We start from the raw sequence: 144,179 nt of genomic DNA, 5'->3' as shown, positions 1-144,179 counted from the left end.
CGGGACGTGATCTATTGCCATAAAATGAAAACTGTGACCTAAGTTGTTACTAATATGCCTTGCCACGGCATTTTCATTTTTGTTCTTCCTAATGGCATAAATGTGTTGATAAACTCTTTCCTTGAATTTGCGATCTGTTTTACCGACATAAAAGGCTGGACAACAGTCGCAAAATGCCAAATAAACAATGGATTTAGTTTCACAGTTAATTCTATGGTTTATATAGTATTTTCTACCTCTAATAGTAAAGGTGTTACCTGTAGGAAGCTACTGTTTCACAATAGCGAAAACGCTTGCTGTTATTGAAAATAAACTTGCGTTAAAGCAGACTTTCTGAGTATTGGACTTCTGTCTGCTAGGATTACCTGTTAGCCTACTTTTCCATTTTAAGTTTACTTTTTGTGTTTTATTAGTGAGGCGTGGATCTTAATAGATGAAAAGAAAAGTCCTTTGTGCAACATCTCAGTTAAATATTGTAGAATCTAAGGAATGTTCGGCTCCAGGGGATTTAGGCCTTTAGCCTGGTTCCAGGCTCAACATCTTTTCCATTTGTCTGAGTAGGTTTTCCTGGTGCTGGGCCTCCTGGCCTCCAGAATGACATCCATAACAGCTTTGGATAAAGGTGCTGGCTGGTTGTTTTGGTAATTCACCATGCAGCCAGGTTTAAAGTCTTGAGCTGGCTGTGTAGAATCAGATTGTCTCGCTGGGTGAGCAGGTGAAGAATTTGTGGTAAAATCCATGGTGGGCCCTGGGCCATGTTCCTTAAAATTGGATACCAGTGTTGGCGTGGCCATTCCGGTGCAAAGAGAATTATTTGTGGCCTCTCTAATCTGACTTTCAGCAGTACCTTTGCTAGAAGAGGCAGTGGAGGGAAGGCATACACTGTTAATGTTTTCCAACTGAATGAGAGGGCATCCACTTTCCAAGCTAGTGGATGGAAGGTCCTTGTGCAAAAGTTTTGCAGTTGGTGGTTGTGGGGGCTTGCAAACAGATCTATGTCTGGGCGTCCCCATTTTTGAGCTATCATTGCAAATACTTGTGGATTTAGTTTCCATTCGTGTAGATCCATGATGTTTCTGCTTAGGTCGTCTGCCAATGTGTTTTTCTTTCCTGGCAGGAATTGTGCTTGTAATTGAACCTGGTAAGACAGTGCAGTGTTCCACAAGGTCATTGCTTGCCTGCATAGAGGGTAGGAATGTGTGCCCCCTTGCTTGTTTATGTACCACATAACTGTGGTGTTGTCTGTCCTTATTAGTAGTTATCCTGGGTGTAGAAGGTCCTTGAAAGCTGTTAGGGCATTCTGCACTGCTAGCATTTCTTTTTGATTGATATGCAGGTGTCTCTGATCTATAGTCCATTTGCCCTGAATGCACTGTCCTGCCATGTGTGCTCCCCAGGTGTAGTCCAATGCATCTGTTGTCATAGTTTGCCTGGCTGTGGGTAAGGTGAAAGACTGACCCTTGTTGAGGTGACATGCCTGTGCCCACCATAGAAACTCCTGTTGAAGGCAGGGAATGAGTGGAATCATTGTTTCCAAGCTGTGGCTGTGCCGAGTCCATACACTTTTCAGGTACCATTGTAATTTCCTCATATGCAGTTTTGCAAATGGTATTAGTAGTTTGCAAGATGCCATGAATCCCAAGGCCTGCATAATTTTTCTTGCAGGGAGTTGGGTCTTTGTTGCCATTATTTTGAAATATTGAAACAGCTGTCGTTGTTTGTCTGGCATGAGATAAGCCATCTGGGCCATTGTATTCAAGCTGGCACCCAGGAATATTATGTTTTGTGAGGGCACTAGTTTTGATTTCTTTTCATTTACTGTGTACCCTAGGCAACTTAGAAGGAGTTTGACAAATGCCAGATACTGTAAAATAATGTCCTTGCTTTCTGCTTGAATAAGACAGTCGTCCAGGTATGGGTATATTTGAATTCCTCTTTGTCTGCAGTATGCAATTACTGGTGCCAGGCATTTTGTGAAGACCCTGGGTGCAGTAGATAAGCCAAAGGGCAGTGCAGAGAATTGATAATGCGTTGAACCTGCAATGAAGCGGAGGTATCTTCTGCAATTTTGTCTGATAGGGACATGCAGGCATGCCTCCTTGAGGTCCAAAGTGACTAGCCAAGCATTCTTGCCCAGCATGGGAAGAAGCTGCTGTAGTGTTAGCATCTTGAATTTTGGCACTTGCAGATAGGTGTTCAGAATTGAAAGATCCAGAGTGGGTCTCCATGCTTTGTCCTTTCTTGGAACTAGGAAGAGTCTTGAGTAAAATCCTTGTCCTTGCTCCTGTGTAGGTACCTGTTGAATGGCTCTCATGTTCATGAGAGCTGTAATTTGTTTTTGTGCCTCTGCCCATTGATTTGGTGGCAGGTTAGGCATCCCTCTGATCCTTGGTAAGGTATGAAAATGGAATCTGTATCCTTGAGAGACAATGTTTAGAACCCAGTTGTTTTTTGTGTTGATGTGCCAGTTGTCTGCAAAAATGCTAGTTTTCCTCCCAAGGGTGTTGCCAGGAGAGATTTGCTTGGTAGTTTGAGGATAGAGTCATTGCGTCTGCCTTCTGCTAGCTTGGGGCCTGTCTTCCCCTCCTTTCTGGGTAGCAGAACCCCATTGGTGAGGTTTGTAAGGGCCCTGTGACTGACCTCTGCCCCTTGGGCATCTGTATTTGCCCCTCTGTGATCTGTCTGAAGCTGGAAAGGACCAGTTTTTTGTTGGTCAATTTCTGCTGAAGCGAGGGGGTTGTACCTGCAAGAAATCCTTGACCGTTTGCATAGATTTAGCCTTATCCTCCATTTTCTTTAAAACCTCTTCTGCTTTGACACCAAATAATACATCTTGTTGTAAAGGTGCATCTAATAATTTTGCTTTAACATGGTCAGGGAGGGTTTGCTCTTTTAACCAAGCATGTCTACGAATGACTGAGCCAGTAACAGTTGCTCTACAGGAAGCTTCCAATGAATCAAATCCACATTGTAAAGTATGCTTGCCCACCTATTCAGCTGCATGCAACAGATCCTGCATTTCCTTGAATTCAGGCTGTTATGAATGTGTGCTCATTTTTTGTTTTAACTGAGACATCAGGAATTGTTGATATTTCAACATGTGAAACTGGCAATTCAATGCTCTCATAGCCAGAGTTGCAGAGGTGTATATTTTCTTTCCCCATCTATCTAGGGCTCTGGAATCTCTTTCAGAGGGCACAGGATTTTTAGCCATAGAAGCTTTTGCTCCCTTAGGACCCTGGGATATGGTTTCTGGGTCAGCTATAGGGCTTTTATAAAGGAATTTGTGTGAGTCAGGTACTCTGTAGTATCTGTCTGGTTTGGCTGTAGCAGGAGGTAGAGAGTCTAGATTTAAACTAGACTCCAAGTAAACATCATCCACAATATCTAAAACAGGAGGGATAGCAAGAGGTCTGTGCTGGGGTAATAAAAGGAACTCTCGGAGCCGATTCTTAGAATCTGAGTAATTCTGGCCTTCCCAGTGGAAATGTTCCCTCATGGTGTGTAATGTTTCCCCAAAGGAGTAGTCTGCAGGGGGAGATGCTGAGGGATTAGAGTCTTCAGCATCAGAATCCTCATAAGGTGGAAAAGTGTAATCCTGTTCCTCAGAATAATTTGAGGAGAAAGAAACCTGATCAGAGGATGCATAATCCTCCTCTTGTCTTGGTCTTTTATCAGGAGGGGGATGGGAACCCCTGATAAGGGTAATTAAATCTTCAGCCATCTTAAGCATCTGTTTCTTAGGCATGGGTCCTTGACCTGTAGACTGATGAACATTTTTCTTAGGTTTTAAAGGAGTTTTAAGCTTAGCATAAGATTTAATGGTGAGTGTAGTTGGTCTGAAGACACCTTCTGCAACTGAAGGTGTTTCCTCTGCACCGGTGTCTAATTCTGCTCCGGTGTCGGTAGATGGCTGTGTCGGCCTAGAAGACTCCGCTTGGGAGTCAGCAGCTGTCTGGGGTTCCAGGTCTGCAGTCGTCAGGGGCTGCGTAGGCGCCTCACTGAAAACCGGAGAACCGGCGACAGGCCCAGCGGAGGCCTCGAGGTCTGGCTTATTCCTAGGCTGCCTGTCCTTATCCTTGCATTTTTTATGAATTGCGGTTGTCGGCTGCTCCGACGGCATGATATAATTAAATTTCCTACCAAAGTAATGCCGTGCAAAGTCAAAAACGGTGTTTGATAGTGCGTTTATTAAACCTAGCACAAAACCGACAACCTGTGACATCGTGGTCTGGGCCTAGGCAAGGAATACAATAGGAATTGAAGTCCTTATGAGGTATTTGCTTCCCACAAGAAATGCAATTGTTAACTTTTTCTGACATCGGACTGAGGCAAGAAAATGTTCCCCAACGGGGTACTTAGCTTTATTGAAGACTTCGGACTGAAATTAAAATCGAAAATCTCAGGTGTCGGCCGACCGGCACTTGCAAACTGCTTCTGCTTCGGGCACTGCGCGGCAAGAAAGACTGAAGAAAATGGCGTTGGATGCCTCTTATATACCCCTGCCGCACTGACGTCAGGGAAGAAGTGACAGCAATCGATGCCGGACCAAGACTTTGGAATTTGGGCCGACTGCGGGACCGCCTGACAACAGAATAACCCAAGTGTGATGACTGCAGCAGGGTAACACGATGAACATCTGATAGTGCATGTAGCCTGCTTTGAAGCATAGGTATCTTATGCAAGATTCCCTGATTGGGATGTGCAGGTAGGCTTCCTTTAAATCCAGTGTTGCAAAACCAGGCATCTTTGCCTAGCATAGGAAGCAACTGGTAAAGAGTTAGCATCTTGAATTTTGGAATCCCCAAAAAAGTGTTTAAGATAGAGAGGTCCAGGATAGGATGCCATAAGTTGTCTTTTCTGGGTACCAGGAAAAGTCTTGAGTAGAAACCTTGTCCCTTTTCCTCTTTTGGTACAGTCTGAATAGCCTTTATGCTTAAGAGAGAGAGTACTTGCTTTTGAGCCACTGCCCACTGATTTGGGGGTAGATCTGGCCAACCGTTTGGGGTTGGTAATGTGTGGAAGTGAAATCTGTATCCTTGGGAAACTATATTTAAAACCCATTTGTCCTGGGTAATGAGTTCCCAGTTTTTTGCCTGGAGAGCAATCTTTCCCCCTAAAGGAGCAGTCAGATGAGAAGAGCTTGGAAGTTTTAAAGTTAAGTCATTGAGACAGCTTACCATGGGGGGAGTCTTACTACTCCATGATTTGGAAGCGGAAGCCCCCCACTGCTTAGTCCTGTGCATACCCTGGGACTGAAACCTGGGGGTTCTGCTGGTTCTGGGTTTGGACTGAGAAGGCCTGGAAGAGGCAGGAAAGGACCAATTCTTAGAGGGCCAATCTTGGAGGCTGTACTTGTAGGAAATCCTTAACAGTCTGCATAGATTTAGCTTTTTCCTCCATTTTTTTAAGAACTTCTTCTGCTTTGTTGCCAAACAGGCAGTCCTGATTTAAGGGAGCATTCAACAATTTAGCTTTAACATGATCTGGCAAAGATTGCTCCTTAAGCCAAGCATGCCTTCTAAGTACAGACCCAGTGACAGCAACCCTGCAAGATGCCTCTAATGAATCAAAACCACATTGCAAAGTATGTTTTCCAACCTGTTCAGCAGAATGCATTAAATCCTGTAAATCTTTATTTTCAGCACAGTCAGGAATCAATATCATTTTCTGTTTAAGCAATCCAATAATATGTTGCTGACACTTTAACATGTGAAACTGAAAGTTTAAGGCTCTTATGGCCAAGGCTGCAGAAGTGTATACCTTCTTATTCCATCTATCCAGCGCCCTGGAATCTCTATCAGAAGGGGTAGGATTTTTGGCAGTAGAACCTTAATGCCCTTGGGTCCCTGTGAAATGGTCTCAGGATCCGCAGTAGGATTTTTAAAAAGGAACTTGTGAGAGTCAGGAATCCTGTAATATCTATCAGGTTTTCTGGGAGCAGGAGGTAAAGAATCAGGACCCAAACTAGATTCCGAAAAGGCATCATCAACAATGTCTAGTACAGGAGGGATAGCTAAAGGCCTGTGTTGAGGTAGGAGTAAGAAATCCCTATGCTTCTTTTTAGAATCGGAGTAATCCTGGTTTTCCTAGCGGAAATGCTCCCAAAGAATATGCAAGGTTTCATCAAAAGAGAACTCCTGGTCATCAGAAAGAACAGAAATTTCAGAATCCTGGTCAGAAGAATCATAAGCATAATCATAATCATAATCATAATACCTGCGATATTGCCCTTGGTTTGCATTACATCTTGGTGTTGGTATGGACTAGTTTATTACAATTCGCTTACTTTGCCTAGTCGCATACTTGGGCCTATGCAGCAATAAGTTGTTGGTCGAAATGGATTTTATTGGGGCTCACAGGATTTGTTACCAGGTATGGTTATCTACTAATTTGTCTGTCTTCAAAGAGATTATATTTATTGTTTTTATACGCATCGGACTATTGTCTGGTTTTATGCTCCGTATCTGTGGAGCTCTTTACATATATCTTCATTAAGGATATTCTTGCTTCGCTGTTTTATGTTTTATATTTGACTACCAAAAGGTTGTTATGTAGTTTCATGGCAGTGGAGTTTGTTATGAGCACACTAAGGTGTGTTTGGTGCACCTTGGCCTTTAAACCTGAATGCTTTTTTGGCTATTTCTGACTAATAGTCTGCCGATTATCGATGCATGTATACTGAAAATCTTGGTAATGACAGTTTGGCTCCACTCGCCTTGGGTCAGAGTTTTGAACTGCATTTAAATTGTTCCAACAGGGGATTGTTTGGAAAGTGACCGATATAGGTATGATCAGCTATACTTCTGGATGTGTCAGTTTTGATACTCGTGAGATGTATCTACGCAATATACCCCTGCTGGTTCATTTGTTCAAGCTGCAGTCTTGATTGCACCGTTATTATTATTGATACGGAAATGGTGCTTTTAGTTTGCAGTTTCCTGTGAATGAGACATGAAACTATACTGTATACATTGAATTTTTGCACTGTCGCTTTATCTATATAGATTCTAACCTATTTTGTTTTTTAAGCCGTAAGGCTGAAAACTCTAGCAGTAATTGTATAATTGGTAGATAGGTTGACTAAGTTATATTTTATTAATTCAATTATTAATTTATTGGTTAACGATCCCGCCAAAATGGATTGTATATAAGTTTGCATTATTTTTTTGTAAATTTATCTGATGAAGCGTAGCTTTGCACTACGCAAAAGCACTTATCTATTCTCTATTAAAGTGTCTTTTGGATTTTCATGGTGTCTCGTGTTTGGATTTGACAGAAGTGAAGAACTAATATCGTGTTGGTGTCTCCTACTACTGTTTTTAGTATTACCTCTCCTTTTTTTGGTGAGAGGCACCTTCAGCTGAGGGTTGTGGTCCTGGTTTGTGTTTTATTTTCTTCTGCTTTTTGTCTACAACTCTATGCACACGATGGACATAAACGTTCCTGCTGCTGCTTCCATTCCAGAGTCGAGGGATACCTCCCGTCTTTGGACAGGGCTGTTTGCACCGGAGCCCAACCCTTTATTTTCTTTGGATCTAAAGGAAGCATTGGGCCTTGCCCAAACTCCAGAAACTGGCGAGGATCTTAATGAATTTCATGAGCAATTGAAGCTTTTGGAAGATAACTTATACCAAATACACAGGTATCTATGGCAGAGATTACATTTGGAAGCCTGCTTGTTTCATAAGGTGGTCCCCAGAGGCATGCGGGTTTTCTGCATGCCTACCTATGGGGACTCACATCCTTCGTTACTTAAACAATGGCAGGATCTCAATATAAACTTAGGTTTTGACTATGTAAAATTGCTATTAAGATACTTTACACCGTTGGAGACGGATCTTCGTAGCAGAACTGATTTATTGTATCAGAAAATAACTGAACGTTTTAATTCCGTTTATTGTCAAGAGAAATTGTGCTCTGTTTTTTCACAAGTAAAATCATTTAGCGATAGACTAGGAAGAACTAAGCAACGTAAATTGAGAAGGGACTTTCAAGATTTTCAAAATGGTCATGTGTTTGTATGGCCGAGATCCCAGGCTGGTCGACAGACAGACCAGGCATCATCCCATAACCAACCAGCTAATGTCGATACCAGTGAGGTGAGGAATGTTATTTCCAGTTCTACATTGTCATCTATTAATATTCATTCATCTAACCAAGCTGATGTATCATCGACTAGAATCAACAGCCTTGATCTGATTGAATTGCCCCTTACTGGTACACCTCCTCCGAACCAGGAAGCGTTGTTTGGGTATCGTAATCCAGGAGCCATACCCAAGAGTAATGCTGCATCAGTGACTGCTGCCCCCCTTTTTTTACCTTTCCAAAAGAAATATACGCAACAACAAAGGGGGCGTTCCAACAGCAGAGGGCCAAGAAAGCGCAAATTCTCAGAAGAAAAGAATGCACCGAACAGGAAGACGAGGTATTGACTTCCTTGGTATTTAATCACTCTAGTGTTTGCTTGGGTGTTCATACGCTCAGTCTCCTTGATAGAGGGCTGAATTTTATCCCAGCGGACATCATCCTTGGTAGAGTCTCTTATTGATTTAAGACTTTTTTGCCGACGTATATGCTTGAAACTATACTTTTGTGACAATGGTGAGTCTACTACAGTGACAGAATTGCCTATACCATTCAGGAACAAGAGCACCTTTGTTCCACCGATGCCCCCTATGGTGGAATGCTTCCAGGGCTTATGTGAGAAGGATCTTTATGAACTTTTCTCAGGAGCCCACCATAAGAAAGGGAGATTTTACAACCTTACTAGTCATGAAAACCAAGCACTTGCTGACTTAAAGACAAATAATGTGCTGGTAGTGAAACCTGCTGACAAAGGGGGGGGAGTTGTTGTTTTAGACACTGTAGAGTATGTGAAATGTATGACCAATATGTTATCTGATGAATTGACCTATAAGAGTATTTCTACTAGTGATGTGTCTAATATTATACTAATAGTGAAGGACACCCTTTATGACCTCTTACTTTGTAGACAGATCAGTGTTGAATTACATGAATATTTCTCCAGAACTCATCCAGTTATACCGGTTTTGAAAGGGTTACCCAAAATCCATAAAAAAGCCTGGCCTATACCAATGAGACCGATAGTGTCAGGTGAAGGTTGGATAACCTCCCATGTTTCAGCTTTTTTGGAGAGTATTCTATGACCTGTCGTTGACAGCTGTTCCACTATTCTGAAAGATACATACCAACTGTTAGACAGCTTAAAGAGTCTACATCTAGATGTGGTCAATAAACAATACCTTCTCATAACTATGGATGTGGAGAAATTGTTTACTTCGATCCCCAATGATGTTGGGATACAATACGTTAGGGAACTATTACATAAAGTAACAACTTTCTCTAATGACAGGGTTATACTTGTCTGTCAACTACTAGATATTATTTTGAACAACAATGTCTTTATGTTTGGTGATAGGTATTTTTTACAAACATGGGGGGTGGCCATGGGCACCCCCTGTGCTAATACCTACGCCAATTTGGTGGTCTTCTGGTGGGAACAATTATTTTTGTTCCAACATGAGTCATCTAAATCCATAAAGTTTTATAAACGGTTTGTGGATGACATACTTATTGTATGGGAAGGTACCATAGAAGACTATGATAGGTTTCTGGGATACTTGGAATCAACAACGGAGTTCCTTAGGTTTACTAAAGAATATTCCCCTGAACAGGTTGATTTTTTAGATGTTACATTAAGGTTGACTAATGAAGGGAGCATCCTACCAACTTTATATAGGAAATCGGTATGGAAGAACGCAATTCTAGCTTTTGACAGCATGCACCCTAGATATACGTTCCAAGGCATTGTTAGAAGTCAGTTCATCAGAATATCTAGACTTTGTCATGATGAACAAGACCTACTGAGAGAGGCTAGTACAATGGAGCTCCTATTTAGGGACAGGGGTTATGATCCAGCTATGGTTAGGAAGATAAGATATGAGGTGTTGGGGGACGTAGAACCTTTAAGTACACATGGCCCCGTTGTCCCCAATGGGTATGAATACAAGAAATCTTATGAATCCAGAATTAACGGGTCCATGGTCAATTATGTTGTCAAATACACGAGTGATATTGAAAGTATAAGAAAAATAATAAGGAAGAATTGGAATATTTTAATTGCACATAAACAGGTTAGAGACATTATAGGTGTTAGGCCAAGGTTTTGTTATAAAAACAGTGATAACCTAAAATTTTTACTGTGCAATGATCAACATGTGACTAATGTCAAGGGCCATAACAAACTGGTCCTAGGGGAAGTTGTAACTAAAGGCACCTATCCATGCTATTCTTGTAACAGGTGCAATAATATCACTAAGATACAAAGTTTTCAACACCCTACTATGGACATCACCTTTCAACCTAATGTATATGCTAGTTGCAATACCAGAAATGTGGTGTATTTGGCCACTTGCTCTATATGCACAGCTTTCTACGTAGGGCTGACGAAGAGGAGACTGAGAGATCGTATTTATGACCATCTCTACAGTATCCGTAGGCAAGATGATACTAATGCCCTGGCCAGGCATGTTAAAGAATATGACACACTTTTTTACGTTTAGGGTGCTGCAAGTGTTGGCAATGAGCATGAGAGGGGGAGACAATGAGAATGCTTTGGCTAAAGCTGAGCTTCATTGGATTTTGAGGCTGGCAGCTCATCTACCCCCTGGATTGAATAGTTTTATTTCTATCAAGCCAATACTGTTAGATAGAAAGTGACACCAAGTTTATGGTGATACAGGTATTATTATCTACCTCCTTAGTTTTTGACGATTTTGCCCTATTCAGATGGCTTAATATACATTCAGTTTTTATTTGTTTTTACAGTCCTTCCTTAAGCTTTGTAAATGAATATAGTTATTTATGAATACAATATTGTAAATATAGGTTATATTAATGTATATTAATAGTTGATGTATGTGTCACTGTACACTTTTTGGTCTACATATATGAAGATATATGTCCTATATATGAATTCACTGTTTATGCATATTTCCTCCTGCATTTAGTGTTAAACGAATTCTTTTAATGTATATTCAGTAGGTTTCCACACACGCACCTTTTCCGTGGAAGCGTTTGATAGTTTTAGTCTGTTTTAACCCATATGATGTTACATGGGGATCGATGTGGTCTACAGTGCTATTTTTTAGTGATAAAGGAGCGCTTTTGTAGTTTGTTACTTAGTTTTACTTCACTTTTTTGTCATTTATATAGTCACCACGTGATCTACAGGCAACAACAGGTCTGCCTAACGATGTATTTACCTGCGATATTGCCCTTGGTTTGCATTACATCTTGGTGTTGGTATGGACTAGTTTATTACAATTCGCTTACTTTGCCTAGTCGCATACTTGGGCCTATGCAGCAATAAGTTGTTGGTCGAAATGGATTTTATTGGGGCTCACAGGATTTGTTACCAGGTATGGTTATCTACTAATTTGTCTATCTTCAAAGAGATTATATTTATTGTTTTTATACGCATCGGAGTATTGTCTGGTTTTATGCTCCATATCTGTGGAACTCTTTACATATATCTTCATTAAGGATATTCTTGCTTCGCTGTTTTATGTTTTATATTTGACTACCAAAAGGTTGTTATGTAGTTTCATGGCAGTGGAGTTTGTTATGAGCACACTAAGGTGTGTTTGGTGCACCTTGGCCTTTAAACCTGAATGCTTTTTTGGCTATTTCTGACTAATAGTCTGCCGATTATCGATGCATGTATACTGAAAATCTTGGTAATGACAGTTTGGCTCCACTCGCCTTGGGTCAGAGTTTTGAACTGCATTTAAATTGTTCCAACAGGGGATTGTTTGGGAAGTGACCGATATAGGTATGATCGGATATACTTCTGGATGTGTCAGTTTTGATACTCGTGAGATGTTATCTACGCAATATACCCCTGCTGGTTCATTTGTTCAAGCTGCAGTCTTGATTGCACCGTTATTATTATTGATATGGAAATGGTGCTTTTTGTTTGCAGTTTCCTGTGAATGAGACATGAAACTATACTGTATACATTGAAGTTTTGCACTGTCGTTTTATCTATATAGATTCTAACCTATTTTGTTTTTTAAGCCGTAAGGCTGAAAACTCTAGCAGTAATTGTATAATTGGTAGATAGGTTGACTAAGTTATATTTTATTAATTCAATTATTAATTTATTGGTTAACGATCCCGCCAAAATGGATTGTATATAAGTTTGCATTATTTTTTTGTAAATTTATCTGATGAAGCGTAGCTTTGCACTACGCGAAAGCGCTTATCTATTCTCTATTAAAGTGTCTTTTGGATTTTCATGGTGTCTCGTGTTTGGATTTGACAGAAGTGAAGAACTAATATCGTGTTGGTGTCTCCTACTACTGTTTTTAGCCCTGGAATCTCTATCAGAAGGGGTAGGATTTTTGGCAGTAGAACCTTAATGCCCTTGGGTCCCTGTGAAATGGTCTCAGGATCCGCAGTAGGATTTTTAAAAAGGAACTTGTGAGAGTCAGGAATCCTGTAATATCTATCAGGTTTTCTGGGAGCAGGAGGTAAAGAATCAGGACCCAAACTAGATTCCGAAAAGGCATCATCAACAATGTCTAGTACAGGAGGGATAGCTAAAGGCCTGTGTTGAGGCAGGAGTAAGAAATCCCTATGCTTCTTTTTAGAATCAGAGTAATCCTGGTTTTCCTAGCGGAAATGCTCCCAAAGAATATGCAAGGTTTCACCAAAAGAGAACTCCTGGTCATCAGAAAGAACAGAAATTTCAGAATCCTGGTCAGAAGAATCATAAGCAAATTCAGTCCTGGGTCTCTTAGAAGGGGAAGGTTGGCTTCCCCTGATTAAAGTAATAAGGTCTTCAGCCATTCTTATCATTTGATTTTTAGGCATAGAGGCCTGAGCATGCGGTCTGGGAGTCAGTTTTCTAGGCATGGTTTGAGTTTTAGGCCTTAAAGAAGAAGGTGGCATTGGTTTAATATGCAAGTCAGTAGGCCTGAATACACCCTCAGAAGCCGGTGCCTGCACAGCGGCTCTGGACCCATCCAAGGTAGAGACATCCGCAGTTGAAGCATCTCATGGCATACCAGACTCCGAATGGGTCTCAGTAGAGGTCTGCGAATCTGAAGTAGCGGGTATCAGGGGCTGCGAAAGTGCCTCACTGAGTACTGATGAACTGACGACTGGCTTAGGAGAAGCATCATCGGCAGCTTTGGACCTAGGCAGCCTGTCTCTGTCTTTATCTTTGCGTTTTTTCGGAATGTCAGTAGTTGGATGGCTTACTGTAGACATATCTGGATAATTGAACCAAGAACCAAAATATTTAGAAGCGTAAATATACCGACGATGGATGGTTCGTTGGTTAAATAAGGCACAAAACCAACAGCGAGGTATGTCGTGGTCAGGGCCTAGGCAAGGAATGCAGTACGAATGAAAATCTTTATGAGGTATTTGCTTTCCACAAGAAATTCAGTTATTAACTTTTACTGACATTGGAATAGAGCAAGAAAAAGTTTCCCCAATGGGGTACTTAGCTTTAGTTGAAGACTTTGGTTCTGAAACTCAAAAATGAAAATTTCAGGAGTCGGCCAACCGGCACTTGTGAACTGCTTCTGCTTTGGGCACTACACGCAATAAAGACTTGATGTAATGGTGTCAGCTGCATGCTTTATAGCCCTGACTACCTGACGTCATGGAAGACGAGACAGCAACCGATGCAGGACCCAAGACTTTGATGATCAGGCCGACTGAGGGCTACTGCAAACAGATAACCATAATGTGATGACTGCAACAGTGAAACATGAAGAACATCTTAACAGCCTCAGGGAAATCAGATAACACAAATAGCTGTGCCTCACACCTTGGAAGGCTGGCTTCAAAAGAAGGCAGACAACCCCCGCTATGAAACCAGCTGAACAGGATCTAGACAGTGGCCAGAAACATCAAGCAAATAATAACAGCACTGCAGTTTTGTTAACTATTACTAAAACAGAAAACAAAATATAGACACAAAAAAAGCAATCACACAAATTAATAAATGCAGCAGTTTTGTTAACTAAAACAAAATGCAGACACCAAGACAAGCAATCTCAAGCAAATTAATAAATGTAGCAGTTTAGTTGACTATCACTGATAACAGATTAAGGGCCAAAAAATATACTTGTAGGTTTTTGTATCCACATGTCTGTTGAATCAGTCACAGCCAGGCCACAAAGAGCAACTAGATACTGATACTGTCTCACAGAATTGTAACTCTTTATACAGTAATATAAAGGAAAATGTAAGAATATTTTATAAAATTCAGAGGTAAATCCATCAGGTCCTGGAGACTTACCTGGCTTGAGATTTTTTATTGCTTATTTTATCTCTGTTAGGTGTAGTGCTGCCCCTACAAGTTTTTGTTGTTCTTGTGTAACTTGTGGAAATTTTAAATTTTGAATGAACTCATTAAATTTGTCATTTGAGGGTGGTAATTGCATGTTGTACAGTCTTTTATATATGTTCTCAAATACATTTAATGTCTTGGTTTTCCTGAAATGTATGTCCTTCATAATGTAATTCTTTAATTTTTGGTGGGACACTCTTAATATTTATTAGCCTGGCTAGAAATCTTGAGGGTGTTTGAGCCCATTCTGAGTATTGATATAAAGACTTGCTTTCTAAAAAAGTTACATTTTCTAAGTAATGCTTATGTGGTTGTTTTTGCCATTCCATACAATTTTCCTCTAATTCTTTTGAATATTTTTGTTGTAATTGTAGTTCTGCTGACGCAATTTGCGATTCTAATGTGGTTTCGGTATTATTATATTTTTTCTTAAACCAGGCAGATTTTTGAATTATGACACCTCTAATAACTGCTTTTGCAGCTTCCCATTGCTTATCATAAGGTATTGGAGTAATTATGATTTCTTCATCTAATTGAGTGAGTATACTGTTTATCTCTTTAGCTACTTCTTGTTTCTGAATACTTTTTTGGGTTTAAAGTCCACTTATTAAAATAAGATGTGTTTTGGCTGAAACTTAGCAGGTTTATGAATATATTAATTTTAGAATGATCCGAGACAGATCTAGGTGAAATGCTGTATTTTAGCTTATACGACCAAAAGAACTGAGAGATTAGGAAGGTGTCTATTCTAGACCAAAATTTATGACACGTAGAAAAGAAGGTATATCTGGATATTGTTTTGTCATGTTGAAAATTCTCATATGGATCAAATAGCTCAAAAGCATTTTGTAATTCACTAAGATCTATATTTATGATATGCGGTTGCTTGGTTTCTTTATTGGATCTATCTTTGTCAGGTTCCATTACTGCATTCCAATCTCCCCCGATTACATATAAATGATTAGGAAATTCAATAAGTAAGTTAAAGATTTCATAAATAAACGTTTGTTGGTTAGAGCAGGGACTACATATATTTAGGAAAAAAAGGTTTATTTATGCTATGGAAATTTGAGGTAAACATAGCCCATCTACCATTCAAGTCAGTCTTCATGGAAACAATTTCCCCCTGATAGGCTTGGTTTATAATGATAGCAACCCCTCTGGAAGTAGAATTGTGTACAGCAGCTATTATATGCTTGACCCATTTACTTTTTCTCTCCCTGTCCCAGAGTTGTGAGATCAGGTGAGTTTCTTGAAGAAAGGTTATCATTGTTTTACTTTGATATATAATATGCATGACTAGATTCCATTTACTTTTGTCTGAAATTCCATTAACGTTCCATGAATCTAAAGATATCATTTCTGAAAGTGTAAAAATATTTCTTGATTAGTGTTAATAAAGCACAATAAGCAATGTGATAATATAAATATATACTGTTGTGTATTAGTGTTAGTATTTTCCACATAGTGACTTCTATTCTCCTACCCCCCCCCCTTGTGTGCCTAACCACCCATCCCTCTGTAATGTTAGATAAACAAAACTTCTAAAATCAAAGGATTTTTGTGACTGAGTCTGGGTGCAAGTCTTATAGAGCAGAGGGATGTCAAAATTACCTACTATTTTCCAGACGTACACAACCATATGCATCAGCTCTGCATAGCAGCCTCCCTGCACTCATATTCAGAATCAATTTTAAATATCTTACCATTTTAAACCTATGTATTATATTAGTAAATGTAATCAAAATATTTTGGATAGCCTTATAACCAAACCAAAGGAATATACTAAAACTCTAAATAAAGTCCTTAATTCTTCTATACAAGCCCTGAAAGCCCCCCTCAAAAAATAATATATATATATATATATATATATATATATATATAATAATAAAACATCCCTATGTCATTTTGTTTTTAAGCTATACCAAGTTATAAGGTGCATTTATAATTACATGCAAATGCCTGACTAATACAAACTAAAGAAAAGAGAAAAAATACAATGCAGTATATTTGTATGAGCTAGATCTATGAACACCAAAAGAGAAGAGAAAAAAAATACTACATTGGCATTATTAAACAGTACTGCTGCCACTCTAACAACAATATAATACTGCATCTATCTTTCACCTTCAATACATGTGAATTACAAATATCTAACTTTTAGTTTTATTTTCCTCTCTCTCTCTCTCTCTATATATATATATATATATATATATATATATATACACACATGCACTTTGCTTAGTTAATAAAGATAAAAATAATAAAAAAATAAATAAAAATGCCTCAACTGTATATATAAATTCTACAATATCTTGTAACTTTGTTCACTTTTCCTAGAGAAAAAAAATAAAACAAGTACACATTCCTATTGCATATTTTACCTTAAGGCGTTCATCAAATAAATCATATTTGTTTTTGGTACAAGACCAACATCATATCATAAATGTAATTTTGACACAGCATATATGAGTATGCAGCTGCTACCTAATATAATTTTCAGTCTTTTCTTTATGTATATCTCACAGCTTTGTATAAACATGAGTATAGGAAGGGTTCACCTAATAATTAAGAGAAAAAACATGCTATATTCCACCTAATCAGTTTAAAAAGTTCAAGCACATTATTTGAAATAATATTCTGCATTGCCCCTTTAAAATAACTGCATTAACTTCAACATTCTCTAGCATAGAAAGTAACTAAACATCAGTCTATCTGCTTACATTCTGCTGCACAGATTCTGTCAGTATGCTTGGCAAAAAGTCTAATGTCTTTTTCAGTGTTGTAATGTCTTGTTTACATTAGATCCATTCCCAGTAATGCACTGGGGCTCCTAGGTCATTTAGATGATGAAAACGCTTAAAAATCACTTCAAACATGAACAAACTAATAAAGAACTTCAGAAAAGTCGCACATAGAAACAAACCGCTTTAATAACTTTAAATGCACTTTTTTTACATACGTTTTTCATCTTACTCTATAGTAAAACTTCTTCAGAAAAAAACAGTTCATTGCAAGTAGCCCTTATATAAATTTAATTGGAATTTTGGTGCCAAGCTACGCACCAAATCATGATGAAATTTAAAGCTATATTCGCCTACATTACATTTCTATAAATACATTAATAAGATACATTAATAAAATACATCATAAAAACTGGAATAACTCTAATAATAAATACCATCATTAAACACTGTTGACCATGAATACATTTTTACCATATTGCACCATTAAAAAACTTTAAAAATCTCATGATAAAAAACAACGATGGGGTGACAACCTTATTTATACTTAAATACTACATGTTCAATATTCAAACCAACATATATATGAAAAAATATATATATGTTTTGTCAAAACCTGAACACCGATGCTTTTATATCAGTGTACCAGTATTCCGAACTGTTAATGTATTCTGTGTAAAATGACAGATGTCCGGAATGCTAGTCAAGTATCATGACAGATGAGATATATAAATAACCATGCCAGTGGAAATAATGAATGTGTTACTATTTGATGAATTAATTAATTTCAGAACTAAAAGTAAATTATTTACATCAATCACTGTTTATGAATATATAATAAGCCTCTGATTTAACTAACTTACAAATTATGTATAATGACAGGAGTCCAGAATTTTTCCACATATTTTAAGAAGCGCTAAATATACAAAAGTCTACAACATTAAAAATAATACTGATACATTAGTACCCTCCTGAAAGGATTTATATTTACATTTAAATTGTATTTGTTATCTGTATTTAAAAATTCATTTCCCATATAAAAGAAAAACATTTCTTATATAAAAAATCCAATAGTATACAGAATAATATACAATATAAATAATATACAAATATGCAATTATTTATTGATGCATATAGTATATTACTTATAAGCTAAATATCTAAAATTATTAATTAATACTAACCATATGTAAATCCTTAAGTTATTTGAGTACTTCTATATATAATATTATAAGCTATTTATTATGCAATATTTATATATGGTAGTATACATGAACTATACTTTACTTTTCCAAACTTTTCAACTTTAATAGACACATGATGGAACATTTTTCATTAAGGCCTGGATATAAACATGCATTAAGCCTTATTTGCCACAAAAGTTCTAACTTTTCCAAAAATAGACCAGTAGGTCCCCCTCTTGTGTCCGAATGCACTTGTTGTATTACTTTAAACTTAAATTTATGTTCAGGATTCATTTTGATATGCCTAGCTAATGCATTCGCCTCTTTTGCTTGGTTGATTCTTCTCAGATGTTCTGATATTCGATCTCTGATCCTATGGTCCGTTTTGCCCACATAAAATGATGGGCAACCTTGGCATTTTGCTATGTACACTACTCCTTGTAGCGATGCGAATATCTAGGTATAACCCTACTGTGACAGGGTATGAACAAGAACTTCGTGACCTAGGAGATAGACTTTTATCCAGGGGCTACTCTGTCAATGAAATTTCCGAAGGATTTTCAGATATGACTATACTCAGAGAGGATAGAGCTGCACCCTATTTCAGTGATATATATGTATGTGATGAGAGAATGGCCCAGGAGACTTTGAAAGGAAGTATTGGAAGGATGATTGATAGAGGGATGGCATGCTCTATATTTTATACTAGTGATGTAGGGAACATAAAAGATATTATCAGAGAATACTGGGATGTTTAACTGTAGATCACACACTCAAAGGTATTGTTGGTAAAGCACCTAAGTTCATCTATAAAAACAAGAAGAACGTAAAAAGATTATTATGTTATCCCACAGAACAAATGAGTGGTGATAATATAGAAGTATATGGAACAATGAAGTGCAATAAATGTAATTTTTGTAATTTTATTGCTACAGACAATATATTTATACATCCAATAACTCTAAGAGAACATGAATTTAAAGTAAGAGGGACTTGCTTAACATCCAATGTTGTCTATTTAGCCTCCTGTATGGAATGCGAAACATTCTATATTGGTAAAACAAATAGGATGTTGAGGGATAGAATACGTGAACATGTTTATAACATCAGGATTGGTTTGAAAACGAATGCTTTGGCGAGACATGTTATGGATAGAGGGGACAAACATGTTTTTAAGTTTTTAATAGTTGAGCAAATTATACCAGGACCAAGAGGGGGGGGGGACATCAGGACCTATACTGAAACAAGGGAAGCAAATTGGATCATCAGATTGAGGTCTGATGCCCCACCTGGTCTGAATAATATGGTTCCAGTAAAACCATTTCTGAGGACAAGAAAATTACATAGATGAATTGGAACTGATTATTTTAAGTATAGTATTTATAATAGGTGCAGTATTTATATCAGTTATAGCATAATGGCTATACAGATTTTTAAATAAATTTAGTAATATAATAATTAAGTTTTTACTGTTTTTGTTTGTAATATATCTTTAAGAATGAATGGTTCTCCCGCCTAAATGGTGTATATAAACTGTTTGTAAATTAATTAAATGAGAAGGTCTGAAGAAGCCATATCGGTGAAAGCGCTAACCTGTTTTAAATTTGTCTTGAATAAACATTTTACTTGCTGGATTATTGGAGACTGTGCCTGGTGAATACGCATAGACTGTTTATATGCTGGATTTATTGCTATATTCATCATCGGTGCTTGGTTTGCTATCTCTGATTTTATTTATTTTATTGACTGATTGGGTTTCCTGCAGAGAAGCATTTGCCCCGTTGAGGCACTTATTGGACTATCTTTACATTGGTTATTGCAAACACATTGTAGCTGCATGGAATTGTGGGTAATGGGACATCACCATCCTAATAGACCTCTCGGCCTACTCAGCAAAGTGGAAAAATAAACATATTTAAGTATTTACCTCAAGAAAAAGTCAAACTATGCAGGATTCAGCCTGAAACAGAAAATTATATCATTCAAATGCTTCAGCAAAGGTGGATTGTCTTTTTTCATGCTGGATTCACATTGTAGAGACAGAGAAATGTGGCTTTTGCTTCTTCTGGTGTATCTATTGATATTTTTTCATTTTTATGGTGAAATACTAGTATAGCAGGATATTTCATCTGAAAGCGGATGTTTTTTTCAATAAGGTAAGCACAGTATTTATTAAGTTTCTGACGATTTTGCTTGATTTCAAGAGGAAGATCTTGGCTTATTGTGATTTTGTGTCCTCTCCAGGTGATTGCTTTCTTGGTTTTATATGCAGATAATATTGATTGTACATGAGCTGAATTAAGGATCCTGACATATATTTGTCTTGGGAAGTCCATGTGTTTTGAGCGTCTTATGGATCTGTGAGCTCTTTCAATTATGTCCTCCAAAAGCTCTTTATCCTGCAATAATGTGCTTAGTATTTCTTTTGCAACTGTGTTTATTTGAGTGGTTTCAACTGATTCTGGTATTCCCCTGATAATGATATGATTTTGTCTGTTTCTTGCTTCTATGTCCAAAACTTTTTGTTGCAATTCTATAATACTTTTTGCACTAGCCTGTATTGATTTCTGCATCTCTTGTATTTTTAGTTCGTTGTCCATGATTTTTGCTTCATTTTGTTCTAATCTGAGCATAATTTGATCCATGCTTGGGCTGAAAGTACTTAGTTTGGGTGCAAATCCTTGGATTTCTTGTTGCAGTGGTTGTAATGCCATTTTTAAGGTCTTCCAATGTTAATGCTTGTTCTTGCTTCAATCTAAGGGCAGGTTTAGTCATTTCTGGCTGAGTTTTATTTGTTTTTAGACTTTTTGATGCAGTATCTTTTTCTGGTGTAACTATATTTGATAGTTTAGATTTGGTAGTTACTGCATCCATGAGCTCTGGTAAATTTTCCATTTCCAACGATGATTTAACTGTTTTTCAGATAAAATATGTTCGGTTAGATAAAGTTGTAGAAGGTTGATTTTATTCCAGCAATTTTATATTAAAACAAGCCATCTTTTTCTTCTCTTTTTCACTCAGGCCTGCTTACCTTGAAGTGTCCCCACCATGCGGTTCAGGAATCTGTTTGCAGTGAGTAATATTTTTCTTGCAAAAAAGGTCATCCAACATAAAATACAGCTGAAATATTTTAGTAGCTTGCTTGCTGTCTTTTTTTTCTGTTGAAAATTTTCTATTTTTCCTCAGGATGTGCAGACAAAAGGTTAGACATTGTTGAAAGTTAAGGGAGCTGCACAGCTAGACTGCTCACTGGCCGTCCACCATTTTAGAATCGTCCCTGGATTTTATAAAATATTCTCAGAACCGGTCTCTAAAATCCTACTTAAAGTACATAACTATATAATACAACATGAGATAACAGACTTTCCCTCTATTATATCGCATAATCAGTTAGGTTTTATGGTACACACGTAAACAAGTGATAACACTGTTACTAGACACAGCTATCAGATTACTAAAAACAGATAAACATCCCAAATACATTATTGCCGCAGATGCTAGTAAAGCTTTCGACAGAGTAAATTTAAACTTTTTATTTAATGTTATGCCTTTATTTGGTTTTCCTAAAGAATTTATTAATAAAGTTAAGGTTTTATATCAGATGGCCTCAACTTCCATTCAGATTAACAATAATAAAACAAAACCTATCCCCATTTCAAATGGTACGAGACAAGGGCGTCCACTTTCTCCTTACCTCTTTAATTTATACCTAGAACCCCTACTTCTTTATATATCACAGAAATCTTTTCTACACATTTCAAAAGTATTAAATACTAACATTATATATTCGGCACTTGCTGATGACTTAAATATATACTTACAACTCCCCACTACAGATCTTCCTAAAATACTGACAGCCATTGAAAAATTCTCAGAGATTTCAAATTACAAACTAAATCCAAACAAATCCCAACTTTTCCCACTAAATCCCATAGGACATATGCACTTTTATTTCCCAGAGAGCAAAATAAAGACAACTTATCAACTAAAATACTTGGGGGTAATATATACTCCCAATTTTAATGAAATTATTAAAAATAACTTAACCCATACCTGGAATACTATTGAAAATGATATGAACAGATGGAAAAATATCAATATGTCTTTGTTATCAAAAAGTAGTATCGTTAAGATGAACATGCTACCAATAATTCTTTTCCAAATGAATGCTACCTTCACAAATATACCTCAAAACAATTTTTATAGACATGGAAAGAAGTATATCCAGATTTATTTGGTATCCTAAATCTACTAGAATCAAATATGAAAAGCTTATACTTCCTAAATTTAAAGGTGGGTTAGGGTTACCTGATTTTAAATTATACCACAGTATTATCCAGGCATATAGACTATGTCAAATCTTAAATTATGAATCAAAAACAAATGTATGGTCCCCCTTATGGTCTAGAATTTGTTATGAACAAATTAAGACACTTGGGTGCAATTCTAGGGCTCTCCTAGTCTTAAACTTAAACCAAAACTCTGTTTATGTTAAGAATTTACATCCACTTATTAAACAAATGGTTTTAACTACTCAAACCCTCTTTTCATCTGTACAATTATTAAATGCCCTCCTTCTACTGCAACCTATACACCTTAATCCTAATTTGCTACTAAATAATACATTGATAAACTTGCAATAGTATCCCTTAATAAGAGATATTACAGTATGGGAAATTTATAAATGGAAGGACTGTGATATTACACAACTACGAGAGCAATTAAATCTCCCAAAGAAATACGTAATTATTATGAACTCACTCAAACACCTTGTAAACACTAAATTTCATGCTGAAAATTTTGATAAACAAGATACTAGTTTGTCCCAGTTAATTCTAAAAAATCTAACTACCAAGGGGAAAACAATCTCTAGAGTCTATAAACTTATAAATGATATAAAACATTAGAATTGTACTTTATTCTCCTCATACTGGCAGAAGAAAAACCCACAAATTAATTAACAAAATAAAAAAGATGCCATCGAAAACATGCTCAAATTCAGCCCGTTCAAAAAGTTATTCTACACCCAACTTATGATTAACAATAATGCATACTTTACCCCTCAAAAAATTTGTAAAGTTAATAACAAATACTCAGCTGAATGTCCTCACTGCAAGAAACAACCAGCAGACATTCTACATGTTATGTGGGAATGTAATACAGTTCATAACTTATGGTGTTCACTAAGGGCAAGACTAGAGAAAATGGGCTACCAAAAAAGTACTTTATCCTGGGAAACAGTTACACTGCACATAAATATGAATAATCTTCCCAGAGTCTTACAGCATGTCCTCACCACCATATGTTTTCTAGTCAAATTCTATATTACAAAGAATTGGACTATTGCAACCCCACTCACATGGGAAGGTTTTAGAAATCTGAAATGAACAGCAACCTTGAGTCCCGGTCTTTGTATAATAACTTTAATTTGAAAAAACGAAGTATGAAACCAACAAGAAATATAAAATCCACAACCTGCAAACCAACGATACTAAGCGCTTTCACCCATAAGTTAGGGCATCATCAGAGTACAAATTAGAAGTTGCTAGTCATCCCTTAAATATTGTTACAATAGCTTCAATCAAGTAATTATTCAATTAGAAAAAAACAGAACGTGTGTGTCTTAAAGGTACAAAAAAACACTTGTGAATTTCTTACAGCTTAAATATTTGTATATTAGATATATGTATTTGTAAATATTAGATTTTTATATATTATAAATAATCAATGAAATCTTAAAATATAACAAAATGTAATGTTGATCAAAAACTGATAATATTAATAGTACTATAAATGGTTTGTAGCAATCTACTTAATAATAAATATAAGAATCAATATTTAAAAACAAGTAATTCTAGTGTTATATAAATAATTAAATATATTAATTGTATTAAAAAAGTGTTGTATATCATAAATATAATATTTTATATTTTCTCAAATAAAAATAATAAATAATGTAAATGTCTTTTAATATAAAAATATATATATACAAAAATATATATAAAAAGTGAATGTGTGTGTGTTCATAAATTTTAAAATTTGAAAATTAAATACACGATCAATCAATAACTTAATTCATATAAAATGTGATCGAAGTTTGAGTATGCTAGAAATGGAAATTTGTTCATTAAGACCAGGCCATTTACTGGCATTCAACCTAAGCTGCCATAAACACTCTTTGGCTTCAAGTAAATTTTTTACATCTCCACCTGTGTGTACATTAACAAATACTTTGTCAATAACAAAAAATAAAAAACGTTTAAAATTGGTACAGTTTATACTATGATTGAATAACATGTTGGTAGTCTTGTGTCTTTTTATATCACTAAGATGTTCAATAACACGTGTTTTTAGTCTTCTAATCATTTTTCCTATATAAAATGCATGACATACTGAACATGTTGCTAAATAAACAACCATGGTGGAATTGCAGTTACAATGGCCTGGACATTTAATAGTTTTTCCATAATTATAAATTGTTACGTATGGACCATCATTAATAAATCTACAGACTTGACATGATCCACACTTACTCATTTTAGAATGTCTCAACTGGTCAGTGTTAGAATTGTTTTCAAATAATTTCTTTAAGTTTTTCCCTTTGCTAAATACTATGTTGGGTGTTGTTCCCAAAATAGTTGAAACCTCACTATCTGTTTCTATAACACTAGTCCATACTTCTTGAATACAAGTCACAATCTCATTAGTTTTGTTGTTGTATGGAGTAATTAGTGCATCATTCCTATTGATAGTAACCTTTGGAAAATTCTCCTCTATTGTGTCACAAGTGATAATAGGTTTGTATGTCGTCAGCCTCTTTGTTTTCACCTCTTGACTAATGGTGGATAGTAACTCATGGGGATACCCTCTTTCATGGAACATACTCATTAGTTTATCTAGTTCCTGTTCAAACATTCGATTATCACTTATTATTCTAGACAGTCTAACCATTTGGCCTTTAACCAAGTTCCTCTTTTGAAAAAAAGGGTGACAACTGTCAAAGTGTAGGAATGAATTTGAGTGTGTTTTTTCCTAAATAGGGTAGATGCAATACTGTTGTTGACAACAGAAAGCTTAATATCCAAAAATTCCACATTGTTGTCATAAATGTGACTAGTAAACTTTAAAAAATCAGTAGTTTGTTCTAAGTATTTTAAAAAATCATTAAACTCTTCCTTTGATCCTCCCCAAAAAATTAAAATATCGTCCAGGTAACGTAGGTAAAGTAAAGCCTTCTTCCAAAAAGCACTAGTAAATACAAATTTGAACTCCCATTGTGCTAGAACTAGATTTGCATAAATGGGGGCACATCTGGCCCCCATAGCTACACCTTTTTTCTGTATGTAATAATTGTTATTAAAGTAAACAAAATTATTTTCTAAAACTAGTTCTAGCATTGAGGTAAGTAGCCGATTTTCAGAGTAGTTCGAGCTATTGTGTCTATTTAGACAGATTTCAAACATTTCTGTTCCCTTTTCATGGGGGATAACAGAAAATAAATTAACTACATCGATGGTGGCCATCAGAAAATTGGTTTGAAAATCAAAGTTTTTTGAAAATTCTCTGACAAGTTCTAGACAGTGCCACGAGTCTCTAAGAATGTGAGGTAGACTGTTCATAACTCCTTTGCATTTTAAATCAACAAAAGCTGCTAAGGCTTCTGTTTTAGAACCCTTGGCTGAGACGATTGGTCTAAATGGAGGGTTTTGTGTATCCTTGTGAATTTTTGGGATACCAGAAATTGAAGGTGTGATAGGAAATTCAACAGATATGTATTTATAGGTGTTTTGATCAATACTTGCATCCATCAAATAATCATAAAAGTTATCCAATCAATTTTTGTGTATGCTTTATTTACGTCATACCTAGTCACTTTTTCATATGTATCATCATTTAGTAAGTCTGTCATTTTTGTATAGTAATCAGTGCTCAACATTATGACTACCCCCCCCCCCACCTTTATCTGGCTTCATAATCCTGTATTTATCAGAACTAGTTATTTCTTTTAAACAAAACTGTTCAGCTGTAGTTAAGTTAAATCTAGTCACAGCTTTCTTATTTAAAACTCGTCTGATTTGGTTTTCACAAAGCTTCTCAAAGATTTGAATTAAAAAATGTTGGGGGGGAATAAAAGTGCTAGAACGCTTAGGAGTGATAAAATGTGAATCTAATGTGAGATGATTATAATGAAAAAATATTTTTAAATTTAAAAGTCTTGTGTACAATTTCAAATTAATCAACACACTACCAATAGCCAAATGAAACGAAGGTACAAATTTAAAACCTTTACAAAACAGTCGTAAATAATTGTTGTCAAAATTATGTTTAGTGTAGTTAAATAGACTAAAACCTGCCAGTGTGGATATAGAGCAGTCACCCAATTCTTGGTGAATAATCAAATCAGTGTTGGGCCTATAGTTATAAACTGTAGTGTCTATCTGTGCCAGGGATTCATTCTTTGTTCCCCCTTGTTGTAATGATTGTACGGTGGATATTTGTTGCTGCCCTGTCTGTCCCTTATTCTCTCTGACCTCCTTAACACCGGCTGGTCTAAAAAAAACTGTTGGTAATTCTTCATTGTTGTTCATGTTTTGTCTGTTTGTATTTTCAAAACCTTGATTAAAATTTTGCATGTCATGATTAAAATTTCCAAAATTATGATTATAATGTTGCATATTTTTGTATTCCTTAAAATGTGTGTACACTCTATTGTACTTGTAGTCCTTAGTGTCTCTTTCTATTTTGTGGTTTTTAATTTCAAGACCTTTATTAATGTACCTGTCCATATCTTTGTATATGTTATCAAGTCTAAATTTATTATGCTCAAACAGAAGATCTGCTTTGATGTTTCTATCTAATTGACATAACTTCTCATTCAACATGTTTAATTTTTCAATGTTGTTACGAATAATAAGTTTAAGTAAATCAAGGCCAGCTTTATCAAATAAGGATAAAAGCTCTGAAAATAAAGCAGTGCCTTCCTCAAAGTCGTGGGGCAATTTAAAAATCCGAAGCCCCTTAGGTACTTGCTTTAGTTCTAATGAGCGTTCTAAGAACGCGTTGTCCATTTGAATGGATTTGAAAGTCTTTAGTGTCTTTTCAAATTCAGCTAACTGCAAGTTGAGAGTCCCCATATCTCTAGACGTTACAGTGTTGTTAGTAAGAGAAGGTGGCAACAAAAACTGCTTTAAATCCATACTGTAGGACTTAACGTGTCCAAATTGTGCTCCTCCGGTCCGATCATCTCTGCTATTAGTTAAATAGTTCAAAGGGGGTGGTACGGCACCACTGTTCCCTGACGTAGTGACGTTCATGCTAGGAGTTGTAGATCGTTGCCTAGCAACGGGCCTCTGCCCGTGCATACTCGTGTTAGGCGTAGAGTGTAAAGTCAGTAATTGTTCTTGCGTGTCGGTAATAATAATTTCTTCTTCTGTTCCTGCATTACACTGCTCATGAAGCGCTTGTATCAATTTATTAGTTATCTCTAAATGTTCTTGTAGTAGGCGCTGCATAATAAAACCCAAAAGTAGCGTGAAGAAATACAAAAAACGGGAACAAAAATAGTCTACAGTAAGCCAACCACTAGTAAAAACTTCCTTGTAAAGTACTGCCAATAAATAGTTACTGTTCTCTCTCCAAAAGGAGAGTATAATATCTTCCAACAGAACACAAATAAATAGAGTAGAAATAGATATTAAAGTCACGGGATGCTGCAATTGGTGTAATATAACTTACAATCTGTAGCTTACACCAAAAAGTCACCTTACGAGGATAATGCTGTTGTGGCAGAAGAAAAAACGCAATGTTCTTGTTGGTGTGCAGACCAACGCAATTCCCCAGGACTCGATCAGGCCACTGCAAATGGGAACCGATGACATGTTATGGATAGAGGGGACAAACATGTTTTTAAGTTTTTAATAGTTGAGCAAATTATACCAGGACCGAGAGGGGGGGACATCAGGACCTATACTGAAACAAGGGAAGCAAATTGGATCATCAGATTGAGGTCTGATGCCCCACCTGGTCTGAATAATATGGTTCCAGTAAAACCATTTCTGAGGACAAGAAAATTACATAGATGAATTGGAACTGATTATTTTAAGTATAGTATTTATAATAGGTGCAGTATTTATATCAGTTATAGCATAATGACTATATAGATTTTTAAATAAATTTAGTAATATAATAATTAAGTTTTTACTGTTTTTGTTTGTAATATATCTTTAAGAATGAATGGTTCTCCCGCCTAAATGGTGTATATAAACTGTTTGTAAATTAATTAAATGAGAAGGTCTGAAGAAGCCATATCGGTGAAAGCGCTAACCTGTTTTAAATTTGTCTTGAATAAACATTTTACTTGCTGGATTATTGGAGACTGTGCCTGGTGAATACGCATAGACTGTTTATATGCTGGATTTATTGCTATATTCATCGTCGGTGCTTGGTTTGCTATCTCTGATTTTATTTATTTTATTGACTGATTGGGTTTCCTGCAGAGAAGCATTTGCCCCGCTGAGGCACTTATTGGACTATCTTTACATTGGTTATTGCAAACACATTGTAGCTGCATGGAATTGTGGGTAATGGGACATCACCATCCTAATAGACCTCTTGGCCTACTCAGCAAAGTGGAAAAATAAACATATTTAAGTATTTACCTCAAGAAAAAGTCAAACTATGCAGGATTCAGCCTGAAACAGAAAATTATATCATTCAAATGCTTCAGCAAAGATGGATTGTCTTTTTTCATGCTGGATTCACATTGTAGAGACAGAGAAATGTGGCTTTTGCTTCTTCTGGTGTATCTATTGATATTTTTTCATTTTTATGGTGAAATACTAGTATAGCAGGATATTTCATCTGAAAGCGGATGTTTTTTTCAATAAGGTAAGCACAGTATTTATTAAGTTTCTGACGATTTTGCTTGATTTCAAGAGGAAGATCTTGGCTTATTGTGATTTTGTGTCCTCTCCAGATGATTGCTTTCTTGGTTTTATATGCAGATAATATTGATTGTACATGAGCTGAATTAAGGATCCTGACATATATTTGTCTTGGGAAGTCCATGTGTTTTGAGCGTCTTATGGATCTGTGAGCTCTTTCAATTATGTCCTCCAAAAGCTCTTTATCCTGCAATAATGTGCTTAGTATTTCTTTTGCAACTGTGTTTATTTGAGTGGTTTCAACTGATTCTGGTATTCCCCTGATAATGATATGATTTTGTCTGTTTCTTGCTTCTATTTCCAGAACTTTTTGTTGCAATTCTATAATACTTTTTGCACTAGCCTGTATTGATTTCTGCATCTCTTGTATTTTTAGTTCGTTGTCCATGATTTTTGCTTCATTTTGTTCTAATCTGAGCATAATTTGATCCATGCTTGGGCTGAAAGTACTTAGTTTGGGTGCAAATCCTTGGATTTCTTGTTGCAGTGGTTGTAATGCCATTTTTAAGGTCTTCCAATGTTAATGCTTGTTCTTGCTTCAATCTAAGGGCAGGTTTAGTCATTTCTGGCTGAGTTTTATTTGTTTTTAGACTTTTTGATGCAGTATCTTTTTCTGGTGTAACTATATTTGATAGTTTAGATTTGGTAGTTACTGCATCCATGAGCTCTGGTAAATTTTCCATTTCCAACGATGATTTAACTGTTTTTCAGATAAAATATGTTCGGTTAGATAAAGTTGTAGAAGGTTGATTTTATTCCAGTAATTTTATATTAAAACAAGCCATCTTTTTCTTCTCTTTTTCACTCAGGCCTGCTTACCTTGAAGTGTCCCCACCATGCGGTTCAGGAATCTGTTTGCAGTGAGTAATATTTTTCTTGCAAAAAAGGTCATCCAACATAAAATACAGCTGAAATATTTTAGTAGCTTGCTTGCTGTCTTTTTTTTCTGTTGAAAATTTTCTATTTTTCCTCAGGATGTGCAGGCAAAAGGTTAGACATTGTTGAAAGTTAAGGGAGCTGCACAGCTAGACTGCTCACTGGCCGTCCACCATTTTAGAATCGTCCCTAGATTTTATAAAATATTCTCAGAACCGGTCTCTAAAATCCTACTTAAAGTACATAACTATATAATACAACATGAGATAACAGACTTTCCCTCTATTACATCGCATAATCAGTTAGGTTTTATGGTACACACGCAAACAAGTGATAACACTCTGTTACTAGACACAGCTATCAGATTACTAAAAACAGATAAACATCCCAAATACGTTATTGCCACAGATGCTAGTAAAGCTTTCGACAGAGTAAATTTAAACTTTTTATTTAATGTTATGCCTTTATTTGGTTTTCCTAAAGAATTTATTAATAAAGTTAAGGTTTTATATCAGATAGCCTCAACTTCCATTCAGATTAACAATAATAAAACAAAACCTATCCCCATTTCAAATGGTACGAGACAAGGGCGTCCACTTTCTCCTTACCTCTTTAATTTATACCTAGAACCCCTACTTCTTTATATATCACAGAAATCTTTTCTACACATTTCAAAAGTATTAAATACTAACATTATATATTCGGCACTTGCTGATGACTTAAATATATACTTACAACTCCCCACTACAGATCTTCCTAAAATACTGACAGCCATTGAAAAATTCTCAGAGATTTCAAATTACAAACTAAATCCAAACAAATCCCAACTTTTCCCACTAAATCCCATAGGACATATGCACTTTTATTTCCCAGAGAGCAAAATAAAGACAACTTATCAACTAAAATACTTGGGGGTAATATATACTCCCAATTTTAATGAAATTATTAAAAATAACTTAACCCATACCTGGAATACTATTGAAAATGATATGAACAGATGGAAAAATATCAATATGTCTTTGTTATCAAAAAGCAGTATCGTTAAGATGAACATGCTACCAATAATTCTTTTCCAAATGAATGCTACCTTCACAAATATTCCTCAAAACAATTTTTATAGACATGGAAAGACGTATATCAAGATTTATTTGGTATCCTAAATCTACTAGAATCAAATATGAAAAGCTTATACTTCCTAAATTTAAAGGTGGGTTAGGGTTACCTGATTTTAAATTATACCACAGTATTATCCAGGCATATAGACTATGTCAAATCTTAAATTATGAATCAAAAACAAATGTATGGTCCCCCTTATGGTCTAGAATTTGTTATGAACAAATTAAGACACTTGGGTGCAATTCTAGGGCTCTCCTAGTCTTAAACTTAAACCAAAACTCTGTTTATGTTAAGAATTTACATCCACTTATTAAACAAATGGTTTTAACTACTCAAACCCTCTTTTCATCTGTACAATTATTAAATGCCCTCCTTCTACTGCAACCTATACACCTTAATCCTAATTTGCTACTAAATAATACATTGATAAACTTGCAATAGTATCCCTTAATAAGGGATATTACAGTATGGGAAATTTATAAATGGAAGGACTGTGATATTACACAACTACGAGAGCAATTAAATCTCCCAAAGAAATACGTAATTATTATGAACTCACTCAAACACCTTGTAAACACTAAATTTCATGCTGAAAATTTTGATAAACAAGATACTAGTTTGTCCCAGTTAATTCTAAAAAATCTAACTACCAAGGGGAAAACAATCTCTAGAGTCTATAAACTTATAAATGATATAAAACATTAGAATTGTACTTTATTCTCCTCATACTGGCAGAAGAAAAACCCACAAATTAATTAACAAAATAAAAAAGATGCCATCGAAAACATGCTCAAATTCAGCCCGTTCAAAAAGTTATTCTACACCCAAATATGATTAACAATAATGCATACTTTACCCCTCAAAAAATTTGTAAAGTTAATAACAAATACTCAGCTGAATGTCCTCACTGCAAGAAACAACCAGCAGACATTCTACATGTTATGTGGGAATGTAATACAGTTCATAACTTATGGTGTTCACTAAGGGCAAGACTAGAGAAAATGGGCTACCAAAAAAGTACTTTATCCTGGGAAACAGTTACACTGCACATAAATATGAATAATCTTCCCAGAGTCTTACAGCATGTCCTCACCACCATATGTTTTCTAGTCAAATTCTATATTACAAAGAATTGGACTATTGCAACCCCACTCACATGGGAAGGTTTTAGAAATGTAGCAATCAAATACACTGCCTCCCACAAGCTACTATATGTTACTAAGAAACATAAATATTACCAAGAGTATTGGGAATACTTATTAGATTTCTTTCTCAAGAGGTAAAACTATTAAATCTAAAAGTGAAATATGCAATATATGTAAGACAATCAATAAGGATATACTTAGAACCTTTTTAACATTGTCATTTTATAAATGTTTGCATGGATAAATTGATTAAAAAACCACATACCCTATATAAAGAGGTTTTAATTTTACTTTCCCTAGTATATGTAATAAACAACTAATGGTACTGTTTTATTTTTCTTATCACTGCAGAATATGTGGCTAGCTGAAAAACTGGATTTTTGAAGTGACTTCTTTATATATATTGTATACAGAATGTTATGTTTTGTTATATGTTGTGTGTGTAATCTTATTGTATAACGTCTTATATGTTGTAACCTAAAAAACTGCAATAAAGAAATTTTTGAAAGAAAAAAAAAAGGAAAATGTAAGAGCCTCAGGGAATCAGGTAACACAAAAAGCTGTGCCTAACACCTTGGAAGGCTGGCTTCAAAAGAAGGTAGACAACCCCCCGCTATGAAACCAGCTGAACAGGATCTAGACAGTGACCAGAAATATCAAGCAAATAATAACAGCACTACAGTTTTATTAACTATCAGTAAAACAAATAAAGTCAGTAAAACAGAAAAAAAAAAAAAAATGGTAGACACAAAATAATTTTGAAGATTCGGATGAACTAGTCTGTCCTAATGGGCCAAAAGGTCTGGATCTGGGTCCAGTGTCCAACGTTTCAGAATTAGATGAGGCCATAAAAAGGGAAACCACACCTGATGAGCCCACAATGGGGCAATGTGAATTATTCTGTTCTTCGACCTGTTGGCTTTCTTCAGAGACTGGGATATGAGAGAAATTGGGAGAAAGGCATACAATAGACCAGGGGGCCAATCGTGAAGGAGGGTGTCTCTCGGAGATGCCCCCGGAGGGGGAATTAGGGCAAAGTACCTGCTGCACTTGTTGTTCAGGTTGGTTGCAAAGAGATCGCAGCAGGGCTGGCCCAAGTGGCAGAATATCTCTTCCACCACCAACAGACTGAGACACCACTTATGAGGCATTAAAATGGTCCTGTTCAGTTTATCTGCAATCACGTTGGAGCTCCCTGGAATGCGTTGCAGTTAGAAAGCGGTTGGATGATATTGCCCATTGCCATACTCCGAGTGCTTCTTGAAAGGGTAAGATTTGGTTCCCCCTTGCCTGCTGATGTACCAAACTACTGACATGTTGTCTGTCTGAATCACAATTTTTCCCAAGGGGGAAGGTTTCTTGGAATGTCTGCAATGTTAAGAGCACTGCCTTTATCTTTAGAACACTGATGTGCAAAATTGGCCTCTAACTGGTACCAAGTGCCTTGGACTGTCATTCCCAGATAATGCCCTCCCTACACTATCTGGGACATTTCCATGGTCACTATGGCTTGGGGTTAAAGAGGGACAAAGGGTCTGCCTGACAAAATTTCATTGGAGTGAAACCACCAACTTAGATCTCTCTTGCATAAGTTGATGATTAATACCCAATGGGACATCAGCTGATTCAGTAATGACCATTGAGACCCCAGGAGCACTGAAGAATACACATGTGATATCTTGCAAGGGGAACTAAAGTGATGGAAGCTGACACTGATCCTAGAGTTTGTAGCAAACAGCCTTGCATTTACCTTTTTACTGTGAATAATCTGACTTGTGATCTTATTCTTTGAAGTCTTTCTGGGGGAAGAGATGTGATGCCAGCGTTTGTGTTAAGCATCGCTCGTATGAATTCCAATTGCTGTGTTGGCGCTAGATGGGATTTTTCGTAGTTTATCGTGATTCCCAACGACAAACAAGTTTGAAGAACGTAGTCACTTGCCTGTAAGTGTAGATGCCTGATGACAGCATTGAGAAGCCAGTCATCTAGGTATGGAAACGCACAGAATCCTTGCAGTCTGATGTGGGCTGCTACCGCTGCCAAGCATTTGTTGAACACTCTTGAGGCTGTGGTGAGACCAAAGGGCAGGTAATGACTGGCTCCCAGCTGGAAGTGCAGGAATCTTCTGGATTGTTTGTCCATTTTTATGAAGATCTAGTGAGCACATCCAATCGTCTTTTTCTAAGAATGGAAGTACACACTGAACTGTGACCATCTGGAATTTGGTTTGTTGAACTGATTTGTTCAACTGACTGAGATCCAAACTTGGTCTCCAGTCCCCTGTTTTCTTTGGCACTAAAAAGAATCCTGTGTAAACTCTTTACCCTATCTAGTCTGGTGAGAGTGCTTCGATAACACTTTTGTTGAATAGTTTTTAAATATCTAAGACTGCTGTATCTCTGTGACTGGATGGAACATTTGGGAGTCCCTTCAATTCTGAGTTTTTTTCTAAGAAAGGGATATTGTAACCTCTGCTTATGAGCCTCTGCACCCAATTGTTTGTTGTTATCTTGAGCCAGGCAGGGATATTCGTCCCCTGACTCCTCCAGAGGATGGCAATTGGGCCTCTTTTCAGGAGTGCTGATAAGAGTCACCGGGGAAAGAATCCCTAGAACCCTGATTTTGAGGGCCACTTCTGCCTTGCGCATGGCATCTTCCATTGTTACTCAACCCTCTGCCCCAGGTGAAGTAGTTGCCATGTTAATCATGGAAAATTCCTTGGGACGTCTTCAGTCATAACTTCTCATTTTTCTGGTTCATGGAATAAGACCATTGAGGAGTGGAAAAGCGTACACCTATGGCAGAAAGGGTTTTTCTATCTTTCTCACATCTGGCAAGGGTGTCTTTAATTTTGGGGCCAAAAAGGGATGTTCTGTCAAATGGAATGTTGATGAAAGAACACTTAAATGGCTCTGTGAATTCACATAAGTGCATCCAGGCATGTCTCCTGATGGCTACATCAGAACCTGCTCCCTCTTCATCCCTTCAGCTGCATGCGCAATAAGCCTCATGGATGAGATGCAAACAATCTAGGGTTGCCAGCTGAGAAGTTACCCTTTCTTTAACCCTTGCAGTTACTGATCCTGTCAGAGTATCTAATAGCTCCTTTATCAGATCTCGGTGAATATAATTCAAAGTCCTTAGTGCGAAGGTCGATGAAGCATATATGAGCTTCCTGAATCTATCCATCATCCTACACTCATTATTAGGAGGATGGATAGTGGGACTTTCACCAGCAAGTTCCTTTTTGATGGCTGCCGTTAACACCATGACATCTACTGATATTCCTTTCACCTAGATCCTGAGGAGCTGAAAAAGTACAGTCTGGTCTCTTTGGGATTGGCTAGATAGATTCAGGTTATCTTCCACTCCTGCTGTGGAATCAATTTAATCAGATCATCAGCAGGCGGAGAGATCCAGGAGGTAGAGGGTTGGGCATGGAAAGTCTTTAGGTATACCAATTCTTCTGAGGAAGGCTGAAGGGAAGTCCAGCCACCCCTCTGTTTCAGGATCTCTAGAATGTCTTTGAAGGAACATCTTACTGGGATGACTCTGGGGAACTTTCCCCTTCAATGAAATCAGTATCTTCAGTGAAAATCTCTTCAGGGGTGTCTAAGTGCTTCTTGCACTTCCTCTTCAGGTGGATAGGCCAAAGAGGTATCTGACAAGGACATGACCATTATGGTTGGATCCTGATGCTTCAGTGCCCACTGTCCGAGGGTAGAGGTTGGAGAAAGCTGTGGGTGAGGGGAAGGATAGGGCTGCTGGTCTGATGACAAGTGGTTTGACTGTATGTCCAAAGTGGATAAGGCCCTCTCCATGGCCTAGAAGGGAGGCCCCCCCTCCCATCAAGGAATGGGAGCCTGGAATCAAAATAGACTCCTTCAGAACCGTTGTCCCATGCTGCACCAAGGAGCCTCTGAAGCCAAAGCTGGTGTTGAGCTAATGTGTGCTGAAACTCCGAGGGGCATGAACGGCTCTAACAAAACTAGAGTGGAATCATGCCCCCCCCCTCCAGAACTGGCAATGAAGCTGTGACCCCAGGAGGTCTCCAGTTACAACAGAACTGAAGAGCTCAGGGCTGTTTTTAGCACCAGAGAGGTAGCTCTGACCGACACTGAGACAGTCGAAACTGGGACTGCCAGCACCGGAAACTCTGAAGGCTCAGTTGGAGTCAGAGGAGGAACAATCACTGGAGCCGAGAGAGGTAAGTTTCAAGGGGGAGGCAGGCTAGGAACTGTAGAAGTGGACAATCCCATCGCTACCAAGAGCTGGTCCACAAGCCTCAAAATATCAGATTTCGTGAGGCTCTTGGTGGAATGGACCAAAGAGACCGATGGGAATCTGTGCTTCTCCAAGAAGGGGCTTGGAGGTCAGTCTACGAAAAGGTCTATTGAGGGAGAATACCTTGTATGAGGTGTACCTTTAAAGAGGAATTCCTTTGATTTTGAAAAAGTCTGCTCTGAAATAGTAGTAATAGTTGTAGTAGGTGCAGATGTGAGCACAGGTGGCAGCGAAGGTGAAGTCTCTTCACCAGTCAGTTCCGATGAAACTGTACAAGCCTGGGAAGTCTTAGGCAATTTTAATAGTGAGCCAAAGATACTGTCAGCACTGAGCTGCTACCCTTCTTAGAATGTCCATGTTTAGATGATGAAGGAGAGCTAACATCCATTTCAGATTTTGGAGAACCACATATGGCCTCATTGAAAGCAGTTTTAATAAGGCCTTTTAGTATGAGCTTGTTGTTTTCTCTCAATGTAGGCCAAGTGACTGAAGCCATGACAGGTGGTACAGTCTTTCTGAAGGTGTACCAGGCCCAAACAATATACACATAAGGAGTCTGTCCAAACTGGGTAGTGTATATTGGCAGTTATGACATCTCTTGAAACCAGAAGATGTTCATCGTGTTTCACTGTTGCAGTCATGACTGTAGGGTACTCCCCTGCCTGCAGGCAGTCCTCGGTTGGCCAGAATCCCAAAGTCCGGGTCCGGCATCGGCTGTTCAACCATGCTCCCTGACGTCAGAGCGCCAGGAGTACAAAGCCGACAGCCGACGCCATCTTCTCCAGTCTTTCTTGCCGTGCAGTGATAGCAGTTCGCAAGTGCCGGTCGGCTGACTCCTGATGATTTTTTTCTGATAAACTTCAGTCCGAAGATTTTCTTCTCCACTCAAAGCTAAGTACCCCATTGGGGAAACTTTTTTCTTGCTCTACTCCGATGTCAGAAAAAGTTAATAATTGCATTTCATGTGGGAAGCAAATACCTCATAAGGATTTTCATTCTTACTGTATTCCTTGCTTAGGCCCTGACCACGATGTAGCTAGTTGTCGGTTTTGTGCTAGACTCAATCAACGTACAATTAAGCGAAGGTACGATTTTGCTTTTCATTACTTCAGTAGGCGCTTTAACTACAAAATGTCATCGGATACAGTTCCGGCTACCGGAGTTCACAAAGGTCGCAAGGATAAAGACAGGCCTCCGAGGTACAAATCTGATGATAGTGCACAAGCGGAGCCAGCTTCAGGTTCGGCCGTCGTCAGTGAGGTGCTTTTGCAGCCCCTGTCATCGGCCATTTCAGAACCAACGGCCGAAACGGACTCTCATGAGGAGCCAACCAGGCCTTTAAATATTTCTATTGCAGGACCTTCGGACAATGCTCCTTTGGATGGGTCCAGAGCCGCTGTGCAGGTACCGGCTTCCAAAGGGGTTTTCAGGCCTACTCAGCTTCTAATAAAGGCAAAGCCAAAGACAAAGGCAAAGACTCCTTCTAAATCAAAGACTGCAACAAAGGCTTCTTCTGAACCGGCTCCCAAGTCACAGAAACAGTTACTCAAGATGGCGGAGGATTTACTTACTATGATTAGGGGTTCAGATTCCCCTCCAGATAAAAGGCCAAGGCAGGATGTTTATTATGATTCCTCTGATCAGGCTTATGTTTCTTCAGTTTCTTCTTCTGACCAGGAATATTCTTTCCCTCCTTATGAGGATTCTGATGCTGAGGAATCCATTCCTTCACCTTCACCCCCTGAGGATTTCTCTTTTGGGGAAACTTTGCATGAAATGAGGGAACATTTCCACTGGGAAGGACAGGAGTATTCGGAATCTAAGAAAAGACTGAGGGATTTTCTTCTTCTTCCCCAACATAGACCTCTAGCTATTCCTCCTGTTTTGGATATTGTGGATGATGCCTTTTCGGAGGCTAACTTATCCCCGGACTCTTTTCCTCCTGCTCCTGTTAAACCTGATAGATATTACAGGGTTCCTGATTCCCACAAGTTTTTATACAAGAACCCTTCTGCTGACCCTGAAACCATTTCTCAGGGTCCTAAGGGAGTTAAGGCCGCTTCTGCCAAAAATCCCATTCCCGCTGAAAAGGATTCTAGATCCTTAGAAAGATGGGGCAAAAAAGTGTACACTTCTGCTACTTTGTCCATTAGGGCTTTAAACTGTCAGTTTCATATGCTGAAATACCAGCAATTTCTCTTGTCTGTTTTAAAACAAAAGCTTACTTCCATTTCTGCCTGTGCAGATGATAAGGAATTACATGACTTATTGCATGCCACTGAACAAGTTGGGAAGCATGGTTTACACTGTGGATTTGATGCCTTGGAGGCTTCCTGTAGGGCTGCTGCCTCCGGCACAGTCATTAGAAGGCATGCATGGCTAAAGGAACAAAATTTGCCTGAACAAGTAAAGGCTAAATTATTGGATGCTCCTGTTCAGCATAATGTTTTGTTTGGATCAAAAGCTGAAGAGGTGATTAAAAAGATTGAGGATAAGGCGAAATCCATGCAAACAGTTAAAGATTTCTTACAAGTACATCCACCTACATTTAGCAGGAATTGGCCTTCAAAAAATTGGTCCTTTCCCACTTCAGACAGGCCTCAGAGGGGTAGATATAGACGCTCCAGAGGAAGGCCTCAAACACAAGCTTCTTATCGACCAAGATAGTGGACTGCTTCCACCCCCCCTAGGGGAGGAGAGGACAGGTCACAACCTCATAGGAAACAAACTCAATGACTCCCTCTGTTGGGCTACAGGAATTTCTTGCCTGGAAGCCCCTCTCGGAAGAAAACTCTCTCTTTTTTATCAAAATTGGACTCGTATAACCCAAGACAAGTGGGTTTTGGATGTGGTTTTAAGAGGTTACAAGTTCCATTTTCATACCCTGCCAAGGCCAAGCAGATGGCCAGACCATCCAAAACATCAATGGACGGAGGCCTTAAACCAGGTGGAAGCTCTTTTGGCTATGAAAGCCATAGAATTGGTTCCACTTTCACAGATGGGACAAGGTTTTTACTCAAGGCTATTTCTAGTCCCCAGGAAGCAAAACTCATGGAGACCCATTCTGGATCTGTCGGTCTTGAACACCTTTCTAGAGATTCCAAAATTCAAGATGCTTACTCTACAGCAGCTACTTCCAATGCTGTCCAAAGATGCATGGATGGTAACTTTGGATTTAAAGGAGGCATATTTACACATTCCCATCGGGCAGGAACGCAGAAAATACCTCAGGTTCAAGGCCGGATCGAGGCACTTTCAATTCTCTGCGCTGCCCTTTGGATTGTCTACTGCACCCAGGGTCTTCACCAAATGCCTGACTCCAGTAGTAGCTTACTGCAGACTCAAGGGAATTCAAATTCACCCTTATCTGGACGATTGTCTAATTCAGGCAGACAGCAAGGATGTCTTACTCCAGCATCTAGAATTTGTACAGAACCTCCTCAAGTTCCTGGGATTCTCTGTAAACATAAAAAAGTCAAATTTGACACCATCACAACAGATAACTTTTCTGGGTGCTCTTCTAAACACCACAACCCAGATGGCATTTCTGACATCCGAAAAACAATTACAGCTGGCTTCAACTTTCAAAACCTTGGCAACTTTAACTCAACTATCTGCAAGGAGATTCCTGCAGGCTTTGGGTTACATGGCCTCCTGCATCCTTTTTGTACCATATGCAAGACTACGCATGAGGAAAATACAGTGGTACTTAAAGTGTATGGTCTCAGCATTGCCACAGTTTAGACATACTCATCTCCGTCCTTCCTTGCCTTCAAAAGGAATTTCTTTGGTGGTCCGGGGCATGTGCTCTAAACAAAGGGAAACCCTTCTGTCTGCCTCCTGCCACTCAGATTCTGACCACGGACGCCTCGGATTATGCTTGGGGAGCCCATTTTCAGGGCAACTGTCTGCAGGGCCTTTGGACAAAGGATCAGAAGCACCTGAATATCAATTTAAAGGAAATGTTAGCCGTTCAGAAAGCTCTAATGGCCTTCAGGAATCTTCTACGACCAGGACAACTACTAATACGGACAGACAACACCACAGTTATGTGGTACATAAACAAGCAAGGGGGATCTCATTCCTACCCCCTTTGCAGACTAGCCATGGATCTATGGAACACAGCTCTAGCTTGCAATCTGGATCTTCAAGCTCAGTTTTTACCAGGGAATCAGAACTTCCTGGCAGACAGTCTGAGCAGAAACCTTTCAGATCCACATGAGTGGAGGCTGGACACCAAAATATTCAGGATAACAGCAGTTTGAGGATGTCCTCACATAGACCTCTTTGCATCCCATCTCAATCATCAACTACAGAAATTTTGCACCAGGACTTTCCACAAAGAAGCTTGGAAAGTGGATGCCCTGTCATTCAGTTGGAGAAACCTCTCGGGATATGCCTTTCCGCCTCTTCCTCTTCTTCCACGGGTATTATTAAAGATAAAACAGGACAAGCCCAAGATGATAATCTTGCTAGCCCCAAATTGGCCTCGACAGTTTTGGTATCCAACTCTAAAAAAACCTATGTCTGGAGCTCCCTTGGGTTTTACCTCAGTCTCCGAACCTTCTGTCCTAACATCAGGGTCAGGTTCTACACTCTCATGTCAGAACTCTCAGCCTGGTGGCCTGGTTAATCCAGGGCCTTTGATTTCTTCTCTCCTACCCAAGCAGGTTATGGATGTCATTTTAGAAGCCAGACGTCCTAGCACTAGAAAATCTTATGCAGGAAAATGGAAAAGATTTTGTTCCTGGATGCAGGCTCAGGATTCTGATCCTCTTCTTCCTAACATTCCTTTAATTTTACTTTACTTAACAGATCTCTTACATAAGGGTCTCTCTTTCTCTTCCATTAAGATACATGCTTATGCTATCTCTGCTCATTATAATACAGACCCTCCCATCTTTTCCCACCAGCTCATGAGACAGTTTCTCAGAGGAGCTAAGAACTTAAGACCTCCTAGATCTCCTCCCATTCCTGCTTGGGATCTCAACTATGTTTTGGAAAAACTAACCTTGCCTCCTTTTGAGCCTGCTGCCTCTTCTGACATCATATTTTTATCTTGGAAGACTGCTATCCTGTTAGCCCTAACCTCTGCCAGGAGAGTTTCAGAGTTACAAGCTCTTATGGCTGTGGAACCTTATATTATTTTTCATCAAGACAGGGTATCTTTGAGGACTAATCCTACCTTCATGCCTAAGGTGGTTTCCAAAGTGGCTTTAAATCAGACTATCCACTTGCCAACCTTTTTCCCCACTCCTCAAAATAAAGGGGAAAGGATCTTACATTCCTTGGATGTACACAGACAACTACGTTTTTACCTGGACAGAACCAAGGAAATCAGAAAATCAGAACAATTGTTTGTTTCTTATGCTTCAAGTTCCCAAGGTAAAGCCATTTCAAAACAGACCATTTCTAAATGGATTTCTCATGGAATCAGATTTTGTTATTCACACCATGGAAAGCAAATCCCAGGGAGTATACGGACTCATTCCACCAGAGCTGCTGCCACTTCTGCGGCCTTCCTCAGGGGAGTTCCTACCAAAGACATTTTGGAAGCTGCAACTTGGAGTTCAGTGCATACTTTTTCTAAGCACTACAATCTACCTCTCTACTCTAAGTCTAGGGCAGGCTTTGCCTCTGCAGTCTTGCAGGGCCTTTTAGCCCCCCCCCTTCTTCTTTATGACCACTTCCCTTTCTTTCAGCTTTGGGATTCTACCCTACAGTCATGACTGCAACAGTGAAACACGATGAACATAGTACAGTTGTGTACACCTACCATAAATGTAGATGTTCGAGTGTCTTCACTGTTGCAGTCTGGCTCTCCCTCCTGTCCCTCTTATTTTTACTTTTGTGTAGTTCCTTTTTTCACCATTCTTCTGAGGTGTATTTGCAAAGGATATGGGACCTTTTTTATTTTGGGACTCCTGACATCTGGGGCAAGAAAAACTGGAGAAGATGGCGTCGGCTGTCGGCTTTGTACTCCTGGCGCTCTGATGTCAGGGAGCATATCTGAACAGCTGATGCCGGACCCAGACTTTGGGATTCTGGCCAACAGAGGACTGCCTGCCGGCAGGAGAGAACCCTACAGTCATGACTGCAACAGTGAAGACACTCGAACATCTACATTTATGGTAGGTGTACACAAAGTACAGTTTTGTACCTACCATAAATGTAGATGTCCCATAGATATGCAACTGCAGTCATAACATATGGGTTGTCCTGCCTCAGGCAGCCCTCGGTCGGCCGGATTCCAAAGTCTGGGTCCGACGTCGGCTGATGTCGCATTTCTCTCCGACGTCAGTACGGCTGGAGTACATAAGCATCAGCCGACGCCATTTTCTTCAGTGTTTCTTGCCCCAGATGCCAGGTGCCCTCCAAGGAAGGCTGTAATCAAATTGGAAGGAAAAAACAGGATTCCAAACAAATAAATAAGCAATAAACAGATACACCATAACAGATATCCCCAGCTAAGAGGAACAGGGATAGGAGTGGACCCAAGGCATAGAGGGGAATGGAGGGAGGGAAAATCCGACTGCAGTTGCATATCTATCGGACATCTACATTTATGGTAGGTACAAAACTGTACTATGTCCTTCAAGAATGCAACTGCAGTCATAACATATGGGTAGAATACCATAGTTTAGCTGGGGGAGGAGGAATGCTCTAGGAAAGAGATGGTGTGGCAATCAAACCCTGCAGGACTGCCGAAGCAAAGCCTGCTCTGGATCTGGAGTATAGAGGGAGATTGTAGTGTTTGGAGAATGTATGCATGGAGCTCCATGTAGCAGCTTCTAGAATGTCCTTTGTAGGCACCCCTCATAAGAATGCTGTAGAGGTGGCTGTAGCTCTGGTGGAGTGTGGTCTGACATTGACTGGAACAGTCTTCCCATGGAAGGAATAACAAAATCTGATGCAATGTCCAATCCATTTTGAAATAGTCTGTTTTGAAATTGCTTTCCCTTGTACTCCAGGGGCGTAAGCTACAAAAAGTTGATCAGACTTCCTACTGGTCTTGGTTTTATCCAGGTAGTAGCGAAGTTGTCTATGAATGTCCAAGGTATGTAACAGTCTTTCCCCTTTGTTTTCAGGATTGGGGAAGAAAGCAGGCAGATGAATAGCTTGATTTAAAGAAACCCTAGATACCACCTTTGGCATAAAAGTAGGGTTGGTTCTTAAGGAAACTCTGTCTCGGTGAAAGATTATGAATGGTGGTATTGCCATTAGGGCCTGTAGTTCCGAAACCCTTCTTGCTGAGGTAATTGCCAACAGGAAAGCTGTCTTCCATGAGAGGAATTGTAAGTCCACTGAAGCTGCTGGTTCAAAAGGAGGTAGAGTTAGTTTTTCTAGAACAAAGTTGAGGTCCCAAGCTGGCACTGGAGCCTTTCTTGGTGGCTTAATGTTCTTGATTCCCCTAAGGAATTGCCTTAGCAAAGGATGTGAAAACACAGGTGGATCAGTGTTATATCTAGCTGAAATAGCTGAAGCATGTATCTTTATGGAAGAATATGAGAGTCCATTCTGAAGCATATCTGCCAAATATTCCAGGATGAGTGGGATGTTCAATAGTGATGCATCATGACCCTTGCTGGTGTTCCAAATGCTGAATCTCTTCCATTTTGCCAAGTAAACCTTTCTGGTGGATGGTCTTCGAGCTTCTGTTAGTATCCGCTGGACTTCCTTGGAGAGAGAAAGATTGAGGTTATTCATGGAATCTCCCAGGCTGTTAGCTGCAGTGTCTGAAGGTTTGGATGCACTGTTTTGAAGTTGTGCTGAGTCAAAAGTAGGGGCCATTGGGGAAGGGCCCACTTCTTATTATGACATATGCTCCGTAGTAGCGGGTACCAGTGTTGTCTTGGCCAGTCTGGAGCTATTAGGATCCCTTTGGGTCTCTCTGCTTTGATCTTCAGTAGTACTGAAGTCATCAGTGGCAGAGGTGGGAATGCATATATTTTTAGGGAGTTCCAGTTGAATGAAAGAGCATCTATTTTCCAAGCTTGTGGATGGTATGTCCTTGAACAGAATTTTTGCAGATGATGGTTGAGGTGAGAGGCAAATAGGTCTACTTCTGGCCTGCCCCATGTCGAGGTGAGTTGTGTGAAGATCCTTGGGTGTCACCTCCACTCGTGAGGATCTATGAAATTCCTGCTTAGGCTGTCTGCCAGCACATTGTCTTTGCCTGGAACAAACTGGGATTGTAAGCGTATGTTCAGGCTCAGTGATTTTTCCCAAAGATTCATTGTCAGTCTGCAAAGGGGGAAGGAATGGGTGCCCCCTTGCTTGTTTATGTACCACATCACAGTGGTGTTGTCTGTCTGTATCAGTAAATGGCCTTGTTGAAGTTGTTGTCGAAAGGCCTCGATGACATGCATTACTGCCAGCATTTCTTTTTGGTTTATATGCAGATGTGTTTTCTTTGGAGACCATTGTCCTTGCATGCATCTGCCTTCCATATGCGCCCCCCATCCAATGTCTGAGGCGTCTGTGGTCATGGTCTGTGTTATCTGAGGTTTTTTGAATGACATACCTGTGTTTGCCTGGCTTACCAAGGCCCACCATAGGAATTCCTTTTGTAGGCATGGAATGAGCGGTATGGTTGCCTCTAAGTTGTTGTTGTGCTGAGACCATAGACTTTTTAAGTACCATTGAAGTTTTCTCATGTGTAGTCTTGCTAATGGAACCAGGAGAATGCAGGATGCCATGTAACCCAGGGCCTGTAGGAATCTCCTTGCAGTCATCTGGGTGAGTTTTGCCAAACCCTTGAAATAATGAGTTAACTTCTCTTGCTTGTCTTCTGTCAGGTAAGCCATTTGAGAGGCTGTGTCCAGATTGGCTCCTAGGAAGGTTATTTGCTGGGATGGTTGAAGTCTTGACTTTTGAAAGTTGACTGTGTATCCCAGAGCCTGAAGTAATTGTATGACATAGTTTAAGTTTTTTGTCAACATCAGTTTGTCGTCCGCTTGTATAAGGCAGTCATCCAGGTACGGGTAAATTTGGATCCCCTGGAGCCTGCAATGAGCAATTACTGAAGCCAGGCATTTTGTGAATACTCTGGGCGCAGTAGATGAGCCAAATGACAATGCTGAGAATTGATAATGCTCTGGCCCTGCAAGAAATCTGAGGTATCTTCTGCAGCTGTGTCTGATAGGGTGTGCAGGCATGCCTCCTTGAGGTCCAGAGTAATCAGCCAAGACCCCTTGCCCAGCATGGGAAGGAGTTGCTGTAGAGTCAGCATTTTGAACTCTGGTACTATGAGAAAAGTGTTTAATGCGGACAAGTCCACTATTGGTCTCCATTGAGTTTCTTTTCTTGGCACAAGGAACAGTCTTGAGTAGAACCCCTGGCCTTGTTCTTGTTGTGGTACTCTTTCTATTGCTTTTATCTGAGCCAGCAGAGAAATTTGCTTGATAGCCTCTGCCCTCTGGTTTTGTGGTAAGTTTGGCATGCCCTGTTTTCTGGGTAAGGTGTGAAAATGGAACCTGTAACCTTGGTCTATAATGTCCAAAATCCATTTGTCTTTTGTCAATCTGTGCCAATTGTCTGAAAACAGAGATAATTTTCCGCCCAAGGGTGCTTCTGTTTGCTCCTTGGTTGGCAGTTGTAGAGGAAAGTCATTGAGATTGTGTCTGAGGGGTGGGGGAGACCCGTGTCACTTCTTTGGTTTGCTGGCTGCCATTGTCGTCCCCTGTAAGAACCTCTGTATTGTCCTCTTCCTCGGCCATGCCTGTTTTTACCCCTTTGAAATTTTTCAGGGTTAGGAAAGGACCAGTTCTTTGAAGGCCAATTCCTGCTGAATCTGGGGGGCTGAACCTGGAGGAAATCTTTGACCGTCTGAACTGATTTTGCTTTTTCCTCGATGGACTTTAACACATCTTTAGCATTAGCACCAAAAAGCTTGTTCTTTTCCAAGGGTGCATCCAGAAGTTTTGCCTTAACCTGATCTGGTAGAGGTTGTTCTTTTAACCATGCATGTCTGCGAATGACTGCCCCTGTCATAGCTGCCCTACATGAAGCTTCCAATGCATCCTATCCACACTGCCGAAAGTGATTGCTGACTTGCTGTGAGTTATGTACAGCTTCCTGCAAAGACTTCCTGTCTAAAGGGTCAGGAGAGGCCAAAGTTTTCTGTAAATCATCTAACAGGTAATCCTGATATTGTAACATATGAAAAAGGCAATTCAAAGCTCTCATAGATAAAGTGGTGGAGGTGTACACCTTTTTCCCCCATCTCTCTAATGACCTAGCTTCCCTGTTGGAAGGCAAGGGATTTTTAGAGGTGGAAGCTGAAACACCTTTAGGTCCCTGAGAAATAGTTTCTAAATCCACAGTATGGGCCCTGAACAAATGGGAATGTGTGTCTGGGACCCTGTAATATCTGTCTGGCTTGGCTGGTGCAGGAGGAAGGGAATCAGGGGTAACACTGGAGTCAGAATATAGATCATCCAAAACATCAAGCACAGGAGGAATAGCTAGGGGCCTGTGCTGGGGCTTTTTAAGGAAGGTTCGAAGGCGCTTTCTGGAATCAGAATATTCCTGGCCTTGCCACTTGAAATGTTCCCTCATGGTATGCAGAACTTCCCCAAAAGAAATATCCTCAGGAGGGGAGGCCGAAGGGATGGAATCCTCTGCATCCGAGTCCTCATAGGTCTGAAAGAGGTCTTCCTGGCCCTCGGAGTGGATAGAGTCCTCAGAGTCTTCATCTGTAGGGATAGGTTCAGAGGGATCAACCCGGGGCCTCTTATCTGGAAGAGGCTGGTATGCTCTCTCAGGATGGGCCTGTGAACCTCTAATCATGGAAATTAAGTCTGCGGCCATAGACATGATTTGTGTCTCAGGAGTAGTTTGAGGCAAGGTTTTTGCTGTAAGGTGCTTAGTCTTGCTGGCTGCCTTAGCCCGAGTGTAGGCCTTAATAGACATGGCCATAGGAGGCCTGGCAGCTCCACGTGCAGGAGTGACTTTATCTGCAGCAATGGTCTCTGGCATTTCCTCGGTTTCAGTATCCGGAGGAAAATCTATAACTGGCGTCGGAGTGGTACCTGGTATCGGAGTCATCGGTATTGCGGTGTCTTTGGTTCGGAGCAGTGGAATAACCGTCTCAGAGGGAACCGGAGCACTCGCGGTAGGTTTTGGCGTGGAGTCGGTGGTAGACGCGGGCTGAGGATGTCGGTCCCGGTCTTTTCGTTTCTTGGGCATTTGCGATGTCGGAAGCTCCGACAGCATTGTATACGCAAATTTTTCGCCGAAAAAATCTTCAGCGAACTCCGCCCGTCGCCTGAGAGTGCGCTTGTTGAAGCGAGCACAGGTGACACAGGCCGAGACGTCGTGGTCTGGGCCAAGGCAAGGAAGACAGTAAGCGTGGAAATCCTTATGAGGTATTTGTTTACCACAAGACAGACAATTATTAACTTTTTTCAGTAATTTCTGACATCGGCTGAGGCAAGAAAAGGTCCCCAATGGGGTACTTAGCTTTTTTGATGACTTCGGATTCGAAGAGTATAGGAGCTGACCGACCGGCACTTGTGAACTGCTTCTGCTTCGGGCACCACGCGGCAAGAAAGACTGAAGAAAATGGCGTCGGCTGATGCTTATGTACTCCAGCCGCACTGACGTCGGAGAGGAATGTGACATCAGCTGACGTCGGACCCAGACTTTGGAATCTGGCTGACTGAGGGCTGCCTGAGGCAGGACAACCCATATGTTATGACTGCAGTTGCATTCTTGAAGGACATCTGTACTTTCCCTTGTTTTTGTCAGCCATTAGAAAAAATAAACAGTCAGAAAAGATGGCAGAAAAGAAATTAAGATATTACAGTGTGAAATTTCATTTTTTTTTTTTAAAGAAAACTCTTAAGACCAAAGGTATGAAAAAATTATCAAATGGTAAAGCAAGTAAAGGTAAGGAAGTAAAGGTACCAACAATGGTACAAAGAATTAACTTAACAGTAAAGGAGAAAAAAATACCAAAGACAGTATGTACAAGAAAAACACTATTCGTGTTAGGAAAGAAAGCAGTAATAGAGACGCTATGTATAAGAAAAAAGGGAAAGTAGTCATGAAAAGGAGAAAAGGAGATTCATAGAGAAATTTTACTTAAAGAAAGAAGAATTAGCTTGTTCTAGAGCTATTTGATAGAAGCATCTGGCAATGAAAGTGGCAAACGAGATATGAGGTAATCCTGCAAGGAGCATTATGGGTAAAGCTAGAGTTTTGTAGGGTGCAAGCTGGAATAATGGCAGAGTTGGTTCCAATATACGGAACCTAACCCACAGTCAAGGATTAAGTGAAGACTGACAACATCAGATCATACATTTTGGAATTTGGAGAACCAGATATGGCCTCATCAAAAGCAGTTTTAATAAGGCCTTTTTCCTCTCAATAAGGGCCCGGTGACTGAACCCATGACAGATGACACAGTCTTCCTGGGAGCGCATCGGGTCCGAACAATATACACATAAGGAGTGTCTGACCGAATTGGGTAGTTTACACTCATACTTCTGGCATCTCTTGAAACCAGACGTTCCCTTGTTTTTGTCAGCCATTAGAAAAAATACACTGGCAGAAAAGATGGTGAAAAAGAAATTAAGACATTTTAGTGTAAAGTTCCAGTTTTGTTTTTTTTTTGAGAAAACTTGCACCAACAATGGTATGAAAGATTTCCCAAATGATAAAGAAAGGAAAGGGAATGGAGAACAGAAAATATGCCATTGGGATTCTGCCTGTGTCCCTGTTAGGGATTCACTTCAGAAGCTCGAAATACTGAAATCTGGAATTTCAGTATCTCGAGCCCAAGAAGTCGAATCCACAAAACAACGAAAACTAAAAACCGCAAAATTCAAAACCTCGAATACCGGAAGTTTTGAATTTCGTGGTTTTACTACACACACACACACACACACACACACCATCCACCACACAAACACACACAATCACTCTACTACATGTAAGCATGCCTGCACCCCTCACCACCCTAGTTAAATATTCTCACTCCGAGGTCACACTACATACAAACACACACAAAACACCACCACACAAGCTACTTTCTCTTCACACACACACACATCACAGCAACAAAACACACTGACACACACTGCAGCCCCTACCCAAACCCCTTAACACACACAAACACTTACCTGAATACATGACCATAGCGGAACTTTAGAAGCATGAAATTCAAAACCTCCAGTATTTGAGGTTTTGAATTTCACGCTTCTAAACTTTCGCTATTATGTGGATTCGGCTTCTTGGACTTGAAATACTGAAATTCGAGATTTCAGTATTTTGAGCTTCTGAACGGAACCCCCCCCCTGTTAGACAGGGGCATCGGGTGCTGACTTGTTGGAACATGGGGTAAATTCTTGGCTAGACTCGTAAGGGCCTCAGGGCCAATAGCCTAGTAACTTCCTATGATCCTATGAAAGGAAGTAAAGGTACCAATGATGGTACAAAGAATTACCTTAACAGTAAGGGAGAAAAAATATTAACGTTGGTATGAACAAAATAAACACTACTCATGTCAGGAAACAAAGCAGTAATAGAGGAATTGGGTATAAGAAAAAAGGGAAAGAAGTCACAAAGTGCACTAGACCAACTCGTCTCATCCCCCATAAGGGGAGATAACATATTGGACTTGGTTCTCACCAACATCGGCGTTCGCTGCACCACTGCCATAGAATGCTCTACCCTGGTAAGATCAGATCATCAGTCTGTCTCATTCGAAGTTTCTATCCCACCCATCCCCCCCAGTCGTAATCAGGCTAAAAACTTCTCAAAAGCTGACTACAACCTCCTAAGGGAGGATAGCAATAGCTTCACACCACCACCCCCTCAAAGGATGCAGACAACTATGCTGGACAGTATGCCAATGGAGTATACAAGCATCTGTACAACTGCATGGACTCAGCCATACCCAACAGAGTTAAAACCCACTCCTCAAGGAAACACAAACCTCTCTGGTGGACAGCCTCTATCAACAGGCTTTATAACAAAAGGAAGAAACTGTTGTCTAGGGGTAAAAAGGAACAAATTCCAAATGAGAAAACCTCCCTCATTAGCCTCAACAAGCAAATTAGATCACTAGTGAAAACCTCCAAAGCCAATTATGTACTGAAACTAGCCTCTGAAACAAAGGGAAACAACAAAGCCTTCTTCAGTTACGTCAGGAACCTCCATGGCAAAGCCCAGGTTTGTTCTGAATTAGTACTTAACAGCATCACTTACACTGATCCTGTTGATTTAGCCAACCTGCTAGCAGACAGGTTCAGCACAAACTTCATCCCCCATCCCCCACCAAGACAATTTCAACATCCCCGATACTGGTCCCAAATCTCACATCTCCATAGATCAAGTATTAAAGACCCTATCCAAGGATAAGAACACAGCTTCCATGGGACTTGACTGTATCCCAGACTGTATTCTGCACCATCTCCAGCATGAACTAGCTTTGCCACTAAGCACCATATTCAAGCACAGCCTAAGTAAAGGCTTTATTCCAGCAAAGTGGAGAACTGCCATTGTCATCCCATTGCACAAAGGTAGTGTCACTACTGACCATGGAAACTATTGCCCCATTAGCTTGACAACTCTGATCTGTAAATCCATGGACTGTATTATTATGGTTTCAGAAACAAGGACATAGGCAATCTCCAAACACTTGACCCCACCCAGTTTGGATTTGTCAAGGGCAGATCTTGCCTGTTGAATCTGGTTGACTTCTTTGAGATGGTCACCAAGGCCCTGGATGAGGGGAAAGTCAGTACATACAGCTTACTTTGGCCAAGGCCTTTGACACAATCCCCCACTCGGGCATCATCGAAAAGCTAACACAACTTGGTGTAAATCCCTGTCTCATTAGGTGGGTGGCCAACTGGCTCACTGACAGCACCCACAATGTCAAAATAGGCACCTCCAACTCCAATAGCAGACCTGTCACTAGTGGAGTTCCCAGGGATCTGTCCTGGGACCCCTACTGTTTGGCATGTACTTCTCAGAGGTCCAGGCAAAGACAAAAGGCCTGTGACTGACCAAGATGACTGTAAGTTGGGTGTTGTCAATGACTCCCCAAATTATGTTAACATACGGCAAGAGGGTCTCACAGCAGCTAATGACTGGTGCCAAAGTCATGCCCTCAAGTTAAGTACAAAAGAAATGTATCATCATACCATTTGGCAAAAAACAGCCCCTACTGATTGCCACATCAATGGCAACCCCCTAAGTACACAACCTGTGGTGAAACCTGCGTACACAGGTTGACAACAATCTCACATTTAACCATCATGTAGTGGCAGTGGTCAGAAAAGCCTTTTACTTGGTTCATCTCATAAGTAAAGAGATTGCATCCAGAAAAAGGAGGTTATTACCTCTCTGTATTCCTCCCTCATTAGACCAATAATTCAGTATAACATCCCATTTGGTATGAACCTCTCCAAACATCTGGAACAACTGGAAAGGCCACAGAAATACATCATAAAGAGAATCCATGGCCTCCAACACCTGCCCTATGCAGACAGGCTCAAATCACCATCACTCTACTTGTTATGGTACAGATTGGTCAGGGGTGATATGTGTCTTGCCTACAAGACAACCTCAGACCCTACCCTACTAGAGATGTTCCATATCCACAAGACTAACTCCTTGTGCACTAACAGCTCAGAAGGCCTGCATCTTATATGCAACATCAACAAAACCTGCTGGAGAGACAGGCTTGTCTCCCAGAGGCTGCCCTGTCTCTGGAACAGACTTCCCATACACATCAGAGTACCTCGCTGACCCTCTTCAAGCGCAACCTTGATGAGTGGATGGGAAACCACAAATTTGTCCCAGGGGTTCCATCTGTGTCCCTCATTGACAGGGGTGGCAGGTGCTGACTGAGGTTTCTTTTTTGGGGATAATCTCTTGGCTAGGCTTGTAAGGGCCCCAGGGCCATTAGCCTCGTAACCGCCTATGATCCTATGAAAAAGAGATTTACAGGGAAATTTTACTTACAACAAAGAAAAATGAGCTTGCTTGAGAACTGTTTGATAGACGCATCTGGCACTGAAAGCCGCAAACAAGATCTGAGGTAATCCTGCGAGGAGCATTATGTGTAAAGCTTAGCTCGAGAGTTTTGGAGGAAGCAAGCTGGAATAACGGCCGAGTCGGTTCCGATATATGGAACCGAACCCAAAGTCAAGGATTAAGTGAAAACTGACATCAGATCTTAAGTTTTATCTAAATATCTAAGCTATGTATGCACATCCAGGATGTGAAGAACCTTCTCACTGGCAGACTATGGAGGAAAAAAAAAAAGAAGGAAGATGAATAGATTGATTAAGGGGCATAAGAAAGGGATTAGGACAAAGAGACACCCTCTATGGAAAACTGAAAAGGAGGAAAAGCCATGAGGGCCTTGAAGTTCAGGCACCCTCTTGGCTGAAGTGAGAGTCAAAAGAACTCAAAAGAACAGTCTTCCAAGTACAATATAAGGGAGTTGAAGAAGTAGGCTCACAAAGAAGGATAGATAATAAACCCCTTTTCTTTTGTGAGGAGATACACCCAGTGAGGTAACGTGTGATGACTGCCCCTGGCCAAGTGGGAAAGAATGGGGAATCAATGTTATTTGGGCCAAAAGGGAGCCAAAAAGATTTTACTACTGCCATACACTTGGTGAACACTCTGGAGGCTGTAGTGAGGCCAAAGGGCAGAGCTTGGAACTGGTAGTGATTGGCTCCCAGTCGAAAGCGCAAATGGCTCCTGGATTGCCTGTCCATTTTTATGTGGTAGCACGCATCCTGGAGGTCTATAGAGCACATCCAATTGTCTTGTCCCAGAAAAGGGAATACTGACTGCAATGTTACCATCTGGAACTTTGACTTTCTTACTGATTTGTTTAATTTGCTGAGATCCAGGATGGGTCTCCAGTCCCCTGTTTTATTTGGAACTAAAAAGAACCTTGATAAGTTCTGGATCATATTTGGTCTGTGGGGACTGTTTGGATGACTATTTTGTATCAAAAATTTAGTATTTCTAGAGCTGCCTGTTCCCTTTGACTAAGTGGAATGTCCGGGATGTTTTTTAAGTTTGGGACAGGGAAGGAAAAGGGTATGGAGTAACCTTTGGATACGATGCTTTGTACCCATTTGTCTTTTGTTTTTATTAGCCAGGCTTCTGGGTACAAAGATAAGTGGCCCCCAACTGCCTCCAGAGATGGACAAGCAAGCCTCCTTTCAGGAGCGCTGAAAGGGCTTACCAAGGAATGATTCCCTGTTGCCCTGGTTTTGCAGACCCTCTCTGCCACATGGTTGGTGTCTTCCATTAGCACTTCCCCCTCTGCTCCTGGGGGAAGAATCACCATGCATGTCCTGGAAAGCTCTCTGGGACTTTTAAAACCACATTTTTCCTCCTTTTGATAAGGTCTGGTAGGTAGGGAAAAACAGACTCCTAGAGCAGAGTCAGTCTTTCCTTCTTGTTTACACCTGGTTAGTGTGTCTTTGACTTTTGGCCCAAAGATGAGCCATCGAAAGGGGTGTTCATAAAAGCAGATTTAAAGGGCTCCACACCACAAAGTCACACAAGTGCATCCAGGATTGTCTCCTTAGGGAAATTCCTGAACCTGCTGCCCTGCTCTCTCCATCTGCTGTATATGAAATGAGCCTCATGGAGGAGTTGACCACTGAGTTTATGGTGGAGAGCTGAGAGGAAACCTTCTCTGATACTCCTTCAGCTACTGAACCTTGGAGGTATCTCCTAGTTCTTTCAGGAGATCTCTCTGAAGTCTAGTAAAGTGAGTCAGATAATTCAGCGATCTAAGCACAAAAGTCACTGAAGAAAAGATGCACTTTCCATATCTGTCTATCATATGAGACTCTTTCTTCAGTGAATGGACAGAAGTGGACGGTCCTAAGAGTTCCTTTTTGGTGGCTGCAGCCACCACCATAGCACCTACTGGAACTCCTTTTGTTACAATATTTTTGTCTGTTGGTGATGTGATGAATTTGTTTGGCCTCGGAGGAACCGGTTCCACTCAATCTGGAGATCCTCATGCCTTTCGACAAACTAAGTCTATCAATTCGTTGAAAGGTGAAGACACTCAAGTGGTGGAAGGGTGAGACACAAAGGCCTTCAGGTATGCACACTCCTCCTCAGAAGGGTTGATGGACTTCCAGCTGCCTCTCTGTTTTAGTATTTCAAGGATGTCTGAGAAGGAGAAATCCTCACAGGGCGACCGTGGGGACCCTTCTGAATCATCAAGGTCTGTATCTGATGTGATGGACTCCTCTGGGGAGTCTAAATGCTTCCTCTTACATAGCCTCTTCCGAGGGACCTCCTCAGAAGGGTATTCTGGAGAGGTTTTGGAGGAGAGGGGGTCACCCAATGGGGCATCCTGAGGCATAGGGTCTCCGCATCTCTGTGGATGCAGTGGTACTAAGACAGACACCAGTGCCTTTGGGGGAAGAATTTCCTGACCCAAGAGTGGACTTGTCTGGGGAGACAACACTCTCCTCATCACCTTGAAAGCCCCCTGCCCCTGGTTCAAGGAAACTCCCAGCTCCAAAGATCCAGAAGGAAACCCTGGAGCCAAGGGGGTTGGTTCAGAAGCTGAGGTAGGAGCTGAGCTCACCTGAGCAGATGCCCTGAGAGGCCAGTTCAGATCTGACAACTGTCCAATCCAACTCCCCTCCCTGGACCCAACTGGAGAGCATCATCTCCTAGATTCCTTAAGTTTGGATGGAACCAAGGATGTCGGAGCAACAGTCGGACCTGAAGATCCTGAGATTGGTCTCAGTTCTGACAGTTCCACTGCAATCAGTTATGGACATTCTGGCTCCGAGGTCCAAGATCAGATTGGAGGAGGAATCAATGGTGAAAGGGTAAGTTTGGTTGCTTCCAAAGCCCTCTGGGTTGAATCCAACAACAGTGTGGTGAGCACCGGTGTCCTTAACAGCCACTGCACATGATTCACATCATCATCGGACAGGTTTCTGGAAGATCGAGTGGAGGGAGCAGGAGATTTGGCGGACTGCAACAATGGAGACCTTAAGGTGGGAGATACTGGTTCCAATTCAGGGGACTGGCTCGGCAAATGAAGGAGCAGAGGTAGAAGGCTTCTTGGGCCCTACAGCCTTTGGGTCCAAAGATGAAACTTTTTCTAACTTTTTAGATGGCTCAGACTGAGCAGTTGAAGATGAGGACCTTTTCCCCGACTTGTCCGATTTTGAAGAAGGGGATTGGCCCAACTTTAAAGGACCCCGACCTTCTTGCATTGCTTCAGAAAAGGGGGTCTTCAATAAGCCTCTCAGAATGAGTTTGTTCTTTCTTTCTTTCTTTCTACTAATACCCTGTGACTAAAAGCATGATAAATGACACAGGACTCTTGAAGGTGTATCGCTGCAAGACAATATACACAAATTATATGTTCATCAGTAATGGACATTTTTTGACTGCACTTGACATTTTTTAAACCCAGAAGGTTTAGCTTCCTTAGAATTATTTGAAGACATGACTAATCAGCAACAACAACAGGAAAGCAGCTAACAAAGTACAGAAAAAATATAACTACATATATTCTACTACTACTTTTTTTTTTTTTTTTTTTTTTTACAATAACCACGACGACGATCAGGCCAAAAACACCAAGGGAAAGGCCCTCTAATTTAAATGTGCAAAGGCAGCCCTCTAACTTAATCTAGCTAGCCTTGAGGAATTTAAGGAGGAAAACAAAGGGAAAAGCCCTCTTAAGTCAAACAGGTTGAGACAGCTCTCTAATTTAAACAAATCAGCCTACACACTTAAGGGAGAAAAAAGAAAAAAGGGAAGTAAAGCCCTCAAACTAAAATGGGCTTTTTAGAATTAAGTTTAGCTGGGATAGGGGAAGAAAGGCCTTATGGGAAAAATGATGGCCAACAGCAATCACAACAGAAGAAAAGCGAAACACACAATTTACTTAGTAAATATTAGCAAGGATAAAACAGTTTAAAAAAAGCTAAAAATTTTTCAAAATATGTAGAGAAAAAATCTACTTAGCCAGAGCCAGTAGGAAGAGCACCAGATATTGTTTAGTGGCAAATGAGATCTGAGGAGCTCTCCTAGTGCATGATGGAATAGGGTTTTAGCCACGAGCTAGTGGAAGACCTCGAGCTTTTGCATAAGGCCGAGTTGGAACCGATGATCGGTTCTGGACGCAACCTGCTAAGAATGAAGGCGAGACAGGACATCACATTCCCTTTTCCATCTGGGTAAGAGGCATGGCCTGAATGGTACCCTGAGCCAAGAGAGAATGAACAGCCTACAGGAAATGAGGATGCTGTTCCAGAGGAGGTTGAAGAATACCTGAAAAGGGAGGAAGGGACTTCCAAACCATGAAGTATCCCTGACAGATAAATAGGCAGAACCCAAGAGTCTGAGATTATTTGAAGCCAATTTGGAAGAGACAGGGACAGATGGAGGGACTAGAAAACCTGGAGTAGGGCAGGAGGAAGCAAATTGCCAAATAGAACTATCATGGAAATGTGGTTTCTGGGAGGTAGAAGTCTAAGGTGACTTAGCAGGAGGCACATGCATTGAACCCTTCTTGCCCTTGGAGAGGGCAGGATTGCCTACGAACAAAGGCAGGCTTAGAGGAACAATTTTTGTGAAATTTGGGAATAGGAGAAACAAAAATAGGTTTCAACTCCTATAAGGCTTTACCATTGTCCTGGAGAGCCTTGAAAAGTTCAGCTGCAGCAGATCCAAAAAGATTTTTTTATTATCCAAATGAGCATCTAAAAGTTTGGCCTTAATGTCAACAGGTAAAGCCTGAAGATGAAGCCAAGAATAAAGTCTCATAACTGAACCAAAGGCAGCAGCCCTGGAAGATTCATCAGCTGCATCATAGCCGCATTTGACTGAGTGATGGGCAACTTGAGAAGTATAGCCCAGTAAGAAAAAGGATCAAAAGAACCAAAGCCTTCCCCTCAGAGTCAGAAAGGTCAGAGACCAACTTCGAAATCTGAGAAAGTATGGCCAAAACATACCTGGTCATACCAGTCTGGTAGCTGTTGGCACTAAAGGATAAAGTGGCAGCAATGTAAACGTTTTTGCCCAGCCTTTCCACAGTCCTTCTATCCTTATCAGAAGGCAACAGTTTGGTGCAGGGTAATAATTTGGAGGGCTTATCAGAGGAAACTGACACTACAGAAAGGTATTTGTAAAGATATTTTCACTCCTCACGAACTTTATAGAGTCTGACTTCTTAAGTGTGGGGAGGGGGCTGCACTTATAGAATCCTCTGTCTCCACACCATAGTCCAACAGTGAAGGGATTTGGGAAGAGTAACCCAGAGATTCTTCCCCAAAGTCCAGGTCCTCATCTAAGGAATCCAATTTCCCTTTTTCAAAGCATTAAATAAACCCAGAGTAAAATCCTGAATTCATGTTGGGAATCCTTAATAAGGAAAATATGATTTGATTTGTTTTGTTTTCTGTGGGACATCAGCAGGAAACTCAATCAGTGGGTCAAAACCTTGGTGAGATTAATAATAGTCATAGGAATCTCCTCCTGAACTAAGATTTGAGGAATCCCCCTCAGTCTTTTAGAGATAATCAGCCAATGTTCCCCCTTAATGTCAAGTACAGATGTTTGAAAAGTCTCAGAAGATGTGTTTGAAGTAGGATCCATGCTGGCCTCTGACAGAGTTGCATAAGAGGAATCTGAAGCAGCTATTGGATGGTTCTCCAGGCTTTCACCAGCCTCAAGAGAGATGTCTGGGCAGGATGGACAGCAACAGGATCATACCTAACTTTTGGGACTACTACTTGGCAGACAGCTGGCCCTCAGGATAACATGATTTTGCCACAGCACCCTGAGCTGATAACTTCAGACATAAGTTATCTAGGTATACGGACAATGGAAGAGAGACTATATAAGGTCTTGGGTACAAACGCCTGGCAGATAGAGCACAGAGCATGAGTGTGGGAAGCACCCAAACAAGAGAGACACTGGTTGTGATGGAAATAGAGTAATCTGCTTCCCACGCTGACATTTTCCCTTTCTAGATGACATAAACACAATAAGAAAGAGAAGAAAATCAACAGGGCACTTATCTGAAAACACTGCTTAGTAGCTAGGCACAGCAGAAGAGCATTTAGACAGGCATTCAACAGTGGCGTTCAGACTGGTAGCAAAGAAGCTCAGTGTGTGCACATCAATATGTCACCTTTATGCCCTATGCTGTGATCATACGTCTGATGTACAACTCATGTAAGTACTAAATGCTTTGGTATACTGGCCAGATGTTGGGCTGCCTTTAGCATGAGATCCATTAAGTTAGGAATACTGCAACAGTGATATGGAACAACATCCAGTTTAGTGCTGAGAACTCTACAATGGGTTTACAGGATTCATATTTTCTTGGCAGCAAGAATAGTCTACAGTAAAATCCTTGGTCTTTGAAAATAAGCTGTTGATTCAATATCTCAGAGATCAGAAGTTTTACCAAGTTCTTTTGAGCTTTGGAAACTGCAGGATCCATTACATTTCTCGGCGAAACAGAAACTGGAATATGCAGCCTTTAGAGAATCTCCAGAATTAGCTTGTCTAAAGTCATGACTACCCAATTTTGATGGAATGCCAACCTTGATTCCATTTCCTACTATGACGACAGAAGTAAGGGTGAGGATGGAGGTTTTAAGGTTAGGGGAGAACAGTGCGGTTGTTGGGGTTGGGCTTTCAGACCTTCTCTTATCTTTATGCTGTCATTTTCTTTTTCTATGGAAAGCCTTTCTTATCTTTCAGCTTTTTTCCTTTGTGGGTAATGCCTACTGTAGCTGAACTGGAGGATAGAACAAATGGTTAGCCTCCATCATTCCTGGTTAGTAGTTAAGTGGAGGGAATATGGGGCAGACCAATTTAGTGGCAGTCACCCTAAGCTCAGATGCAAGGGTCTTAGCATGCATGGTAGCTGCTACTGGTTTAGGAGTCTGGGGTGGGGGGATATCAACTCTAAGATGCCTTTATTTATAGGTTCATAGGAGATTATTAGGCTAATGGCTTAAAAGCCTAGCCAAAATAAGCCAATTTTACACAATACATGACCCCTGGGGGAAAATTCAGTCTATTGTTTCCCCCTTTCTTATTTAGTCTTAAAAACAGCTAGCAATCCTTACCCAATGGAGTTTTAAGAAGCTGTGCCTTGACACAGTCAGGCAGAGACTGCATCTTCAACCAGGAATGCCCCCAAATGACCATCCCTATATCAGCAACCAAGATACTGCAGGTATAGCATAATATCTATATTTTACTACATGCCTTCCTATCTGTACAATTGTTTGAAGATGACAAATTTGTGCCTTTGCATCTCCCCAGACTTCCAAGACTTCTACCCACTCTCCTAGAAACTTTATTGTGTGGATTTAACACTTCAGGTACTGGACAACAAGGATTGTTGCTACATGTGGTTTCTTCCTAAGAGGGTCAGTATGCCTGGCTGCCTAAGTGAACACCTTGATGACAGGGTAGCTTTCTAAAGACACCATCAGGAAGTACCAATGTGCTTTTATACAGTAATCAGCAGGACTCTGTTCTCAAAAATGTTCAGGTATTTTTGCAGTGATAACACCATTCCCCATTCTGGTATTATTGACAAGCTCACCAGCCTGAACATAAACCCCTACATCACAAGATGGGTTGCCAACTGGCTCACGGACAGAACCCACATGGTGAGAGTTGTGGAAGCTAGGTCCGACTCTAAATCGGTTACAAGTGGAGTTCCCCAGGGCTCAGTCCTAGGACCCCTCCTGTTTGGCATATACTTCTCAGAGGTACAGGCAAGCACAGGAGGACTATGGCTGACCAAGTTGGCAGACGAATGCAAACTAGGGGCTATAACTGACTCTCTGGCTGACACAGACATCCTCCAAAAGGGTCTCACTGAGACGGACACCTGGTGTCAAAATCATGGCCTCAAGCTAAATGCCAAAAAGTGCATAGTCATCCCCTTTGGAAAAAACAGTACCCACAAACTACCACATAGGTGTTAGTCCCCTAAATACGGAAGACGTAATAAGGGATCTGGGGACCCAAGTAGATAGTAATCTCACCTTTGATAATCACATTGCCAAAGTGGTTAGACAATCCTTCTACATGGCCCACCTAATCACAAAACGGTTCGCATCCAGATCAAAAGAGGTCAGTGTACCCCTCTACTCATCAATCATCAGACCCATCATACAGTACAATGCCCCATTTGGGATGTACCTTACAAGACACCTGCAACAGCTGGAAAGACCACAGAAGTACCTCACCAAGAGGATCACTGGTCTCAAACAAATGCCCTATGCAGCTCGACTAAAGAAATTACAGCTGTACTCGGTTGCATACCGCCTACTCAGAGGTGATCTCTGCCTGACATACAAGGCCATATCCAACCCAGAATTGATGGACATGCACCACCTAAAGAAGACCTTATCCCCATGAGCCACATGCTCTAGGGATCTAAACCTCACCACAACAATAAATAGGACGTGCTGGAGGGATAGATTCCTGTCCCAAAGACTTCCCATGCTTTGGAACAAGATTCCAATCTACATTAGGCAGAGCTCCTTGCTAACACTCTTCAAAAGAAATCTTGACGAGTGGATGGGAAACAGAAAGTTTACCTCGGGGATCACTTCAGTGGCTCTGCTGGACAGAGACACAGGGAACTAATCTAAGGGGGCAGCGAAAGCCAACACATTCTGGCTAGGCTTATAAATGCCTTTGAGCAGATAGCCTAGTACCTACCTATAACAGCTGGTGGGTGTGGTCTGGAATATAAAAGATATCTATCACTGTTTCCTGTAATGGATGTACAGTTAGAGGGTTAGATAGCTTTAGCCCAAAAGGTATAGATTTCTCTTCATGAAACAATAGGCCTCTTTGGACTGCCATTTAAAATGCCTTCCCACGTGTAATGAAGTACCACAAAATGAGATGCCCCTCAAGAAAGACCATGTGGACACTGTCCTCATCTACTCAGGGGATAAAAACCTCCCTTTTTCTTTTTATAAAACAGCCTTCTGACAGAGCTGGACAGGCTCTGGCTGTCTGCTTTCCATAAAGCTCAGAAATTCTAAGTTAGCCTACATCATTCCTGGTAAGTAGTTAAGTGAAGGGAGTGGAGCAGACCCATTGTCAGTCAACCTAAGCTCAGATGCAAGGGTCTTAGTATACTTGGTAGCTGACACTGGTTTAGTGTCTGGGGTTGGGGGGGATATCAACTCTAAACTGCCTTTATTTATAGGTTCATAGGAAATTACTAGGCTAATGGCTTAAGAGCCTTTACAAGCCTAGCCAATATAAAAAGAAGTTATGTACACACCATAATGTTCCATCTGAGCTGTTGCCTTTCATTTGTTCTTCAACCTGTGGGGTTCGGATCAGGTAGTGGCTGCACGAATCTCATCAATGGGAAGTGTAGACCAGAAGGCTGAGGAAGTGGAAACATACCTAGTGGAATGGGACTTAATACAAGGCAAAAGGATGCGCTTTGCAGAAGAAGCAAACGCAATGCAACTAGTAATCAGTTGATCAGGATCACCTTGGAAACTGGTTTTCCCAGCTTGTTCTTGGAAAAAGAAACTAAAAGCCAGTCAGCTTTTCAAAAAAGTTTAGTCCTGTCTAAACAGAAGTGAAGTTGTCTGTGCACATCCAGTATATGAAGTTGGTACTCTCCTTTGTTTTGAAAATTAGGGGAAAAAAACAGGAAGATTAATAACCTAGTTTGTGTTAGCCTCAAAAGCAGCCTTGGGCAGAAAGGAAGGGTTAGTATGCAAAGTAACTCTGTCCTTGTGAAAAATTAGATATGGAGGCTTACAAGATAAATCCTGTAATTCAGGCACTCCCTTAGCTGAAGTGATGGCCACTAAAAAGATGGTCTTCACTTTAAATTGACCTTAGTAGAAGGATCCAATGGAGGAGAGAATAGAGTTTGCAAAACCAAAATAAGGTCCCAAGGTATAGCAAGATCCTCAATAGGAGGACAAAAAAGAAAGGTACCTTTTAAAAAGTCCTTGCACAACTTAGACGAGGCCAAAGAGAATTAATTTTTCCCCAATGTGAAAATTGGAAATGGCCATCAATTGCACTTTCACCATAGAGAAGTTATGAAAAATGGATGCCAGAAAATCTAAAACAGCATAAACAGGAGCCATAAAGGGGTCCAGATTATTCTGATGATCCCAAATGGAGAATCTCTTCCACTTGCTATTGTATATTTTCCTCATGGATGGTTTGTGCACAGCAAATCAACATTTTTCTAACTGGGGAAGAAAGCCTGGGAGTTCTAGCCATCATTGGAACTGGAGTAACCAAGCGGTTAATTTCAGGTTGTTGGAAAATCTGTATGGGGGTGGGACAAAAGATCTGGAGAGGGATTCAAAGTACAGGGAGGATGAACCAGGTGAGACCAAAGGAAAGGAAACCAAATTTGTTGAGGCCAAAAGGGAGCAATAAGGATTACTTGGCACTTCAACCTCTGAGCTTTTTGTAGGATCTTGGGAAGAGGAGGATAGGCATAAAGTAGACCTGGGGGCCAAGCATGGACTACAGCATCTCTCGGTAACTGTCCCTGAGGAGGGATTAGGGAAATAAACTTGCTGTACTTGGTGTTCAAAGGACACGTGAAGAGTTCACAGCAAGGTTAACTCCATTTCTAGAAGTTCATATTTGCCACTGAAAGATTTAAGAGACCACTCATGAGGCATCAGAATGGTCCTGCTGGGCCTGCCCGCCAGGATGTTTGACTTCCCCCGAATGTGCATTACTACGAGAAAGCAGTTGGAAGAGATCTCCACTGCCACAGCTTCATAGCCTCTCGACACAAGGAGTAAGACTTAGTTCCTCCCTGTTTGTTGATGTACCAGACCACTGACATCTTATCCGTCTGAATTGCAATGGTTCCCGTGACAAGAGAGGATTGAAGAGCTCGCAACACAAGTAGTACTGCTCTCATCTTCAAGACGTTTAGATGCATATTGGTCTTTAGAGGGGGCCACATGCCTTGGACGGTCTGTCCCAGATAATCCCCTACCACCTGAACTGGGACGCATCTGTGGTCACTGTGGCCTTGGGGGGGTGAATGGTCAGCCTTGAAGGAAATCCTCCAATTGGAACCACCAGAGAACAGATTGTTTGCATCCTTGAGAGATTCTGATTGGATGAAAAGAAGGGACCACTGGACCGACAAGATCCATTGAAGTGCTCTCATATGAAGGTGTGCTAACGGAACCAGGGTAATTGTGGCCGCCACGGACCCCAAGACTCTTAGAACAGGACTTGCTGGGAGAGCAGGAATATCCATGATTTGCTTGATATGAGATCTCAAGGTGGAGATTCTGTCTGGAGGGGAAAAAGGCTTAAAAATGAATGGTGTTCAGGTGGGCCTCGAAGTCTATTATCTGTACTGAATGGAACTGAAACTTTTTTAGATTGATAGAGATGCCCAAGGTTGAGTCTAGATGGAACAGGAAATCTCTGGCTTATTGGAGCCAATTGTCCAGATAGGGAAACACCTGGAATCCTTGCAGTCTCAGGTGAGCTGTCACTACTGCCACGCATTTGGTGAACACCCTGGGGACTGTGATGAGACCAAAGGCAAGTACTATGAACTGGTAGTGATTGGCCCCCAGCCAAAAGTGGAGGAACCTTCTTGAGTGACTGTTTATCTTGAAGGTCTATACAGCACATCCATTCGTCCTTCTGCAGGAAAGGCAGAATGGACTGAATAGTGACCATTCAAAACTTTGAAATGGCAACCAATTTGTTGAGGTTCATAAGGTCCAGAATGGGCCTGAGGACCCCATCTTTTTGGGCACTAAAAAAAATCTGGAGTAGATGCCTGATCCAAGTTGGTCTGGGGGACACTTTGGATGATTCTTTTTGAAACCAGCTTTGACATTTTTAAGGCTGTAGCCTCCTCCTGATTGGGTGGAACATCAGGAAAGATCTTGCTTGGAGTAGGACTTTGGAAAAAGGGTACTGAATAACCTCTGGATATAATCTTTAACTCCCAATGATTTTTTTGTGATGGTTTCCCAGGCTGTTGGGTATAAAGACAACCATCCCTTGACTGCCTCCAGAGATGCATTCGGGCAATCCTTCAGGATCGCTGATTGGGCCTGTCCGTCAAAGTATCTCGAGACCCCTGATTCATTGGACCCCCTCTGCCAAGAGGGCACTGTCTGCCATTACTGCCATTTTCTCCCAGCCTCTGGGAGGAAGGCCTCCCTGTGAATCCTGAAAAGGACCTTGAGATCTTTGGAACCACAACTTTTTACTTCTATGCTGGTTCCTGGAAAAGGACCGTTGTGGGGTAGCAAAGCCAATTCAGACAGCAGACAAGGTCTTTCCATCTTTTTCACTTTGGGAGAGTGTCTTTCTGATCACTGGACCAAAAAGAGTCGATCTGTTGAAAGGGGCGTTGGTGAAAGATGCCTTGTAGGGTTCTGAGAGATCAGACAGCTGCATCCAGGCATGGCATCTGGTAGCAATGCCTGACCTGGCTGCCCGTGAGATATCTTCTGCAGCATGAGAAATTAACCTGATGGAGGTGTTCAATGTAGACTGTAGGGTGGTCATCCGGGAAGAAAAGGTCTTCTGCTCCTCTACAGACATGGACCCTGGGACAGAACTAAAGAGTTCCTTCACTAAGTCACTCTATAGTCTTGTTACATGTGCCAAATAATTAAGTGCACACAATGAGAAGGTTGCTAAAGCGTATACCCACTTACCAAACCTGTCCAAGGCTCCAGGGGATGGACTGTGGAGCTTTGCTGAGCCAGCTCCTTTTTGGTGGCTGCTGCTACCACCATGGCATCGAAGGGAACACTTTTAGCCCAGTGGGGGGTCAGTCTGACAGGGCACTAAGGATTTTGTCAGGTCATTTTGGGTGGTTCACATGTGTCCAGCTCCTTCCACTCCCTGTGCGACACAAAGACAATAAGGGAATCTGCAGGAAGGGAGGGCACCGAAGTAGTAGATGGGTCTGACCCAAAGGCTTCCAGAAACACTGATTCCTCTGAGTTAGGGTTTTGGGAAGACCAACCACCTTTCTGCAAAGGATCTCTATGATGTCCCCAAAGGAAACATCCTCAGGTGGTGATTTAGGGTGATCCCCCATCAACCCCTCAGACCAGATGCTTAAGCTAATGCTCCAAGAACCAGTCTGCTCTGAAACGGTGGGAGCCAGGCAAGTAAGGGAGACTGGAGGAGAGGTAACCATTCTGGCTGGCTCTGATGTCTCAACTCTAGGTATGTTCTGGCCCGATAACTCCGAAACCGGGGGTCAGATTGGAGAAGGAGTTATCAGAGCAAAGACAGGGATGTGGCTCACATTTTCAGAGGGGGATGGAGCAGGTAAGATCCCCCAGCTGGATTTTTACCTTGAAGAGTTTCATCATTATGCTGTCTACATCAGCTTTGGAGAAGCTGTGGGAAGATCTAGCAGAAGAAGCAATGGATGGAGGTCTGGAAACCAGTCTTGGGGGTTGAAGAACAGGGGACTTAGGCCTCAAGGCAACCGGTTCAGGAGAAAAACTATGAGACCGGCAGCAAGGGTAGGCCTGAACAACAACAGGAGCCAAGCAAGTCAGATCAGATGGTATAGAAGACTTAGGAGGTTCCCAAGATTGGTGGGATCTGCTGGGAGACCTCTTGCATTCTTTGTGAAGTTTCTTTTTGCATGAAATGAAAGCACTTTTTTTATGAATAGTGATTTGTACTTGCCAAGGTCACTGTGGATTTGTTCAGATATAACATTGTGGAAATACAAAGTTTTGTTTTTGCAGTCTGTTTCTAACAGGAGTGACTGAATCAAACTACTTTCATTTCCTGGAGGTAGCTGGACTCTTCCGTTTTGTGAACAGGTGTTCTTAGGTTTAGTATGCAGTCGAGTCGGATCTGATCTCCACAGGTTGAAGAACACATGAAGGCAACAACATCAGACTGTCCCTGTCCATAAGGATATAGTTGTTTCCACAGGTGTGAATTTGCATTTCCCCATCCACTGATCCAAACTGGGTTTGAGCAGGACTATAGAAGAACCCTGCTCAACATGAACCCTGTTCCAAAGAAGGTGCAATCTCAGAAACACATCTGTCTCTCCAGCGTGTTTGGTTTGAGTCACTAAGTTTAGATCCTTAGATCACGTGACAGCTATGCTTTTTGACTTGTGAATGTGTTGCCACTTCATCAGGGCTGGATTTGTGAGTGCCTTGTAGGTCAGGCACAGTGTGTCCCTTAATAGTCGGAAGGAGATATCTCACTAAAAGAATCACAGGCCTAAAGCAGATGCCCTATGCTGACCGCCTTAAAAAACTCCAGCTATACTTCATCGCACATCGTCTTCTCTGACGCAATCTCTGCTTAACATACAAGGCCATGTCAAACCCAGAGCTGTTGGACATGCTACACTTAAAGAAATCTCAATCCCCTCTGAGCCACACGCTCCAGGGATCTAAACCTTGTCATCACAATAAACAAAACATGCTGGAGGGATAGGTTCCTGACTCAGAGACTCCCCAGACTCTGGAATAGACTGCCCATACATGTCAAGCAGAGCACCTCTTTGGCCCTCTTCAAAAGGAACCTTGATGACTGGATGGGAGAAAGGAAATTCACACCAGGGATCATGTCAGTCACCCTGCTAGACAGGGGTCCAGGGAAGTAAATAGTGTGGGAGTATGGCTAGGCTTGTATAGGTCCTAGGGCCGATAGCCTAGTACCAACCTATGGAGACAGATTAAATGGATAGGGTCTTTAGTCTATCCACACTGATTACACACTGTAGTTTCTTTCTGAGGAACCTCTGAGGTCATTCCAGCTGCTGTAAGTGTCTTGTCAAGTACATACCAATTAGCGCATTGTACAGGGGCGGCTCGTGCTATAGGACTGCAGAACTGCAGCCATCCCACCTAGAAAACAAATAAAAATAAAACAAAGAACCACAAAAAACAAACACCATAATTCTTGGAAGTCTTAACATGCTCTAGATACATGGGAACACTCTCAGACGGCTTTCTCAGCAGTCTAGAGAGGGGAAAGGCATCTCGGCCCCAAGATGCCCAGCAGTTTGTGTGGTGGTGACATCACAGAATGGAGGCACTCCAGACTGCAGTAGGCTGGACCAATCAAGATGCATGTAGCAGCTAACAAGGTGCACTGGACCAATCACAAGGAGAATGTGGACATCTAGGGTTGCTGGACAGCAGCAAAGGGACTGTTTGGATATCAGCAAGGTGAGCAGTTATCTAGGCAAAGGGTGGATTCAGCTCATTGGTAAGGTGTGTGTGTGTGTGAAATGCCCCAGTTGCTATATACTGGTGGCTAGAGCAAACTCATGGTGGCGTGGTAGGGAATACCTCAGGCTTGAACCCTGTACCTTGTATGCAGGTGGCAAGGGCCTGAATTCCCTACCCACCACCATTTGTAAAAAAATTTGCAGATTTTTGCCTCATATTTGATCTGTTCTGTTCCTCATATCTGTGGTTTCTAAATATTTAAGTGCTTAGATATTTGATGGTGCAGTGGTAGCATTGTTGCCTCACAGCTACAAGTTCTCAGGTTTGGGGTTTGCATCTTCTCCCTGTGTTTGTGTGGGTTTGCTTTTGTGTCCTCCCATGTTACAAAAACATGTGTCTGCATTATTTCTTCCTGGGCCTCTGCTGAAAATTGTATTTTTGTTCCAAGTCAGACTGTCCTGGTTAACAAATGTTAAATAAAATTGACAGGCATTTGAATTTCAGACTTCAGGTTTCTAAATGTTTAATTCCTTACATATTTGATGGTGCAGTGGTAGCATTGTTGCCTCACAGCTATAGGTTCTTTGGTTTGATTCTTGGCTGGGGTGCCTTCTGTGTGGAGTCTGCATCTCCCCCCTGTGTTTGTGTGGATTTGCTCCTGTGTCCTGCCATTTTACAAAGACATGTGTCTGCAGTACTTCTCCCTGGGCCTCTGCTGAAAATTGTTTTTGTTCCATCAGACTTTCCTGGTTAACAAATGTTAAATAAGTAAAACTGACAGGCATTTGAATTTCAGACTTCATAGTCTTCAAAAATACATAGTAAGACAAAACCTTTTATTCTAGCAATTTTCTAAGTTTATAAGACTAATATTTGAAATTTGTCCCTATTTTTGGGACTGTATTCCCGCATGATTGTCTTCGTCCACGTTTTTTGTGCTAAGGTTGACAGCTATGGCAAGAACTGAATTCAATTAATATGTTTGAGGACTGTATTCCCTCATTACTGGGTTTGTCCAGGTGTTTTGTGCCAAGAGGTTGACAGCTGAATTCACTAAATGATAGCCATTTAAGTTTCAGTCATCCTCTCTTTCACAAAGCAGCTGATTTGGCATAGTGATATGTTGCTCTGTTTTGCACAGGGACCTTGGCAGTAAAATGTATGGTGGTAACACAGCATTTTATTCTAGCAACTTTCCAAGATTATACAAGCAATGTTTAATGTGTTCCTGTTTTTTGGGCTTTTGACCCCCCAATAAATTTTGGCTTTTTCCAGATTTCTTGTGCTGTGAAGTTGAGATGCAGTTGAGTACTGAGTAGATTTTACAAGGAGCTGAGAGCTGCAGGGGAAGAGAAGTTTAGTGCTGCTTATGCTGAGTCTGCTTGCATTGTAATAGCACAACAGATTGTGTACTAAAGGCTGTGGGTTCTACTACCACAAGGGGTGGATGCTGCCGTACTGAGAATGTCCTCTTCGGTGAATATTTAGTACAATCAGGAAGGTGTATCAAATAGCACATGTATGTTTCATTTGCAAGGGGCCTATGATTTGAAAACAGCCCAAAGTTAATCTTTATCTACCACTGGCAACATGTATTTTCTTTGAATGTGGGTTTTAATGCTGTTTCAATGAATGTGAGTTTCAAGGGCAGAAGTTTTAATGCTAAGTCTGTTTTCATTGTGAGACTGCATTACTTTGTTTAGCAGATGTCTTGGTGTTTGTGCAGTAAAATGCAAAATGAAACTTTCAAATGAAGTCCAAATCATAATAGAAGTAAAGCAGTATGCACATTAGTGTTTATGGTAAATGGAGTGAAATAGACAAGTAATGGATCATTGGAATGGCTGCAGGGGGGAGGCTCCATTCGACCATGATTTTGTGAGGGGGAAGTTTAGCAAACTCAAAGACAGCCCCAGCTGAACTATACCTCCCAACTGTCCAGATTTTCACAGAATTAATAGAGTTTTGCTTCTTATTTTTGGTTTGTTCCTCATAAAATTTGTGGGTTTCTGGCAAATCATTTAGGAATTAAGTCACTAAGTAATGACAGACACTGAGTTCCAGACTTCATAACCTTCAGAAAAATGCATGCTAAAGTAAGACCTGTTAAGAGCAATTTTTAGTACTGTTTATATGTTCCCCCAATATATTTGGCCTTGTCCAGATTTATTGCATTAATAGGTTGAGGTACATGCAAATAAATTGCTTTATAGAATTAGGCATAGCCAATCCTCTCAACTGTCCGTGATTTGGGCTCAAAATGTTGCCCTTCCCCTAATAATCCCTCCGCAAAATAGCAACTTTGGAAGAAAACATGGAGGGTTTACAATTAAGAAATAACTGTCAGTTATAGATTACTTTTATTTCAGAAATGCACGTAGATTCTTTTATTCTGTCAGCTGCTCAAGTTAGCAGTACTAATATTTAAAAAAAGTGTCCCTTCTTTGACATGTTCCCAACTGTATTGTGTAGCTATTTTATACTTTTGCATCACATTTTCGGTCCATTTTTCATAAAAATTTAGGTTTTTTTTTTTAAATTAGTGGCAAATCATTAAAGGCTGAATTTAGAAAATAATGACAGACATTTGAGTTTCAGATTTCATACCCTTCAGAAAATTCATACTAATGCAAGACCTACTATTCTATTATCTTTCTAGGTTTATAAGAGCAATATTTAAAAATTGTCATTTTTGGGCCTTTGTCCCACTTCTATGTATGGCTTTGTCCAGATTTCTTGCTCTGTGATTGAAAGGTATGACAAATGTGTCAGGGCCATCACAGTCAGCCAGAGACATGACATGCTTGTTGCACACCACTCCTCCATGTAGTGACTCTGGATGTGTCCAAGCAAGGCAAGGAGCAGTTATGCAGTGTAAATGTGCAGAGTGTCCCCCCCATCCAAGGTAGACACAAGTACTACAGTGGCTTTTCATCTGTCCTTATTTTGCAGAATGGTCTGGTTTCTGTCATATTTTTGTACTGTTGATTTATGCTCATCACTCAGAAAGTGCCTGTTGCTCTGTGTTTAAGTAGCAATGCTTTAATGACCATCAGGTAAGCTTGTCTGAGATCGTAAGATGCAAGTAAGCTTTAATAAGCATACTGTTAGAGAATTGCAACATTGAAAGCCTCTCTGTTGTTGCCATGCAGAGAATACTTACATAACTAGATAATGTATAAGCCTTGGGTACTGAAATGCATATGACAGTATTTGTAATAAAGGACAGTATTACATTATTTTTCAGAAGCTCATTACACTTTGTTGGGGACTTCCAGTAATCTCTGCAGGCTTTACCCGTAAACTAAACAGAATGCCAATCTATCATGTGTGGTCCATAAACTGTACAGTAATCCTTTAAACAATGTATCTTGAGCTTGTTTCTTGCTTGCTTTTCATTTTTTACTTTGATCATGTTTTCCCCCATTAAACAAGTAGATAGCTGTCAGGCAGCAGGTCTTTTTTGGATGAGAAACATTTTTACAAGTGGGGGCATCACAGAGATTGCTACTTTCAGCATGTTACTTGGTACTTTAATAAAGCTGAATATAAACTATAATTAGAACTGCAGTGCAATGAGAAGTGGTTTGAGTTGAGTGCTGCTTGTTTTTCTTAAAACTTGATTTTGACTGGCATTCCAGTAATGTATTTAAAAAGTAATTTATTTTTTCATGCCTCACCTTTTTGTTTCCATCCAGATATTAAGCTGTCATGCAGCCAATGCAATGAAATATTTTTATTCTTCTACACTTCATTTTGTCTTGATTGGACTCTCATAATGACGGTTTGGCACCCAGGGCAGCGTATTTAATTAAAGTTAGTTTTTATGGTTTTGAGCATAGCTCCTCCCCTTTCTAGTTGGTCACACCCCCTTATCATTGACCCCCACCCATTCAACTGTCTCCTGCAGCCCCCTTTGATTTGAAGTCACCAGCCACCACTGGCACTGTACTCTATTGGTTTAACGAGGGCAGAGTACAGCAGGGCTATAATTTCCTTGAATCTGGATGCCATATCTTTACTTAAGTTGTACCACCTAGGACTTCCTCACCACTATAGGCACATGTCTGTCAAAGTTCAGGCTGCTATCTATCCGTGAATCCAGATCTCTCAACATGTGTCTACTCATAATGGTGTCCAGTTGATACTCTAGTTTGCAGGGGTATTTGACTTACCAAAGGGTATGATAATGCATTTTTTCACATTAAGTTTTAGGCCATGGTTTTGGCACCAATCATCTGTCTGATCTAGTCCCTCCTGAAGGATATCTACATCACTGGGGGATTCAGTGACTGCCCCCAGTTTGCAGTTGTCAGCAATATTTATCATACAGAGACCTTCCAAATAAGTTCTGATGTCAGAGAAATACATTCCAAACAGGAGTGGTCCCAGCCCTGTGGCACACCACTGATAACTGGCCTCTTGCTGCATATGGATTTACTCATTTTAACCATGTGTCATGTCCATGAGCCAACTGGCTATCCATCTGGTGACACAGGGATTTACGCCCAGTTTTGCAAGTTTATTTCTAATGCTATAGTGGGGAATTATGCAAAATGCCTTGGTCAGGTCAAGATAGGCAGTATGTATTGTTTTTCCCTCATCCATGGCCTTAGTGACTCTCTCAAAAACATCCACAAGATTCAGTAGGCATAACCTGCTCTTGACAAAGCCAAATTAGGTTGGGTCCAGTGTGTGGAGGGTCATTACCTATTAGGCCCATAATTATTCTTTCCATGGCCTTACATATAAGACTAGTCAAACTTATGGATCTGTAATTTCCCAGGTCAGTAAATGGACATTGCCAGTCCAGAGGCTGTGGTTAAACAGAGATCCTAATGGGCCTGATAAGTACTAAATTAAGCTGTTTAACAGGCAACCTGGTATATCGACAGGCCCAGCTGAAGCAGTGCTTTTAGCTTTAGGGAGTGCAGTAGCAACCTACTCTTTGGTGATAATTGGTGGCAGAGGGTATTTCTTGGGGGGACAACTTGGGGTGATGGGAAGGTGAAATTTGAACAGAATTTGTTGGCTAGCAGATTTGCTGCATCTTCTGGCTGAGTATAGGTGATGTCATCTACAATTAATTTTGCACATTTTTGGGCATTGCCCTTAAGACTACAGCCATAATAAAAGTGCCTTATTGTTATCCTTAGCTTTGAATGCTATTTTTTATCTCAAAGTCTGCTTTCAGGGACTTGGACAGTTCCCTGATTTGCTTGCTTAGACTAATGAGGGGATTTTTGCTCTTTTGTGCACAATTCTCTTACTTTGAAAAGATTTTCTTTCTTTTGTTGTATAACCTATTAATACCAGGGGTTCACCAGGGTTACATGTTTCTGCAGTCTGACCAATGTTTATTTCAGTCTGGTACTGCTGTTTCTATGCAGTTGTTTATATGGTCATATAGGGCTTTTGTGTATCCCTCTGCATAGGTTTGGATCTGGAAGAGCTTGGAAACTAGCTATGCTATCACTTAACAGGGAGTAATTTACCTTAAAAGTTGTTCTTAAAGCATTTGGGGTTAGGTGAGGGAACTAGTCTTACCTTTATTTCAAGGGAAAATGGTCTGTGATCTAATCTTACCAGTGAGGTCATCACACAAGGTGGCAGTGCTCTCCCATGTTTGAGAGTACCAGATCTAGGATATTTGCTCGCCTAGTGGGAGTGCAGTCTAGCTGCATCAGGGCATTTGAATTTACAATGTCAAGAAATCTTTGAGCCTGCACATTAGTGGTCATATATGCCTCCCAATTAATACAGGGGGTAGCTAAAATCACCCACAAGTACGGTATTGACCTGGACAGTGACTGATTCTAGTAACTTCAGGTATGATGTTGTGTGTTTCAATATTAATTGGAGTTAGTTAAAAATCACCCATAAGTATGGTACTGACCTGGATAGTGAATGATTCTAACTTCAGGTATGATGTTATGTGTTTCTTGGTTCATGGTGGGGGGTACCTGTAGACAGCAAGAATATGGTAATGGATATTTCCCCATGGTTAGTTGGACATAGAGCATCTCAAGCATATCACACTGCCTGAACAGGCACATATACACAGATACATACACCTCTGCATTTTGCGCTTCCATGTTTAGTGAGTAGTCGGAATGTATGAAATACAATACAGCCATGTACTGTCGGAGTGCTTTCTATGCCTTTAAACCATGTTTCAGTAACTGCAAAGACATCAGCATTCTCCAGTGTGGGGGAAAGCTTCTAGGGAGTGCAGTTTCTTGGTAAGACTACATGCTTGTCCTGAGTAGCTTTTAAGTTGGAAGGTTTATCTGTTTGGCAAAGCATAAAACTATAGGAGTGGATAATGTTTTGGCCAATATCTGAAATCTTGGAGGTGACAGGTGAAGACCATCCCTGGCAAAGCAGTGTGGCCTGTCATACCCTCCCAGGCTAGCAAGTATTGGCCCCCTTTGGAATGACACCAGTAACTAAATCAACTGTTAAAGTCTGTCATTGTCTGCTGGTATTGTGGCATCATCTTTGGAGACAGCAGAATGCTGCTCAATGACAGGCTCATACCTGCCTGTGACACATTCTGAGAGCTGAATCATCTCTCTTCAGAGTCCAATGAGGTACACCTCAGGTCATGTACAGCCATATTTACTATGACCAAATCATATTAGTACTTGAGGGTAAGTGACCTGAGTGCTTGCATGATCTGGTGGATCCTGGCCCCTGACAGGTAACTAACTGTAACCTTCTCCTTATCCAGCCCAGTAAGAGGGACATCAGCGTGTCTCACAATGTAGTCTGGTATGACCAGAATATTGGGTTATGAAGTGTTCTGCCTTATGGGCTTGGTAATGGAGGCACAATGAGAAGTGGCCATGTGTTGTGATGGGAGTTGTCTTGTTTGCATGCATCCAGAGATTTTTGAGGACTGTGGCTCAGAGGCCTTTGAGTTTTGGGTAAGTTATATGTGAACACCTCCACATAAGTGGGTCGGTGTGCATGGTGTGTAATGTGTGAGAGTCACTGACAACCTACTTGTTGCTTTTTGTGTCTGTATGTGAGATTCTAGCCTCCAGTGTCTATGTGTAACTACATCTTTCACATACTGTATTTGTCTGTCTGAGAATTAAGTAATAGTCAGTGTACATAAGGCAATTGCTACACTGCCTCAGAATACCCATATCCATCAATCTGGACATAGAGATAACAAGAAAGTGCCCATCCATGGATGCAGGTCCTAATGTGTACTTGCAAGGGATAGGAGTGGATGGAGGATATTTGTAACCGAACGAGGGAAGGGTACCTACTTGGTGAAATCTGCAGCTAACCTAACCAATGATGCTGCCCAGCTCCCAAATCAAATGCTTTCTAAGCAGTGATAGTCTTGGGTGCTATAATAAGGTAAAGAAGACCTAAACAGTCCTAACTAAATGCAGCTCACCGTGCAAACTAGTTGCTCCAGGATTAATTCTGAGGTGGTTTTTATAGGAAAATTTCAACTTCTGGTGACTGTATATATCCAAGGCACCAGTAACTGCCACTGTGAGAAGAGCATGTATACAATCAGAAAAAAAAGCTAATTTTACAATAACTATGCCCTAAGGCATATCAGGTATGCACACAATGAACTTTCCACCAGCAATTCCCAGCTCAGAAATCAGCCATCTCCTACCACAAGGAGTGCAGACTCTGACCCCAAAATGTCTGGTTTGGAGCCCAGGTATTAAAGAATCACAAACAGATGTTTAATACTATGAAAAAATGAGTTACAATGTATTTTAGTGTATAACAGCAGCCCTTACAGTGGTATGAAAATGCAACTTTAAAGTGAAAAAAAATTGCTCAGTAAACTTTCACAGTACACTATACTATTTGTTTGGTTTGGCTTGCTCTCATGTTGGGGAGAGAGGGAGTTTATTCCCATCTTCCTTTTTAAAACTCTAAAAACATAAGGTATGTTTCTGGGGGGCAGAAAGAGTGCAACACATGAAAATTCTGCTGTATTCCTTCAATTTTCTTTTACGCCAGTTGCTTGAGTTCTGATTAACAGTTTAGTATACACTGAAAATATGCAATGCAAGTGTAAAATGATACTTAATTTCATTTGTCTTGTCAAGGACAGCTTCAGATGTCAGCAAAATCTCTCAAAGTCTTTGGTGGGCTCATCAAGTGATGAGCAGCTCTGGATAAATAAGCCAAGAGTCACAAAAACATCAGGCTTATATTCGATCAGAAAAAAAAACAAGTTTTTCACTAACTATGCCTTAAGGCCAATCAGGTTAGCACACAATGAGCAACTCCCAGCTCAGATAGGTGAAATCAGCCCTCTCCTTCCACAAGAGTGCAGACTTCGACCCTCTTAACATAAAATGACTGGTTGGACCCCTAGTGTTAAGGAACCACAAAGAGATGCCCAATACTAACTAAGAAACACTATCCTTGGTTGATTGGCTTAGTCCCACAAGGCTAGCTACTTCATTTCAGAAGAGACCTGATGTGGTATTTCTACTACTGGGGGAAATTTGGCCAGGGCCTCAAGAAAGAATATTTGTGTAAAATCTTACCATAACCATAGATGTCCTTCTCTTCTATGTTGCAGTATTTTTTACATATGGGTAGTCTTCTGCCCAATGATCAGACGTCTGGCCAGTATAAAACAGCTTTTAGCTACTGCAAATACAAGGGACATTGTACGTTATGTTCTGACAATGTCAGCCATTAAAGGGCGTCGGCGTGTACAATCCTCAGAACTAAATGCCCTGTGAGGAATACCAGATCTAAGGAATAAGAGGCCATCTAAGGAAGGAACAAGATACAGGGGGGAAGGTGGGAGGGACAGAATACTGCAACATAGAAGAGAAGGGCATCTATGGTTATGGTGTTCTATGTCCTTCTATTCAGTGTTGCAGTATTCTTTACATATGGGAGAGTACCAAAGCTTAGGTGGGACTTTGAGAGGTGGAAGGAGCAGAGGCACTATGCACTGTAGAATTTTCAATAAAGCCATGGAGACTGGCTCTAGCAAACCCTGCTCTAGATATAGAAATGGTATCTAACTTGTAATGTTTGGTGAAGGTATGTGCAGAAGACCATGTAGTGTCCTCCAGGATGGAATTAGTGTCCAGGCCTTTAAAGAAAGCACCTGAAGAAGCTACTGATCTAGTGGAATGAACTCTAACAGACACAACCAGAGACTTACCATGAAAATCATAACAAAACACAACAGCCTTAGAAATCCAAGAAGAAATGGTCTGTTTAGAAACAGGTAAACCCAGGGCTAAGTGATGGAAAGACACAAAGAGCTGATTTCCTGATAGTTTTAGTTTTATCTGGGTAGAATCTAAGTTACTTATGTACATCCAAGGTGTGCAGAATCCTTTCACTAGATGATTCACAAGAAGGGAAAAAGTAGACAAATGAACAGATTAAGAGACACCTCATTCGCCATCTTAGGCGTAAAAGAAGGACTGGTTCACAAAGAAACTCTGCCTTTGTGGAAACCTAAGAAAGGAGGGGATGCCATCAAGGCCTCATCAAAGCCCACCTGGCAGAGGTCAGTGCTACCAGAAGCACTGTCTTCCAAGTACAAAACTTAAAAGAAGCAGACGCTGTAGGCTCAAAAGGTGCCACAGTTAGCTTCTATACAACGGAATTCAAATCTTAAGGAGGTGGAACTGTTTTCCTGGGAGGTTTAATATGTAGTACATCTTTCAGAAAAAGCTTTACCTCCAATCTGGATGCTAAAGGTGGTGATAAAGGCAGACGCACAGAAATAGAACAGTGAACGTTCGCTGAGGAGTATGACAAGCCACTGTTAAATAGTTCATACAAGTAAGAAAAACTACTGAAATAAATGTCCACAAAAAATGGCTCTAACATTCTGGAAAGGCACCAGATTTTCTATTCCTGCAAAACCCGAAGCACGTCCTGTGAGAAAAGGCGCCTAAAAGGAATCAAAAGTTGATAACCCACAGGGTCATTTGCAAGGCTGACAGATATGGATGAAGCAAGGATCCCTTGTCTTGTGTGAGAAGGTCCACATGGTGAGGAAGCCTTTGGCTAAATGCAGAAGAGGGAACCAATGCTGTCTTGGTCAAAAGGAAGTCAACAGAAAGATTTCTGGCTGGTCCTGCTGAATTTTCAGCAGAACTTTTCTGAATAAGAGGGAAGGGGGAATGCATAAAAGAAACATCCCCTTCCATGAAAAAGACAGGACATCCACCTTCCAACCAGAGGATGTGAGAATCTGGCACAAAAAAGAGGAATCTGTCTGCTCAGAGGGGAGGCAAACTACATGAGGGGTACCCCACTGGTGGACCAAGTCCAGAAATACATACCTGTGAAGCATTCATTTATAGGACTGCATCATGGACCTGCTTAACGTGTCTGCCACAATGTTCTGAGCAGATGGAATGTAAACTGCAAGAAGAGTCACCTTGTACTGACCTGCCAATTCCTATGCCCTGAGAGCTAACCTGCAAAGATGATGAGATTTGGTCCTGCCTTGTTTATGTACCAGAGAACAGTGGTGCTGTCTGTAAAAATTTTCAGATGATCTGGTTGAAAAATGGATGAAAGCCTGCAAAGCCAGAATCAGAGCCCTCATTTCCCTGATGTTGATGTGCTCCCTTCCTTTGAGATGAAACCAAAGGCCCTACACAATCCTGGAAGCAAAAGCTGCCCCTCAGCCTGTGTCTGAGGCATCTGTGAATAGATGTTGAGAAGACTGGGGCTGAAGAAGAGGAAGACCTGGATTCAGAGTAAGGTGCTGAATCCACAAGAGGAACTCTGTTTTTAAGAAGGGCAGGAGAGGAATCAAAACCTCCAGAGGGTGAGCATGCTGTGACCAGGTTGCCTTTAGAAACCACTGAAACTTCCTGATGTGCATCTTTGCAAAGGGCAGTATGGGAATCGTGGAAGCCATGAACCCAAGAAGTCTTAGAAATTCCCTGGCCGAAATAGAAGAAAGGGGCAGAAGGCCTTCCAGAAAGACAATGAGAGACTGAGCCTTGTCCGTTTGAAGAAAAAAACATCATAAGGTCTGTCCTGAACTTGCACCCTAGGAAGATGTGATCCTGAGATGGAGTCAGAGAGGATTTCTGGTAGTTTAACATAAACTGTAGGCTCTGACAAAGATTAATCCCTACCTGAAGATTTTAAGACAACTGTTCTGGGTGAGGAGCCAGAAAGAGAAGATCGTTGAGGTATGGCTATACCTGAATTCCCTGTACTCTCAAGAAGGCAATCACGGAGGCCAAGCATTTTGTGAATACCACTGGGGCACTGGACAGACCAAAAGGCAAGGCACAGAACTGAAAGTGCAAAGAACCCAAGAAACACAGACATTTCCTGTACAGGAGATGAATGGGAGCATGTAAATAAGCATTCTTCATGTCCAGAGAGGACATGCAGGACTGAGGGGAAATCAGAAGAAAAAGAGTTTGTAGGGATAGCATATGGAAAGATGGCACCTCCAAAATGTGTTCAAGTGTGAAGGGTCTAGAACTGGTAATCCTTTCCTGGAACTAGAAACATTCTTGAGTAAAATCCTCTGCCTCTGTTCCACTAGCACACTTTGAATTGTACCTTGAGACAGTAGCTGTGATAGGACCTATGGAAACAATTCTAGCTGATCTGAAGGGGGCTGTGGGATTCCCATGACAGGAGGGAGAGTCTTCCAAGTCATAAAGTATTCTTGTTGGATAATAAACAGAACCCAAGAATCCTTAGTGATCCTTACCCAAACTGCAAAAGAAAGAGAGGCGAAGAGATAGAAGAGTATGATTTGGAAGAGACTAGTGATCGTCAGAAAGAGCTAGGCCTGGTTTGAAAAGACTGCTGAGAAGGAGAAGCCGAAGCAGAATGTTTGGACTAAGGAGGTCTCCTAACTGACTTTTTAGACCTGGATGTAGAAGCGGAGGTAGAAGATAAGCAAACAGGTCTCCTAACAAAGGAAGTTTTGACTAGGAAGTTCCTATGAAACTCAGGAACTGGAGAAATGAACAGGTGCTTCAAATCTTGAAGTTCCTTGCCTTTCTCTTGGAGAGTTTTAAATGAGTCTGCAGCAGCAGTACCAAAAAGAGCTGACTTATCCAAAGGAGTATCTAGTAATTTAGCTTTAATATCATCAAGTAATGGCTGAAGTTTCAACCAGGAATGTCTCCTAAGCACAGAAGCAGAAGCTGCAGCTCTAGATAATGCATCCACAGCATTATAGTTACACTTAATGGAATGTCTAGCTACTTGAGATGAAAAAGCCAAACGAGACATAACCTGTGTTTTAACCGGAGTCTGATAGATGAGCAACAGCTTGAGAAACTTGGGAAAGCACAGCCAATGAATACCTAGCCATATGAGTTTGGTAATTTATAGCTCTGATAGCTAGAGTAAAGGTGGTATAAAACTTTTTACCCAGTCTCTCTAGAATCTTGCTCTCCTTATCCAAGGGTAAAAGTTTAGCAGAGGGAGACAATAATGAAGATTTATCAGAAGCCATACAAACAACTGTTGGATCAGCAGAGGGACACAGAGAAACTTACAATCAGACAACTTGTAAAATCTATCTGGCCTCTTGGGAGCAGGGGCCTGAGAATCTGGAGTCTTAGATGCGGAGGCAAAAGTGTCCAGGAAAGCTGGGATGACTGGAGGCACTGCAGAAGGAGAGAGAACCTCCATTTACAACAGGTTATAATACCCCTTTTGTTCATCAGAAATTTGGGAACAATCCCATTTGAAGAATTCCCTCATTTTGTTGATGGTTACACCGAAGGAAATCTCTTCCACAGGGGAATCCCCCATTAGATTCCACCTCTGCAGAAGCACATTCCAGACGGGATGTAATTTAAGTGGAATATACTAGAGAATCTTCATCAGATGAAGAGTCATCTCTATCTGTGGAAATAACCTGTGCCCCAACTCCTTGACCAGGGGAGGAAGTAAGGGAAGGAACAGAAATGGTTTAGGAAGGCTTCAGAGTCATCAGAGCCATCAAAGCCTTGATAAGACCCTGGAAGATGGCATCCCAGTCAGACTGAGGCATGTAGGGAACATGCAAATGCCTTTTCTGTTTTTTCTTTGAATTGATCTCTGCATGTGGAGAAGTAGAGGAACCTGACTTAGCCCTAATGTCCAGAACAGACTGAGGTAGATCCCTAGCAGAAGCAGTAGGAATGTCCCTAGGGCCTTCAAGCACAACAAGCCATGGTTCCCCCATTCCACCCAAAACGGACGTCTGCCCTGCCTCTGTTGACATGCCAAAATCAGATTCCTTAGCGGCTTCCAAAGAGGTACCCGCCGAGGAGCCAGACCCAACCTCCAAATGTACCACTGGGCCTTCACTCACCTCAAGGGATACGTTGGAGGTAAGAGGTGCAACCAAGCAGGATTCTGGTCTAGGTTTGCTAACCATCCTCTTCAAACTTGTCTCAGCCGAAGTACCCCTGGAACTCTCCATAACGTCTTTAGCTAGATGTTTAAGCCAGTGATTCTCCAGGTAGAGATTTAAAACTGGAAGTTGGCAACAAAAGGTCTTAGACACAAAGGCCTGACAAATGGAACAGGATTGATAGTCATGACTAGGCCCTATGTAGAAAAGCAAAGGTGGTGGATATCTTTATGTGGAATTTGCCTTCCACACTTACACTTGCCCTTCCTGGATGACATGAACTAATAACAAAAAGAAGTAGCAAGGAAATAAATCCTCATTGAGGCACTTATCTGAAGATGGCAGCAACACACGGAATCTGACTGCAGACGAGTCAACCTTCTGAATGGTGGCGGAAAAGTTCTGACAACTGTACATGCGAACGTCCTTTTATGACTTGACATTGTCAGAACATACGTGCGATGTCCCACACATTTGCAGTAGCTAAAAGCTGTTGTATACTGGTCGGATGTCGGGTCGTTGGGCGAAAGATTACCCATATGTAAAGAATACTGCAACACTGAATAGAAGGACATCTTCTGTTACTATTTTCAACAGATGCAGTGGGAAGATTAACCAGATGAGCTATCACCAATTCAAGAAGAAGATTGTAAGACTTTTGGATGAGATATCAAACCGATGCTCCAGACATGCAAGTCTTCTTGCACACAAAGTGGGGATACCACACACCCATAACAACTAAATGGTGGGGGTTGGCCAACTGGGAGCTGACATATGGATCTGTCAACACTGTCAGCTTTGGTCCCAGCTGAAGGCATGGCAGTCTCCACAGGAGTAATTACACAGAAAGGTGTAGATCAGAGCATGTGTATGTACCTTTAAGAAGCATTTCCAGATGTAGCATGTGCATGCAGCAGTACCACTTTGAGAGAACAGGCACAGTGTTAGCATGTATGAGTGTGGTAGTCAGTTTATAAGTTTATTTAAGTTTGCATTACAAATCATTTCTGTTGTGTTTGTGTGTCATAAAGCTGCTTGAACTGTACCCATGAATGTTCATCTTGTTTTATCCTGACCAGATGAGCGACATGGTGTCAGAACCAGGATCAGAAGAACAACTTCTTCAAGCCATGAGGTGCAGAGATGAAGGGGTAGGCACCAAGCAGGTTGAGTGAAACTGAGCTCAGACAAACGAAAAAGGGCCATAAATGAAATAAAGAAAACTCCACAGATGATTTATCTGGTAAAGAAAATGAAACAGAGCATTTATAAGGCACAAACCGGATTACTAATTATAATTAAACAAAATGTTGAAACCATGATATTTGATAAAACTAGCAGAACTATTCATATGGGGCTGAGAATTACCTTTAATTTGCATAAAGAGCATGTTTAAAGTAGAATGGGCACAAGAAAAGTATAATGAGCATGATAAGAGACTAAAAGGTCATAATGAGTACAATACGGGGCAAAATTAAGCTTAACGAGCAAGGTGACTGCATGTTTTTTAGTAAAAGTGTTTTGGGCACAAACTACTATTTCGCATTGACCAAAGCCATTCAAAGCACAACCAGAGTTGTTCGAAGTATGTCAGTGTGTGCAAAGTTTTTGCAGAGCGTGTGCTTTATTACGGTGTAATTATTTCAGAGTTTGCTGTGTGCAAAGTACAGTTATATTGCAAACTGCAGTCAAAGTACAGCCACTTTGAAAAGTTTCTTGTGCTATGTACATTTATTTGCAGAATGCCATTTCAGAATGTTTCTTACACTGTACAGAGTTATGTCACAAACGAACAGCCATTTTGAAAAAATTCTTATGCTGTGTACAGTTTATTTGCAAGTGTATTCATCTTAAAGTGTTTCTTACTCTGAGCTTCTTCCATTGTGTACAGTTTATTCACAAAATACAGTCATTTCTAAGTATTTCTTACACTGAACCAGTGGTTTCATAAAGTACAGTGATTTCAAAGTGTTCTTGTGCTACAGAGACTTGTTTGGCAAAGTGCACTTACTTCAAAGAGTTTGTTGTGTTATTGGGCATAATTACAAGTTCTGGCATATATATTTGCGTGTGTATGTTCATACATGATTTGAAGCACCTTCACTACTGTGTGTTATGGCAGAAGCATTTTGCAGACCAGGTCTGCTTGTGTTTGATCATAATATAGCAGAGAACTGAAGAGTATTTGAGCAGGAATACAATATTTACATACAGCTTTTTCTAACAAAGGTGCATGTACAAGGGCATTCATTTTGCTTAACTTAACTGGGTCAGAAGCTACTGAAAGAAAGCGATAATTTGTGTATGCACCAGAAATATATGCAGGAGAGGGGGAACCATCATATTGTGGTACTGGGTGAATCAAGGGAAGACCCCCAAGTGATTAAAATGTAAATTTAGAAAAGTAAGCAACCCCCAAACAAATGTTACATTAGAAAAGCACTTACTTTTATACAAGAGACCAAAGGCCAGGTGAAACTTTTGCAGCTTATATCACTGACTTGATAAATAAAGCTAAATTGTGCAGATTTGGTGACTTGAAAGATGAGTTAATAAAGGACAGGCTTGTCTATGGTGTTAATAGTGCTGCAGTGAGAAAGATTTAAGCAAAGCCAGAGATTTGTCAAATCAATGAGCTCACAGAAAGGCACACAAATATGCTTGCAGGTGATAAGAGCACAGTATCAGCAGCTGCTCCAGAGCAAATGTAGACAGCATGCAACACATACTAAGCAGAAACATGGCAGCTAAAACCCCTGTGGGTTTTCCTGGAAGATCCCATAGCTTTCTAGCAAGTTCCAGCACTAGCTCAGCAAAAAGGGCATGTGCAGTGCACTGCAGTATAAGAGTAAGTCAGCAAAACCAAAGTCAAGTCTTGTTGTTAACTGTCATAACTGTGGTACCAACCACGAGTCTAAAAGAGACAAATGCTTAGCATTTGGTCAGCAATGCCACAAGTGTAAAAAATGGAACCATTTTTAAAAGTTATGCAAATCAAACAAGCCTCATTCAGTTATTAAGAAAGGTCACTTAAAAAAGCAAGTTGACCATATAGAGCTGCAACCCTACTTTCTATGTAGATGGTATATCAGTGGTCAGTGAAAGGGTTAATGCAGTAGATTTGATGGCAAAGAATGAAGTATTTTGTCCTGGAGAGCTCAATATAGACACTGGTTCAAAGTGTAATGTCAGCAGAAATATTTCCTAAAGTGAGAGCTGGTGAGCAACTTAATTTGGGCACTTGTGTGAAGCTCGTTTCTTATGGAGGTGATGACATTCAAACCAAAGGCTCAGTAGTGCTTTCATGCTGTTTGGCTGGGAACAGTTAGAGCTTGGAATTTTATGTAGTCCAAAGACTTGTGCAGTCATTATTACGTCTCAGAGACAGTTTCAGAATGAAACTGCTTTCTTTTGCAAAAAAAAGTCCATTATGTAAACACATATTCCAGTTCCAGCTTTACTGATACTATTCTCTGAGTATGCTGTTTTTGACGGCAAGCTAGGCAAACTTCCTGATTTGTACTCCATGAAAGTAGATCCAGAGGTCAGACCAGCAAGAAGAGTTCCAGTAGCTATGCAGGACAAAGTCAAGGTCCATTTAGACAAAATGGTGCAGCAAAGTGTGATTTGTCCAGTCACAGAACCAACCGAGTGGGTATCTTCCATGGTAGCTGCTCATAAGAAAAATTCAGATGAAATCAGAACAAGTACTGACCCAATAAACTTGAACAAGGCATTAAAAAGACCTCGTCATCCTACGCATAGTCAAGGAGAATGCAACCCTCATGCCAAATGCCACTGTTTTTTCTGTCTTAGATGCAGAGAGTTCATTTTGGCAAGTAATGCTTGATCGCAAGTCTTCACCACTGATTACATTCAGTACCCCATTTGATAGCCTCAGGATGCCATTTGGAATAAATTCTGCTAGTGAAGTCTTTCAGCGTGCAACAGAGCAAATTTTTTCAGGCTACCCATGTGCAATAATAGTTGATGATTTACTGATTGGAGGTAATGGATGAGCACAGCATGACAGAAACCTCAGGAAATTCTGGACAGAGCACGTGAAGTGAATTTAAAGCTCAATCCTCTGAAGTGGAAATTCAGACTACCAGAAGTTACTCATGTAGGTCATTTATTTACTAATACAGACTTATGACCAGATCCATCTAAGCAAGCAATTCCTGAGATGCCAGCTCCAGACAATGTTCAAGTTCTATAGAGTTTTCTTGGTATGGTTAACTATTTGGGCAAATTTATACTTGACTTTAGTGAGTTCAGTGTCTTTAAGAGAGTTGACACGCAAAAATGTTGCATGGTCATGGCTAGACCACCACCAGATAGTATTTGATAACCTCAAACAGCAAACTGTTAACCTACCTTTGTTAAGATACTATGATGTCCACAAACCAGTAGTTCTCTCCTATGATGCTTCAAAGTTCGGTCTTGGTGCAGTTATTTAAACTGAGATACAGTATGCTCAAACTGAGAAGGAAATTTTGGCAATTGTGTTCGCATATTCAAAGTTCCATAATTATATTTATGGCCGAGCTATCCAGACAGAAACTGACCATCAACCTCTCGTCACTATTTTAAAGAAGCCTATGCATTCCGCTCCAGCAAGACTACAAAGAATGATGCTCAAAGTGAAAAAAGTATAATTTCAAAATGGTCTATACAAAAAGAAAACTTCTTTATCTGCCTGATACCTTATCCAGATCACCCAGAAATAATACAGAACAGCTTGATGCAAAGAATTTTGACTTTGATGTCACGGAAGTGCGTAATTTTTCTACCATGAGACTTGATGAGCTAAGAGATCATAGGTTCATAGGTTCATAGGTTTATACTAGGCTATCTGCCCTAAGGCATTTATAAGCCTAGCCCAAATTATTGTGGCTTACGCCACCCCTTATATGAAAAAATACTGTGCCCATTAGTTTGTTGTGCCTCTGTCCAGCAGTGACCCAGAGATGATTCCCGGGGTAAACCTACGATCTCCCATCCACAGGTCTAGATTTCTCTTGAACAGAGTCAGCGAGGTGCTCTGCCTCACATGGACCGGGATTTTATTCCACAGCATAGGGAGTCTCTGAGTGATAAATCTATCCCTCCAGCACGTCCTATTTATATCCGTGCTAAGGTTTAAGTCGCTTGCTCTAGTGGTTTTGGTGGATTTGGATTTTTGAGGTGGAGCATGTCCATTAATTCCGGGTTGGACATGGCCTTGTATGTCAGGCACATGTCACCTCTGAGCAGATGGTATGCGACTGAATAGAGCTGGAGTTTCTTCAATCTGGCAGCATATGACAGATTTTGGAGTCCCTTTATCCTTTTGGTGAGGAACTTTGGGGTCTCTCCAATTGCTGCAGATGTCGGGTGAGATACATCCCGAATGGGGCATTGTACTCGATCATTGGTCTGATAAGTGAAGAGTACAGGGGAACAATGACCTCACTAGATCTGGATGTGAATCCCTTCATGATCAGGTGGGCAATGTAGAAGGTCTTTCTAACCACTTTAGCAATGTGAGTGTCAAAAGAAAGGCCACTGTCAACCTGGGTCCCCAGGTCCCTGATAACCTCTTCTGTGCTTAGTGGATTGCCACCTATATGGTAGCTTGGGGTTACCTTGTTTTTCCCGAAGGGTATGACTATACATTTTTGGCGCTTAACTTCAGGCCATGGCTCTGGCACCAGCTATCTGTTTCAGTGAGTCCCTTCAGAAGGATATCCGTGTCCGATGCACTTTCCACTATGGCCCAGTTTGCAGTCATCTGCAAACTTTGTCAGCCAAAGTCCTCCCATGTTGGCCTGTACTTCTGAGAAGTAGATGCCAAACAATAGGGGCCAAGGACCGAGCCCTGTGGGACACCACTTGTGACCGGCTTGGAGTCTGACACAGCGCCAGCAACTCTAACCCTGTGGGTTCTGTCCTTAAGCCAGTTTGCAACCCATCTTGTGACATATGGGTTTACATTTAAGCTGGTAAGTTTTTCTACAATACCCGAGTGGGGTATTGTGTCGAAAGCCTTTGCAAGGTCAAGGTAGGCTGTATGGACTGCCTTTCCCTCATCAATGGCCTTGGTGACTATTTCAAGAAGTCGACCAAGTTCAAAAGGCATGATCTTCCCTTGACAAAGCCAAACTGGGTCGGGTCCAATGTCTGCAAGTCCCCTATATCTTTGTTTATGAGCTCCATTATGATCCTCTCCATAGCTTTGCAGACTAGACTTGTTAAGCTTATGGGGCGGTAATTACCAGGGTCCGTAGAGGCGCCACCTTTGTGGAGTGGGACCACAGTTGCCGTGCGCCACTCCTTGGGCACGTATCCTGTGGTAAGGCTGAGATTAAACAGCTGCCTTATGTGCGGGTTTAATTCCTCATTTAGCTCATGTAGCACACAGCCGGGGACACCATCCGTCCCATTGATGCTGTGTTTTTAGCTTTAGAGAGAGCAGCTTTCACCTGCGCATTTGAGATGTCCGGGAGGCTACACTCGGCTGGGATAGTTATCTCTCCTTTAGGGGAGAGGGGTGAAGTTTGCACTGAACCTGTCTGCCAGTATGTTGGCAATGTCTGTGGGTTCAGTGATTTTTGTATCATTTTGGACTAATTCTGAGCATATCTGTGAGTTTCCACCCAGGTTCCTAACATAGCTGAAAAGGCCTTATGATTGTCCTTTGAATCCATGGCAATTTTTCTCTCAAAATTGGCCTTAGTTGATTTTATGAGTGCTCGTATTTTTTTACTAATAATGATCAGGGGTGACTTCCCTTTTATGGATTTTGTTCTATCATGTAATAGCTTTCTCCTCTTATTGTAAAGTTTGTTAATGGCTGGGGTCCACCAGACTGGACGTTTGCCCTTTGTGGAAAGAGTCTTGGTTTTATTTGGGATTGCCTGATCCATGCAGTCCTGGAGGTGTTCATAGAAGGCATTTGTAAGGGCTTCTGCAGCTTGGGTTGTGGTTTCCTCTGACTCAGGGGCCTTGAAGGATACCACACCAGTCTTGAGTAGTGTGAAGTTTGCTTTAGAGAAGTTCTTCACTATGGTCTTTTTGTTTGGGGTGGGGGGATGTGGATTTCCAGTGAGATTAGTTTATGATCAGATCTCACCAATGAGGGATATACTTCGTGTGGAGCATTTTGTCCCCATGTTTGTGACAATGAGATCTAGTATATTTTCTCCTCTCGTGGGAACAGTGACTAGCTGTTCCATGGCATTTGAATTTATGAACTCCAGGAACCGTTGGGCTAGAAAGTTAGGGCTTGAGTAATGTTCCCAGTCTATATTCGGGTAGTTGAAGTCACCCAATATGATGGTGTTTGGAGATACATTTATACCCTCCAGTGTCTTCAGGAAGGCTGTGTGGGGTTCCTGAGTTTGAGAGGGTGGCCTGTAGCATGCTACAATTTGTAGAGCAGTTTTGCCTATGGTTAGTTGCACCTGGATGGTTTCAAGCTTCATGCGTTGCCACCAACCTGGAGGTGTGAGTATCCTTTATGAATATGGATACACCCCTCCTTTTGTGGAGTGGTCCGGGTTTTGGGGCCGAACGCATGATATGAGGTAAAACCTAATAGTGCCGGGTGCTCTCAGGAGCCTTGAACCAGGTTTCAGTTACAGCACAGACATCGATGTTCTCCATACTGAGAAGGGCCTCGAGCGTGCATTTTGAGATTTAGACTTCTGGCATTGAGCAGCATTACCCTCAATTTCTTCCCATTTTTGTTTTCTAGGGTGGTAGGTTTAGAATTTGAGCCTTGCCTAAAAAGGCACTATGGGGTGGCAAGAGCCTTAGCCAATATCCGAATCCCAGGGTGACAGGTGCAAGCCGTCCCTTGCGGCAGCGTGGCTTGTCAAGCATGTCATCCCAGGCAGACAGACACTGGATCCCCTTTGAATGACACCAGACATTAAGCCAATTGTTAAAGCTGATCATCTTGTCTCTATATTGTGGCATCATTCTTGGTGAAGGAAGGATACTGCTCAGGGTTAGGGTCATACCTGCCTGGGCTACATAATCAGAGAGCTCCTCTATGTCTCTTTTCATGCAGTCCAGGGAGGTACGTCTCAGGTCGCTCACACCAGCATGGACAATGACTGTGTCATATTTGTACTTGCTGTGGAGTGACCCGAGTGCTTGTGTTATGTGGCGGATTCTAGCCCGATAGGCAGCTTACTGTGACCCTCTCCTTGTTCAGCCTGGTGAGTGGGACGCCAGTGTGTCTGACTATGGAGTCACCTATGACAAGTATGTTTGGTGTTGTATTTGGCCTTAAGGGCTGTGACTGCTTTGCACACTGCTTTTGTGGTTTATGTGTTGCTTGTGGGGTGTCTTGAGGTAGCAGTTGTTTGGGTGTCTGCTTTGGAGGCCTCTGCTGTTTAGGTAAATTTTACTCAGAGCCTCCGAGTATGTCTTTGTGTGTTTATGTGTTTGATTCAGTGGAGTGGTAGCATTATGTGAGGCTGGTTTTGTGGTGTGTGTAGTTGCCTTCTCCTCCTGTCTGGTCTTGCCAGTCCTGAGTTGAGAGAGCTCAGCCTCCAGTTTGGCTAAATAGCTGCATCTCTCGCAAGTATTTGTGTTATGTGGGAGGAGGAGAGGGTTGTCTGTGTACATGAGGCAGTTATAACATTGCCTCAAGATTCCCAGATTCACCAGCTGGACCGGAGAGGAGATTGACAACTGACCTTTGGACATGCTAGAATAATATTGGGAAATCCTTAATTGAAAACAAGGGCCAGTGGGGAGTGAGGGTGTAGTGCTTTTAATTTTTAGTGCTGACTTATATAATTGCTTTAGTGAGCAAGTGCCAGGTAACTTGAGTGCAATGTGTTACAAGTAACTAAATGCAAAAACGACAAACAGTAACTTTCTTTCAAGTGAAACAAGGAAATAAGTACAGTAAGCAATGCAGATATCACTAGTGATCCACAGAAGCGCTGAGAAGTTGCGTATTAGGTGAATTAGCTTCCAGGGAAATAAGCAAACAAACAACAAGCATATAAACAAAGCTAGATTCAGTAGGCCTGGATCTAGTCTATGCTAGAGCAAACAAGGTGAACCAATTTCAGTAAGATACAGTTCAAATATTCAGGCACTATAAACCTTTAACCAGAAAATTCCCAGCTCAGAAGGGCAGAGTCCAGCCTCTTCTCCCACAAGAGTGCAGACCACGAACCTTCTTAATGTAAAATAACTGGCCTGAAGCCCAAGTGCCTAAACCAGAACTAATACACTTGGACACTGGGCTCTCAATCAGCAGTTCCCAACTTAGAAGGATGAAAGCTACCTGTCCTGCCACCACAGTGCTTGCCACAAACCTTCCTAATGTAAAACAACTGGTCTGAAGCCCAAGTGCTTAATCCAAAAGACTTGAATGATAGCTACACTTTAATCAAGTTACAACCAAGCAGTAATAAATACCATTGAATACTTTAGAGAATGTCTGGATTAGTGCTCAAGTTACACAAACAAAGCTAGATCCAGCAGGCCCGAATCCAGTCTATGCCACAGCAAACAAGGCGCACCAACTTCAGTAAGAAACAGTTCAGATATGCATGCACTATAAGCCTTTAACCAGAAATTCCCAGCTCAGAAGGGCAGAGTCCAGCCTCTCCTCCCACAAGAGTGCAGACCACGAACCCTCTTAATGTAAAATAACTGGTTTGAAAGCCCAAGTGCTTAAACCAGAATTAATACACTTTTAGAATAACAGACACTGAGCCCTCAATCAGCAGTTCTCAACCTAGAAGGATGTAAGCTAGCTGTTCTGCCACAACAGTGCAGACCACAAACCCTCTCAGTGCAAAACAACTAACTGGTCCGAAGCCCAAGTGTTTAAACCAAAAGGCTTAGAATGAGTTACACCAAGCAGTAATAAATACAAAGACTGATCCAGTTTTGCAAAGGCTCAACCACTTCATCAATGTAGGATGGCCTTCATTGCAATCCTGTGTACCCCCCAGAAGTGCAACCTTTCTTTCCATACAAAGATGAGATGCGGATGGAAGATGGTATCATTTTCAAAGAAAGCTGCTGTTCCTACATTCAAATTTTACATCGTGGTCACCCAGGTTCCTATTCTACCAAAAGAAGGGCAAGAGGACCAGTACTTTGACCTTCTCTAGCAAAATACACTGCTAAAGTGCTTTCTTCTTGTTCAGTGTGCAAGAGTACTAAGCTGTACTTGCAAAAACAGCCATTTCAGCTAAGACAAATTCCTGAACTACCTTGGTCAACAGGAGCAACTGACATATTTGAGTGGAACAGTCAACATTACTTAGTGTTGGTAGACTCTTATTTGAACTGGTTTGAGATTGATTTGCTACCTATGCTAACATCCAGTGCTGTTACTACTAAGATGAAACATTATTTCTCAGTCCATGGTAGCTCACAAAAAGTTATTTCTGACAACAGTTCTCAGTTTCCAGTCAATTGCTTCAGAGATTTGCTAAAAAGTGGGACTTTATCCAAGTTACTAGCAGTCCTGAACATCCACAAACAGCCTTACTGAACATGCAGTACAGAGTGCTAAGCAATTACTGGAGAGGTCAAAGGGTGACAATACCAATATCTTGAATTTACCCAATCTCAGAAATATACCCTATGACAAACTACTTGGCTCGCCTCCTCAGATACTTCTAGCTAGGCAAACCAGAACAACCTTGCCTATCAGTTCTAGTTTGTTGCTGCCTAATGCTAAAAACAACACAGCAATTAAAACCCAACTTTTTAGGAAGTGTTCTTCTCAGAAGTTCAGCTATGACAAAACAAGCAGATTTCTTCATCTGTTAAAAGGAGGAGAAATAGTGAGGATGCAAAAGGCTTTGATCGAACTGGTCAAGTGAGAGGTATATGTACTAAGCCGAAATCCTACTTACTGGAATCTGAGTGTAGAGTACCGGAGAAACCACAGACATCTTCTTTGTTTATCAGAAACGATATTGCAGCATCTTACCTGTGATACAGAGTCTAGATCTCAGAGCAACCAAGACAATGTGCACACCAAAGAACATGTCTCAGTATCCATTCCCATTCCTGATGATGCCCCAGTTGTCCCCAAAGTTGAACATTCCTTGAAGACAATTCTCATTGCTAGATCCAATTCTGACTTATGTTACACAATCAGGTCGTATGTCCAGACCAAGTGTAAAATACACAGCAACCTGGACATGATTGTTTTACGCGTCTGATTCTGTATGACTGCGTGCCAAATTAGTTCTGTAAAACTGCATGTCAAAAGATCATTTCTGTAAATTGCATGTCATTGAATACTGTCATTTCATACATGGACTATTTCTCAAAGAGGGAGGATGCAGATCAGAGCACGTGTATGTACCTTTAGGGAAGATTTCCAGGTGTAGCACGTGCAGGCAGCAGTGCCATTTTGAGAGAACAGCCAGAGTGTTAACATGTACGAGTGTGGTAGTCAGTCTGTTTATAAGTTTAAGCTTGGGTTACAAAGCCTCATTTCTGATGTGTTTGTGTTTAATAAAGCTGCTTGTACTGAAACCATGAATGTCTGTCTGTTTCATCCTGACCAGACGAGGGACAACAGGGATCAGGGCTTGGAGGCTGAAGAGACACCTCCACAGACCTGATGCTCACATACCTAGACAGTTGAACAGCCAGTCAGTGCTGCCATCTCTTTCCTTCAAGATTTTTTTTTCTTTTAAAATGAGATGTTGATAGGACTCTATTGCTGCAACTCTGCAGACATGGGAATCAAAATAGTTGTGGCCGTAAGTCTTTTTACCTTGGCATACCTAGGGTGTGAGTTCTTTTAAATGCCTTGTAAATGAACATGGAGCACACATCAAATTTGGCATATTGTGTTTCATCCAAAATAACAGAAGTACTGAATGTGATAGTTCTGTGGGAAATCTTTCTCCCATATGCCCACTTGTTTCCCTTCACTGTGCTGAGCATACTATTAAGACTTTTTGGTGCATGATCTAACAGATGCTCGGGATACATTTTATCTTGGCACTATGAACAGTTGAGTAAAACCCTTGGTCTCTTGGCCTTAAAACATGGGGTCTATACCCAAACACATCCTTGTAGTATGTCACACAGCCAGCCACAATACAAAGACATGTAATTACCGCAAAAGAACAAACTCTCCCTATTGATGAACAGATGCCGGACTTATGAACACCTTTCTTGATACAATGTGTATATAATCCTGCAACAAGACAGAACTACAGATGGCACTGATACTTCTGTACCAAGAGATGCTGATGCCGTGGTGATGCTTAGCTCTAAGAATTCAGGCTGGTCTCAGTCTGTTGACAGGCTACATAATGCTCAGGACTGTAAAGCTGAAACACAAACATTCCTTAAATTCACCTAGCTGAAGTTAACATCCACTAGGAAAAAGTACAGCTGTGTAAAAACTTACCAAAACAGTAAATGTCCCTCTTTTCTCTGTGACAGTATTCATAACATTAGGGATCCTTTGTCAAGGGCAGCCTGATGTCTTGGTCAGTATTCCAAAGCCTTTAGGTTGCTTTAAGGCTCGCTGTATGTCACACGTATGCTCCTTGCACAGCATAGGGCATAAAAGGCAAAATCTGGACATACCATCCTCAGAACTGAGTGCCCAAGTAGGAACACCAGTCCAAGGAAAAGAAAAAGCTAACTGTCACAAAAGGAGATACTGCCAGCCCACCTATCTGGAATTTTATAGATAACTGTATATCATTTGTGAATATCAACATGATTTGCCTGGAGATGTGACAAGGAGAGACACTGGCAACACAGCTGTCCGAAGTTTTGTGGATGGTTATGTGTCATTTGTGAATGTCAGCATGCTTCATGTAGGATGCTTGTGTTGCAACTGTATTAGAACTGTGTGTTATGTGTATATCAAACTACTGGTACAGAAGAAGTGTGTGTTGAAAGGGTGTTTTACAAAGTAGTGAGCTTGGAGATGTAGCCATGGTATGCCCTACTGGATTAGAACAGAAATGTGCCTGCACTACTGTAACTGTTTAGACGTATATATTTTGACAATGGAAAATGGAACATTCAGAGGTTAACTTCAAAAAAATGGCTGAAATTAAATTACTTTATAGCCACATAATGAAAGGATGCTGTCTTTCAGTTTCAGTGCAGTAACAGACACGACATCTAGAATTAGAGGTTCACTGTATTGTCTTGGGGGTGTTTTTGTTGTTTTATGAATTCCGGGATCTGGCCTTAGATCTAGGAGAAGCCTTGTCTGTGTGTTTTCACAGGTAGATGCTGATATGCTACCGGTTGCATCAACGGGGGTTCTACCTGGGATAGAGTCAGATGACAAGAAGTGATGTCATTCTGCAAGCTATCCCAGCAGTGGTGTTTAAGATATTAATTTAGGAACTCTCTGGGACAGACTCAGTATTTTGTATTTGTCTTTGACCTGACAACATCAAGATCCACTCACCACATCTGCCTTGGCTTGCTCTGAAGTAATTTATTAGGGTACTTTAATTCTCTTACATACAGTCAGGAATACACCAAAGTTTAGCTTAGATGTTTTTCTTTATTTGAGACTGTCCTGCAATGTTGTTTTAAATATTTCCTGCGATTTTGAACTCTGATGTAACTTTAAGTATATACTGACTATTTTCTTGTTCTTTTATTATTTATTATTAAATATATTTAAACCTTTCATTGTGGCTGATCTGTGTACAGGCATATTTATGTTCTGAAAGCACTTGCATATTTAGTGATACTATGTAGGTAGGTCAGTCCTAATAGCCTTGCTCTTGGTCAAAGTACCATTTGTTCTGATATTAACATTACACAGTAAGATTGGAACCCTTTGTTAAGGGCTTTAAAGTAGCTGATAAAAAGTTGGCTGGTGGCAGTAATAACTACCTTATAGTCTGGGCAGAAGGCAGCATAGCTAGTAAACCTGTGCCAGCCTTTCACCAGGGTGTGTGTGTGTATAAAACAAATCTCCAAGAGTGTGTGTGTCAGCTACTTGGACAGGGACACAAAGCACTGGTTGGACAGAGAGGGTGCTGGAGGTTTTGGCTTGGCCACTCAGCTGAGATCTCAACTCTACAGCTGAGGATCAGGAGAAAGAGGGAGAAACCAGCCCTGGACTGACTGTGGTCTCTGTGTACTCTTGCGGAAAATTGGACTTGATGCAGAGAGCTGCATCTGGAAATACTGTGTGTGTACCTCTCATCCTCCCAGTGTATGTCCCCAACTGGTGCTAGTGGTGAGAATTGAAGCTCCCTCATTACTGGGCCATTGATGGGGCATCACAGTAATCAGTAGATCCAGAAGGCAAATGGAGAAGAGGGAGGGAGTGAATACTGCAACAGTGAAGAGAAGGACATCTACCGTTACAGTAAGATTTTACACAACTGAACTGTCCCTTCCATTTTGCTGTTGCAGTATTCATAACATTAGGTAGAGTGCCAAAGCCCAAGAACAAAAACTTGGGAGGAGGAAGAACCAGCAGAGCACTCTAGGATATACTTAAAGTCAGACCCCACACGTCTCCAACCCAGTCGCGGCAGAGAAATCTAATGGCAAAGCCTGGCAAACCTCCAAGCATTCACCTGCCTCAGGAGAGAGATCCGGTGGTGTCTGAAAAGCAGAAGATTTTTGGCCTGGGCTTCTTAGCCTTCTTCACTGATGCTGTCCCTTGAAGAGGGAAGTACCTTCCATTGTATCTTTCGCAAGAAGCTTAAGATGCTGAATTTCAAGATAAAGCACCAAAGAAGATAGTCTACTACGAAGGGTTTTAGGTACAAAAGCCTGACAAATGGTCGTGAGAGGCACCCAAGCAAAGAAAAACACTAGTTGTGGTGGTCTTTATGGGGAACCTGTCTCCCACACTGGCATTTACCCTTCATAGATGACATGAAACCCCACAAGCAACAATAAAAAAGGATAGGTAAAAAAGAACCCCAAATGGGGTACTTATCTGCAATGGCTTGGTGAACCAGCAACAGAATGGTATTCAGACAGATGATCAAGCGATGGCATTCAGACAGGTGGCAAAGAAGTTCTGAGGATGGTACGTCCGGCCGTCACCTTTATGCCCTATACTATGCAAGAAGCATGTGTGTGATGTACTGTGTACCTATAGCAAAATAAAGGCTTTGATATACTGGCTGGATGTCAGGCCACCCTTGGCAGGGGATCCCTAATGTTATGAATACTGCAACAGTAAAACAGGAAGGACATCTATTGTTCATGTTACACAGTCGAGAAGAGCAGAAGCTGTTAGTTCAAAGGAATCCAATGTGAGCTTCTCTGGGACGAGATGATGCCTCAAAGAGGTGTGACACTACTCTCTGGCAAACGATGGAATACCCCTTTCTAAAAACCTGCATGACTGAACTGCAGCTTGCTACAGGTAGATCTAGAGAAAGGTAGATAAATTCTAAAGACATTTACTTTGAGGGAAGAATATGAAAGTCTACTTTTGGGGGTTGGGACCTAACAGAACACCAGGGATAGTCTTGCAGAGCCAGGGTCCTAGCAGTTCTTGATGTATCAAATGCAAAAAACCTCCACTTACCTAAACGTGTCCTTGTACTATGTTTCCTTGCTTCTTTCATAAATTTTATTATTTACTCACAGGAATAAGAGTTAAATAATTCATGCAGTATGTGTGAGCCTTTGGAGATCCCAGTGTACCAGAGAGTCTGCTTCCCGAGTTAACAAGCTGACCAGTTCAGGTACTGTATATGGAGATTTCTTCCCTGGTTGTATCAGATGACAGAACCACTGCTGTCCCAGTCAAAAGGGGGCAGAGTGTGTGCATGTATGTGTGTGTGTGTGTGTGTGTGTGTGTGTATATATATATATATATATATATATACACACACACACACATGTATGTATGTATGTATATATATATATATATATATATATTTTGGCATTTTCTCCCCTACTTTCTGCAGAATGTGGAAAGCATAGAAAACAAAGTAGGCATAAAGAAAAAGACCCATCAAAGAGTAGAAAAGGTAACCCACTGCCAAAACCTTGTATGGAAGCCTAGTACAGAACTTTGGAAGCAGAGTGCTTTCTAGGTAAACAAACCGACTTATTTAAGGTGCTCTCACATCTACCAATGTCTTTAAGAAGGATTGCTGCAGCTCCTGCTCATTGTTGTTGTTGGCTGATCTGCTGAGGATGACCCTTATATGAAATCCAAGGGGATGCAGAATGCAATGAAAAATAATGGTGACAAAAATGTCAAGTCCCAGATTTGCATGGATATCCTACAAAAGGGCTAGAAGGGAGTCCTCTCCTTATATGATATATACCATAGGACTGTGTTATCTAGGGTGAGATGCAGAAAGTCCAGTTTCCATGCAGGTCTGAAGGCTAGAATCACAGCCAACACACTGAAAAAAGAAGTTATGTACTCGGCATAACATTCCATCCAAGTAGCTCTACTTCATTTGTCTTCAACCTGTGGTTCCTTGGATCCATATCAGATCCGACATGGCCACTTCTGTTTTGTTTTGAGTTTGCTGCCTAACATATAACAGATACCCGACCTAATAACACCTTATCCTCCAACACCAACATCACAAAAAAACTTTAGCCCTAACAGAACCAAAGACCCCAGTAACAATTGTCTGGTACAAAGGATGTGTCAAATCCCAAAGGATAAGGTTAGGGGGAAGGAGGGGGAGGAACGGTTAAAGACAAATGAAGAAGAACTACTCAGATGGAACATTATGGTGAGTACATAACTTCTTTATCTGAAGTAGTTTACTTCATTTGATCTTCAACCTGTGGGACAAAGTCCCCAGCTACCTAACTCTTGGGAGGCCCTCATGGAAAGATATTCCGGGGCACCACAGAGCCAAAGGATGCTCTACTCCTAGAGACCAAATCCAGTTTATGAGAGATAAAGGTATGAAAAAAGGCTCAAGTAGCAGCTAAACAAATATCCAAAGAGACCCTAGACCAAAAGGCCGCTGACATAGCCATAGATCGGGCTGAATGAGCCTTCACTTTTCCTGGAAGACACAAACCTCTATCTGAATAAACCGGGCCAATGCGTTGTGAAATCCAGCGAGCAATAGTCACATTTACCAAAGAAGGGCTTGGCACAGGATACAAAAAGCTGATCAGACTTGTGGAAAGGTTTAGTCCTGTGCAGATAAAACCTCAACTGCCTATGTACATCCAGTAAATGTAATTTGTATTCCCCTTTGTTCTGGTAGTTTGAAAAAATACTGGAAAATTAATAATCTGCTTTATATTGACTTCCAAAGCTATCTTGGGAAGGAAGGATGGGTTAGTGCGTTGCGATACTCTATCTTTGTGAAAGATCATATAAGGGGTTTTGATAGAAAGAGCTTGAAGCTCCGACACCCTTCTAGCACATGTGATGGCAACCAAGAAGGCAGTTTTTCGGGTCAAAAATTGCAGATCCACAGACGCCGCAGGCTTGAAGGGGGGAGAATCCAATGCCTGCAACAACAAAGTAAGGTCCCACCGAGGGAATGGGGTCCTTAACCGGAGGTCTGAGAAGAAAGGCACCTTTGAGGAAGGTCTTACAAAGTTTATCAGAAGCCAGCGAAGACATGTCTACCCCAACATGAAAGTTAGAAATGGCGGCTAGCTGAACTTTCACTGTAGAGGAACTAGCACCCTGATGAAAAATGCTAGCTAGGAAATCTAAGACCACTGAAAGTGGTGCAGTGAAAGGTCCAAAGACCTCTCCATGGCCCAAATAGAAAAACATTTCCATTTACTACGATAAACTTTCCTAGTGGACAACTTATGAGCCGCGTCCAGAATAGATTTAATGGGAGAAGATAGACTAGGAGTCCTAAGAATCATGGGAAGTGGAGCAGCCAAGCAGTGAGCTTCAGACTGTCCAGATCTGGGTGAGGAATCCCTGAGGGATGTGAGAGCAGATCTGGGACTGGATCCAAGATCCATGGTGGAACAACTAGGTGAGACCTGAGTAAGGGAAACCAAACCTGACGAGGCCAGAATGGGGCTATGAGGATCACAGTGCTCTTCAGCCTTCAGGCTTTCTGCAGAAACTTTGATATGAGGGGAAGAGGGCGATAAGTATAAAGAAGCCTGGGAGGCCAGGCATGAATCAAAGCATCTGGGGACTTCCCCTGGAGGTGGGTTCAGAGTGAAAAACTCACTGCATTTCGCGTTGGAAGGAGACGCGAAGAGATCACAGCAAGGACAACCCCACTTTAGGAAGATCTGCTTCACAACTGAAGACTTCAGAGACCACTCATATGGCTTCAGGATAGATCTGCTGAGCCTGTCTGCTAAAATGTTGGACCATCCCGGGATGTGCGTTGCCACCAGAAAACGGCCTGTGGAGATTGCCCATTCTCACACTCTCATGACCTCTCAACATAAGGGATAATATCTAGTTCCCCCGTTTGTTGATATACCAGACCACTGACATGTCAGTCTGAAATGCAATCGTTCCCAGAGGAAGATGAGCATGGAGGGCCTGCAGCGCAAGAACCTCTCTCATCTCTAGAACATTGATATGCAGACAGGTCTCATAATGGGACCACGTGCCTTGGACTGCCCTTCCCGAGCAATACTCCCCACCCACCCATGTAGGGAGGTGCCCATGGTAACCGTGGTTTGGGGTAAAGGGGGTTGAAAGGGATGGCCCTTGAGTAGATCCAAGGATTGAATTCACCACCAAAGGGAGTCCTTGCACACTTTTGAAATTCTCACAGAGAAAGATAAAGGAAGGTCTGAAAGCAACCACTGTACTGCTAGAGTCCAGTGCAGTACTCTCATATAAAGGTGTGCCATGGGGAGAAGATTTATCCTTGCTGTCACAGAACCTAAAGCTCTTAACACCACTTTGGCTGTTGGTAACTGGTTCTGAAGGATGTGTAAGACATGTAGCCTCAAGTTGCATAACTTGTCTGAAGTGAGAAACACCTGCGATTGTATTGTGTCCAGCTGTGCTCCAATGAAATACAGAACTTGGACCAGTTGGAGGGCAGACTTGTTCATGTTGATCGTGATGCCCAAGCTGTTGGTTAACTGAAGAAAGGAGTCCCTGGGCTCACATAGCAGATGCCCTGAGGGGGCAATAAGGAGCTAATTGTCTAGGTAGGGAAAGACTTGAATGCCCTAAAGCCTCAGGTGAGCCGCTACCACTGCCATTACCTTGGTAAATACCTAGGGGCTGTTGTGAGACCGAAGGGGAAGGCTCAGAATTGGTAATGACTGGCTCCCAGCCGGAAGTGAAAGAACTCTAGGAGCACCTGTGCATCTTGATGTGATAGCACGCATCTTGGAGATCGATCGAGCACATCTAGTCTCTGTCCTGTAGATAAGGCAGAATAGATTGAATAGTGACCATCTGGAATTTTGTCTTGGTTACTGACAGGTTCAACTGGGACAGATCCAATATTGATCTGAGTTCCCCCATCATTTTTGGCACTAAAACGAACCTGGAATAAACCCCAGATCCAGACTGGTCTCAGGGGACAGGTTGGATGACTCGTTTTCTCAGTAGTGATTATACCCGTACTACTGCTTCCTCCCGCTACATGGGTGGAATGTCCGAGAGGGTTTTGGTGGGAGGGGGTGGATCCTTGAAGGGTACAAAATATCCTCTGGATATGACTGACAAAACCCACTGATCTGTAGTAATAGACACCTATGCTAGTGGGTGAAGCAAAAAATGACCCCGGACTGCCTCCAGAGATGGACAGCCGGGCAACCCTTTAGGGTTGCTGCCCAGGTTTATCGAGAAAGGTTCTCGGGACTCAAAATTCCTAGGAGCCCTCTGCCTCTAGGGTGACATCTGTCGTACCCCCTCTGCCTCAGGGGGATGGTGAGTCCTGAGCGTCCCGGGAAAACACCAGGGACTTTCAGAACCACATTTTCTTCTGGCCTTGCTGGTTCCTGGAAAAGGACCTCTGAGGCAGGGAGAAGCAGACCCCTGATGGCAGACAATGTCTTCCCGTCCTTCTTGCTCTGGACTAAAGTTTCTCTGTCTTCCCAAAAAGGGAGGAACCATTAAAAGGGGCGTTGGCAAAAGATGCCTTGAAGGACTGTGAGAACCGACATAAGTGGAGCCAGGCATGACACCAGATGGCAATGCCTGACCCCGCCACCCGTGCAGCTCCCTCTGTGGCATGGGAGAGCGAACGCATGGACATGTTGGCTACAGATTTTAGGGTGGCCATTCGTGCAAATGTCTTCTTGTCCTCTGCCGACATGGACTCTGGGGTCGACTCCATGACTTCCTTGACCAGATCTCTCCTGAGTCAAATAATGTGCGCCATATAGTTCACCTCCCTCACACAGAAGGTCGCTGGAGCATAGACTTGCTTCCCAAAGCGAGCCAACGTCCTCAACTCTCGGTCAGGCGGGTGGACCGTGGAACTCTCCTGGCCGAGTTCCTTCTTGGTGGTCGCCGCCACCAGCACAGCATCTACAGGGGACCCCTTGTGTCAGTGTAGTTTGTCAGCAGGCGGCTCAGGACCTTGTCCGGCCACTTGGGTATTGGCTCTATGGTGTCTGTCTCTTTCCATGCCCTAGATGTAATCAAATCCACGATTGGATAAGCAGGAGGGGACACCCAAGAGGTAGACGGGCGTGAGCCGAATGCCTCCAGAAACACGGACTTGTCAGAGGTCGGTTTTGGGGCAGACCACCTCCTTCTTTGGTGTAGAATTTCAATGATGTCTCCAAAGGAAACATCCTCGGGGGTGATTTTGGGGAACCTTCCCCTTCATCTAGGTCCGTGTCTTCTGTGAGGGACTCTGGAGGAGAGTCCAAGTGTCTCTTTTACATGTATGCTTACGGGGGTCTCCTCAGGAGGGCTCTCTGGGGAGGTTTCGCAAGCGGGTTGTTCCAAGGTCGGAATGTCCTGGGGCATTACGGCTATGAGCTGTCCCTGACAGGGCAAGATGGATGGACCTGCACTCAAGACCAGGGGGGGGGGTCTGGACAGACTCCGAAGATGAAATAGTCAGAGGCCACGACCCTGCGAGAACCCTCTCCACCACGTCAAATGCAGGGAGGGAATAGACTTCCTGAGCTGAACTGACAGAAGTTGCTACCCCCTGATCTGACCAGGGAGTCGAAGCCAAGCCTCTAGGAGCTGAGACACCGAGAGGGATGCTTCTCTCCGACAAGCTTGGAGCACTCAGATCCAACCCTGAGGCTACGGCTCCAAGAGCTCGGATCCGATCTAGTCAGATCCAACACACTCAGGGCACTGGCCAGCATCGAGATACACAGTACCTTCGGTGCCGACCCCTCGACCGTCCTCGGATCCAATGGCTCTGATCTGGCAGGCTGGATTGGAAAAGGAGTAATAGGTCTGAAAACTGGCTGGAAAGTGCCCACTCCAGTAGGAGAAGGCCCCAAAGTCCGAAACATCGGTGCTTAATGCTTTGGAACAGGGTAGGAGAAAGGGAGACCTGGATTTAGGGATACCTGTTGTCTCCACCAAGTGATTTCCCTTCTGACAAAACCCAGCACTGGGATATGAAAACACAAGGGGTATTTAAAGCTGGGACCAAAAAGGCCATATACACCACTGTATCTTGTTCATGTGGAGTCTTCCCAGGGGTATCATGGGACCCATACAAGCTATGAGACCCAAATTTATGGGGTAATCCCTCACAGTGACTGAATCCAGTGGAAGAAAAGTTCTTCAAATGTGCTGTCTAGCTGACATCTCAGAACACAATTCTGTGAGAAAGAATCAAGAAAGAATTTTGAATGTGCTCTTGGAACACCAGACTGTGCAACCAATCACTCTCACCCAAGAGAGATTCCTGACACTGTGACAGACTGTGCAAAGTTAGGCAAGTCATCTAAATAAGAAAAAAAAAACATTTAAAGCCTGCAGCTTGCAATGAGCTATAACTTGAGCTAGAAACTGTGTGAACACTCTTGCTGCTGGATGGTCCAAAAGGTAAGGCAGAGAACTAATAATGTGATCCAAACATAACCTTAAGAAACACCTTACATAAAGATGAAAAGGAGCATGATAAGCTTCTTTTAAATCTAATGTTACAAAGAAAATTGAGTGAGGAGGAAGAGGTAAAAGGTTGCTGAATGGCATTTTGAATTTGGTCACTAGCAAAGTTTAGAAAAGAAAGATCTAGAACTAGTCTCCACCTAATTTCTTTATTTGGCACTAAAACCATCCTTGAATAAAATCCCTTTCCCACCTGGAAAGACGGAAAAAGTTCTCTCTCTCCATGGGACAACATGCGATGGACAAGTGGAAACAAGAGTCTGGTCTACAGGATGAGGAATTTACTCCCACTGCTATCTGCAATCTTGATGAATGATGTTTGGAATCAATCTGAAGTTGGAGAATCCCTTGGAAAAAGAGGGTTAAAAAACCTTAAATGATTCCCTGTATCAGCTTACCCCTTTCTTCACACTTTTTGACCACCTCTGCAGCAGGGGAGCCAAAACAATCTCAATTCACAGCAGAATTTAAAATCTCACTGCTATTGTTTGGAATGTCATGCAAACCTCCTAAAAACAGTACCAGTGGCCACAGCCCTGGAATTATCAGTCACACACACAATATATATAACGAGTAGTGACTTGAACTGAAAAATAAACTTGGAGCAGATTTTTCCTCACAAGAAACTGCAGATAAAACATTCACCATACCTTCACAATTAGTATAAACAAATCTTAACTTATGAGCCTTACAATTCAAAATTCTGAAAATCAAAGTTGCAGAAGCATACACTCCCCGCCCCATGCTTGTCAATCTTCTCATCCTTGTCAGAGAGAATAGGACTGGAAATAACTGATGTGAAGTTGTTCAATCTCGCTGTTCAATCTTCACTGATGGGGTTCGGAGCCGATCCTCGGCTCTGAGATGGCCGACTAGCAAGCTCAAAGTTCTCCAGTAGCTTGAGACCCAACCCCTTATCCCACAATGCACTGCTGGAATTACCTCAGATCCAGTTTGCCGCGGCATGGATCTCTTGGTTTCCAGCATTGCTTGAGACTATTATTGGGAGTTTTCAACTTTCAGCAAGTTTTATATTTCAATTTTATATCTTTTACTAATATATATATATATATATATATATATATATATATATATATATATATATATATATATAATAATAATAATATCTAGTTAGCAGTTGTTTTCTGTTTTCTCTCCTTTTCCCAGTAAAATCTTTGATTGCCTTTGGCCTTTTGGCCTTGGGCCCTTTCTTACAGTTGTTAGTCCCCTTTTGGGATTTTTGATATTGGATTGCCTTAATCCTATTTAACATTATATAGCTAAATAGTTGATTACTAGTTGCCTTTTTGGACTGTGTGTACAGTGTAGTTAGTTAGATTTCCTCTTTAACTATCTTATAGTTAATTAGTGTGCTTCTTTTTCATTAGAGTTTGTGAATAGTACTATGTCTGAAGAGAAGGAAAAACATCCAAAGTCTGGGTTTAAAAAATGCCCAGACTGCGGACAGAAAATGTCTGTTATGGATGCCCATGTGCAGTGTGTCTACTGTTTGGGTGAGGTGCACCTGCAAGAGTCAAGCAGTATCTGTCACTCCTTTTCTACTAGAGTGCTTGCAGAAAGGAAGAGGAAGTTAATTGATAGGGGTATTATCAAACACCCTTTTTCAGAGGCATTGTTTGAACAGATTTTTTTGTGTCTTTTTCTGAGGCCAGGAAAGGTAAACCAATTGCCAAAACAACCGTAAGTGGCAGTTAGATTGTATCACTTACACATATTCTTGTTATAACATGCCCTTGTCTAGTAAGGTGAAGGCTCATTCAACCAGAGCAGTTTCAACCTCTTCAGCCTTTCAAGCAAAATTACCTTTGGACAACATCTGTGCAGCAGCCACATGGTCTAAACCTCACACTTTTATAACTCATTACAAAGTGGATAAGGCCTCCAGGGACAGGGCTTCATTTGGTTCTATGGTTCTGAACAGTGTACTTCCATGAGCCATCCAAGATCAGGGTGCTAGGGACGCTACCCATCAGTGAAGAATGAACGGCGAGATTGAACAACTTCACATAAAGAAGTTATGTACTCACCATAATGTTCCATTTGAGTTGTTCCATCTCACCTTCATTCTCACGTCCCTCCCTCCTTCCCCCTCCTAGCTGGCAGTTGACCTGGAGACTGTCTCCATCCTGTTTTTTTTTCAATGTGTCTTCATTCCTAGGCAGAATAATTATTGTACTTCTATATGGTACACAGCAAACAAGATCTGAGGTAATTCCAGCAGTGCACTGTGGGATATGGGGTTGGGTCTCGAGCTACTGGAGAACTTTGAGCTTGCTAGTCGGCCGTGTTGGAGCCGAGGATGGGCTCCGAACCCCATCAGTGAAGAATGAAGGCGAGATGGAACAACTCGCATGGAACTTTATGGTGAGTACATAACTTCTTTTTAGCAGACAAAGGATTAACTACAGTTATAACTGTTGGATCAAGTTTAGGAAGAGTATATAAAAGCTTAAAAACTGAGGAACATTAAACATCCCATTTCACTTTTCAGGGGCAGCCTGCTGACAAGAAAACTGCAGGCAGTAACATCCTCCAAAGCTGCAAGAAATGGAGGAATAGGAAGTTCCTTCTGTAAGAGAAGAGGAACTGAGATACTTCAGTGTTCTCCCACTGAGAACACTAGCTCATTCTAGAAACAATCTCAAAAACTCCCCACAGGGAGATTCAAACTAAGTTCTCCAAACTGGATTCAGAAATCTGAGAAAACCCTGTGTCTCTATATCCTACTGTCCAGATTCAGAACCATGAATCTCTTCAGCAAAGGAGACATCACACTACTTCACCAGAAAACTATTTAACAGAAGGCTCAATAGCCTGAAAAGAACCCTGAGCCAGACCCAGTAAACTACTACTGTCAAAGAAAATTTGAGAAGTAGACATATGCCTAGTTTTCTGTTTGACAGGAAAACAGAGGCCAGAAATATTAATGGCGATGGCAGCTTCCCCAGGTATGAGCACAACATTCTGACAAAAAAGAGAAGACTTCACTGCTCCCTCTCCCAGTACAGTTGCTCTCTCCTCCCCAATGAGGGGACTCTTAGCAGCAGAAGGGTAACCCTTAGTCAACAGTGGGTGTAGGTGCCAGCTGTCACAGCACAGTCCCTCACCTGTGCATGAGGCAAACTGCCTTTTTTTTTTTTTTTTGGTGGCTGAAGGACAGACCATGATGCTGACAGGCTGTTCCATGCTGAAGCCGAAAATGGTGCCTCTTTCTATCAGAAAACATGCAGCAAATGACAGTAAAAAAGGTTTTTTTTTTTCCTTTCAAAAAGCAAACAGTAAAGAAAATGCTTTAACACACTGCAGGCCAAAAAAAGTAAACAACTTCTCCACAAAAAATGGTTTACAGTTACTTTAAACTTATAGGAAAAAAGTGCTTCCATTTAAAAGTACAGTACAGTCTTATGACAGTCCGTTAAAACACAAATTTGCAGCTTTGCAATAACTTTCCTAAAGAGGAAAGTGTTAAAAAATAATAATGGAAGGTCCCCACCAGGGAACTTAAATACCCCACAAAGAAACAGCACAAGTTGACTGATCCTCAAAAGTCTCAGGAACATACTCTTTGGCGGCAGTAAAGCTCTGAAGAACTTGGCACCCAAACTTGTCTTTTAATCAGCTTAATCTGAACTGCCAGTTTGGGCGCATAGAAGGTGCTCTGATACTTTGGAAGCTGGCCAGCTGTAATATCCATTAACAGAAAACAAACCATATTAACACTTTTTCACATTTACATACATTAAACATCACATCTTTTCTCTGTAATTACCACCAGTCAAACATTACATAAACTGCTGAATTCTGCCCTTCGCTTAAACCTCACTCCTCCTCCACAACATTATTTGCCATGTATTATTCCCACAGCTTCTATTTATTACTTTGCAATTTGCTTGTGTTTGCTAAAGCTCCTTCCAGTTTTTATCTATTTTACAATAGTCAGTACTTCAAATACAGTTGGTTTAGACCTAGATTTCCACTTTCGAGTAATTGTTTTTTGGCAGCCAACATAATTAAACTCAAGGCCTTACTAATTCTAGACAATTCAGATCCTGTATCCCTGCTCAAGACAGTCATATCCTAAGTTGGGCCATTTGTACACCCAATATTTCTGACAGAGCACTCCATAAGAAATTGATAAAATCTGTCAACTCATACTCCCCAAACACGTTCCCAGTTACGACTTTCTTCTCCATCACACATCCAACATTTGCCATTTATAAGGGAAAATTTCTTTTAAGTCTGTTTGGGGTATAAAAAATACCCATGCAAACACTTCCAAGCAAAGAACCTAAACATTCTGGACTTTGTTGTACACTTGGGAGCCTTGCATATATCCTCCTATGGTTCTTCTGTAAATTGCTTTTCCACTCTTACCAATCTTTTCTAACCCCCTCTGATTCTTATTTTACATGCCCTAGTAATTATCCCTTTAACAGCAGCTTCTGTTCTATAGTCGACTAAACTCTACCACAGTAGGTACTTCACTTAAGATTCCCCTATCCCTTTGCCTAAACTCGCATCAATCTTTGGTAGGAAAGGCAGACTCTGGACTACATTAAAAACTTCTTCTTGGCCTCATACCACTCTATTACCTTTCATTTTCTAGTTTCTTACTCCCACTATCTTGGTTCCTTTGTCAGTTTTCTCTGGTAAACTATAACCCACTTGCCTATTTTTGGAACCCCCCACTTGCAGTCATCTCTAATGGAAAAATCTTTCTCCACTTTCATGTGGGCTTAGTTCTTAGAACACTCTGCTAATTTATGAATATGATATTCTGTATGTGTGTTTTTTCCTTAAGGATCTGCATCCAACATCACACACTATTACGCGAACTTCCCACCTGCCTCATCATCCCTTTCCATTTTGAATTATACCCTTCTGCTTTGGTTATGTATACGAGTCTCAGTGTAGCTCTAAAGTCTCTCTTCAAATCAGGTAATTTAAATATACCTTGTTCTACTGGAATGACCAACTTATCCCACTTAACTCTTGCCTTCTTTCCTACTAGATAAACTCCAACTCCTCATTACTGTCCACAACTTCTCTGGATAACAGAAATATACCTGACTAGTATATAAAATTAAAAGGGACTAAATATTTTCACTTGTATATTACTATCCATAAACAAAAGCTTACAGTTTTTCAGTATTTGAATTATATTTAGCTTCTTGCCACATAGCCTTAGCTGCCTAACAGAAGCCTTTTTTTAATCTGTACTCCTAAATAACTTATGTCTTCGTAAATATGGATACTGCTGAACCAATCTGTGTGTGAGTACATAAAAAGTACAGTTGTGTACACTTAACATAAACGTAAACGGTCGAGTGCTTTCACTGTTGCAGTCATCGCATTTGGGTTATCTGCTTGCAGTAGCCCTCAGTTGGCCTGATTATCAAAGTCTTGGGTCCTGCGTCAGTTGCTGTCTCATCTTCCATGACGTCAGGTAATCAGGGGGTATAAAGCATGCAGCCAATGCCATTACATCAGTTTTTCTTGCCCCAGATGTCAGGTGCCCCCATAACGGGAAGCAAATATATATACAAGGTTACACCTCCAACAAAAAAGTAAATACATCAAAAAGCTTTAAGCATAGTAAACATGAATAGAGATATAGCCACTAGAAGTCAGGCGGGCTGGAGGGAGGGTAACTAGGACTGCAACAGTGAATACACTTGAACATCTACATTTATGGTAAGTGTACACAACTGTACTATGTTCTTCGTGTTTCACTGTTGCAGTCATCACATTTGGGTAGATTCCCAAAGCTAAGGATGGGAGGAGGAAATTAGATAGCATTAGGACCAGCTATAAGGCCCTGCAAGACTGCAGTGGCAAAGCCAGCTCTGGAATTACAGAAAATTGGCAAATGGCAATGCTTGGTGAAGATATGTACAGAACTCCAGGTAGCAGCTTCTAGGATGTCCCTGGTAGGGACACCTCTGAGAAAGGCTGTAGAGGTAGATGCAGCCCTGGTTGAATGTGGTCTTATCCCCTGTATGGTTGGTTTTCCATGGTGCTTATAGCAGAAATGAATGCAATGGCCTATCCATTTAGAAATGGTTTGCTTTGAAATGGCTTTCCCCTCTGCCCCTGCAGCAAATGCAACCAGCAGCTGTTCAGATTTCCTGAGAGGTTTAGCCCTGTCCAAGTAAAATCTAAGTTGTCTGTGCACATCTAAAGAGTGCAGTATTCATTCCCCTTTGTTCTGTGGATTAGAAAAGGTTGGCAAATAAATGGACTGATTAAGGGCCACACTGGATATCACCTTGGGCATGAAGGGAGGGATTGGTCCTGAGGGACACCCTGTCCACATGAAAGATAATGAAAGGCTCCAATGCCATGAGGGCCTGTAATTCAGACACCCTTCTTGCTGAAGTGATGGCTAAAAGGAAGGCTGTTTTCCAAGAAAGGAATTTCAACTCTGCATTTGCCACTGGCTCAAAAGGAGGTAGAGTGAGTTTTTCCAATACCAAGTTAAGGTCCCAGGCTGGAGTAGGGGCTCTCTCGGGTGGTCTTAAATTTTTGGCCCCTCTGTGGAACTGCTTTAGCAGTGGATGAGAGAAGAAGGGTGGTTATGTGTTGTAATGAGCTGAAATGGCTGAGGCATGAATTTTGATGGAGGAAAAGGAAAGGCCCTTGTGAAGCATCTCAGTTAAGTATAGAAGAATCTGAGGTAAATTGGGCGCTGCTGTGTCCATCCCGAGTTTTGTTCTAGGAACAGAATCTTTTCCATATTTCAGCATAGGATTTTCTAGTAATAGGCCTCCTTGCCTCCAGAATGACATCCTTGCTTACTGAGGGATGGTAACGGAGAGGTTCAGGTAATTAGCCAGGCTGCCAGGTTCAGGGTTTGAAGCTGTGGGTGCAGAATCTGGCCCTCCTGCTGGGACAGCAGGGCAGGGATCTGAGGCAGATGCAATGGTGCCAGCAGTGACACTGCGCATAAGGGGGTACCAGTGTTGGTGTGGCCAGTCTGGTACAATCAGTATCATCCTTGGTTTGTCCTGTTTGATCTTTAGTAGTACCTTGCAGAGGGGGAAAGGCAAAAACTGATAGGTTTTTTCAGGTGAAGGACAGGGCATCCACTTTCTAAGCTTGTTTGTGGGGAGTCCTTGTGCAGAATTTGTCCAACTGGTAGTTCTAGGGGGAGGCAAACAGGTCAATCTCTGGGCTCCCCCATTTGTTTCTCAACATGTTGAATATCTTTGGTTCCAGTTACCACTTGTGTGGGTCCATGAAATTTCTGCTTAGTTCGTCTGCCAGTGTATTTAGCTTTCCTGGCAGAAATTGAGCCTGTAGGTGCACTTGGTAGCTCAAGGCTGTGTTCCACTGAGCCATGGCTAGTCTGCAGAGAGGGTATGAGTGGGTTCCCCATGCATGTTTATGTACCACATGACAGTGGTGTTGTCTGTCTTTACCATTAATTGTCCTGGAAGAATGTTGTCCTTGAAGGCTGTCAGAGCATTCTGTACAGCTAACATTTCTTTTTGATTGATATGCAGGTGCATTTGACTTGGGTTCCATTTGCCCTGAATGCATTTCCCTGCCAAGTGAGCCCCCCATGCATAGTCTGATGCATCTGTTGTTAGGGTTTGGGCAGCAAGGGGTAGAGTGAATGGCAGTCCATTGTTTAGGTGGCAGACCTCAGCCCACCAAAGGAACTCTATCTGTAGACAAGGTATGATAGGAATCATTGCTTGTAGATCCTAAGAATGTTGACACCATATGCTTTTTAGATACCATTGTAGTTTCCTCATATGCAGTATTGCATATGGAATTGGGAGAATGCAGGAGGCCATGAACCCTAGGGCTTGCAGTATTTTCCTTGCAGATAGCTGGGTCTTTGTGGCTAGTAGTTTGAAGTAGGCTGTTAAATGAACTTGTTTCTCTGGCGTGAGGAAATCCATCTGGGAAGTTGTACTCAAGCTTGCTGCGAGGAATACAATTTGTTGGCAAGGTACAAGATGTGATTTCTTTTCGTTTACAGTGTAGCCCACAGAAGTTAGCAATTTCTGTACAAACGCCAGACGATTCAATAGTATGTCCTGGCTTTCTGCCTGAATTAGACAATCATCCAGGTATGGGTATATTTGAATATTTCTTTGCCTGCAAAATGCAATGACTGGAGCTTGGCACTTTGTGAACACCCAGGGTGCAGCAGATAAGCCAAAGGGCAGTGCAGAGAATGTAGCCTGCTTTGAAGCATAGGTATCTTCTGCAAGATTCCCTTAGTGGGATGTGCAGGTAGGCTTCCTTTAAATCCAGTGTTGCCAACCAGGCATCCGTGCCTAGCATAGGAAGCAGCTGGTGAAGACTTAACATCTTGAATTTTGGGATCACCAAAAATGTGTTTAGGATAGAGAGGTCCAGGATAGGATGCCAGGAGTTGTCTTTTCTGGGCACCAGGAAAAGTCTTGAGTAGAAACCTTGTCCCCTTTACGCTTCTGGGACAGGTTGAATAGCCCTGATACTTGAGAGAGAGAAAACTTGTTTTTGAGCCTCTGCCCACTGATTTTATTTATTTATTTATTTTTTATTTAAATTTGTTGACCGGGAGTGTCCGACTGGACATAGGTCCATTTTCAGTGGAGGCCCGGGAAGAAAAGCTCCACAGTTAAAATAAACAGACAGTATATACATTGGATTACATAGTGAATAACCATTTACATAGCAATTACTTACAGTAGATTACAGATTTGGGGGTAGATCTGGCCAACCGTTTGGGGTTAGTAAAGGAGTGGAAGTGGAATCTGTATCCTTGGGAAACTATATTTAAAACCCATTTGTCCTGGATATCGAGTTCCAAATTTTTTGCCTGCAAGGCAATCTTTCCCCCTAAAGGAACAGTTAAGTTGTGCAGGGCTTGGAAGATTTAAAGTTAAGTCATTGAGACAGTTTACCATAGGGGGGAGTCTTACCACTCCCTGCTTTGGAAGTGGGAGCCCCCCACTTCTTAGTCCTGTGAGTACCTTGGGACTGAAGCCTGGGTGTTGTGCTGGTTCTGGGTTTGGACTGAGAAGGTCTGGAAGAGGCAGGAAAGACCAATTTTTAGAGGGCCAATGCCTACTAAATCTGGGAGGCTGTACTTGCAGGAAATCTTTAACAGTTTGCATAGATTCAGCTTTTTCCTCCATCTTTTTAAGTACTACTTCTGATTTGCTGCCAAACAGGTGGTCTTGGTTTAAGGGAGCATCCAGCAATTTAGCTTTAACATGATCTGGCAAAGATTGCTCCTTAAGACAAGCATGCCTTCTAAGTACAGACCCAGTGACAGCAGCCCTGCAAGATGCCTCTATTGAATCAAAACCACATTGCAAAGTATGTTTTCCAACTTGTTCAGCAGAATGCATAAAATCCTGTAAATCTTTATTTTCAGCACAGTCAGGAACCAACATCATTTTCTGTTTAAGCAATCCAATAATATGCTGCTGATACTTTAACATATGAAATTGGCAGTTTAAGGCCCTAATGGCTAAGGTTGCAGAAGTGTATACCTTCTTACCCCATCTATCCAGTGCCCTGGAGTCTCTATCACAGGGGGTAGGATTTTTGGCAGTAGTAGTCTTAATGACCTTGGGTCCCTGTGAAATGGTCTCAGGATCCGCAGTAGGATTTTTAAAAAGGAACTTGTGAGAGTCAGGAACCCTGTAATATCTATCAGGTTTTCTGGGAGCAGGAGGTAAAGAGTCAGGGGCGAAGCTAGATTCCGAAAAGGCATCATCAACAATGTCCAGTACAGGAGGGATAGCTAAAGGCCTGTGTTGGGGCAGGAGTAAGAAATCCCTAAGCCTCTTTTTAGAGTCAGAGTAATCCTGGCTTTCCCAGCAGAAATGCTCCCTAAGAGTATGCAAGGTTTCACCAAAAGAGAAATCCTCTGCAGGGGAAGCAGAGGGAATAGAGTCCTCTGCATCAGAATCCTCATAGGTAGACAAGGGTAAATCCTGCTCATCAGAGGAGAAAGAAATTTCAGAATCCTGGTCAGAAGTATCATAAGCAAATTCAGTCTAGGTCTCTTAGAGGGGGAAGGTTGGCTTCCCCTGATGAAAGTAATAAGGTCTTCAGCCATTCTTATCATTTGTTTTTTTTAGGCATAGAGGTCTGACCATGCAGTCTGGGCATCGGTTTTCTAGGCATGGATCGAGTTTTAGGCCTTGAAGAAGATGGCGTCGGTTTAATATGCAAGTCAGTAGGCCTGAATACACCTTCAGAAGCCGATGCCTGCACAGTGGCTCCAGACCCATCCAAGGTAGAGACATCTGCAGGTTCCACAGTTGAAGCATCTTGCGGCATACCAGACTCCAAATGGATCTCAGTAGAGTCTGAAGTAGCGGGTATCAGGGGCTGTGAAAGCACCTCAATGAGTACCAGCAAACTGGCGACTAGCTTAAGAGAAACGTCGTCAGCAGCTTTGGACTTATGCAGTCTGTCTTTATCTTTGTGTTTTTTCGGAAGCCATATATGGGTAACTTGAACCGAGTACCAAAATATTTAGAAGCGTAAATATACCGACGACGAATAGTTTGTTGTTTAAATAAGGCACAAAACCGACAGCAAGGTACGCCATGGTCAGGGCCTAGGCAAGGAATACAGTACGAATGAAACTCTTTATGAGGTATTTGCTTTCCACAAGAAATACAATTATTGACTTTTAGTGACATCAGTTTAGAGCAAGAAAAAAAGTTTCCCCAATGGGGTACTTAGCTTAGTTGAAGACTTCGGTTCTGAAACTCGAAAATGAAAATTTCAGGAGTTGGCCGACCGGCACTTGCGAACTGCTTCTGCTTCAGGCATCGCACGGCAAGAAAGACTGATGTAATGGTGTCGGCTGCATGCTTTATACCCCTGACTACCTGACGTCATGGAAGATGAGACAGCAACTGACGTGGACCCAATACTTTGATAATCAGGCCGACTGAGGGCTACTGCAAGCAGATAACCCAAATGTGATGATTGCAACAGTGAAACACAAAGAACATCAAAGGTTAGAGCTGTTATCTTAGTTTAAAGTTCTTATCAGGATATAAAATTAATCTGAAAATGTTCCATAACACTGGCACATTCTTGTCTAGATTAGGTACAAAATAATAACTACAAACAAAGCAAACTTTTGATTACCACACCAATTATATCCTTGCATTTCTGAGTCCTTTATTCTATTAGTCAATGGTTCTAAAAGTAAAACAAAAGGGAAAAAAGACACCTTGCCAAGTTCTTCTGTTCATCAGAACTTATCAGAGGGGCACCCTCCCACTTTAATTCTTGTCACCTATCCTTCATGTATCCTAATTCACTTTATTATTGAATTAGAGAATGGAAATGTTTTCACTGCCCTACTCAAATTCACAGCTTACTCTGTCAAATGCTTTCTCTGCATCAAGACCCACCAACAGCAGTACTTTCTTACTTTGTCTCTGGATCATTGTTCTATTAATGTTGTCAAATATTTGCCTCCTTTAAACAAAATCACACTGATCCATATTTATCAATTTTGGCAACACTTTTGACATTCTATTAGCTGGTATAGACAAATACTTTATAACCATGGTTTACAACTGAAATGGGTCTATATGAAGCTGGGTCTAATGCATCTTTACCATCCTTAGGTAATACAGGCATCACAGCTTTCTTAAAAGATTTTTGTGCTTCCCCCTCCTTTTAAAATACTGTTATAACCTTCCAGATATTTATCACTTTCTTCCCTCTTAGTTCCAAAATTCTACATGAATACAGAATAGTTCTATAAAATCTTACCATAACCACGGATGTCCTTCTCTTCCATCTTGCAATATTCTAAATATGAGGGATCCTCTGCCTGTAGTGACCCAAACGTTCAAGCCCACATACAAAAGTTTAGCCTGGCTGCTGTACAGTGCGTGGGACATCACATGTAGGTACCATAAACCGTGGGCCATAAATGTGATGTCCGCACGCACAGACCCCAGAAATGAATGCCCCAGTCAGACAATAGTCTGACGGCAGCTGATCAGGATGCCATACAAAGAGGGAAAAGGAGGACGAGGCAGAGGTCCTAAAAGGGGGGTAAGGAGGGAGGGATAGGAATACTGCAACTTGGAAGAGACGGACATCTATGGTTATGGTAAGAGGGGGGTAAGGAGGGAGGGATAGGAATACTGCAACTTGGAAGAGAAGGACATCTATGGTCATGGTAAGATTTTACACAACTATTCTATGCCGTAATGTTCTCATGTTGCAGTATTCTAAACATGATGGAGAGTATCAAAGCCCAGCCTGTTATGGGAGGTGGAAGAAGAGGAACTCTCTATGAATCCATGCAGGATGGCTTTAGCAAAGCCCACCGTAGCCCTGGAGATATTGTCCAGCTTGTAATGTTTAGTGAATATGTGTACTGAAGACCATGTGGCTGCTTCCAGGATAGTGGCTGTGTCTAATCCTTTGAAAAAGGCCCCCTGAGGCCACAGCCCTGGTGGAGTGGGCCATCACAGTGTAAGGAAGGTGTTTTCCATGAAAAGAGTAGCAAAAGGAAATAGTGTTTGAAATCCAAGATGATATTGTTTGCTTGAACACAGCTTTCCCCAGACCCTGAGGTGAAAGGATACAAACAACTTGTTAGACTTTCTGATGCTCTTAGTCTTATCTTGGTACAATCTAAGTTGTCTGTGAACATCAAGAGAATAGAGCACTGCCTCACTGTGGGGAAGGAAAGAATATGGGTAAGTGGATGGACTGGTTAAGCAAAAGTTCATTGACCACTTAGGCATGAAGGATGGGTTTGTACAAAGAGAGATCCTATCCTTAAATATCAGTTATGGTGGGATAGCCATGAGTGCTTGAAGTTCTGAGACCCATCTGGCAGAAGTTAGGGCTAAAAGAAGCACTGTTTTCCAAGTGCACATCTCCATGGTGGCTGTGGCTGCTGGTTCAAAGGGGGCAGTAGTAAGTTTTTCTAGAATGAAGTTCAGGTCCCAAGGAGGAGGGCTAGATTTCCTTGGAGGACCAATATGAAATACCCCCTTAAGGGAAAGTTTTACCTCTAATCTGGATAATAAAGGTGGACTAAGAGGTAAGCAAGCAGAGATCACTGATAAATGGACTTTCAATGATGAATATGAAAGTTCAGACTTAAGGAGTTCACACAAATAGGACGAAACTAGGGATACATCTGCTTGAAAGAGATTGAGTTGCCTGTGAAGACACCAACTGGAGAATCTTTTCCACTTGGATAGGTAGGATCTCCTGGCAGTTGATTTCCTGGCCTCCTGCAGGGCAGAAAGCATGTCCTCTGAATAAAGGTGTCTAAAAGGGATCAGAAGTTTATCACTCATAGGGTTAGTTTCACAGTTTGGAGGTGTGGATGGATAAGTGATCTCTTCTGCTGTGTGATGAGGTTCACATTGTGGGGTAACGTGGTGATTGCCCTTGGCTAGAGAAAAAAGTAGGAGGAAACAGTGTTGCCTTGGCCAAAAGGGAGTCACCAACAAAAATTTTGGTTTGTCCTGTTGAATTTTCAGCAGGACTTTCAATATGAGAGGGAAGGGGGGAATGCATAAAGAAACACCCCCTTCCAGGAGACTGAGAAGGCGTCCACCCTCCAGGCTTTGCAGGGGGGGGGGGTTCTTGTGCAGAATAGCTTCAGTTGTCTGTTCTGAGGGGAGGCAAACAGATCTATCTGTGGGGTAACCCACCAGTGGAGTATGTCCAGGAAGACACCCTGCGCAACATCCATTCTTGATTCTGTGATAATGACACACTGAGAACATTCGCCTGAACATTGTTTTGAGATGGGATGTAAACTGCCTGCAGCATCACCTTGGAGAGGGTAGATATTTCCCAAGCTTGGATGGCCAGCCTGCAGAGTAAATATGATTTTGCCCCCCCCCCCGGTTTGTTGATATACCACAGAACTGTGGTGCTGTCTGTAAAAGATTCTTAGATTTCTGGGGTGTATGAGGGGGAGGAATGCTTTTAGGGCTAGGATGAGGGTGGTCATTTCCCTGATACTGATGTGTTTTTTTTGAAGACAGGAGTCCCATTGGCTCCGAACCTTCAGCCCATTCACAGCTGCTCCCCATCCCCGATCTGAAGCATTTGTGTACACCTGTTGTACTGCAGGGAGTGGTTGTAATGGTAGTCCTGGGTTCAGATGAATTTGCTGTATCCACCACAAGATCTCTTTCTTGAGACATGGAAGGAATGGTATCTGAAACTCTAGTGGCTGGTCGTGTGGGGACCAAACATTTGTCAGGTTGTTGTTGTATCTTTCGGCTTTTCCCGGTTAGGGGTCACCACAGCGGAACTCCGGTCCGCTAATGATTGGCAGTAGATTTTTACGTACTGAGTTGCCAGCCCTAACGTACAACCTTCAACGAAGGTACGCCCATTCACGCATGTCTCCACACAGAAGACGATTTAGCTGAGAATCGAACAGGACAACGTCTTACTGTGAGGCGACAATGCTACCGCAGCACCACCAAACATTCGTCAGGTACCACTGAAATTTTCTCATGTGCAACCTGGCTAGGGGTAACATGGGAAGCGTGGCTACCATCAACCCCAGGAGGCGAAGGAACTCCCTGGCCAAAATGTGGCTGGCTAGGAGTAGGTCCTGAAAACAAGTGGTCAGAGATGTGACTTTCAGGTGGATGAAAGGCCTTCACCAAATCTATTCTTATTCTGTAACCCAGAAACACCTGGGTCCAGAGAGGGAGTAAGTGAAGATTTGAGATGGTTGATTGTGTGACCTACACCTTCGAGGAAGGGAAATGGTGAATTGTAGGTGCCTTACTAGAGTATTTGGATGATCTACCTGGACACAAAGATCGTGTAAGTATGGGAAGATTTGAATGCCTTTTGTTCTGCAAAAGACCACCAAAGGAGATGGACATTTTGTGGACACCCTTGGTGCAGTGGACAAACCAAAAGGCAAGGCAGTAAACTGAAAGTGGAAGAACTTTTAGTTATGTACTTACCATAACTTTAGATGTTTGGGATCCATCTCGCCTACATTCTGTACTGATGGGTTCGGAGCCGATCCTCGGCTCCGACTCGGCACGCTATACTATAGAGCAAAGTCTCTTATTGGCTGAGCTATTCTACATCCCAGGATGCACCACTACTGCTTCCCCAGATCTTGTTTGTCCGCACACATGCACACACACATAGACTGTTGATATAAAATTGCCAGGTGTTTCAAGATGAAACGGCTAAACTTGAACCGTCCGGTCTCTTCTGATCTCCAAGGCAGGGGGAAGGAGGGTGGGTTATTAGGAATGTGGAGATGGATCCCAAACATCTAAAGTTATGGTAAGTACATAACTAAAAGATGTTATGTGATCCTATCTCGCCTACATTCTGTACTGATGGGACAGCGTCCCTAGCACCTGATTCCTGGGTGGCTCACTGGAAAACCCTCCTGAGAACTGTGGAACTGAAGGAAGCTCGCCCCCGAGATGCCACGTCCAATTTGTAATGAGAAATGAAGGTGTGAGGAGAAGACCAGGTAGCCGCAGCACAAATGTCACTAATGGCAAGCTTAGAATGAAAAGCTATCGAAGTAGCCATAGCCCTTGTAGAATGAGCTTTCACTGTGGTTGTAAGCTCTTTATTAGAAAGGAAGTTTAAGTATGACTGATACAGTCTCTGATCCACTTGGCAATAGTGACCTTCGTGACGGCTTTGCCCAATTTATTGTCCGAAAAGGATACAAACAACTGACCTGTTTTTCGTGTTTGATGCGTCCTATCTAAATAGAAGCGCAATTGCCTGTGAACATCCAACGTATGGAAGATGTATTCCGCTCTGTTTGAGTACTTTGGGAAGAAAACTGGAAGTTCCAATGACTGTTGCAGACAAAAACTAGAACAAACCTTAGGAACAAAGGATGGATTAGGCCTGAGGGATACTCTATCCTTGTGAAAAAACAGGTACGGTGGTTTAACACATAGGGCTTGAAGTTCCGAAACCCTTCTGGCTGATGTAATTGCCACCAAAAAAGCAGTTTTCCAAGAAAGAAATTTCAAGTCGCAAGTTGCTGCCGGTTCGAAGGGGGAAGAGGTCAAAGCACCTAATACCAAATTAAGATCCCACGGTGGAGCGGGATGATAAATCGGAGGTCGTAGCAGCCCAGCACCTTTCATGAAGGCTTTACATAACTTGTTGCTCATCAATGGTGGGTCTATAGTTTCATGAAAATTGGAAATAGCTGCCAATTGAACCTTGATGGTAGAGACCGAAGAACCTTGATTGAATAGAGAAGCTAAAAACTTCAGAACCTCTGACACCGGGGCAGTAATGGGATCTAATCCCCGGAGTTGGGCCCAAATAGCGAATCTCTTCCATTTGCTGTTATACATTTTCTTAGTAGAAGTCTTGTGGGCCGAGGACAAGATATGTATGACTTCCAGGTCCAAGGCATGGTTCCTGACTATGGTCGGAAGAGGAGGAGCCAAGCTGCTAACCTCAATGAGTGAAGGGACTGATGATGTTGTCCCGACTGGTGGATCAAGAGGTCTGGAACCTGGTCCAGGAACCATGGACCGTCCAGTGCATATTTCCGAAGAAAGGGCAACCAGACTTGACGAGGCCAGTATGGGGCAATTAAAATCATCTTGCTCTGCAAGTGAATCGCCTTCTGGATCACCCTGGGAAGAAGGGGAATGGGTGGAAAGGCGTACAGCAGGCCGGTGGGCCAAGTGTGGACTAGGGCGTCCTTGGGACTCTCCCCCGGAACTGGGTTGAGAGAGAAGAACTGTTGGCATTTCGTGTTAAGGGGAGTTGCAAAGAGATCGCAACAAGGAGAAGCCCATCTTCTGAAGATCTGAGCTGCCACTCTGTCATTCAGAGACCACTCGTGAGGGGAGAGAATAGTTCTGCTCAGTCTGTCGGCTATCACGTTGGATCTCCCCGGAATGTGTGTTGCTACCAGAAAACGTTTGGTTGCAATCGCCCAATCCCATACCTTCATGGCCTCTCTGCAAAGGGGGTAGGATCTGGTCCCTCCCTGCTTGTTCAGGTACCAGACTACAGACATGTTGTCGGACTGAACGGCAATCATGCCCTGGGGGAGGTAACTGTGTAGTGCTTGTAATGACAGAAGCACCGCCCTCATTTCCAGTATGTTGATGTGGAGGAGACTCTCGTCGGAGTGCCACTTGCCTTGGACTGACCTGCCCAGGTAATGTCCCCCCCACCCTGTCTGGGAGGCGTCCGTAGTCAAAGTGGCCACTGGAGGAGGTGGAACGAAGTGTCGCCGCTGATCCAGATTGGAGGAAAGAAGCCACCAACGAAGGTCCTGTTTGCACGTCTCCGTGATCAGAATGAGGTGACTGAGGGGGAGATCCTGATAAGACCACTGGACTGACAGGAGCCACTGGAGAATCCTCATGTGCAATCTTGCCAAGGGGACTAGGACGACGGTGGCCGACATAGAACCTAACAGTTGTAGGACCATCCTGGCTGGGGTTCGACGTTTGAGGATCAAGACTCGAACTTGAGACTGCAATATTTCTATCCTCTCTGCAGGAAGATAGACCTGCATTTGCCTTGAATCTATCTCTACTCCGATAAACCGTATGCGCTGAGATGGCAGCAACACAGACTTTGCACAATTGAAAGTGATTCCTAGGGAGCTGCCTAGAGATATAGTGGCTGCTAGGTTCTGTAAGAGTAGATGCCTGGAGGTGGCAGTTAGGAGCCAGTCATCTAGATATGGAAACACCTGGAATCCTAGACTTCTCAGGTGAGCAGTCACCACCGCCAAACATTTGGTGAACACCCTGGGGGCTGTGGTGAGACCAAAGAGCAGTGCACAGAACTGGAAATGACTGTCTCCCAGGCTGAAGCACAAATGTCTCCTGGACGTCTGATCTATCAGGATGTGATAATAGGCGTCCTTGAGATCTATAGAGCACATCCAAACACCTTTCTCCAGCAGCGGGAGAATGGATTGCAAGGTGACCATCCGGAACTTGGACTACTTGACTGATCGATTTAGGTTGCTGAGATCCAAAATGGGCCTCAGGTCCCCGGTCTTTTTTGGCACCAAAAAGAATTTTGAGTAAGTCCCTAATCCGGTCTGGTCTACGGGGACCGGTTGGATGACCCCTTTTTGAAGCAGCTTTGAGATTTTGATGGCTGCAAGATCCCGTTGACTGGGTGGTGGGTCCGGGATTTTCCTGGATGGTGAGGGGGGATGTGAAAAGGAAATGACGTAACCTCCGGCGATGATTCGGAGCACCCATCGATCCTGAGTGATATTCTTCCAGGCCTTTAGGTGCCTCGAAAAACGACCCCCGACTGGCTCCGGAGCTGCGCAGTCGGGCAATCCTTCAGGGATGCTGGAAGGCTGAGGAGCCACGAAAGGACTCGCGGTCTCCAGTGTTGCGGGGGCCTCTGCCGCCTCTGGGACGGCGTCTTCCTGAAAAATTTCTCCCTCCTCTGCCTCTAGAAGGGGAATCGTCCTGCTGTGAGGGGTAAGTCTTCTGAGACTTGCGGAACCACATTTTCCCCCCTCTTCTAGCCTTGGGATAAGGCCGGAAGGGAGTGGAAAACCGTGCCCCTACGGCAGTCAAAGTCTTACCCTCTTGTTCACAGCGGGTCAAGGTGTCCTTTACCTTGGGTCCAAACAAGGAGGACCCATCAAAGGGAGCGTCGGCAAAGGAAGACTTGAAGGCCTCCGCAAAATGACACAGGCGGAGCCAGGCTTGTCTCCGTAGAGCAACACCTGTACCCGCTGCTCTACTCGCCCCCTCGGCCGCATATGAAATGAGCCTCATGGACGAGTTCGATATCGATGATAGAGTAGCCAACTGAGAGCTAACCGTCTGGGCCAACTGCTCAGGTAGGTTACCAGAGAGGGTATCTGAAAGTTCCTTGACCAGATCCCTCTGAAGTCTGGTGAAGTGCGTCAGATAATTCAGAGACCTTAAGGTAAAAGCTGCTGAAGTAAGGGTGCGCTTCCCGTACCGATCCATGCTCCTGGACTCTTTATTAGGAGGATAGACGGACGTCGAAGCCTCTGCCACATCTTGCTGGGTAGCAGATGCCACCACCAGGGCATCTACGGCCACACCTTTGGAGAGGAAGTCCTTTTCTGGGGGGGGCTGACAGAAACTTATTCGGACATGCTGGCACCGGTTCCACAGAATCCGGGTGCTCCCACGCCCTTTGAGAGATCAAATCCAGGAGCTCATCGAAGGGCGGAGACACCCAGGAGGCGGAGGGCTGAGCCCCGAAGGCCTTGAGGAATACCGACTGCTCAGCGGAAGGGGGTTTGGACTGCCAGTCGCCTCGCTGCTTCAGGATTTCCAAGATGTCCACAAAGGAGACATCATCCGAGGACGACTTGGGGGACCCCTCCGCATCATCGAGGTCGGTGTCCGAGGTGAGAGACTCATCAGGCGAGTCGACGTGCTTCCTCTTGCACTCTCTCTTCCTGGGAGGTTCTTCCGAAGAAGCCTCGGAAGGACCTCCAGTAAGGGTGGAACCCCCAATGGGGGTGACCTCAGGCCCCAGGGCTCCGCTGTCTTGAGAAAGGGGGACAACAAAGGAACCAGTCTCCGTGCCAAGGGAAGGTGTCGGAGAGATGGTAGAGGTAGCCAAGGAGGATTTGGCCAAAGCACTCCTCATGGCCCTGAAGGCCGGACCCCCCCCCCCCCGAGTCCTGGGAAGGTCAGACCCCCGAGGCTACAACAGTAGACGGCACTCCCGCAGCCGACGCACCGAGAGGGAGGCTCGGAACCGAAAACATCGGACCCGAAGTGTCACCCCCGGGGCCGACCGAGGAGGTCCATGTACCGAACTCCGACCCGAAGGTTGGGGTTGGAGTAAGGGTCGGAACCGACCCGATAACCTCCACCGGCTCCACCAGCACCGACTCCAACGGTGCCGAGGCTGTTGGAGGAGGAACCAAGACAACAGGGTGGACAATCGGCTCCAAAGCCGACTGGGCTGGAGCCGAGACTAACTTTTGGAAGACTGGAGACTGAAACAGCCTTTGAAGCACCCTGTCTATATCCGAGTCGGACATCCTCGAAGACCGAGAAGAGACCGAACGGGCCCGAGTTGACTTCTCCGCCGGTTCCGAAAGACTGGGGGACCGGCTCCGAATAGTCTCAAGTAGTATCGGCGCAGAGGGAGATTCCACCAGCACAGCAATTTCCCTCGGAGCTGACGGGGACTTCGGCACCGAGGTAGAAGAGTCTGAGCGAGCGACCTTTCTCGGCTCTGAAACCAATGGAGCCGGAGAAGGTGACCCGCCTCTCGATGCTCGAGCGCTCGGCTCCGAAGACAGAGGAGTTGAGGCTGGAGGCATCGAGGCAGACCGTTCCGACCTCGGCTCCGAAGTCCGTGGAGCCGACGGAGAAGCCTGCCTTGATTTTTTTGCTGTCGGCTCCGACGGACTGGTCGGAGCCGAAGGCGACTTCTTCCTGGAAGGAGAGGGGGAAGAAGATAAAGCCTCCTCAAAAGAAGGGGTGATAAGCCCCTTCAATATCAATTTGTTTTTCCTCTCTTGGAGGACACGAGAAGAAAAAGCGTGGCATACACTGCAAGACTCTTGAAGGTGCTTAGGGCCTAGGCAATAAACACATAGAGAGTGGTCATCCGTGATTGACATCTTGTACCCACACTTGGTACATTTTTTAAAACCCGAAGGCCTATGTTCCTTCGATATCACCACAAAGGCACACACCAAAACCAGACTAAGGAAAAAAAACTAACCACACAGAGATGCCAAATCCCTCTAATTTAAACAGGATAGGCCAGTAAATCAGACACAGACACACAGGCAGAAACTATAACACAGCTCTAGAAGAGCGCGAGGGCAAGGCCCCTCTAACTAAAACGGGACCTTGACGTTAGAGGAACAAATAGCACACAAAAAATTTTAAGCAACAAAATGGGGCTGTAACACGGCCCGAAGTAGAGTGCGAGGAAACCCCTACTACTTAAGCGGGAACCTAACGCTAAAAATAAATTCGCTCAAAACTTTCAATAAACCACACAAAATGATAAGTAGCTGTTAAAACAGCTTTTTGGATGAAAATTTACAAAAATTTTGACAGAGTACTTAGCTCAGCCAAGTCGAGACCACGTCTATTGCTGTCAAGCGGCAAACGAGATCTGGGGAAGCAGTAGTGGTGCATCCTGGGATGTAGAATAGCTCAGCCAATAAGAGACTTCACTCTATAGTATAGCGTGCCGAGTCGGAGCCGAGGATCGGCTCCGAACCCATCAGTACAGAATGTAGGCGAGATAGGATCACATAACATCTGCACAGCAAAATGCAGGAATTTCCAATAAGATGGGTGGATAGGAATGGGAAGATATGCATCCTTCAGGTCTAACGTAGCCAGATAAGAGCTGATGGTCAAGAGTGGAAGAAGGGTTTGGAGGGACAGCATGCGGAAGGTGGGCACATGGAGGAAAGGGTTCAGAAGAGACTGGTCCAAGACAGGTCTCCATGGGCCATCCTTTCTTGGGACTAGGAAGAGTCTGGAGTAAAACCCTAGGCCTTCCTGTCCTGCAGGAACTCTCTGAACAGTACTTTGTCTTACAAGATCTTAAATGACTTGTAGGATGAGATAAATTTTGTCCTTTGGGAGAGGTGGGATACCTTTGGAAGATTCTTTTCCCTCCAGGTCATGAAATATTTTTTCCACTACTGACAAGACCCAGTTGTCTGAGGTGACCTGTTGCCAAAGGGGAATACAGTGAGAGAGGTGGGCGGAAAGGTGAAGATGGAGTGTTAGGGTCTGACAGTCATGCATTGTTAGGCCGGTCATGAAAGGGCTGTGTCTTGGAGTAGTTTGAGAGGAGGCAGGTCTGGATGAGGAAGGCATCTTTTCTGGGTTTAGAAGAAGGTAGAGCATATGCCTTTCTGACAAATCTGGGTTTAGCAGGGTAGTTTCTATGAAACTTAGGCACAGGTGAGACAAAAGGGTGTTTGTGGTCCTGCAGCGCTATGCTTTTTTTCCTGCAGGTTTTTAGACAGTTCTGCTGACTGCTTTCCAAACAGAAGGTTATTGTCCAGCAGAGTGTCCATGATTTTGCTTTTAAAATCACCAGGCAATGGTTGTAGCCTGAGCCAGGAGTACCTATGGAGCACTTAGGCTGAGGCAGCTGACCTGGCTGATGTTATTGCTGCATCACATCTGCATTTTATAGTGTGTGTCTAGTGACCTGTGCAGCTAATGAAAGGGTGGAAGCCACCTGTGTCTTGGTAGGAGACTGTTACAGAATTCAATTGATCCATGGCTTGTGAGACCAGGTTAAGGTATATTTGACCATATGCGTTTGGCAGTTGATGGCTCTGAAGGCGTGTGGAAGATATGTAAATTTTCTTCCTTAACCTATCCATCATCTTACTGTCTTTATCCAAAGGGAGCAAGGAAGAGGAGGGACTCTGGATTGTTTATCTGGAGAGACTGCAATAACTACAGGATCTGCCATAGGAGGCTTGATAAGGAATTTCAGGTTATCAGGAACTTTATAGAACCTGTCTGGTCTTTTAGGGGCTGGTGGCTGAGAGTCTGGGGCCTTGGAAGCCGAGGCAAAGCAGTCCAAGCAGGCTGGGATCACTGGAGGAATGCTGAGGGAGAGGGGGATTCCATCTGTAGAAGCTCATAATATCTCTTTTGAACTTCTGTCATTTGTGTGGAATCCCATTTGAAATGCTCCCTCATTTTGGGAATGGTTTCCCCAAAGGTGATGGCTTCAGGTGGGGAATCACCTTCTAGAGAATCCTCTTCAGGACAGCAGTATCTTAAGGGAGAAGACAGTTGAGAGGAATAAGAAAGGGACTTATCTGAAGAAGAAGATGAAGAATCTTCTTCAGGTATCTGTGAATGGGGCAATGGGCCTAAAGTAGCAGGGCTGGGACTCCCTGCCAATCAGAAATACTTTCTGAAGCAGCAGACAAATGCTTAGATTTCTGCTTCTTTTTTAGAGAAGGGATCTTTGGTGTGGGCTGAGTAAGTGCAGGCCTAGGATCTGAGGACACCAGAGGATTCCAGGAACTTTCCTCAGACATGGAAGCTATCCTAAGCCATTTGGGTGAACCTGGTCACTCCCCCCTAACAATGGGAGCAGACATTGCAGGTACCTCCGAGGACGTGCAGGCTGGATAAACTAGGGAGGCATCCAACACGATACCTGCTGAAGTCACCAAAGCCATCGGATGTATGGCAGCCACTAGATTGACAGATGGTGGGAAGTCTGTATCTGGAGGCGCAGGCATTTTTTCCAACCTAGCTACCTTGGCCTTCTTTCTAGGCAGTTCTACCGAAATGGCAGGCATCACTTCCATACCCAAAGCAAGACGCTTTAGATGTTGATTTTCCATGAATAAGCTGAAAGTTGTGAGATGTCTGCACAGTGTTTTAGGGATGAACGACTGGCAAATTGCACATGCTTTGTAGTCGTGGGTAGGCCTTAAACAAAAGAGGCAGAGGTTGTGGCTATCTTTGTGTGGAATTTGACGTCTGCACATACATTTTCCCTTCTTAGATGACATGGATGAAATCAGCTGAAAGAATAACAAACAGCAAACAGAATAGAAAATGTTCCCCAATGGGGTGCTTTCTTTTAGAAGACACTGGCACGCAGCAGAATGAACAAGATGACGTTTGACTGACGGCAGCAAAGTTCTGAGGTCTGTGCATGTGGACGTCGCATTTATGGCCCATGGTTTATGGTACCTATGTGTGATGTTCCACTTATCATACAGCAGCCAGACTAAGCTTTTGTATATGGGCCGGATGTTTGGGTCAACTCAGGTGGAGGATCCCTCATGTTTAGAATACTGCAACATGAGAAAATAAGGACATCATCAGTTCCTGGACACTTCCCTGAAGACTGATTATACATCAAAAATTTTTATCTCATCTCTTCCTATCTTAAACTGTTAAGTTGTTGAACTTCATCTACTTCTAACCTTGGCATAACTAAGTCTTCCATAAATATTTCCATTTGTGCTTTCTTGATTTCTACAATCCTTTGCTTTACACAAATTTTCATTAAAATTCCAAAATATCTCCAATACCTATACAGCTAAAACTCTAGGCGTTCGGAACTACTGCAAAACGCCAAATGATGCTAATACACTTGTGGCAATTCCCTGGCTGAACGAATAAAACAGCTGATAATTCCAGAATGAGAAAACTTTTATTGCACAAACCAGATTAAGCGCTTTCACCTACTAACAACGTAGGCTTCATCAGATGCATTCTGATGAAGCCTACGTTGTTAGTAGGTGAAAGCGCTTAATCTGGTTTGTGCAATAAAAGTTTTCTCATTCTGGAATTATCAGCTGTTTTATTCGTTCATCCAGGGAATTGCCACAAGTGTATTAGCATCATTTGGCGTTTTGCAGTAGTTCCGAACGCCTAGAGTTTTAGCTGTTTGTGTTTGGCTCCATTTTGGTTCTGCAATACCTATACAGGACCTCTGGTTATTTTTCTTGTTATTGCCACCATTTATATTCCTCCAGGTTCCAATATCCCAACACTGGAAGATTTCCTATCATGGTCATATGAAACCATCATCCGCGGTGACACTAATATAAATTGGCTTAAATTAACACAAAGCAACTCCACAAACTCCATCAATCTGTACAAATTTACACAAATTATGCAAACCACAACAAACAATCACCCTGAATCCACCCTAGACTGGATATTAGTATCCCACCCACAATACTACTCCAATCCCAATACCCTTCCCAACACTCTAAGTCACCACGTACCAGCCCTGATACACAGACGATCAACCTCCACTCCAAGCATTCATTTATACAAATATACCAGAAATCTAGCCAATTTTAGCCAGTCTCACTTTTGCAACCTATTACAAACACTAAATTGGAACCCACTGAAATATCTTCCCTTAGCTGAAGCAGTACATTATTTCAATACTGTCTTCCTGGATACCCTTAACTCCATAGCCCCCATAAGAAAAAAGAGAGTTAAACATAACCATGCTCCTTGGCTATCTAAATCAACCACACAACTACTGATTAATAAAGACCGAGCATGGCACAAATGGAGAAAAGATAAGACCCCACCCAACGAAACCGCCTTCAAAATACTTAAAAACAAAGCAAAAAGTACAGCTGCGTACCTACCATAAATATAGATGTTCGAGTGTATTCACTGTTGCAGTCATTACAATTGGGTTATCCTGCTGGCAGGCTACCCACAGTCGGCCCGAGTTCCAAAGTCTAGGTCCGGCGTTGGTTGCTGTCGCCTCCTCCCTGACGTCAGTGCGCCAGGGGTATAAAAGATGCAGCCAATGCCATTTTCTTCAGTTTTTCTTGCCCCAGATGTCAGGTGCCCCTATAATGGTAGGCTAAATTATGCCAATAAGCATGCATACACAAAAATCAACTTTTCCTTCATCTACAAGCAAATACACCACATAGCTTGCATAGAACAGAGAAGTACAGATAAGTTCCAGCAAGGTAAAAAGGGAGATGGTGGGAGGGTAACCTGGACTGCAACAGTGAATACACTCGAACATCTACATTTATGGTAGGTACACAACTGTACTATGTTCATCGTGTTTCACTGTTGCAGCCATTACAATTGGGTTGAATCCCAAAGCTAAGGTTGGGAGCCTGGTGCAAAATAGGATTAGGAGAGGCTATCAGGCCCAGTAGAACTGCAGTGGAAAAGCCTGCCCTGGACTTAGAGTAAAGAAGTAAGTGATAGTGCTTTGTAAAAGAATGCACTGAACTCCAAGTTGCAGCCTCTAAGATGTCTTTGGTTGGTACTCCTCTGAAGAAGGCTGCTGAAGTGGCTGCTTCTCTGGTTGAATGTGGCCTAATGCCCTTAGGCACTGATTTGCCATGCTGTGAATAACAGAAATGAATGCAGTGGCCTATCCACTTTGAAATAGTCTGTTCTGAGATAGGCTTTCCTTGTGATCCTGCAGCATATGCCACTAGAAGTTGTTCCGTCTTTCTGAAAGCTTTGGTTCTGTCCAAGTAGAAGCGTAGCTGCCTGTGAATGTCCAAAGAATGCAGAAGTCTCTCACCCTTATTCTGTGGGTTTGGATAAAAAGTAGGCAAATGAATTGTTTGGTAAAGGGCCACACTGGACACTACCTTAGGCATAAATGTAGGGGTTGTCCTTAGAGAAACCCTGTCAGGATGGAAAAGGATAAAAGGTTCCACAGCCATGAGTGCCTGTAACTCTGAGACTCGTCTAGCAGAGGTAATTGCTAGGAGCAGAACTGTTATCCAGGATAAGAATTTTATATCAGCTGCAGAGGCTGGCTCAAACGGAGGCAGTGTGAGTTTTTGAGTTTTTCCCAGATATAGTTGAGGTCCCATGCAGGTATTGGTGCTCTCCTTGGAGGTCTTAAGTTTTTGGCCCCTCTGAGGTACTGCCTTAGTAATGGGTGAGAAAAAATAGGTGGTTCTGTATTGTAATGATCTGAAATGGCAGAGGCATGAATTTTAATTGATGAAAAGGAAAGGTCTTTATTCAGCATCTCTGTTAAGTATTGCAAAATCTGAGGAATATTTGGAACAGTCGTGTAAATACCTTGTGCATGGTTCCAAGCACAGAATCTCTTCCATTTTTCTGCTAAGATTTTCTGGTGCTAGGCCTCCGGGCCTCCAAAATAACATCCATCACTGCTTTAGAGAGAGGTGTGTCTTGTTTGTTTACATTATTCGCCATGCTGTCAGGTTTAAGGTCCTACGTTGGCTGTGCAGTATCATACTGTCTTGTTGGGTCAGTAAGTGAGGAATTTGAGGTAATGTCCAAACAGGGTATTGAGACAAGCTCTTTGGGATTGGGTACCAGTGCTGGCGGGGCCAGTCTGGGGCAATCACTATAATTTTTGGCTTCTCTTGTCTGACCTTGAGGAGTACCTTGGGGAGGAGAGGCAGAGGAGGAAAGGCATATACTGTTAGGTTTTTCCAGCTGAAAGATTGAGCATCCACTTTCCATGCTTGCTTGTGATAAGTCCTTGTGCAGAATCTCTGTAGTTGGCAGTTGTGAGGGGAGGCAAATAGGTCTATGTCCAGGCACCCTCAGTTCCTTGTTATCATGCTGAAGACTTGTGGATCCAATTTCCACTTGTGGGGATCCATTAGGTTTCTGCTCAGTTCGTCTGCCAGAGTATTTATCCTTCCTGGCAGGAACTGTGCTTGCAGATGTACTTGGTAAGTCAATGGCATGTCCCACAAGTTCAAGGCTAGTCTGCAGAGGGGGTAAGAATGCATGACCCCTGCTTGTTTATGTACCATGACTGTAATATTGTCCATCTTTATCAGTAGTTGTCCTGGATGAAGTATATCCTTGAAGGCTGTCAGGGCATTCTGAACAGCTATAATCTCTCTTTGATTGATATGTAGATGCATTTGACTTGCAGACCATGAGCCCTGAATACATCTTCCAGCCATATGGGCCCCCCAGGCATAATCTGATGCATCTGTTGTCAATATCTGCATGGCTGGGGGTAAGGTGAATGGCTGTCCTGTGTTGAGGTGACAGGCTTTTGCCCACCATTGAAACTCCTGTTGCAGGCAGGGAATGAGGGTAATTATTGTTTCCAGGCTATGGCAATGTTGAGTCCAAACACTTTTTAGATACCACTGAAGTTTCCTCAAATGCAGTCTTGCACATGGAATTAGTAATATGCAGGATGCCATGAAGCCCAAAGCCTGCAGAATTTTTCTTGCAGATAACTGGGTCTTTGTTGCCAACATTCTGAAATAAGTAGTCAGTTGTCTGTGTTTGTCTGGCGTGAGATAAGCCATCTGGACAGTTGTATTTAAGCTTGCACCCAGGAATATTATCTCGAGAGGGTACGAGTTTTGATTTCTTTTAGTTTACTGTGTACCCTAGACCTGTTAGTAATCTTTTTACAAATGCCAGATGCTGCAGTAGGATGTCCTTGTTCTCTGCTTGAATAAGGCAGTTGTCCAAGTAAGGATATATTTGTATTCCTCTTTGTCTGCAAAATGCAATTACTGGTGTCAGGCATTTTGTGAAGACCCTGGGCCCAGTAGATAAGCCAAAGGGCAGTGCAGAGAATTGGTAGTGCATTGAGCCAGTTATAAATCTGAGGTATCTTCTGCATGTTTGTCTGACTGGGACATGCAGGTATGCCTCTTTTAGGTCTAGTCACAAGCCAAGCTTTCTTGCCCAGCATGGGCAGAAGCTGCTGCAGAGTTAACATTTTGAATTTTGGAATATCCAGGTATGTGTTTAGGATAGACAGGTCCAGTATTGGTCTCCAGGCTTTGTTTTTTCTGGGTACCAAGAATAGCTTTGAGTAAAATCCTTGTCCCTGCTCTTGCTGTGGTACTTGCTGAATGGCTCTCATGGCCATGAGAAATGAAACTTGTTTTTGTGCCTCTGGCCACTGATTGCGTGGCAGGTCTGGCATACCGTTTGGCCTTGGCAGGGTGTGAAAGTGGAACCTGTAGCCTTGAGATACCGCCACTTTTTTTGAATAATAAAGCCGCGTTAAGGAGAACTGGGCTATTTTCTTCAAGCGTTCTGATTTTTGTTTCAACAGTCTGCTTTTCGTTTGTTGGAGCCTTGAGATACGATATTTAAAACCCATTTGTCCTGGGTGATCATGTGCCAATTTTGTGAAAAAAGTGTTAGTCCCCCCCAAGGAGCTGCCAGAAGGTAAGTGCTTGGTGCTGGCAGGGGGAAGTCATTGAGACCGTTTCCTGTATGGCTGTGATTTTTTCCTCTCCACTTTTGGAGGTAGAAGCACCCCATTGTTTAGGCCTGTATAAGCCTTGGGGCTGTGATCTGCCTCTGGGATGTCTGTATCTGCCTCTTTGTGGCCTGTCTGACACTGGAAAGGACCAATTCTTTGTAGGCCAGTTCCTACTAAATCTGGGAGGCTGTAACTGTAAGAAATCCTTCACTGTTTGCATAGATTTAGCTTTATCCTCCATTTTCTTCAACATCTCTTCTGTTTTAACACGAAACAAGGTATCATGTTGTAAGGGAGTATCTAATAGTTTTGCTTTAACATTATCGGGCAGATTCTGTTCTTTTAACCAAGCATGCCTCCTAATGACAGAACCTGTAACTGCGGCCATGCAGGAGGCCTCTAGAGAATCAAAACCACATTGCAAAGTATGCTTTCCCACTTGTTCAGCTACATGCAATAAATCCTGCATTTCTTTGTTTTCTGCACATTCTGAATCTGCCAACATTTTCTGTTTAAGCAGTGACATAAGATATTGCTGATATTTAAGCATATGAAACTGACAATTTAAAGCTCTTACAGCCAAGGTAGCAGAAGTATAAATCTTTTCCCCCATCTGTCCAGAGCCCTTGAATCCCTATCAGAGGGGATAGGGTTTTTGCAGTGGAAGCCTTGACCCCCTTGGGACCCTGAGAAATAGTTTCTGGGTCAGCAGCAGGGTTTTTGTAAAGAGGTTTATGTGAATCAGGAACCCTGTAGTATCTATCTGGCTTAACAGGAGCTGGAGGTAAAGAGTCAGGAGACAGACCGGACTCTGAAAATACATCATCTACAATGTCTAAAACAGGAGGAATAGCAAGGGGCCTGTGCTGAGGTAATAAAAGGAAATCTCTGAGCCTTTTCTTGGATTCTGAGTAATCTTGGCTCTCCCAGTGGAAATACTCCCTCATAGTATGCAGGGTCTTCCCAAAAGAATAATCCTCAGGAGGAGAGGCTGAAGGAATAGATTCTTCCACATCAGAATCCTCATAGGGAGGAAGGGAATATTCCTGTTCAGAAGAGGAGTCAGAGGAAATGGAAACCTGATCTGAAAATTCATATTCTATCTCTTGCCTAGGCCTCTTATCAGGAGGGGATGGGATGGGAACCCCTGATCAAAGTAATTAGGTCTTCAGCCATTTTAAGCATCTGTTTTTTTTAGGCATGGAGGCCTGCCCAGGAGAATGTTGTACTTGTTTCTTTGTCTTTAGAGCTGCTTTAGTCTTTGCCCTTGAAGTTAAAGTTGGTTTTACATATAAATGTGTAGGTCTGAAAACACCCTCAGAAGCCGATGCCTGCTCAGCGGCTCCAGACCCATCTGAGGGAATAGTTTCCGAGTGTCCAATACCTTGAGTTTCCAGCGGCCTAGTCGGCTCCACGTGGGAGTCTGAACCGGCCTGTGGCTCTGAGGTAGCGGGCGTCAGGGGCTGCGAAAGCGCCTCACTGAGAACCGGCGACAGGCCTAACAGAAGCCTTGTCGTTGGTTTTGGACCTCGGATGCCTGTCCTTTTCTTTTTCTTTGCACTTTTTATAAACTCCAGTAGTTGGCTGTTCCGACGGCATTATATAATTGAATATTCTGCCGAAGTAATGAAATGCAAAATTGTACCGACGCTTAATACTGCATTAGTTAAATCTAGCACAAAACCGACAACTAGCAATGTCGTGGTCAGGGCCTAGGCAAGAAATACAGTAAGAATGAAAATCCTTATTAGGTATTTGCTTCCCACAAGAAATACAATTATTAACTTTTTCTGACATCGGTCTGGAGCAAGAAAAAAGTTTCCCCAACAGGGTACTTAGCTTTAATGAAGACTTCAGATCTGAAATTCGAATTTGAAAATCTCAGGAGTCGGCCAACCAGCACTTGCGAACTGCTTTTGCTTGAAGAAAATGGCATCGGCTGCATCTTTTATACTTCTGGCGCACTGACGTCAGGGAGAAGGCGACAGCAACCGAAGCCGGACCTAGACTTTGGAACTCGGGCCGACTGCGGGTTGCCTGCCAGCAGGATATCCCAATTGTAATGACTGCAACAGTGAAACACGATGAACATCAGGCCATTGATCAGGACAAAAAGACTTGCTTCTCCCAACAAGCACCCACAGTAATAATCCCAGACTTTTCTGGAAATCTGTCAACTCATTGCTAAATCCTGGCAGCACCCAAAAAGTACAGTTGTGTACACTTACCATAAATGTAGATGTTCGAGTGTATTCACTGTTGCAGTCAACACATTTGGGTTATCTGCTTGCAGTAGCCCTCAATCGGCCTGATTATCAAAGTCTTGGGTCCTACGTCGGTTGCTGTCTCATCTTCTGTGATGTCAGGTAGTCAGGGGTATAATATCCAAAAAAAAAAAAAAAACAGCTGCGAGGCAGTTAACCAGTTCTCCGTCACAAAATCAAATCCAGAAAGAAAATGAAAACTGGAAACACTCTAAAACAACAAATGTTTAATTCAAGTTCGCAAGTAAACACTTTCACCTTCAAGGCTTCTTCAGGCGAAATAATAAAAACAAAACAAAAAAAAACTTGCGAACTTGAACTTTTCCTTTTTGGGTAGTCAGGGGTATTAAAGCATGCAGCCGATGCCATTACATCAGTTTTTCATGTCCCAGATGTCAGATGCCCCCCTTAATGGGTAGCAATTAAATATATATATATATATATATATATATATATATATATATATATATATATATATATATATATACATACACAAGGTTATACCTCCAACAAAAAAGCAAATACACCAAAAAGCTTTTAAGTATAGTAAAGGAAAATAGAGATATAGCCAAAAGAAGTCAAGGGGCTGGAGGGAGGGTAACCAGGACTGCAACAGTGAATACTCTTGAACATCTACATTTATGGTAAGTGTACACAACTGAACTATGTTCTTCATTTCACTATTGCAGTCATCACATTTGGGTAGATTCCAAAAGCTAAGGATGGGAGGAGGAATTTAGATAGCATTAGGAGCAGCTATAAGGCCCTGCAAGACTGCAGTGGCAAAGCCAGCTCTGGATTTAGAGAAAATTGGCAAATGGCAATGCTTGGTGAAAGTATGTACGGAACTCCAGGTAGCAGCTTCTAGGATGTCTTTGGTAGGGTCACCTCTGAGAAAGGCTGTAGAGGTAGATGCAGCCCTAGTTGAATGGGGTCTAATCTCCTATGGGACAGGTTTTCCATGGTGCTTATAGCAGAAATGAATGCAATGGCCTATCCATTTAGAAATGGTTTGCTTAGAAATACCCTTCCTCTCTGCCCCTGCAGCAAATGCCACCAGCAGTTGTTCAGATTTCCTTTGAGGTTTAGTCCTGTCCAAGTAAAATCTAAGTTGTCTGTGCACATCTAAGGAATGCAGTATCTGTTCCTCTTTGTTCTGTGGATTAGAAAAGAAGGTTGGCAAATGAATGGACTGACTAAGAGTCGCACTGGATACCACCTTGGGCATGAACGAGGGATTGGTCCTAAGGGACACCCTGTCTGCATGGAAAATGATGAAAGGCTCCACTGCCATAAGGGCCTGTAATTCAGATATCCTTCTTGCTGAAGTGATTGCTAATTGGAAAGCTGTTTTCCAAGAAAGGAATCTGAACTCTGCAGTTGCAGCTGGCTCAAAAGTTAAGGTCCCAGGCTGGAGTTGGGGCTCTCCTGGGTGGTCTTAAGTTTTTGGCCCCTCTAAGGAACTGTTTGAGCAGTGGGTGAGAAAAGAGGGGTGAGTTCTGTGTTGTAATGTGCTGAAATGGCTGAGGCATGAATTTTGATGGAGGAAAAGGAAAGGTCCTTGTGAAGCATCTCAGTTAAGTATTGAAAAATCTGAGGTAAACTGGGCGCTGCTGTGGCCATCCCTTGACTTTGGTTCCAGGCACAGAATCTTTTCCATTTTTCAGCATAAGGTTTTCTAGTACTAGGCCTCCTTGCCTCCAAAATGACATCCAACACTTGTTTATTGAGGGATGGTAAATGGAGAGATTCGGTAATTAGCCAGGCTGCCAGGTTCAGGGTTTGAAGCTGGGGGTGCAGAATCTGGCTCTCCTACTATGACAGCAGGGTAGGGGTCTGAGGCAGGTGCCATGGGGCTAGCTGTGACACACTGTGCAGGAGGGGGTGCCAGTGTTGGCGTGGCCAATCTGGTGCAATCAGTATCATCCTTGGTTTGTCCTGTTTGATCTTTAGTAGTACTTTGGAGAGGAGAGGCAGATGGGGAACTGCATAAACTGATAGATTTTTCCAGCTGAAGGACAGAGCATCCACTTTCCAAGCTTGTTTGTGGGGAGTCCTTGTGCAGAATTTGTCCAATTGGTAGTTCTGGGGTGGGGAGGCAAACAGGTCTATATCTGGGCTCCCCCATTTGTTGATCAACATGTTGAATATCTTTGGTTCCAGTTTCCACTCGTGTGGGTCCATGAAATTTCTGCTTAGTTCGTCTGCCAGTGTATTTAGTTTTCCTGGCAGGAATTGAGCCTGTAGATGCATACGGTAGCTCAAGGCTGTGTTCCACACAGCCATGGCTAGTCTGCAGAGAGGGTAAGAATGGGTACCCCCTGATTGTTTATGTACCACATAACAGTGGTGTTTGTCCGTCTTTATCATTAATTGTCCTGGAAGAATGTGGTCCTTGAAGGCTATCAGAGCATTCTGTACAGCTAACATTTCTTTTTGAGTGATATGCAGGTGCATTTGACTTGGGTTCCATTTGCCCTGAATGCACTTCCCTGCCAAGTGAGCCCCCCATGCATAGTCTGATGCATCTGTTGTTAGGGTTTGGGTGGCAGGGGGTAGAATGAATGGTAGTCCCCTGTTTTGGTGGCAGGCCTCTGCCCACCAAAGGAATTCTAACCATAGGCAAGGTATGATAGGAATCATTGCTTCTAGATCCAGAGAATGTTAACACAATAGTTGTTTTAGATACCACTGTAGTGTCCTCATATGCAGTCTTGCATATGGAATTAGCAGAATGCAAGAGGCCATGAACCCCAAAGGCTTGCAGTATTTGCCTTGCAGATAGCAGGGATTTTGTGGCCACTAGTTTGAAATAAGTTGTCAAATGAATTTGTTTCTCTGGCGTGACGAAAGCCATCTGGGAAGTTGTGTTCAAGCTTGATTGCAGGAATATAATTTGTTGACAGGGTACCAGATATAATTTATTTTCATTTATGGTGTACCCAGACAAGTTAACACCTTTTGTACAAATGCCAGATGATTCAGAAGTATATGTCCTGGCTTTCTGCCTGAATTAGACAATTGTCTGGGTATAGGTATATTTGAATATTTCTTTGCCTGCAAAATGCAATGACTGGAGCTAGGCATATTGTGAATACCATGGGCGCAGTAGATCAGCCAAAGGGCAGTGCAGAGAACTGATAGTGCATGCAGCCTGCTTTGAAGTGTAGGTATTTTCTGCAAGACTCCCTGATTGGGATGTGCAGGTAAGCTTCCTTTAAATCCAGTGTTGCCAACCAGGCATCTTTGCCTATCATGGGAAGCAACTGTTTTTCCTTCCTGCTCGCACCTAGTGACAGTGTCCTTCACCTTGGTTCCAAACAAGGATGAACCGTCAAAGGGGGCGTTGGTGAAAGTAGACTTGAAAGCCTCCGTGAAGTTGCAAAGGCTCATCCAGAAGTGTCTCCTAAGAGAAACTCCGGAACCTGCAGCCATGCTCGCTCCGTCGGCTGCATACGAGATCAGCCTCATTGAGGAGTTGGTAATGGAATTTAGGGTAGACATCTGAGCATTGACCTTTTGAACCACAGCATCAGAAACATTACCCTGTAGAGAATCTCCCAGCTCTTTTAGGAGATCTCTCTGGAGCCGTGTAAAACGCGACAAATAGTTCAGCGACCGCAGTGTAAAGGCCGCTGAGGAAAACACACGCTTCCCATACCTGTCCATGGCCCTAGACTCTTTGTTAGGAGGATGGACGGTAGATAAAGTTTCAGCAAGTTCCTTCTTGGTGGCTGCTGCTGCCACCACCATGGCATCTACTGGAATGCCTTTCGTAAGAAAATCCTTGTCAGGAGGAGCAGACAAAAAGTTGTTGGGTCTCCTAAGGACCGGTTCCACAGTGTCTGGAGTTTCCCACACCTTCCGACAAATGAGATCCAGTAGCTCGTCGAATGGGGGAGAAACCCAAGAGGCGGAGGGTTGAGACCTGAAAGCCTTCAGGAACACTGACTCCTCCTCAGAAGGAGATTTGGAGGGCCAGTCGCCTCTCTGCCTCAAGATTTCCAGGATATCTGAGAAAGAGATATCTTCAAAAGACGACTTTGGGACCCTTCTGACTCCTCGAGGTCGGTGTGAGATGTGAGAGACTCATCTTGGGAGTCAATGTCGTGCTTCCTCTTGCACACACTCTTTCTGGGGGGCTCCTCAGGCAAAAACTCTGGGGAGATCTCAGAAAGTTGGGGACCACTCATGGAGATATCCTGAGGCCTTGGGTCTCCGCTGTCCATGGATAGAGGGTAATCCGAGACTGATACCGGTGCTGGAGGGGGCAGAGTGTCATTGACGTAAGATGCAGCTGACAACCTGGCCAGCACGCTCCTCATGACCTCGAAAGCTGAACCCCTACAGCTCCGAAGGTCGACTGTGGAAGATATGGTAGTAGCCCTCGGAGCTGAAGAGATGAGGTCCGAAGCCAATGTCAGATCCAAGCTTACCCAAGCCAAAGCACCGAGAGGATGGCTAGGAGCCGAAGATCGATCCGAGACCTCCCTCTCAGGTCTCACCAGTGAACCAAGAATCCTGGACCCCATGGATGGCGCCGATGGGGTCGGAGTGGAGATCGGAGCTGAGAGGCCAGAGGGGGCTACTGGAACCGACCTCACAGCATCCGATGGAACTGACAGCTCTGGCTCCGAAAGAAGAGAAAGGCTCGGAGGAGGAACAGCCAAAGAGGAGGTGAGGATGGGCTCCAAGGCCGACTGGGCCGGAACCAAAAACAATTTCGCCAGCACCGATGACTGGAGCAGTTTCTGCACCACTCTATTGACATTGTCATCAGAAAGGGTCCTAGAGGACCTAGGGGATAAGGTCGGAGATCTGGATCTCCCTACATAGGGAGACCTATGAGATGGAGAAACCGGTCGAGGAACTGGAGACTGGCTCCGAACTAGATATTTGTCACCGGCTCCAAGATACTGGGAGCCGATGTTGACATAGTCGGTGTACTGCCTTCTGTCGGCACCGAAGCCAATGGAGCTGAAGGAGTAACAGTAGTTTTAGCTATTTTCTCTGGTGGCTCCGAGGAAACTGACAGAGCCGGAGAGTGCTTTTTTGTAGATTTTTTCTCTGATTTCTTGTCCGGTTTGGAAGGAGAGGCTCTGGAACTAGAAACCCTCTCCAAGTCTTCTTCAAAGGAAGGTTTCTGTAGTCCTTTTAAGATAAGCTTGTTCTTCCTCTCTTGCAGTACACGGGGACTGAAAGCGTGGTAAAACAAGCAGGATTCTTGGAGGTGAATAGCACCCAAGCAGTACACGTACACTGAGTGCCCAATCAGTTAATGACATCTTGTTACTACATTCTAAAAAAGCCCGAAGACGTGTTCTTTGGGATCCTTAAACATGCTGACAAGAAAACTCCAGACACCACACAGGGGAACAAAGGAACACCCATGCACCAAAAACAAACACAGAAGAGTGAGGGAAACTAGAGGCTCTAACTGAAACAGCCTAGACCACAGACAACCACAGGGAGGACTAGTCCTCTAATTTAAATGGGTCTAGCCCAGGAAACAAAAGACTAACACCACAGAAACAACAAAACACCAACAAATAGGAAAAACTACAACTGGACAGTAGGGAGAACAAGGTCCTCTGACTGAAAAAAGGGCTTAGCCCGTGGAGACAAGGGGAAACGGGATACCACTAGGCCAATGGAACCGGCCACACAACCAGCAGAAAAGTACAGTTTTGTACCTACCATAAATGTAGATGTTCGAGGATCCACATTGCTGCAGTCCTAACCATTGGGTAGTCCGCTGTCCAGTCGGCCCGAATACCAAAGTATATGGCTGACGTCGGTCAAGGCGCATTAGACTGACGTCAGGACGTCAGGGTACTAATGCGCATGACCGACGTCATATCCTCAGTCTTTTCTTGCCCCAGATGTCAGAAGACCCTAAAAAGACAAGGCCCACACCAACAAAAACCCTGCACCAAACATATATACAAATGTACAAGAATATAGCCTAACCCACACCACCACCCCTAAACACAGAGGGGAAGGAGGGAGGGTAAATTGGACTGCAGCAATGTGGATCCTCGAACATCTACATTTATGGTAGGTACAAAACTGTACTATGTTCTTCATTCCACATTGCTGCAGTCCTAACCATTGGGTAGAATCCCAAAGCAGAGGTAAGGGAGGCTGGCAAATCATAAGGAAGCTGGAGCTGTCAACATGCCTTGCAAAATAGCTGTGGCAAAACCAGCCCTAGATTTAGAGTAGAGAGGAAGGTGGTAATGCTTAGAGAAAGTATGCACTGAACTCCAAGTAGCTGCCTCCAAAATATCCTTAGTTGCCACCCCCCTTAGAAATGCTGTTGAAGTGGCAGTAGCCCTTGTGGAATGAGGCCTAATCCCAGCCGGAATCTCCTTGCCATGATGGGAATAACAAAATGAAATGCAAAACCCAATCCACTTAGAAATAGTTTGCTTAGACACAGGCTTGCCCTGAGAAGTCAAAGCAAAAGAAACAAACAACTGCTGAGACTGCCTGAAATCCTTAGTCCTGCTTAAATAATAACGTAACTGCCTATGTACATCTAAAGTGTGCAAAATCTTTTCTCCCTTGTTTTGGGGATCTGCATAGAAAGTAGGCAAATGAATAGTTTGGTTTAAAGCCACACTAGAAACCACCTTAGGCATAAAGGAAGGATTAGTGCGTAATGATACTCTATCCTTATGGAAAATCAAAAGGGCTCTACTGCCATAAGGGCCTGCAACTCAGAAACCCTTCTTGCAGAAGTAATAGCCAACAAAAAAGCAGTCTTCCATGACAAGTATTTTAACTCAGCAGTAGCCGAGGCTCAAAAGGTTGTAGAGTAAGTTTTTCCAACACAAAATTGAGATCCCAAGCAGGAGTAGGAGCTCTACGGGGGTCTTATATTCTTTGCCCCTCTAAGAAACTGCTTGAACAAAGGATGCGAAAACAATGGTGGGTCACAATCATAGTGAGCTGAAATTGCTGCAGCATGAATCTTAATGGAAGAGAAGGACAAACCGTTGTCCAATAACTCAGTAAGATATTGAAGAGCCACACTCAAATTAGGCTCAGAAATCTCCAAATTCTTTGCTGCACTCCAAAATAAAATCTCTTCCATTTTCTGCATTACACTTTCCTTGTACTAGGTCTTCTGGCTTCCATAATCACATTTAAAACTTGTTGAGGAAGTTGAGACCTGCTGTGTTTCAAAACAGAATATGCCAGGCTGTTAGATGAAGAGAGTGAAGCTTGACATTGAGCAAGTGACCGTCCTTCTGAGATAACAGGTGTGGAATCAAAGGTAAAGGCCATGGAGGCTTCCTTACCAGACTCCTTAGAAGTGGGTACCAGTGTTGCCGAGGCCAATCTGGAGCTATTAAAATCATCCTTGGCTTGTCTTGTCTGACCTTTAGGAGCACCTTTGGGAGAAGAGGCAGAGGTGGAAAGGCATACACATGAAGATTTTTCCAACTGAAAGAAAGAGCGTCCACTTTCCAAGCTGTGTGATGAAACCCCTTTGTGCAAAACTTTGGCAGCTGGTGATTTAGTGGAGAAGCGAACAGATCTATGTCTGGAGTTCCCCATGACACTGTCAATGTCTGAAATACATGAAGATCCAGTTTCCACTCGTGGGGATCCATGATTTGCCTGCTTAACACATCTGCTAAGGAGTTCTGTGCTCGGCAGAAACCTTGCCTGAAGAGTTAGTTGCAAGCTGAGCAGTCTCCCATAAAATCATTGCTTGCCTGCATAGAGGATAAGAATGTGTTCCCCTTGTTTGTTGATGTACCACATGACAGTTGTGTTGTCTGTTAGAATCAACACCTGCCCAGGAAGAAGTAACTCCTTGAAAGCCATTAATGCAAACTGGACTGCTAACATCTCCTTCATGTTGATATGTAGATGCTGTAGTCTGGCAGGCCACTTGTCTTGTATCCACTTTCCATTTAGATGAGCTCCCAAGCAATGTCCGAGGCATCTGTCGTTAAAATCTGACTCGCCTCTGGCGGGTCACAGAGAGTCCCTTGTTTAGGTGACATTCCTGAGCCCACCACAAAAATTCTTTTTGAATGCAAGGTATTATTTGAATGACAGTGTCCAAATCCTGGCAGTGCTGTGTCCACACATTTTGAGATACCATTGCAGCTTCCTCATATGCAGTTTGGCATTGGGAAGCACCAGAATACAAGATGCCATGAACCCTAAGGCTTGAAGGACTGTCCTTGCAGTCAGCCCGGACTGAAGAGATAGTTGATGGAAGTAACTGGAAAGATTCTTTTGTTTGTCCGGGGTTAAAAAGGCCATCTGGGCTGCTGTATTCAGTCTCACACCCAGAAAGCACATGTCTTGAGAGGGTACTAGACTGGACTTTATTTCGTTCACAGAATACCCTAGGCATCTTAGCACTGCTATGACATATTCCAGATGCTGTAGAAGGTCTTCCTTTTCTTGAGCCAGAATCAGGCAGTCGTCCAAGTAAGGATAGATTTGAATTCCTTTCAGCCTGAAGTAAGCTATCACTGGAGCCAGAACCTTTGTGAATACTCTGGGCGCAGTAGATAAGCCAAAGGGCAATGCAGAGAACTGATAATGAGAATTTCCAGCTCGAAACGCAGATACTTCCTGCAACTTAGTCTTATAGGCACATGAAGGTAAGCTTCCTTGAGATCTAAAGTTACCATCCAATGATCTTTGCCCAGCAGAGGTAAAAGCTGTTGTAACGTCAACATCTTGAACTTGGGAATGTCCAGATAAGTGTTGAGGATAGATAAATCCAAAATTGGTCTCCACGTGTTCCCCTTCTTTGGTACTAGGAACAGGCGAGAATAAAATCCTAGGCCCCTTTCTGGTACAGGGACTGGCTGAATGGCCCCTATTTGGAGTAACAAAGAAATTTGCTTGTGAGCCTCTTTCCTTTGTGGAGGGAGCGTCTGGCATGCCTTTGAAAGGGGGCAATGTATGGAAATAAAACCTGTAACCGTGGTGAATGATATCCAACACCCATCTGTCTTGAGTGATTAAATCCCAATTTTCTTTGAAAAGAGACAGTCTTCCTCCCAAAGGAGCTGCCAGACGAGAATCTACTGGCAGCTGAAAAGGCAGGTCATTGGGTCTGTTTACGAAAGGACTGACCCCTGCCCTCACCAGAAGTCTGAGCAGGTGAATCCCCTGTTCTGGGCCTAAAAGAACCTTGAGCTCTGCCCCTACCACGTCTAGACCTACCCCTAGACTGGGAATCATAAGCAGGATATGTCCATCCCTTAGTAGGCCAATTTCTACTAAACTTGGTGGCTGCACCTGCAAAAATCTTTAACAGTTTGCATAGACTTAGCTTTGTCCTCCATTTTCTTTAAAACTGCTTCCACAGGCGAACCAAATAACACATCAGACTGTAAAGGAGCATCCAAAATCCTAGTCTTAACATGCTCTGCTAAATTCTGATCCCTCAACCAGGCATGCCACGAAGAACAGAACTAGTGGCAGCCACCCTCGAGGAGGCCTGCACAGCATCAAAACCACATTGCAAAGAATGCTTACCCACTTGTTCAGACACATGAACTAAATCCAGCAACTCTTTACACTCTATACCTTCCGCCAAAGCATCCACCTTAGATTTCAATTGTGAAAGGAGATAATTTTGATATTTTAGCATGTGAAACTGACAATTCAACGCTCTCATGGCTAAAGTGGAAGAAGTATACACTTTCTTTCCCCACCTATCCAAAGCCCTTGCCTCTTTATCAGTGGGTACAGGATTTTTAACAACAGTGGCCTTAACACCTTTAGGCCCCTGAGAAACAGTTTCCGGGTCTGCCCTAGGACTCTTAAACAGATACTTATGAGCTTCAGGCACCCTATAGTACCTATCAGGTTTAACAGGGGCAGGAGGCAAAGAATCAGGGTTCAGGGAAGCCTCTGCAAAAACATCTTCCACTACATTCAACACAGGAGGTATAGCTAAGGGCCTATGCTGGGGTAAAAATAAAAATTCCCTAAGCCTTTTCCTGGAA

Source organism: Protopterus annectens, chromosome 9.part0, assembly GCF_019279795.1.
Source record: "Protopterus annectens isolate FY-2018-M chromosome 9.part0, PAN1.0, whole genome shotgun sequence".
In the NCBI taxonomy this organism is placed as follows: domain Eukaryota; kingdom Metazoa; phylum Chordata; order Ceratodontiformes; family Protopteridae; genus Protopterus; species Protopterus annectens.
Note: the sequence above shows the minus strand (reverse complement) of the source record.